This window comes from Rhea pennata, chromosome 5 (assembly GCF_028389875.1).
Source record: "Rhea pennata isolate bPtePen1 chromosome 5, bPtePen1.pri, whole genome shotgun sequence".
NCBI lineage: Eukaryota > Metazoa > Chordata > Aves > Rheiformes > Rheidae > Rhea > Rhea pennata.
In genome coordinates, this window is record NC_084667.1 from 44,302,104 (window position 1) to 44,441,974 (window position 139,871).

At 44.7% G+C, this 139,871-nt stretch overlaps 5 protein-coding genes and 1 long non-coding RNA gene across 6 annotated transcripts; all 6 read left to right on the forward strand.

Moving 5' to 3' along the window:
• The first annotated feature begins 13,167 nt into the window (after positions 1-13,167).
• Positions 13,168-30,385, forward strand: DISP2 (dispatched RND transporter family member 2). Its single transcript, XM_062577668.1, has 8 exons — positions 13,168-13,235; positions 13,377-13,829; positions 16,346-16,375; positions 19,408-19,531; positions 24,279-24,394; positions 24,872-24,990; positions 25,624-25,721; positions 26,969-30,385. The coding sequence occupies exons 1-8, from the start codon at positions 13,168-13,170 to the stop codon at positions 30,383-30,385; spliced, it is 4,425 nt and encodes a 1,474-aa protein (XP_062433652.1).
• A 1,644-nt stretch (positions 30,386-32,029) lies between these two features.
• KNSTRN (kinetochore localized astrin (SPAG5) binding protein) lies at positions 32,030-38,008 on the forward strand. Its single transcript, XM_062577441.1, has 8 exons — positions 32,030-32,130; positions 33,509-33,641; positions 33,794-33,850; positions 34,099-34,198; positions 35,720-35,834; positions 36,246-36,307; positions 36,461-36,535; positions 37,533-38,008. The coding sequence occupies exons 1-8, from the start codon at positions 32,070-32,072 to the stop codon at positions 37,662-37,664; spliced, it is 735 nt and encodes a 244-aa protein (XP_062433425.1). The 5' UTR covers positions 32,030-32,069; the 3' UTR covers positions 37,665-38,008.
• Positions 38,009-38,154: 146 nt separating this feature from the next.
• IVD (isovaleryl-CoA dehydrogenase) lies at positions 38,155-55,950 on the forward strand. The gene is made up of 12 exons (XM_062576417.1): positions 38,155-38,308; positions 40,340-40,429; positions 42,362-42,413; positions 45,328-45,497; positions 47,155-47,248; positions 47,757-47,893; positions 48,953-49,049; positions 51,647-51,740; positions 52,985-53,066; positions 53,544-53,648; positions 54,306-54,378; positions 54,528-55,950. Exons 1-12 carry the CDS (start codon positions 38,162-38,164, stop codon positions 54,659-54,661), a joined length of 1,275 nt encoding a protein of 424 aa, XP_062432401.1. The 5' UTR covers positions 38,155-38,161; the 3' UTR covers positions 54,662-55,950.
• Positions 55,951-61,625: 5,675 nt separating this feature from the next.
• LOC134140824 (uncharacterized) lies at positions 61,626-75,639 on the forward strand. Its single transcript, XR_009958500.1, has 4 exons — positions 61,626-62,056; positions 68,762-68,817; positions 69,463-69,613; positions 74,299-75,639. It is a non-coding gene; the product is annotated as an uncharacterized LOC134140824 (long non-coding RNA).
• A 771-nt stretch (positions 75,640-76,410) lies between these two features.
• Positions 76,411-114,177, forward strand: BAHD1 (bromo adjacent homology domain containing 1). The gene is made up of 7 exons (XM_062577888.1): positions 76,411-76,483; positions 97,514-99,163; positions 101,987-102,348; positions 104,091-104,250; positions 105,096-105,172; positions 107,607-107,698; positions 110,776-114,177. Exons 2-7 carry the CDS (start codon positions 97,531-97,533, stop codon positions 110,963-110,965), a joined length of 2,514 nt encoding a protein of 837 aa, XP_062433872.1. The 5' UTR covers positions 76,411-76,483; positions 97,514-97,530; the 3' UTR covers positions 110,966-114,177.
• A 13,066-nt stretch (positions 114,178-127,243) lies between these two features.
• Positions 127,244-129,617, forward strand: CHST14 (carbohydrate sulfotransferase 14). Its single transcript, XM_062576729.1, has one exon. It carries the CDS (start codon positions 127,265-127,267, stop codon positions 128,387-128,389), a length of 1,125 nt encoding a protein of 374 aa, XP_062432713.1. The 5' UTR covers positions 127,244-127,264; the 3' UTR covers positions 128,390-129,617.
• The last annotated feature ends 10,254 nt before the right edge of the window (positions 129,618-139,871 follow it).

Genomic DNA, 139,871 nt, shown 5'->3' on the forward strand with positions numbered 1-139,871 from the left:
TGGATTGCCATGCTCCAGCATGCTGGCGTGCCTGGGTGCTGCATGTGCCTTGCTGAGCCAGCCACAACTGGTGTGTGAAGTGCTGAACTCTGCTGATGGGAGGCAGGACATCGTGAACCAAGCTAATTTCTGCTTGGGGAAATGTTGATTTACCATGAAATAAAACAAATTGTGCTGAAAGTAACTGTGCTAGGATAGGGTGTTGTAGAATGATCCACACTGAATGGTGACTGTAAGGAGACAAAGTAAACCAAATATATTGGGAAATACTGAGAGGTGCTTTCAGTCACATTTACCAACCTGTCAAAGCAAAGCCTGATTCTGCCTTCTTAGACTTCTCTAAGAAAATGCTGATCTAAGGCTCAGCAAGCATTTGAAGCATGGCTTGTGCACATGAAGTAAAAAGGAGCCTTGTTACTGACTTTGGGAGAGTGAGGAATCTCCAAACTTTCATGAATTTGCACACCTAGCAAGTGAAAAATAGTGCAAACTTCTATCTTGGACTTTTTTTTGAGACAGGAGAGTAGGAAGGACAATGCTTTGCTTTTTATTTGTGAAAACAATGAGAACAGATGGTGAGCAAGGGGGTTGCAAGGAACAATAAGATACGCAAAACAAAGCAGAGATATGCTTCAAACAAAAAACATATGAAAAGCTCAAATGAAAAATGATTTCTTTCATCTCTTTTGCAGGTCCATCAGCAGAGGTAAGTCTAATGATTGTCGGTCTTCAGTTGCTACAAACACAAACCAGTGTCAAAAGTACTCACCTCTCCTCCCTGGGTTCTGTTATGCAGTCTCATGGGCAGCCTTCCCACCCAGCCCTGCTGCCCATGGAGGCAACAAGTAGAAAGGAGAGAGGAGATTACTGTCTCCCTGCCTCTCCTGAGGGCTGCACTTTCTGACTTTTGTCCATTTGTGAATACCCGAGCATTTTCCTAGCAGAGATGTGGAGCCCTACCTAGTGGGTTCAAGACTAGACACCACAGGCTTGCCATTCTTGACTGCTTTACATGAAATGAGGAGTAGTTGCTGGGTCTCCTGTGTTTCTCAGAGACACCAGCAGAAAACTGCTGTCTTGGATGATAAAAGCTTTCTTTTTTTTTTTTTTTTTTTTTTTTTCTCCCAGCATACCAGCTTCACAAACCTGCCTCACCCCTCAGCCATCTCTTTCAGCACCCCTTGTACATTTTTATCCCATTCACCTCTTTCCTATCCTGTGTTTTCTGCTTGCTGGCTTTTTTCTCATTTGCACACATGTCCATTACTGTCTCTGCTTTGTTTTGAATTCCTTAACTTATACTTCTCTTGTAGGCTGTCTTTCTCTTTGCTTCTAGTCTTTCTTGTCACCTCTCTCTCCATATGTCTCCCTCACCCTCCTCCACCTTCTTTCATGCTGGAGGGACAACGGAAACCAGCTGGATCCCATTGGTCTGATGCGCTGGCAGGCCTCGGATGTGGGTTCAGCTGGGTTGCTATGGCAAAGAACCAGCTCTTGCACTGCCAAAGAGCAAAAGAAAGCCAACATGCAACTTAATAATCAACCACTCCAACCCTAGCCATGTAAAAACTGCTCCAAGCAGGACACTGCAGACCCACTGATGGCTTCATGCTCCCATTATCAGCAGCTATGAGTTGTGCAGCGGGCTCTGTATAAGGGCTGTTTAAAAAAGAAAAAAAAAAGTGTAAAATGCCTCACAGGTCACACAGAAAAACTGTGAAACTGTGAGAATGAGGAAGTGTTATCACCCCCACTTTACAAACAAGGAGTTCACACACCAGGCTGAGCCAAACCAAAAATTGTAAGATGTGCCTGTCTATCAGAAGCCATGGGGTGTTTGCAATTCAGTCTATTCTCATCATCCCTTCAGTTCCCATAACTTTATCATTATCATTACTGTTATAAGCATTATTATTTAGCATCAGAAATAAAGGAAATTGCACCCACCTTGTTGTCATCACTTTAATCCTAACAGGTCTTTTCAGCAGATACACCATTTTCAGTCTTTCCTGCTGGGTCACATAATATAAGCTGCTTTGTAGCTGCTACTTGGAGTGTATCTGACCCTACCAGGTAAGTGACATTTCGGTGGCTAACACTTAGCAAAGCAGGCTGGTGCCCTAGACATGGGCAGCACCTAACAGGCCAGCCCGTTGGAGATCATTGCAAGTAATGTCACAGCCATTGGCAGGGGAGAGGCTGTATAAAGAGCAGCTGCCATGCATTATCTGTGAGCTCCCTGTGACCAAAGGGACATGCACGGCTACCTTGCAACCCAGTGCAATTTTGCAGCTTCAGTGAACAATGTTAGCAGGGTCCTGTAGGGAAGGGAAAATGCCTGACCTTCGTGTGTTCTCCATGACACGCTGCTCATGTGACTTCAACTCAGTTATTTCAAAATTACCATCTGTTTCCAACAATTCTTTTACTTATTTAATGCTGACAAAATCACAAGGGTGAACACGGACACTTCAAAACGCTGCCCAGTGCCTACTACCCAGGAGCAATCTTGGAGGGCTCCCTTCAGCCGTCCCGTTGGGGCCAGAGCAGAGCTGCAGCTCTAGGGGAGCAGGGAGCCTCTGCCTGGGTGTCTGATCCCTCCCTGGCCCTCCAAAACTTCTCTTGCTGGGGGTAGGGCATTTGGGGCCAGGGGAGGGAGTGGGAGACAGTGGGAGGTTCTTTGTGCTGCCGTATGGCACGGAGGCCCCTGGCTTCCACACGCTGTCACGCAGGGCCAGGGGCTGGGCTAGCCCAGACGGCAGGAGAGCCAGAGTGCCCAGACGTGGCCTCCTACAGGCGGCCCAGAGCGGGCCCCGCCTCCGCGGCCGCGCAAGCGCCGCGCTGGGCGCCGGCGCCGCTGCCAGGCCGGGAGCGTTCAGCACCGCGGGCCGCGGACAGCGCCCCGCCGCCGCCATGGAGGCCGCGGCGGGCGCGGCGCGGCGGGAGCAGCGGCCCGAGGGGACGCGCCGCGGCGGGGGCCCCGGCTCGCCCAGGTAGGAGAAGTGGCGCCGCGGGGAGCGCCGTGGCGCGCAGCGGGGACAGCGGCAGCCCAAGCAGCGGTTGTGCCCCGTAGGTCTGGGCTAGCGGGGGCTCTGCGGGCGGCAGGGGCCGCTACCAGCGGATAGTCCCCGGGTGGGGGGTGCGGGGATGGGCACGGTCCTGCAGGTCCGGTGAGGTGTGTCCTGCCTGCCGTTCCCGTTCCTGGAGAGAGTGGAGCAGGCAAAGCCCCTCGCGCCCCTGCATGCAGCTCCTGGTGCTCCTGCATGCAGCCACAGAGACCCCTGTGTGGACCCTGGCACTGGTGGGTCACAGCCGAGCTTGGCCTCTCTGGCAGGTTTCTGTCGTGCAACCTGGTGAGCTCTCCCTTCCACAGCAGTGGGTGAGCTATCTGCCGGCAGCACACTTGGCAGGTTTTCAGTAGAGCCCTCATTACCCTGGTTGATGGACAAGCATGGTTTTAGCTCAAAAGATTTTTTCTATAAAATACTGCAGCTTTACTCTTCTCCCCCTTCCTGAGCCATATGCTCTCACATGGTGTACTAAACCAGGCAGGTAGCCACAATCATTGTAATATTCTGGAAACCTCAAAAAAAAAAAATGTTCACAAGCTAGGAGCCACTTCCAGTGACTGAAGAGTATTGCTATTTGTTAGACTGGAGGCAACAGATCTTCCAAGTTCTTCAGATTTTCATTTTGATCAATGCACAGTCTGAGGTCAACAATGCACAAATCTATTCTGAAAGCTGAAGCATTTCTCTTCTGTCTAATCGAGTATATTTATACCGAGATGTCCCCACCTGCCGGGGGAACCAACTGGACAGTCACATCTCTTTAGGTAGCTTTAAAGATCTCAGCCAGAGGATGTTATGCTTTCAGGTTTCAGAGCTTGCTGAGTAACTATTACACAACCACTGTCAATGTTTTAAATCTTGGGCATTCAATGGGTATGAGCTATCAATGAAGCCCCATTAGCTTGCCTGGGTAATCCTTGCTCGCTTGAACAGGTTAATTAAAATGAATGCTGCAGTCTGTAAGAGGAAGTTGCACAAAGGAGTTAAACTGTCTTAAACAGGTGTATTTTGAATTTCACTCACGTGGCTCATGCAAGAACTAAAATTTATAGCAATAAAGTACACAAAAATAATTTTCTCACTCTTGACCATGCATATGTGTAAATTATTTATTTATCCATATTTATCTTCATATATCCACTGAATGGTTAGCTCTATAGTCCCCATCTTCTGGTCCTAGTGAATGTTCTACTGAATTTATCATCAGAAAGCTATTGGTGTTTGAAAACACTAACTTCCTTCTGGCCTTTTAAAGATTAGGATAGAAATGTGTTGTTCTATTTGTTTTTCTTCAAAATGGAGTTAGCAAACAGGATTTAACTGGCACATTTTACACCACCAGTGTACATATGGCAAACTACATCCAAACATATGTTAGCAGTGAAGACTGGGTGGGGATGCTTAAGCTATTTGTGCCCATCCCATCAAACATACCTAAACCCGTAGCAGCAGTAGCTGTCTCGAGTAAAGAAAAGATTCTCTTCAGACGAGTCAATGGATAGAATTGTAAAGCTAAACTTTTCTCGCTAGAGTACGTGGGAAGTGAAGTTTTGCAGTCTCATTAATTTTTCATGATGATTTAACAAACTCAAGAATCTTGCTAAAAAGATTGTAGGTTTTCTCAAGGATACATGCTACACTATCCTGCTGCTACACAGAAAAAAGCAAAACAACTAGCAACTGCACAGAAATTTTCAGTGCACAAGGACTGACCCCTACAAAAGGAGAAAATGAATTGCCTTTAGAGGTGCCCATCTCCTCCTGTCAGCTAGACAGCAGATCTAGATAACTAGGTGAGAGTGAAATGCAGTGAACCTTACCCTCATCGCTGAAAGAGGGCACTTTTCTTAAAAAGTGCAATCAAAGAAGCACTTTTTTTCTCTTAGAGCCCCACTGCGGTTCTACTGGTGCTGTGTTCAAAATACCTTGAGAAAGTTATTTTTTATAACTTCAGTTCTAAACCTTTATCTAAATTCTTCTGCAAAGCCCATTCTTAAAAAGTCATTTGTAACTGCCAAAGAAAAAGCTATCAAGCTAGATGTAAGCTGACAGGGTTTTAGTTCAGAAAGATTCTTCCTTTTCATTTGGGAAAAATTGTACAGCTGATATGCACGGAAAGCCTTGCTAGAGTAAGAAAAAAGGGGGAAAAGAAAAAAAAATTCTACCTTCTTTTTTTGTGAATGAAATTTTGCAGTGCTTAATTTCCAATTGAGCAAAGGTCCCTTGGGAAAAAGGGCTCTTGTAATCAAGATACAGAATCTATCCCTTTTGCTCTCTTGTTTTTATTCCCCTTTGAGATTCTTCTATCAGTGGGAGAAGTTGTATTTTGAGTCAGGCATCATACATCTCCATTCATTTGGTAGGAGTTGCCCATTTTTCGTATGCAAAGTGCTGCTTCTCTGATCCTCTCCTTAGCATGCAAAGGGTGAAATAACTTTTCTATTCAAAAAGGTAGTGGTGGGGAATGCTTGGAAATGCTTATAGATTTGGTTTTCGGAGTGAGGATGGAATTAGGCATACAGATGAAGAAGTCATTCCTTCAAAATGCTGGATGTCTTTTGCCCATTTCTCCTCTCCTGGAGATACACACGGTCTCCTGCTGCATGGCTTAGAGGAAGCAAGATTAGAGATGTGCCAAAGAAATGGAGTGACCCAGAAAAGGCAAGGTGGCCATGTGCTGTCATTTCCCTGCTGTGCAAAGCTTCCTCTGCCTGAGCTCAGCTCTGTGTGACAGTAGCATTCGGCCCTTGGCTCCTGCCACAAACTCTGCAATGCCTGTATCACTGCTCCGCATCCCAGCAGGAGTGAAATAGGAGAAAGCTGTCTCTTTCGAAGTCTTGATAGTATCTTGCCTCTTCTTATGGGAAGAAGTTTCAGTCTTTTTGCTGGTTCCATTACATCAGGTGGGCTGCCTATGCCGTGATATTTGTTTTAGAAAAGCACTGCTGCACTCACTGCTACTCAGGCAGTTTCATAAATTAGTTTATTATACTGTCTAAACATCTCAGGGAAGAGATGGGGAAGCAGGTAGTATGAGGAACACAGCTCACTGGAGTGGATAACAGGAGCAGTTAACTCCAGTCCATCGATTGCCCTATGTCTCCCTTTTCTCTCTCTTCTCCACTTCTCTTTCATTGCATCTAGCTGAGTTTGAAGGGAAAAAAAAAATCTGTCAGATTGCTCCTGTATGCTTGTCTGTGTCTAAGAGGCCATTTCTGCCCATACAGCTCCATCCAAAGATGTCAAATATTTGACTCTGCTGGGACTGGGAATAAGCAAAAAAAAGTTTCCCTGATGTTAGTTTTTGTTAGTGTCAGCATGGCAAGCAGATTTGTAAGCCCAGGGCTCTGCTCACCTCTTCTCCAGCTTGACAAGAAATAGGTAGCAGAAGTTCCCACACAACCATTCTTCAAATATAGCTCAGGGTCTTGGAGGCCTCAAAAAGTAATAGCTATGTGTTTTTAGGCAGACAAACCAGGACCAGCCTACATCTCTGGCACTGACCTGACCATATAAAATGTTAAGCCTGCCAGCTCTATGGCAAATTGAGATTGTAGCAACTGAAGGCTTGAAATCTGCAGAACTGACACCAGTGATTATCCAAACCTATCATTATTCCGGAGTTCCACATTTCCCTGGAGATGTCAGATAACCAAGGTCACATCATCATGGAGTTAGAGAGAGCAGAGCATAAGGCAATTTATATCTGGAGTGTGATTGACAGAACTGAAATTGTTTAACATGAGAAAAGATAATGAAGAAGAGTCATCAGTGAGTGATCTGAACTAGCTAAAGTTGTTCTAAAATATGACATTACTGAGCAGCCAGGGGACTGAGTTAAGAGGCAACATATGGAGGAAGATTGGAACTTGACACTATTTGACAGCAAATATGGTAAACAATTTCATGTGAACTATTAGCATCAAATAAATTAACATATGTGCACAAAAATTGGGAGCAGTCTGCTATATCCAAGAGTTTGTTGGTTGTTTTCCCTGTCAGGAGGTTTTGTAGCTGAGGGCTTTCTGTAGGAGGAATTTTTCACTGCCTGTTTCCTATATATCCCTCACCACCTTCAAAGTGTGTTTTGGTGCTTGGAAGTATTCCAAGTCCCACTCAGAAGTGGAACCATTCTTTTTCTGTCCAGCATTACATATTCACCATTAGATGAGGCAAATAGACACAGCAGCATAGTTACTAGACAAAGTCAGGTATGAAAAGCCAAGGAACAGCCTTTGCTGTTCTCCCATGCAATCTCCCATGCAAATCCAACAATTTAAGAGAAAAAGAATTATGTTTTTTTCTTTTACTTTGAACTATCCCCCCCAAATACTTCACAGGTGTGGGACTACCAGAAGTGCAGCAGTGTCTCTGTGAATTATTGTGTTGAAGGAAACCATCATGTGTTTATAGTGCACCTAAATTAGGGAAAATGACAGGATCATGGTTCAGGGAACAGAGTACCTTAGAAACTTCAAAAAGGGGGTAAGAAAATATCTAGAGCTAGCCAAAGTATAACACAACCACATTTCTGGCTCTCTGGTGAAAGTTCGCTGATCCAGCATTCTGTTACTACAAAGCTACAAACCCTGAAAAGAAAATCCACCTAAATTTCAGTCACTGGAAATCTGGCAGGATATTAATGAGATGAAATAAACTTTAAATCCAAGAAAGTGGTACTGTCCAGGTGGGCTTTCCCAACTGAACTCTGCCACTGCAACTCACCAGAGCCATGGGCAATTTGGGGGTTAATATGTCTCAGTCAGCTTGGATCTGTATTTAGTATAGATGAGCCAATTAATACTTAAATATGCCATTTTATATGTAGACTCCCATAGAACACAATCTTCCCTGCATCTGTCTGTCCTGCATCTGCCCTCTGTAGTGCTAGAAACCTGAATCTTCCTGTGTATGGATGACTTTAACGAGGCTCTAACAAGGCCTGGCAAGACATTAAATTACATTTCATAAACAATTTTGCTGGTATTTGATTTATAGCCTCAGGTATTGCATTCATATGTACCAATAGTAAATTTGTACTCTTCTGTTTGTAAGCTACTCTAATATAGAGCAATATATCATAAATCACTCACTTGAACATCTGGGCAATCCTGCCATTAATCCCTCTGTGACAGGACAGTAAGGAGGTCATGTTATGTGTTTTATATTCTTTCTTTCGATAAATTCTGCAGGTGAATGGCATATCGTTGCCGCAATCTGTTCAAGAGCTCCTTCCTTGGAAAACGGCACTTCCTCTCACTGCACTGAATTAATTGAAGTTTATATTAGTAATTCATATTTTGGAGCAGCAGCAGCTGAACACTGGAACCAAAGGGAGCAACGTGCCAAGCGCATTTCAATAAGATGTACACACATCTTTTGACTGGCTTTCTGGTGCCAGCATCAGTGCAAGCTTAAACTTCTTTCCAGCCACTTTATACTTCTATTGTCATAGGAAACATATGCCCTATAACCAGTTTCATAGATTCTGTCTTTGCTCCCTTTAGTTATCTGTCCGCTCCCACGGACACAAAGATGCTCACTTAAACAGATGCTGATATTTTCTGACTATTTTGATATCATTTTGCTATTTCTTCTCTCCTTTCTTCGCCACTACTGAAAAATATCCAGACAAGGACTTTCACATCTCCATACAAAATCCTCCATGTAGTTCCCAACTCCTGCACTGCCTGACTGTTGGAAAAATTTGCATTTGAATATTGGTTACTACTTCTGAAGATAGTGTTATAATGAGCACCCATGAACATGGCTCATGTCTGTAACAGTCCCGCAGTTGTGTTCTAGTTTGAAAATTAAAATTAGAATTGGATGATATCTAAACTATGTTTCAGTAGAGATATTGGTGAACATTTTTAATATCCAAGGCTAAAACGAAATTTTTATTATCTGTCTGGACAATGTTACGGTCTCTTGAAGAGGTTTTAACACAGTGGTCCTCTGGGGAGGATCTCCATCATGTATGAAATTGCTGTTCTTGTTTGACAGGCAAAGTCATGGCCAGATTCCTGGCCAAAAGTCATTTACAGGATCATGGATTAGATTCTGTCAGAGGTTGTAAATCCTCCTATTAGAAAAAGTGTCTGTGCTTTCTAGGGACAACTGTCATTTCTGGCTTGTCTGCATTACCTCCCCCATGCTGGAGGGTAGAAGTTGCCATGCAGAGCAAAAGCTGGGGTCTGATCACTCCAGAGCCACAACACAGGCCTACGTGCCTTCTAGGTAACTTCAGCTTTGTCTTGTGATTCATAACCTGTAATTGTTAAAATTGTAATTGCTAAAATTCTGCCTTTTTTCCACTAGCTGTCTGAGAAAGATATGAGATGAATTCTACAAAGTTCAGAAAACATTCCCTTTTCAAATAATTTTTTTGCCTTCTTTTTTCACATTCCATCAATTACCTCAGGCTAAAATTCATCTCATTTTTGTCTCGCTCCAGCACTCATAATTCGCTGAAGACTTCAGACATTTTGTGATTCTGGACGACCTGAATCATTCATCATACTTAATTCTAGATGCCAGACCACAGAGCAGTTAAAGATACCATGGCATGTGCTCTGAACAACAAACAGTCTTTCAGGGTTTCCATATTGTGCTCTAACTCTGAGCATAAGACAACACAATGCTGCTGAAATTCTCTGACACCCTGACCAGCTGCATCCCTTTAGACAACAATTTATAAGGCATTTTGGGGGTCAGTGCAGCCTTAGTCAGTTCGGTGTGGAGGGTTTTTTTGATAGCACACAGATTAACCAGTCATAGAATCATAGACTCAGTAAGGTTGGAAGGGACCTCTGGAGATCATCTAGTCCAATCCCCCTGCTCAAGCAGGGTCACCTACAGCATGTTAGACAGGGTTGCATCCAGGTGGGCTTTGAGTATCTCCAGAGAAGGAGACTCCACAACCTCTCTGGGCAATCTGTTCCAGTGCTCCGTCACTCTCACAGTGAAGAAATTCCCCCTCATGTTCAGGCTGAACTTCCTGTGGTTCAGTTTCTGCCCATTGCCTCTAGTCCTGTCACATGAGACAACTGAAAAGAGTTTGTCCCCGTCCCCTTGACACCCTCCCTTCTGGTACTTATACACGTTGATAAGATCCCCCCCTCAGTCTTCTCTTCCCCGGGCTAAACAGGCCCAGCTCTCGTAGCCCGTTCCTCAGAGGGCAGATGCTCCAGCCCTCTGATTAACCTCGTAGCCCTCCACTGGACTCTCTCCAGTAGCTCCATGTCTCTCTTGTACTGGGGAGCCCAGAACTGGACACAGGACTCGAGATGAGGCCTCACCAGGGCTGAGTAGAGGGGCAGGATCACCTCCCTCGACCTGCTGGCAACGCTCTTCCTAATGCACCCCAGGATACCATTGGCTTTCCTGGCCACAAGGGCACCTTGCTGGCTCACGGTGAACTTGTCATCCACCAGTACTCCCAGGTCCTTCTCTGCAGAGATACTTTCCAGCAGCTCAGCCCCCCAGCTTGTACTGGGGCCTAGGGTTATTTTTCCCTAGGTGCAGGACCCTGCACTTGCCCTTGTTGAACCTCAGGAGGTTCCTCTCTGCCCAGCTCTCCAGCCTGTCCAGGTCTCTCTGAATGGCAACGCAGCCCTCGGGTGTGTCAGCCACTCCTCCCAGCTTGGTATCATCAGCATACTTGCTGAGGAGGCACTCTGTCCCTTCATCCAGGTCATTGATGAAGAAGTTGAACAGGATGGGACCCAGTACTGAGCCCTGGGGGAACACCACTAGCCACAAGCCTCCAACTAGAGTCCATGCCACTGATGACAACCCTCTGAGCTCTGCCTTTCAGGCAGGTCTCAATCCACCTCACTGTCCACTCGTCTAACCCACACTTCCTGAGCTCATCTAGGAGGATGTTATGGGAGACAGTGTCCAAAGCCTTGCTGAAGTCAAGGTACACAACGTCTACTGCTCTCCCCTCATCTACCCAGACAGTCATGCCATCATAGAAGGCTATCAATCAGATTTGTTAAGCAGCATTTCCCCTTGGTGAAGCCATGCTGGCTACTCCTGATCACCTTCTTCTCCTCCATATGCTTGGAGAGGACATCCAGAATGAGCTGTTCCATCATCTTTCCAGGCATGGAGGTGAGGCTGACCAGCCTACAGTTACCTGGGTCCTCCCTCTTGCCCTTTTTGAAGACTGGAGTGACACTGGCTTTCTTCCAGTCCTCAGGCACCTCTCCAGTTCTCCGGGACTTCTCAAAGATGATGCAGAGCGGCTTGGCAACAACATCCACCAGCTCCCTCAGTACCCGTGGCTGCATCCCATCTGGGCCCATGGATTTGTGAACGTCAAGCTTGCCCAGAAGGTCTCTAATCCTATCCTCCTCAACCAAAGGAAAGTTTGGTTCTTCAGACCAAACCTTCTCCAGACTTTCTCCCTTACATCCAGACTACAGGATTCATGAGGGCTGCCCTTAGCAGTGAAGACTGAAGCAAAGAAGGCATTCAGTAATTCTGCCTTCTCTGTATCCCTTGTCACCAGGGCCCCTGCCTCACTCAGTAGTGGGCCACATTCTCCCCAGTCCTCCTCTTGCTGCTGATGTATTTGAAGGAGCCTTTCCTGTTGTCCTAAACATCCCTTGCCAGACTTAATTCCAACTGGACCTTAGCCTTCCTCACTGCATCTCTACATACTCTGACTGCATTCCTATAATTCTCCCAAACAGCCTGTCCCCTCTTCCACATTCTGTGTATTTTCTTCTTCTGTCTGAGTTCTGCCAAGAACTCCTTGCTCACCCCTGCAGGTCTACCGCCCCTCTTGCTGCACTTCTTTCTCCTTGGGATGCACTGCTCTTGAGCTTGGAGGAAGTGATGTTTGAATACTAGCCAGCTCTCCTGCACCCCCCTTCCTTCTACGGCATTAACTCATGAGATTCCTCCAAGTAGGTCTCTGAAGAGCCCAAAATCTGCTCTCCTGAAGTCCAGGGTTGCAATCCTGCTTATTGCCTTACTTCTTTCCTGCAGGATCCCAAACTCCACCATCTCATGGTCACTGCAGCCAAGGCTGCCCCCAACCTTCCCATCTCTAACCAGTCCTTCTTTGTTGGTTAGGACAAGGTCCAGCCAGACACCCTTCCTCATAGGCTCCTCCACCATTTGTGTCAAGAAGTTATCATCAATGCATTGCAGGAGCCTCCAGGACTTCCAGCAGATTTCAGTCCTTCAATGCATTTTTCAGGCTTTCACCGAACTAGCAAAATCTCTCGGATTCCAGAATTCAAAAATTCCATTAACTGAATCATTTTTAAAACTCCGTTGAGAGAAGACACTGTATTCTGCAGAGATCTCTCTATCTGGGAAGGGAGGGATATATTAAAAGTCTGTCATCTCTGCAACTGTTTTGTCTCAGTAAATTGAGCAGAGTCAGAGGAAAGTCAACCTTCAACAGAACTTGAGAGGTCCTCCTCCATCCCCTTGCTGCATACCAAGACCAGTAATATCTGTTGCCTTTATTCCTGAGAGATGCTTGTCTAATCTGTTCCTAAAGAGTTCATCTGAGAGTCCACAGGACATAGGAGCCAACACAGCCTGTGCCAGGTGGGAGGCTGGAGCCCCTTTGATACTATCTGCAGCCATCAGGTTCACTGTACAGTTTTACTGCAAAGGATGATTCACTATCTTAGTGTCCTAATGTGGAGGCATGAGTCCTTCTGCTGAGCAATCAGACAAATTTGTCTTCCTGAGAAGTCCAGATATCTTAATATCTTCTTCACATGCAGACACCTTGGTTTCTGTTTCACTAGATCTCTGCAGTCCCTCTTTGCTCCTAGATTAAGATCCAGTCTTTATCACCAGAATGCATCCTGCCCCTTCCACAGTGAAATACCAGGGAGAAAGAATGGACAATGAGGCCCATCTAATTAAAACATTATAGACAAAATCTAATTCTGCCTACACATTTTAACCACACCCAGCTTTTAAAAACAGGGAATATAGTCACAGCCATTACAGGAGTTGAAATCTGTTCAAGGGGATATGTTACCCTGTTTATCACAATTTTTGGAGCAACATGCGCAAAGATCTGAAAGATTCTCCATCACTTGTAGTTGCTGACTGAGCCATGGATGTCTTGGTAAAAGCATTGTCCAGCTCAGACCTGAGACCGGCTGATGATACAGGAAATGCTGGGTGAAGTTTCAAGGATTGTGTTACATTGGATGTCTGTCAGAGAGTCCAGTTTGCAAGGTGCAATCCCATTGTGCATCTTTTCTACTGCTCCAGTATTTTAACAGAGAAGGATTTTAACATACCCTTTATTTTCTCTCACAGAGAAAAACGAAATGCAGGACCTTGCCAGACCTGTCTTGCCATGCCAGAAATTGGGAACACCGAGCTCAGCTACAGTGGAAGTTCCTGGGAAAGAATCTGCCCAGTCCATCACTGCCCTGTTCCTGCCTCCCCCAGGCTAGGGGGAGACCACTTGCCCTCCTCCAGCCACACGCTTGGACCAATTTCCACTCAGTCCAATGGGCAGGTGCCATCCAGCTCCCAAGACTTGCAGCAGCCTCAAGTGTATTACCCCTGCAACCAGCAGGAGGCAGGAGGCAGCTATGGCCTGCCCCCACTCCCGGGGCATGGTGAGAGGCCCATGCTGTGTTCCCACCATTCCAGTGGTGATCCTATGCCAGCTTCCCACCACGATGTCTCGGAAACCCCCTGGAAACAGTGGTCCCCTGGCCAGCGACCCACACAGCCAGTGCAGCATCACATTGTAACAGTCAGGTAAGAGGCATCTGGAGAGCATCTCAGAAGCTTGCAAAGAGCCTCTCCTGGGCTTTGTCATGAGCAATGGAATGAGAAGAGTCTGATCTGGGATGCATGAAACATGGTTTTGTTTCCTCAGTTTTGAGGAGGAGCCAACCCAAAGTACACGGAGGGATCCAGGTTGCTCTCCCCACCTCAGTGGAGGATGTGCAGAAAGCTGCTAGCACCTTCTGTTCCCATACCAGGAAGAGGCAGGATTTGCTTGTTTGGGTGACTCATTGGGTAAAGCCCGGGTCACTGAGCTGCACTTAGATCATCCAGCTGCGACAGTGCCCATCTTCTTTGACTCTAGTATTTTCTTCTTTTGTACTGTAAGATACCTAGATGACTAACCCTTTAGCTTAGTAAATTGCTGAGTGATAAGTGCATACTTAATTTCTTTGCCTACCCCCACCAAAGCCACTGCCTGTGCTGGAGTATAGAGGCAGCAGGGGATTAAGCGCTGGCTATAGCATAGCAGTGAGAAGTACAAAGGTGGGGGAAGACCACTTGGTTTTCCAGTTTGGGCAGTCGTGAAGCTGTAAATTCTATATTGCCCATGACAGAATTGGACAAACTCCATTTATGTGTGGAGCACCCAGTGACGTGGTTGGATTGTAGACATTTCTCAAGTAGCACTGTAACGTTGCATTCAGCACTGCATCCTTAACAGGCTGAAACACCTCCTCTGCCCCTTCCAGCCAGTCTTATCCATCCTTGCTTCCTGTGCCTTCTGTTGGCACTAAAGACCACGATCCCTTTGCTACCACAGCAGAAGGCACCAAAAAAAGTCCAATACGGGGCAGCATTGAATTCCTTGCCTTTGCACAGCAGTGCAGGGTTTGACAAAAAAAAGCCCTTTATGGTCTCATTTTTATAATCATTAACAGCAGATTTAATTTGCTTCTGTTTGCAATGTAGAGCAATTGCAGCAGAAGAGTGGAGCCTGGATGCTTTTAGCTCATTCACTATAAACAAAATTGTCAACTACATTCTCTGTAGCGGGTTATTTAGGCAGCAAATATAGCTGGATTGCAAATCCCTGGCAGAATGTGCAGCACTGGCAGACAGAAGAGCAATATCATAATAATGACAGAATGTGGTTTTTAATCTGAGCAAATTTACTTCAGAAGCTATCATGAAAGAATTAGCACAGAGGTGGGTAGTGCGCTACCAGAATGAAACCTCCCTTTAATAATCCAGTGAGGATTTTTCTTTGCTCTCTTTTCCAAATCTAGAGGGCATTAGTATGACGAGGAAAATGCAATATGATTTAATACATGATAACATGTGCGACCAAGAGAGTCTCTTCCAGAAGGATGTTTTCTTTGTTGTTTTTCCATCCTTCCATTTGCGACAATGTGCAAGGAGGGATGAGCTGCCCCAGGGTCACTGGTTTCCTGGAGGACAGCACCTGGCTACCCAGGGCGAAGCAGGGAGCCTGGGCAATGCACCCCATGTGGCTGTCTGAATGGGGCAGACTCTCTCCAAGACTGAGCAAAGAGCATAGGAGGAGGCACTTGCTGAGTTGAGCATGGCATAGCTCTCACAGGAGGAGGAGGCAGTGGCTGGGAGCAATTTGCTGGAGGCTGCCTTGCCTTGGTGGCTCTGAAGCAAGCTGTCACTGTGCTGCCTGCTGCCATACAGTCACAAGTCTGCTGGTAATGCAACAGCATGTTGAGCAACCTGGGGCCGTGCCTGGCTGGGTTGTATTTCAAAAAATTGTTTCAGGGTAAATGCAGAACAGAAGGAAAAAGCCCTTCAGATATGGTGACCAATTGAGCTTTTCTGTTATTATGCCAGTGTCAGCTTGGCCCCAAGGATTCAATAACAAAGGTAACCTTGGATCCCCTGGATAAAGCTTCTTCAGTTGATTCCTCAGGGCTCTACAGATTAGAATTACAAATGTTCTTCTGTAAAGAAAGCCCATTGTAAAATGTTCCAAACAGCTCCATTGCCCTTCTGTTCCTCCAGACTGTATGAATGTTGCCCCTGGAAAAGTCGAGGAAACAAATGAGATTCACCACTTTGGAAATCTCCTGTTGAGCTTAGGAAATAAAAATTATCTATAGGCATTGTTAATTCAACTTGAGAAATTTAATAAGAATTATGCTCTTGTCATGAAACAATTACAATTATGTAATTGGAAAGTGCTTAAAACTGATAGGTTTTATGAGTAAGAGTTACAGTGTGGTTGCTATGGGATTATATTATGTCCAATACATTCCACAGAGTTTTCTAGAGGGCCAAAAGTCAGGAATAACTATGTCTTCCCACCATATTCAGTTAAAATGTCAATGGGAGAGGAAGAGACTGTATTATTCATTAGATCATCTGATTCAAGCAGTGCCAGACTCCGCTGCTGCAACTACACTTGCAACAGTTGCTCAGTTTGGTGCTTTACAGGTCCTGAAAGGGTTAACTTGCTCATTAACAACACGGCATTTTGCTTCATAGAAAACTAATATGATCGCATCTTTTTTTTCTGTCTGCAGACATGACAAAGCTTTCAGGATGCCAAAAAGGTATGTTTAATATCAAAAGCTTCCTGTCCTTCTAGCCTATTACCATTGCTCTCCTACCCTGCTATTAGGAAATGTGGTGTGCTATTGCTGGTAACATCCCAGGCAGGCATAGTATCAGAGGCAAGGTCAGATCCTCCCACTTACAGCTTCCCATTTGCTTGGAAAAATCTTTATTTGCTTGCAAGATCAACTTAAGCTGCATTAAAGAATAAAAATATTGTCTTCATAGCCGATCTCAGAGCAAGTGTCTGGCCCTAGTCCATACAATAGATTTTTTTTTTTTTTTTTTTTTTTTTTTTTTCAATGGACTTACCCTACTTGGCCCACCAGATTGGGAATAAGGATGTCTGGAAGGTATTTCAAGGGCTACTGCTAACTCTGTATGTTACCTTAGTCAAGTTACTTCACTGTTCTGTGCCTAAGTTCTTCTTCCTTTGGAAAAAAAACTAGTGGTCTTTATTCAACATTTTTAAGCATTTGGGGATAGAAAGCAAAGAAATAAAAACATAATACATGGACTGCTGCTTTAATATTACTGTTTACTAAATTCAGTTGGAGGCTGCTTCTGTGAGAGTAGCAATGGCAGTGGAGCCCTGCATTTCCTCACAGGACACAGTGGAAGAGATCTTTGTTTGAAGATGATGTGCAATGTTTCCTAGTTTTTCATAGATTTACATACCAGAAAAGCTGCAATTAAGAGATGTAAAATATTCAGGGGAGGTTAGGTTGAAGAAATGCAATTCCAGCTTTCTGCAAGAGGCAATCCCTGAGCAAAAAAATACGATGCTGCCTCATACTGAAGATGATTATGGCTAGTCTAGCCATGCTTGAGAAAATAACATTTATAATAGAAAAAAAAAACAATAATTATTTGTTTCTTTTTTCTCCAGTCTTGTTTTTAAATTTCAACTGAGAAGGTGAACATATAAAGATATACTACCAGCTTGAAGATCACATTTAATATCCCCCAAAATTGTATAAACACAGTAAATTAGATTATTAAAATATAAAGATTGCCTGGTTTTCAGAAATAAATGTGGATGTAACAAATTGAGTGTAGTGCTTTATAGCAATTTTTATCTTCATTGAGTTTCTTTTCAATGTTTAGAAAACTCCTAGGGAACAGAAACAATTAACAGGGAAACTGCTTCTTCCTAAAGAACACGATTTTGCATTTAGGTGTGTAGTAGAGTGTAAAGCTTCTAAACAATGACTTCATTTGAAATGCCTATAAGGAAAAATCATGAAAACATCCCTGTTAAGTGTTTTACCCCCTTTAAAATGTAATAATAATAATTTAAAAAAATGCCTTTTCAAAAGATCACTTTTAATACATTTCTCAAGATTAAAATACATTGATTGCTTTCAACTTTTATTTAAAAACTTATTTTTATAAACTGTTTTTTCTAGGTTTGGCTAAGATTCTTTCACCACTAGATATTGTAGTATGCTCTTTTTTTTTCTTGTTTGATAAATTAGACATAGAATTACCAGAAACAGTCTCCAGAAATTAAGTAGTCTAATACATAAAGGGTAATTTTTGTACAGTTTCATAGCGAGAATTTGATCTAGGAAAACAAATTTGATAAAGTCCTAAACTGAAAAAAAGGCCTGATCTAAGCTCATGTAGAAAGCCAATTGAAGGGCTTATAATTATTTCTAATCATGAGAAAGAGCTGTATTGTTTGACTCAGTGAAGCCTGAAGTAAGAGAAGCAACAGACTAAGCAAGCAGGAACATTACATCTCAAGACTGATAAGTACTGGCACAGCTGCTGTACCTAAGGTTCATAAATATTACACTTCCCTCATTAAGCTCAAATATTTGTCAAATGGTTTTGTGTTCAAAAACCAGATTTTCTTATAGTTCAGAACATCAGAAATATTTAGAAACCCATCAAACCACAGCAGGAACCTAGTCCAGCATCTTATCTCTAACAGATCTTTCTGAAGAAGACAAAAATCTGAGGCACTAAAACCCATACTATACCTGTTCCATGTAGGGTAGTGACTTCAACAGGCCATCCTATAGGGAGACAGCGTATACCAGCAAAAAAATAGGCCTTCCAAGGAAAAATTTAGAAAAGTTCTACAAAAGTAACTGCACAGGCAGAAATGGTTCTGGCCTGAGCAAGCTGCTTGTCTAGAAGGGCTTTTCTTTGTACAGAAGTGTCATTTAAACTGCATATGCATATGCATATACAGTTTTACCACACTCATATGTATTCCAGGCATAGCACTGGCCTGCTAGGTTATTTGTGTTTTCAGGTCCATGAAGTGTAACAATGGTCTGCTATGTGAGACATTTGCAGATGTTCTTGTTGTACATTTGGCATTTGCTTTTGAGGTTGAGATCAGAGTGCGATTTAGTTGTCCAGCAGTTGCAGAAGCTACTTACCCACTCTGTGAATGCTGCTGACAATCAGTTACATGTTAAACTGATGGTTTCCATCCTTTTTTGCTTTGCCGAAGTCTATATATTTCCTAGCAGTAAGGCAGGTCCCTACATAATGAATGAATTTAGGTCAATGACAATAGACTTGATTTACTTAGTTATCTTTAGGGGACTCTTTGGAATAGCCCAGAGACTCCTCAGGACCCACAAGGTGAAAATCTGCTAGCCAAACTGTCAGACAGCTACTAGCTTTGATTGTACAGTGGGGTGGGGGGGGGGGAAAGGGGAAGCAGCTCTTTTTAAACAGAATCTTTTAAGTTAAATATTTAAAGCTTCTTTTTGCCTTTAGGATGCACCAGTCTGTTTTTTTATTATTTCTGACTGAAAAAGCAGGAAAATATAGGGAGGCAAAATGAAATTATGCAAGTTAATTAGAATTGCCTGCAAACACCCAGACATAGGTACAGTATGTTCATTAATAGCTGTTCTAGAGCCTCTAAGCTTTTCAATAAATAAATGCCCAAACCAGAACGCCCTAATTCTTTTACTTCCTTTTTCTAACACTCTGCTAGCAGGTTTCATGCTAATAGTATAAGTGCCTTAATAGCTGCACTTTTTTTTTCTCCTGTTGATCACAGTTATTCTCAAATGATCGCCGAGTGGCCTGTAGCTGTCCTGGTGCTGTGTTCAGTGACAGCTGTGGTTTGTACTTTAGCTGGCCTGCTTGTTGGAAATCTGCCAGATTTCTCAGAACCTTTAATGGTAAGTCCCTACAGACAATATGTCAAAATAAACATACTGAAAATCCATGGACCAACCACTGATACATTCTTTCTCCCATATAAAACTAGCATATGCTTCCTTACTTCTCTGCAGATAGAGGCAGCAAGGCAGGACAAGAAATCAAAGAGGACATAAAAGCCACTAGAAAAAATGGCAATGTTTATTAATATTGATCATTAAGACAGGGATCTGCTGTCTTTTCATCTTCACAATGTGCAACCAAAGCAAGATTCCTTCCAGACAGTCATAATGTTACAGAGTAGCGTACAGTACTTATTCTTTCTTTGATGCTACAGTCACCAAAAACAGAAACAGTGACTTCACACATTCTTTTCTCCAGATAGGATTGTTTCTAGTGCACATGTCACTACTTGGCCTGTCATATCTTTAAAGGACATTCACGAAAGGCTTTCACTTCTCTCTATTTTGCTATTTAACTGCTTAGTGGCTTCCACTATGGAATTACTTCGGTTGGTGTTCAGTATTAAATGTCCCTCACTGAGGTCCAGCATGCTCCTCTACTCGTATGTCCTCATCAGCTTCTAAACATTTCAACTCCCTCCTGAAAACTGGTTCCTGCAGCGTATCATAGAATCATAGAATCTTAGAATCAGTAAAGTTGGAAGGGACCTCTGGAGATCATCTAGTCCAATCCCTCTGCTCAAGGAGGGTCACCTAGAGCATGTTAGACAGATTGCATCCAGGCGGGCTTTGAATATCTCCACAGAAGGAGACTCCACAGAGCACTCTCACAGTGAAGAAATTCTTCCTTATATTCAGGCGGAATTTCCTGTTTTTCAATTTCTGCCCATTGCCTCTTGTCCTGTTGCATGGGACAACTGAAAAGAGTTTGTCCCTGTCCCCTTGACACCCTCCCTTCTGGTACTTATATACATTGATAAGATCCCCCCCTCAGTCTTCTCTTCCCCGGGCTAAACAGGCCCAGCTCTCGCAGCCGTTCCTCAGAGGGCAGATGCTCCAGCCCTCTGGTCATCTTTGTAGCCCTATGCTAGACTCTCTCCAGTAGCTCCATGTCTCTCTTGTACTGGGGAGCCCAGAACTGGACACAGGACTCGAGATGAGGCCTCACCAGGGCTGAGTAGAGGGGCAGGATCACCTCCCTCGACCTGCTGGCAACGCTCTTCCTAATGCACCCCAGGATACCATTGGCTTTCCTGGCCACAAGGGCACCTTGCTGGCTCACGGTGAACTTGTCATCCACCAGTACTCCCAGGTCCTTCTCTGCAGAGATACTTTCCAGCAGCTCAGCCCCCCAGCTTGTACTGGGGCCTAGGGTTGTTTTTCCCTGGGTGCAGGACTCTGCACTTGCCCTTGTTGAACCTCAGGAGGTTCCTCTCTGCCCAGCTCTCCAGCCTGTCCAGGTCTCTCTGAATGGCAACGCAGCCCTCGGGTGTGTCAGCCACTCCTCCCAGCTTGGTATCATCAGCATACTTGCTGAGGAGGCACTCTGTCCCTTCGTCCAGGTCATTGATGAAGAAGTTGAACAGGATGGGACCCAGTACTGAGCCCTGGGGGAACACCACTAGCCACAAGCCTCCAACTAGAGTCCATGCCACTGATGACAACCCTCTGAGCTCTGCCTTTCAGGCAGGTCTCAATCCACCTCACTGTCCACTCGTCTAACCCACACTTCCTGAGCTCATCTAGGAGGATGTTATGGGAGACAGTGTCCAAAGCCTTGCTGAAGTCAAGGTACACAACATCTACTGCTCTCCCCTCATCTACCCAGACAGTCATGCCATCATAGAAGGCTATCAATCAGATTTGTTAAGCAGCATTTCCCCTTGGTGAAGCCATGCTGGCTACTCCTGATCACCTTCTTCTCCTCCATATGCTTGGAGAGGACATCCAGAATGAGCTGTTCCATCATCTTTCCAGGCATGGAGGTGAGGCTGACCAGCCTACAGTTACCTGGGTCCTCCCTCTTGCCCTTTTTGAAGACTGGAGTGACACTGGCTTTCTTCCAGTCCTCAGGCACCTCTCCAGTTCTCCAGGACTTCTCAAAGATGATGCAGAGTGGCTTGGCAACAACATCCACCAGCTCCCTCAGTACCCGTGGCTGCATCCCATCTGGGCCCATGGATTTGTGAACGTCAAGCTTGCCCAGAAGGTCTCTAATCCTATCCTCCTCAACCAAAGGAAAGTCTTCCCTTCTCCAGACTTTCTCCCTTACATCCAGGCTACAGGATTCATGCCCTTAGCAGTGAAGACTGAAGCAAAGAAGGCATTCAGTAATTCTGCCTTCTCTGTATCCCTTGTCACCAGGGCCCCTGCCTCACTCAGTAGTGGGCCACATTCTCCCCAGTCCTCCTCTTGCTGCTGATGTATTTGAAGGAGCCTTTCCTGTTGTCCTAAACATCCCTTGCCAGACTTAATTCCAACTGGACCTTAGCCTTCCTCACTGCATCTCTACATACTCTGACTGCATTCCTATAATTCTCCCAAACAGCCTGTCCCCTCTTCCACATTCTGTGTATTTTCTTCTTCTGTCTGAGTTCTGCCAAGAACTCCTTGCTCACCCCTGCAGGTCTACCGCCCCTCTTGCTGCACTTCTTTCTCCTTGGGATGCACTGCTCTTGAGCTTGGAGGAAGTGATGTTTGAATACTAGCCAGCTCTCCTGCACCCCCCTTCCTTCTACGGCATTAACTCATAAGATTCCTCCAAGTAGGTCTCTGAAGAGCCCAAAATCTGCTCTCCTGAAGTCCAGGGTTGCAATCCTGCTTATTGCCTTACTTCTTTCCTGCAGGATCCCAAACTCCACCATCTCATGGTCACTGCAGCCAAGGCTGCCCCCAACCTTCCCATCTCTAACCAGTCCTTCTTTGTTGGTTAGGACAAGGTCCAGCCAGACACCCTTCCTCATAGGCTCCTCCACCATTTGTGTCAAGAAGTTATCATCAATGCATTGCAAGAGCCTCCAGGACTGCTTGTGCCTTGCTGTGTACTCCTTCCAGCAGATGTCAGGGTGGTTGAAATGCCCTATGAGAACCAGGGCCTGTGATCGTGAGGCTACTTCCAGCTGTCTATAGAAGGCCTCATCAACTTTCTCTTCCTGGTCAGGTGGCCTGTAGTAGACACCCACAACAGTATCCCCTATGTTAGCCTGCCCTTTGATCTTCACCCATAAGCTCTCAACTGCCTCCTCCTCCTCTACCTCTAGGCAGAGCTCAATGCATTCCAGTTGCTCTCTCACATCAGGAGCAACTCAACCACCTCGCCTCCCTGGCCTGTCTTTCCTAAAAGGCACATAGCCATCCATGACAGCATTCCAGTCATGAGAGCTATCCCACCCTGTCTCTGTAATTGCAATGAGATCATGGTCCTGCGACTGCACACAGACCTCTAGTTCCTCCTGTTTGTTCCCCATGCTGTGTGCATTGGTATACATGCATTTCAAAGAGGTAGTCATGCCTGCAGGTTTCCCAGGAAGGGTGTGCAGGGGTCTCCCATAGCCATGTCCCAAACACATATCCCCAGCTGTATGCGCCCTTTGGAGGCCCCCCCAGCCCAACTTGTGTTTTGTTGTCTACCTTTTCTCTATGACAACCCCCCCACCACCACCTTCCTACCTAGTTTAAAGCCCTCTTTACTAGGCTGGCCAACCTGTTTGCAAAGGCAAATGTGCCCTGCTTGGTGAGGTGAATCCCATCTCTCCCCACCAGTTGTTGATCTTCAAACCATGTTCCATGGTCATAAAACCCAAAACCCTGTTGCCAACACCAGCGGCGTAGCCAGTTGTTGATTTGGAAAATTTTCCTCCTCCTCCTCCTCCCATGCCTCCCCCTACCAGTACTCTCTCTTGAGAGAAAAATCATCTCTCAGCACTTATTGGCAGTAAGCATTTACCACCTGGGCATTGCAACCTTTAGGTTACAGGTGGCCCCTGGGGAAGGCAAGCTTCACTTCTGAGCTTTGTTTGGGTCAGGCCTGAGAGAGGGAGTGCAGCCTGTGCCAGCAGCAGCTGCCGGACATCACTCAGCAATGCTCTGGACTCACAGTCTTGCTGCAGGGTAAGAAAGTCCTCATCTCCTCAGCTGGGGAAGGGGATCTCTGTCCCACTGGGAGGCTACAGCCTACTGCTTATTCTGATATGCAGGCATCCAGAGTGCTGCTTTCTCCCCACTCAGACTGCTGTTCCCTTGTCAAGAGCTGGCTCACTCCCAGCACAAACTCTGATTACTCTTGTTGCTTCCCCTTCCAGTGCTGGAAGGCTGAAGTTGCCCAAAAGGACTAGCCAGGGGAGGTGGAGATTGGATGGAGCATCTGTCTTTGGCTCCTACAGCCTGTGTGCAAGACTCCTGAAGTGGGTGGCTGTCCAGTCTCGAGAACTGCTGCCAAGGTCCTGTTTTCCACATTGGATCTCACATTTTCTAAAGTCATCCCTGTCTTCCATTAGTGATAGAGTCCTGAGAAAATAAGAACAGACTAGAGTATGTCCAGGAAAGAGAAAATAACTCTCATTTCTGTGATTATTTCAAGACCGGAGAGAGAGAAATGAAGCCATCCTTGAACAAAAAGGAGAGGAGAAATATTCTTCTGTCAGCTCTGGGTTGCAGTACAACTCTTTGCAGGAGAAAGTCTATTTGTGCATCTCTCCAAGATGCAGTAATAATCCTACAGTTTCTGTGTCAAGGAGGAGGATTAAAGAAAGCTAAGCTAAACTAAAACACAAGCTGATGACAAAATCCTTCCTCTTGGCTGCAGGGTTTCGAGCCACGAGATACCGACATTGGCAGAAAGCTTATCGTGTGGAAGAATGTAGAGAGCCATACAGGCTACAAGAAGACCTTTTCCCTTTCTCCCTATACTGAGAAGAACAGGTATTTGGGTTTGTTTGGGTGTTTCAGGGAAAAAGTCAGCTGTGATAGATTCAATCATCAGAGATATCTATATGAATTAGAACATGCTCAAAAGTGACCAAGAGATTGGAGAGTTTAAAGTCTGTTCACTTGCAATGAGACTTGGATTCCCTACTCTGGAAAACAGGAATTAGGCTCTAAACTTTTCATGTTACCTTCAATGATTACCTTTTAGAGATTGCCAGGGGGGAGTCAACATATCTGCACGAGTGGATGCAGTTTTGCTTCTAGTCTCACTCAGTTTACTATAAAGCGTAACAGTCAAATCTGCTTTCTAAACCGTATTGAAATGATCTCTTCTGAGTAATGCTGTCTTTCAAGGCTATGTCCACTCTTTTTGCTGTAGCAAGGTTGTGTGTGGCCCTAGAGCCTGGTTAGTCACGTAATTCATAGCTAGATGATGTATCTAGTTATATAAATATTCTGATTTCTTGCTAGCTATGATGACATGGGCATTAGCAGAGGGCAGAAGGCTATTCCAGGTGAGCAGGAAGCAAGAACACGGAGAATGGTGGAACAAATCTATGGAGCAGATGGCTTCTTTTGCGGTCCCCCAGGTGAGTGAACTTTTCTTGGGTAATCAAATATTACACATCCAGAAGCCCAACAGCATACAGATTTGTCAAATTATTTTAAAACATAGGGAAATGTTCTGAAAGTGCTCCAAGAAAGTAATGCATATAATACCATTCTGTGAACACTAAACTACCTTTCATGTAGCCATTTCTCAGCCTTTCATAACTATATGTGAACTATTACCATATATCTTAACAATATTGATTTCTATGTTTTTAGGGTATTATTTTTCTCTGTACAGTTGCATTTAATTAAAAAAGAACTAGCGTAACCTTTATTAAATTAAGTTCCTCATTTTGTAACAGGGGGTACAGAACCAGATGCCAACATTGTCACTAAGAGGATGTTCACAGCAAGAAGAGCATATTTTGAACATGTCACATGCCTGCTCGCCCAGTGCTGACAGATTGATGAGGAGCAGGGGTCAGATCACACAAGGCACATGCTACCACTCACTATGAGCTACTGTCTTTGTGACCTGCTTCCCTTCAGGGAGTTCTTCCATAGCTGTCTTACAGACAGGAAGATATATATATGTATTTAACACACTCAGGGACTACTCCAAACAGCTTGGCTGATTCATCTTCATTACTTAATACATTTATTTTTTTCAGAAAAGAGCTATTCCCAGCTGGTATTTATGTCCACAACTGCTGGGAGCTTATGGAACTTGCAAGCTATTCAATCCATGTGTCAAATTGAACAAGACAAGGTTAGTAATGTCAGGAAGAACATATATACATGCTGTCTGTTTTCTGATTGTCGTTATCTTTAATCTCTAGCTGAAATGAAACAGGACAAGAATAATGTAAGCTACGGAATAGGTTTCAGCCTAGACTCATAAGCATTCACACATACTTAGCAATACAAGAATGACTTCACACTAAAATCCAACTGCAAAGTAGTAGCTGTTGTTGCACAAGAATAAACTGACACTGAACAAAAGCATGGTCCAGAAGGCAAAGATGCCCTTCAGAAGCTGCTGAGGATTTTCAGCAGAATGTAATTATTGAAATGGAGCTATTATCTCAGAAACTGTCAAAGGAAGTCTTGCAAGTAAAAGTTTAATTGGATTAGCTATGTTTGCCATAAGAACTTTAATACTATTAGTGATCAGACTCCTTGGAAAGTTGTGCTGCAAGAATGAGAGTCTGACATCCCATTGAGGGGAGGTGGTATGTTTACAATGCACCAAGTACTGGCAAGACTGATAATAACATCTCTGCAATCCTGGCAAGCATCCTTGCTAGAACAGTACCAGGTAGAGCAGGGGCATGGGGCTGGGAAAAGGCAAAGGGGGAAGACCAAGGATGATGAGAGGCCATGGGCAGTGTGTTTGAAGAATGGAAATTGTAGCCACTGGAAAGCCCTCCAAAGCCACAAGGTTTGACTGTATCTTTGGTCTCACAAATGCCCAACAAAACAGTTTCTGCAACAGGAAGCAAATATCACAGCTGCCCTATGCAGTTACTGGAGAAGCGGTGTTAAGGATTAAATATTTGGCAGTGGGAAGGTGATCACATCAGAGCACGTAGAGCTGATGTCCTCCAAGAACATCTCTGGAGTGGGGAAAAAGCAGTTAAGGCAGAAAGGATAAAGGAGGTCAGGAGGGAGAGAAAAGGAACAAAAAGCATCTCTGCTCTCTGTTCTCACTCTGAGAACAACTGTGAAATGAAGGGCACTGCCATTACTAAGAAGAGAGCAACAGAGTGGAGAAGGATCCAAATTTTCAAATCAGAGATTATAAAATATAAATGGAGAGGATTTAATTTTTGCAAAAGGCTAGTTTGATTCCACAGCTGTAGTATTTGCAGCCTGTCATTGGGAGGATGGCGAACCATGGCTTGTAAATCTGGATGGGAGGAGAACATCACTGTAAAAAGTAGGAAACAGTAAAGAGGCTGCAAGATGAAGTGTGCAGAGAGGATCTAACATGATACTCCTTTGACTATTTTTCAGATACGCTCACATGTTCATTTTAGAGACCTCTGTCAACGTACTGAGGCCAATGAATGTTGCCCAAGCTGGTCTCTGGGGAACTATATTGCTGTCCTGTACAACAGATCTTCTTGTTTGGAGATAACCCAAGGAGACATTTCCCATACCTTGGCCCTCCTTCGTTCCTGTGCTCCAGACTACCACAAAGGTATCCTTACTCCGTCTTGCATAGGTCCTGAGAATGTGAGACAAAAACACTCTCAGTGTGCTAAAGTCCCAGAAAAATGTACCCAGTTTAATGCTATTTACCAGCTTCTTCACTTCTTGGTTGACAGAGACTTTCTTAGTCCCCAAACAATGGAGTACCAAGTGCCATCTCTCAAATACAGCCTGCTGTTTTTGCCTACAAGGAAGGGTGCATCTATGATGGGGATCTATCTAGACAATCTTGAATCCTGGGATCTGTTTGATAATTATACATCCATCACTGGAATGGACCTGGGCCTTAAACAGAAACTCTTCCAGCACTATCTTTTACTGGATACTAAGTATCCAGTCTTGGCAATATTAGCCATTTTTCTAAGCATTTCTTTTTACTTGCATTCAGTCTTTATTACATTTATGGTCCTGCTTGCTGTTGTCAGTTCTTTGATGATCTCCTATTTCTTGTACAAGGTGGCCTTCAGATTCACCTACTTCCCTTTTGTAAACCTGACAGCAATTGTAATCCTCAGCAGCATCTGTGCCAATCATACCTTTGTCTTTTTTGACCTCTGGAACCTCAGCAAGAGCCAGAACCCTTCTGCTGGGCTTCCTCAGTGGACAAGTCAAACCATGCACCATTTCGCATATCTAATGCTGGCATCTTGCTTTACAACAGGTGCTGCTTTCTATGCCAGCTACATTAGCAATATAATAGCCATCCGCTGCTTTGCTATCTACATGGGCACCTCTGTACTGGTGAACCTGGTATTCATGATGACTTGGCTTCCTTCTTCTGCTGTCCTGTATGAGCGCTACATAGCAACAAACTGCACTTACAAGCCAGAAGACTACTGGAACAACACTGGCCATAAGAGAGCTATTCTCTCCCTTCATTACATTCTCAGGGGTCTCCAGAACACGTTGTGTGAAACCTCCAAGCTGTTATTTGAGAAGCTTCTGCCTTGTGGGGTCATAAAGTTTCGGTACATCTGGATCTGCTGGTTTGCAGCCTTAGCAATAGGAGGTGCCTACATTTCCTGTTCCAACCCTAAACTCAAACTCCCTACTCTTGAGACATCATCTGTTCAGGTGTTCAGACTGAGCCATCCTTTTGAGAGGTACGATTCTGAGTACTGTCACCAATTCATGTTTGAGAGGCTGGAGCATGGAGAAGGACAGCGTATGCCTGTCACAATAGTGTGGGGCATTCTGCCTGTGGATAACGGGGATCATTTCAATCCAAAAAGTAATGGCACCCTCGTGACAGATATCACCTTTACAATCCAAAATCCTGATGCCCAGAAGTGGCTCCTTGAATTTTGCCAGAAAGTGAAGAACAAAACTTTCTATTACTCCGATGCAGAGCAGAAGTCTACTGTATGCTTCATGGAGGAGTTTCTCAGGTGGATGGACAGTCGCCAATGCTCCCAACGAGACCACAACTTCAACCTTTGTTGTAACCAGTTCTCTTTCCCTTACGGAAGTGAAGTCTTCCTACACTGCATCAAAATGATGCTCCTGGAACAAGGCAGGGAAGGGGCTGAAACATATGATCTAGGTCTCAGGTTTGACGGAGAGGGAAATCTTGCTGCCTTAGTGCTACAGTTTCAAACTGTTTATCACTATACCTTCAATTACAGCAAAGCCAAACACTTCTATGAGGAAATCAACCTCTGGGTAACAGAGGAAATGAAAACTGCCCCTGTGGGCCTTCAGAATGGATGGTTTACCAGTAAGCTAGAGCTATACAATCTTCAGCACAGTCTTAGCACAGAAACAATGGTGGTCATGGGGCTCTCCATAGCCATTTCCTTTGTAGTGCTGCTGCTCACCACTTGGAATGTTCTCCTTAGTGTTTTCTCCGTTACTGCTATTGCAGGCACTGTCCTGGTAACTGTTGGCCTTTTAGTCCTCTTAGAATGGCAGCTCAATGCAGTGGAATCTCTCTTCATTTCAGCTGCAGTAGGTCTCTCTGTTGACTTTACTGTGAACTACTGCATCTCCTACCATTTGTGCCCTCATTCCGATCGACTAAGCCGAGTAGCCTTTTCTCTGAAGCAGATGAGCTGTGCCACAGCCATGGCAGCTTTTGCTCTCTTCTCTGCAGGGGTCATCATGTTGCCAGCTACTGTCCTGGCATACAGGAAGCTGGGAATATTCATAATGATGATCAAGTGTATCAGCTGTGGGTTTGCCAGCTTCTTCTTCCAGTCACTGTGCTGCTTCTTTGGCCCAGAGAAGAACTGCGGGCAGATCCTTTGGCCTTGTGCCCACACCATGAAAGACTATTCTGATGACTCTGGGCTGAATGGAAGCTTTGCCTGTGGGGGAAGTGAAAAGCAAAACAGATTGCGTAAGGTCCAGGAGTCCAACACTGCAAATGAGCAATATGAGCTCCAGCCTTTGTCCAGAAAACTCAGTGACAGTTTTGACAACAGCACTTCCACAAGCAAGTTGTCCAACCGGCCATCAGTACAGTCTGAAGACACACAACTTGAAGACAACAGATGCCCCAGAATAGGAATGCACCCTTCTCTAGAAAGAGAAAGACAGAATCTGCAGGGAACTCTTAGAGACCAGCAGGTTGGCCTGTGTCAGTGTCCTGCCTTGCAAACATCTTCTCCATACAAGCACAGCAGCTCAGGAGCAGAACTTCATAGGGAGAGGCTCTGCAGAGATTGCCAGTGTCGAAGATATGGTCCAAAATGTTGGGATGGGTCTGTGCTGGACCATATCCAACCAGCTGGTGTGAAAGATGATGGGCAACTCAATAAATCACAATGCTCTAGTGACACTGCCCAGCAGCAGTCAGATTATACCTCAAACAGTCATCTTCCCGCTGCTGACATCTACAGAATTCACAGATGCCTTTGTTCTCTTGGCAGCTCTTTTGACATGCTCAACATCTCCAGTGAGACATCAATTAGTGATTTTGAGCAAGGCCTAAAACTTGCTGAATCAGCTAGTTCTTGTCCAGATGCCTTAGAGCTGTCAGATTCATACAGTCAAACAGAAAGAGGTTACTTGAACGGGAAGAGAGATACTCTGCGGCTGGAGCTGAGGGAGACTGTGTTCGATATATCTCCAGTAGCGTCACAGCAAAACAGCTCTTCATGGAAAAATCGATTTGGATTAGGAAGTGAAGATCCAGTTGTGTTACCAAACAGCCAACCAGACATGCCTGATGTTTGGATCAAACGATCTAGTGTACAAAATTCTGGTCACAGCAGTTGAAATTTTGCAGAAACAAACTGCACTGTTAGGGAAAGGAGAAAGTCAAAAAAATCTCCTCTAACTGTAAATATCAAATCTGTCCTCCCATCTCTCCTAGAGCTGAGACTTTCTTAGTATTCCAGCTGTGCAAATACCTGTGTTTTCACAAAACCAGCAAATCTAGTACTAGTGAGGAGAGAATGTGAGATCAATCTTAACACAGTACAAGGTCTTTGACCTTCCAGTGTCCTGTTCCGTATACTCAGCTGTACTGCAGAGCTTATGAAGTATACATTCTTCGCCATCTCCTATGAGGCGATTAGATTTTGTTTTCTTGTCAAACCCACATAGGAGAGAAATATTGAGAGAGAAATCTCTCTAGATATTTAAACACAGAGAGGTCATGTTTAAAAATGAAACAAACCCATGAATGTTAAAAATCTAGATATTAAGCGAAGAGAGGTGTTAACAAAAAGAAAGGCTTTCATTTTTTTCTACTGAATCAGAAACTGTTTTACATGAAGTCTGGGTTCACAGATCTCTACAAAACACTTCAGGTATTTAAAATAACCTCATCAAGACTTTTCAGTTGATGACCATGGTGGCTGATCATTGCACCTACAGATGCCAGCCCAAATGTATTTTCAGTAACAATTTCAGTTTGTTTTACCAGAATAAATTCTTTCGGGTACAACCAAAGGTTTTCAACATGAGATTTTTCCTTTGAGAAACCAGTGTCCTTGTCTCCTCAGTGAATTGAACACTTTGTTTTGTCTTGGTAGCTTGTTTCCAGTCAAGGTACAAACATGTAACTTTTTAAAATTTGCATATCTGATGACTCTTGAATTTTACATTTTCTCTACCAGAAACAATCAGAAAAACAAACACTTCCTTGCCTTTATCTGTTGAAATAAGAAAAAAACATTCTCTCTACAAGTTAACTTAAAATAAATGGGTATGACAAACTTTCCTAAATCTGCGTGATGTTTCACTTTCACCAATACTGCAGTTCATTTGCTTCATCTGTGTCTAATGTCTTTTGCAATATAATCAGCAAAAGCAAGATACACATCTGAAGAGATCCATTCTTCCGAAAGCCTCAAGTAATTTTGCCTGCTTGGTGGGAAAGAGACCATGGCTGCCTCAGGTAAATTAGGGACCTGTCCTTCTAAAGCTACAGGGAGCTTTACAGCGAGACCTCCCTTTCCCTGTAGACCAAGGGAAGGGCAATTTCAATAGCCCAAAAGGCCAGGGGCAGCCCCAGTTCCCCCAGCGCGCGGCCAGCAGACCTACGAGGTGCACGGAGCCGCAGGGCGAGGCCCTTCCCCGTCGGCGACCCGCTAGTCGGAAACCCACCGCCGGACAAGCGCCCACCGCGACTCGCCCGCACTGCGCCTGCGCGTGCCGCCGGTATGGGCGGAGCGGGCGCGCAGATAGGGACTGCGCATGTGCGGCGCCAGCGAGCCGTTTGGCCGTTGAATTCAAACGGCGGCGCGAGGGCGGTAGGTGCTTCGTGTCCTTCCCCTCCACACCCCTTCCGCGGTGGTGGGAGGAGGGCTTCGGTAGGCTGTGGGAGCGGACCTTAGCACTCGAGGGGGGGGGGGGGGTGTGCGACGCCTCTGAGTGAGGGCGTCTGTGCCGCGGCTTGCAGGCGAGCAGCCGTTGGAGCGGCGTTGCTGGGCCGGAGGCCGCGGCGCGGCGCAGGATGGAGAGCGAGCCCTCCCGCATCCCCGTGTACGGCGCGCTCCACCGTGGCGGCCCCGCAGGTGCGTCTCAGCCAGGCTTCGCGAGGCAGGTAGGGCCTGGCTCGCCTTGCCTTGTCCCGAGGTTCTGGCCCCTCAGTGCTCGGGGCCTGCATCAGGCCAGCGCAGAGGGCAGCGGGAACGGAGGGCAAGCGGGCCACTTTCAGGAAGCTCCGATACCGGTTTAGTCTGTAGTGGCTGTTACGAAATCTCATTTTAAAAGTTGGTGGGTTTTTGTGTTTTTCCCCCAACCTTAAATTCTTGCTATAACACTACCATGCTAAGACACCCTTAAAGCTGAATACATAGTCATAATGCCCTGAAGCTTATATGCAGATGCTACACTGACAATGCTTTTGTCAGTGAAAATGGCTGAGATAGTAACTATGGGAAACAGGTATGGGTCCACTAACAAAAATGTTTCTTTTAGGGCAGCCATGAGTGCTGTGCCTGCTAACAAGCTAGACTACCTTCTGATAGAATTGATATTATACACCTGCTTTGTATCCACTTAAGATCTTGTGGTTAGAACTCTTTTGCTAAACCTATGTTTTTGAGCAAGGTGGGAGGACTGTAATTATCTGAATCATGACTGAGCCTTTTAAGATGACTGCTGGTCTAGCAGTGATGTTAGGGGCCTGCTGAGGGTGTATCTTGCTTATCTGAATGCAGTGGTCATCAGAAGAGGCCCTTAATTCTATAGGGCTTCAGGTACTATTTGCAGCATTTTATCTCCTATACATATGAGGCACCTAGACTTAACATTTGAAATGTGACAGCTGGTGCGTAGGAATAGAACACCCCACCCCACCCCGCTTTATGAATTGGATAGAGATATGTCATTTGAGAAAGTCTTAGCTCCCCCCCCCCCAAAAAAAAAATAGCTCCCCCAAACTACTACATAAACAAAGCTTTATATACTCACATAGCTATGCTTCATGGCTGAATAAACTTTATGTAGAAAGCTAGTTCTCTCTAGAGTTATTTTAGATGTATATCTATTTATAGTAAATCAAAACACAAAGCATTCTTACACTGAGAATTTCACGTGGACTGTAAATATTTAGCTTTTGGTGCTTGACAACTTTACTTGGAATAGTGTGGCTTGCTATCTGCCTGATGTTGAGACTTTCTTTACTATCATGCCTATATTATTGTTTTCAAAATCTCTCCTATTGGTGTTGGTCTGGTAACTATGTTTTAACATTGTCTACCACAAGCTACCTATGGCTTAGTTTGAACCATGGATAGAATATGAAGACTGCCTTTAGTTGTTGCTTTCTCAGTTCTAACTGAATAAGATGAATTCTGTAAATCAATAGCTTAGTAGATGAAGCACTTTTGCATATTAAAGTGATCTATTGCAGGCAGTAGTGTTTTCATTGTTGTCTTTCTGTTGCAGAAATGCAAATGGTGTTTCCTTCAAAGAAACAATGTGTCAGCAAAACAGCTGATCTGGAGTTCAGCAAGGATCCCAATTTTAACTTTAGCTCAAATATTCCAGGAGATGGTGTCTTCAAAGCTACAAACCAAGGGTAAGTGAAAGTAAAGTAGTGATGGGTTTATTACTTGATAAATGTTCTAAAGGTGGCTTAGCATTTTGTAGTTTTTGTCAAACCAACAAACGTGATAATCTGTAAATATACAGTATTTTTCTGTGGTAATTGTATTCTACTTGTCTTTTAAGGTTTCCTAAATCTGCCAAGAAAACGGAACAACTTTCAAAAAAGACAGCTGCAAGAGGGTATGTTTCCTCAAATAAATATTAGTTGCTTTGATGCAAGAATAATCTATCTCAAAGAGTTATGATGAGCTCTCACCCACATACAGCTGCTTCTGCCAAGTATGCTGATGAAAACTCTCTTGGTCATGAACAAGAGCAAATAATTCAAAGAACACTTGGTGAAAGTAAAAAAGGGTGTGTAACACCGATCTTTTTTTGCACGTAAGTCTTTGGTATTTGACATAAGTCTTTGATATTTGACTCTGCAGACCTCTAAGCAGATACAAATTAGAGGCAGAGCTGAAGACCAAGAATCAGCTGTTAGAAACAGCCAAACAACAACTGCACTCCCGACTAGCAGGAGCACAGGTAAGGAGAAGAACGTAAATTGAGCAATTCTTATTATTTTCCACTTTCTGTAGGGTCAGATCAAAGGATTATCTTGTTCATTATCCTGTCTCCATCAGAAGCCAGTGAAGTGTAAGAGCAGGTTGGGTTTTTTTCTTCTTTTACAGGTTCTAGCATGGTATCATTGGTCCATCAGCAGAAATGCAGATGTATTTAGCTGGATAATGCATCCATATCACTGTTAAATAGTCACAAGTGCTTCAATTTCATCTAAAACTCATTGCCAGAGATATATGCAAGTGTGTAATTGTGAACTTGAAACAATCAGCCGCATTGTTGACAGGTACTCCCTTGTTAGATTGTGAGAAACTATAAATCTCATAATTGCCACTCAAGACTTGAGGTCTAACTCTTTTTTCATCCTTACCTCTTAATATACTTCATCCCTCCTCATACAGAAGATAAGCTCTTGAATTTCTTAAATCAGACTTGTTCCCTTTGCCAAATCTCTCCTAGTTCTGTTACCCATCACAAAGTGTGTGGTATGGAACTACATACACTATTGAAAATAAGTGTTCTTCAGGTGTGTATGTACCTGAATTTTACTAATTAAGATCTTGAGTTTTGGTCACTGCTGTTCACTAAGAATTTGAGGGATGCTGACATCATTCTTGTTTTGAGTATTACTAGCTCAATTAGTTTGGAAGAAGCATAAGCTTACATCTGCTATTATGCCATGTTGTTGCCTAGTCTTTTAGAATAATGCTAGTCTTTGGCAAGCGTTATTGAACTAAGATTCTATCATCCTAAATGGTATTTAATTATTTACCACCTTTTACAGGTCACTTTAGGACACACTTAATAGCACAAACTCTACTGTGTGTGCAAGAGGTCCTGCTGGTAACCTTCAATTATAAAAGCTCATTTTATTTCCTAGTTCTCAACTAGTTACTAATCTATGAGATGATCTTTCCTTTTGTCTTGTAGCTTAATTTCTTTAAGAGCCTTTGAGACCTTGTATGGAATTCTCAAAGAGCTTCTGATACTAATCAGTTGAATCACTCTAATCCACATGCTTGTTGATTCTCCTAGAGAATTGCAGTAGACTTATGAGGTTGATCAGCCTATCAGATTGTCTGGTAATATCTGAACTGTGTAGGGAATAATGATGTGGTTCAAAGACTCCAAGATGTCCCTTTTTTTTTCCCCTATGTTCATTGGTCTTTGCATAAAACTCAGATGAGTATGGCACAAGAATAGATGTGCTAGACTTGTCTAAACAAAAATTATCTTCAGGATCAATTTTTTTAACAACTGCTGTGACCTCTGCATGTGATTAAATGTATTAATCCAGTCAAGGAGCAGGAGTAAGCATCTGAAACAGATTAACCTGCAGTAGTGGTAAAGTTAGAAGGGCAAGATCTGATTCTTGATGCTTGGAGAGCACCTGCTAAACCATTAGCATCACAGTCAGTATTATTGGCTACCAGGAAGAAACTCTGCTTAGAAACTTGATTTACTTACAACCCGTGTTAATTGCAGGGCACTATAAAAGAGCTAAGGGATGAGAATGAAAGCCTCTTACAAGAAGTTGAAAAGCTCAAGAAATTTCAGGAGACCTGCATGGTGATTTTAGAAAGCAGAAACATTGATCCTGGTAAGGACTGTGCATTTCAATACCGACAATAACAAAACTGGTACCATATACCACAGTGGTACTTACTCTGGAGAACATCCTTTTATTTCCAATTTCAACTGTATTCATAAGGCATAAAGTCTCTGGTTCCTTGTTCAGGAAATACTGATGTAACATCAGTTGTGTGTGTGTGTGTCTGGGGTTTTTTGTGTGTGTGTGTGTGTTCCCCTTTTCCCCCTCTCTTAAGCTGAAAAACCCTGTTATACCTCTGCTTTCTACAGTAGACTCTGCTCTGGATAAATTTTCAAAATAGTTAGTCTACTTCTTTTGCTGGAAAAAATATTTCTAACAGCTAAGCTGTTAACAGCTGTAAGCTGTTCTTACAGCAAAGTCATCTATATATTAGAGATTCATTAATATATCCCAAATCAGTTACAGGCAGCAACATCTTGGAGGAGGAAGAAAAGACAAAGGAATGTCAGAAGCAGACAACGGTAAGAAAATATTGAAATGGTAATATTAGTTAAACAGGCTTTCTTAGCAAGAAGTCTGTGTGCTACTGCTCCTTACTACCACTGTTGTGGGAAAACTTGCTGCAATTTGTGTTTATCTGCATCACACTAAACTATCTTCTTTTGGCTTTTCAGCTATTAACTGAGAAGCTCATAGCAGAATTGCAGCTATTTAATCAGACAGCTGCAAAAGAAAAGGAAGTGCTTCAGGTAAGACAATAACTTTGTTTCACAGTCAACTGCATAAGGAATGTCTGGTGCTGAGTGAAATTTTGAAGCTTATTTTCCACCTCCCCATGCTGGCCCATTCCTCAAAAAAAAAAAAAACTTGGCAATGAATGCCTGTGGCATTCACATTTTATTATAACTAAATGCATAATATGGAAACTGTAGATGTTACTCCCCTTCTAAATGAAGGAATTATAGCAAGGCTTGTGGTGGGGCAGTGGTAACTTTCATCTAAGTCATTTTAAGTTGAGTTGTATGTAATTCAAGTTTAAACAAGACGGAAAATAAACTGCTGTAGGAAGAGACAGTACTGACTGATAATTTTCAAGTAAGATTGCATCACTTACAGGATTGAAATATATATAATGGGGAAAATTTATATATATGTATATTTTTAAAAGGGGGGTTGGAAATGGAGCTATCTCTGTTCAGACTAGCTCTTCTCCAGGAAGGTTTTACAAGCCTGTATTGCAGATGGTTGTAAACACCACTAGAAGAACACAGATCCAGTAATATTATACTGGAACTCGGAAGACTTGATCTAATTTGGAGTCAGTGGCAGACCAGTGATCTCATGTAGTCTATCTAGGAACTAGGAAATATGCAAGCACAAGTAGGTTCAGTAAGTATTATGCTGTAATCATTTTATGTATATACTGACCCAAATCATTTAAATTCCAGCTCTGGAATTCTTGGTGAGAAATTTAAGAGGTAACCTAATGAAATTGCAAATACTTAAGATTTCCTAATCTTTAGTCTTGGATAAACTGCTATTTTCCTGAAAGAAGCAAGGGAAAAGATATCCCACTCAAGCTAGACTAATCTTAGTTTAGCAAGTAAGACTGTGCTGAAGAGCTCAAATGAACTATCTTGCTGTCTCAAGCCTTTTCCCATTTTTAACTGGAGTTATTTTTGAGCTTAGCTTTGCTATTCAGTATGCTTGTTAGATAATTTCATGTATGCTGGCTTTTCTGTACAGGCAGCAATGGCTAAGTGGAAAGCGGCAGAAGAAGAGAGACACCAGTCCTTAGAGAAGCATTCCTCCTTTCAAGCAGAAGTGGAGCAATGTTCAGCAATGCTTGATCAGATAGAACTGCTTCTGGCTATGTGAAGCTCAAGAACTGACTGTACTACATTTTTGTGCATGTATTTCACTCCTAGTTCAATGATCTCTTCACACTGTAACATAGTTCTTATGTCTGGCAGCCTGAAACAATGAGATGGGTATTGTGGCATCTGGGTGGATGTTACTGAGCTATCTCTGGTGGAGTAGCAACTGCTGGGGCTGAGATGGGACAGGTGGTTGAAGACAGCAGTAATGACCTGCTAGGCAGGGTTAAGTGCTTGCAGCTCTTGTTGCTCTCTCAGAAGGAGTTGGAATGTAAGCTGGACAATGTTTCTTAGCGCATGCCTTTCTCGTGAGCGGCTTACCTGTTTTAATTTAATAGAACTAATAAATGTAGTACTTTGTTACTGTCGGTTTAATGCATTGGAAATACAGAGAGGACAGCTGTGACGGCTGCAACGACCAGAGCCAGGACGGGGCGAGGGCGGGGTGCGGCCCTGGGGCCGGCCTGCGCCTGCGCGCCACGACGGCCCGGGCTGAGCATGGCGGCGGCGTTGGTCGGCAGGGCAGCGGTCGGCGTGGCGCTGCGCGGAGTGCGCCGGCGGCAAGGGCTGGGGCTGCCGCGGCGAGGCAGCGCAGGGCTCGCGGTGGACGACACGGTCAACGGGCTGAGCGATGAGCAGCGGCAGGTAGCGGCAGACAGCTGAGCGGGCCGGGGAAGGAGTGGGGGGCGGCGCGCTCCTTCGCGAGGGGGGGGTGTGGCGCGGGGGCGGGCGCTGATAGGCCGGCCGCCGCAGCCAATCCCGTGGCGGGGGCCGGGCCCGAGGGCGCCGGGGAGCGGGCGGCCGCGGCGCCGGGGCGTTCCGCGCTTCCCTCGGCCGCAAGGCAGCGCCGGCCGCGAGGCCGCCTTGCTGGGCTCCTCGACCCTTCCGCCTTCTTCGGAACAAGCACTGCGAAACGGAGCGCTGCCCGAGCAGGTTCCCCGCATTCGCATTAAGACAGCCTGATGCGAGATGCAGTTACTTACAAAATCGAAACGAACTGGGTCCAGTCAAATCCTCTCAGAAGTGCTGCAGCTTCCCCAGCTTGTTCTCCTGTCTGTTTTATACTGGGGACCTGCAGCTTTGGGATATTAATTCCTGGCTTTACGAGTTTCACTTGTGTTCAGTGCCAACCTAGTGCTCACCATCATGGCGTTTATTCCCTGCTGCCCCGGGGTGTGGAATGAAAGCATTTTGCCAATTAGACTAAATACTTACGTAGCACTGCTCAGAGCTGGATGTATAGCCCTTCTAGATACTTTTGACAATGCAAGTGTGCAAATGCGTGAAATAATGTGTTCATTCTTATTTCTTCCTTAATACTGTATTATTCTTTAGCTGTCTTCTGTTCATAGTGTAGGTGACATAGCCCTATCAATCCTGAAGCACAATATTTCTCTGTGCTTCTATATTTAGTAGCTGTAAAAGGAGAAAATATTTCCATAGTTTCTATCCCCTTAATGAAAAAGCTTTGAGGGGGGAAAAATTTGGTAACTCACAGTTTGTTTAATGTTAAGAGCAGTCTAAGTGTCACAAGCCTGCTTGGAGTGTTTGGGTGCCTCCTTTGAGTCCACCCCCAATCTGTAATGATTATAAGCTTTTTTATGATGATCATGATGATAAAGTGTATTTACGTAGCTTTATGCTCAACAACTTTGCTGACGTCAACTTTGTCTTAATGGAAGCGACAAACATGAAAAATAAAAAAGTATCTGTCTTGGAAGAGAAACTTGCTTGGCAGTACTGGGATCCAAGATCTATGTGGCCATGGAAACTAAAATATATTCTTACTTTTAAAGAAGCTCTTTCTGTTGTAGATTGAGAGAGAGAGGCAGAGCATCCTGGTTATGGTTTGGTTTACTGCTGCTGCCCTTCTACGGGTTTTGGTTAAACAGCAGAGGACTTCAGTCTCTTGACTGTCAGTTTAGTCTCTTTACTAGCCCCAATGCATGCTGATGAAGAACCAAAAGGAAAGAATAGAATTTTAAAGCCGTACCATAGTACTTAGACAAAATTTTTAAATCTCCCTTTTTAAGATATTGTATGCATTTAAGATATTGTACTCATTTTTCCTACTTTTATGAAATGCATATAGACCTCTGGAAAATACATGCGAGTATTAAAATTTTAGAATTTAGAAAAGGATTTAGAAATGTTAGCACTCAAACAACCAGCATACCTGATTCTATCAGGTTTTCTATTTTTTAGAAAATACTAGGATAGCTAATGTAGTTCTAATTTGCTATACTGACACATTTTAATTGATGTATATGCTTATTACATTTAATAATATGCAGATACCTGTGTACAGCAACAACTACTGGGTTGGTATAATACCTCATAATCTGTTTATCAGCTTTCAAAATTTCCTGACCAAAAACATTCCACCAAAACCTCGTATTTGGAAGTAGTTCAGTAGCATTCTTTCATTTTGGGGTAAGATGTTTAACATTAGATTCTGAGTGAAATTTAGTTCCATTAACACCCTATCTTAAGAGCCTAAAGGGCCTTTTGTATCGTCTTTCAACCTATGACCTAAAACTTTGATTTCCTTATCCTCTTGTGCTTCTGGGTTTGAGATCCTGTCTGGCAAGGGAATATTGGAAGTATCCCAGGGAGGAGAATGACAATATATTGATGGGGTTTAATGTGCATGTTTCTCTCTCCCTCTTTTCCTAGCTTAGACAGACCATGACAAAGTTCTGTCAAGAGCATTTGGCTCCAAAGGCCCAACAGATTGACCAGGAAAATGAATTCAAAGACATGCGGGTAAGCGCTTCCTGTGTGCATTTGGAATAGATTTTGGTAGTCAAAGCCAGTCTGTGCTTTGAGCTGTACCTTAGTGCAGAGAAGGAATCCCAGCCCACACCATGGGAACATACTCATCAACTTTTCAAACCTGAAAGTCAAAAAGAAAATGTTAATGGACAGCATCCAGCAAAAAAAAAAAAAAAATGGAGGTAGAGTGATAATGGTCGGGCCTCTGACTTGCTTTTTTGGATTTCTGTTGTAGTGTTTCTCCCTGGCTCTGTTCAAAACTCCTTCCCTAACGTGTACCTTGCATTCTCCTAGCTACTGCACAGAGTATGGGGATTCTTTTGTGCACCATCCTTTCTCAGACGTCTGAGAGTTTCCTGTCAAATTTATTGTGAAAATACTGCATGCAAATGTTGAAAGGTAGAGTTGTTTCATTGTGAGGCTGAAACTTACCTTCGTAACAAAAAATGTCAAGCTCTGTTGAGCAGGACAGTTTCATGTCCTCACCACTGATTTTCATAAGCTCCGCAAAACTTAAAGCTCAGGTAACTGCTAGAATTGCCCAGAGCTCTGATGCTGTCATTTTCAGGGATACACACACAGCTTTGAAGTTAAGCATGTAAATTTAGTCCGTTGCACCAGATGTCATCCAGTGCTACTGAATAATACTTTTTGAAGTCTATGAAGACTATCTACAGATAACTTTCTTATTGCTGGACCATGAGACCATGTGACAAGCATTCACTTACTTGTCCATTGTGTAGCAGAGAGGCTGCTGTCTGAGGCAGCACCAAGGAAATGTCCCCTGTAGCAGATGCACCCCTAAATGATGGCATCCTTTGCTGCTGTGTTGTGCTGTGGCTTCCCTTGTGCTCTATGACACTATGTGCCAGATACAGCTGATATGTACGTCGCAGATCAGCCTGTAGTTCTGTGGCTTGTGCTTGTGGCTCCAGTGCATCAGTCACTGGGTGGTGGTGTTGCAGGAGTGGGAGTGATAAATTTGGTAATAGGCAAGTCGGCAGTCAGCAGCAAAGAAGGACAGCATGTCCTCTAGCAGAGGAGCTTTGTAGGATGTGTGACCAACTATGCAATACTAAGCAAAGTTGTGAAGTCCCCATGTGATTCTTGTCCTGGCAGTCTCAGGAGCCTAGAGGTTATGTACATGAGTAGTCATCATGTGTTTCACTCCTTTAGTTTGGTAAGTCCAAAGTGTCTGCAAGTTCTTTGTTGCATTCTCCTTCTGTAGTTTTTCCAGCACTGCATGATGCAGGCAGTAGCACTGCTTGCCTCAGCAATGGATTTTCCTGCCACGACTGTAACATTCCTTCCTTTATCTCTCCAATGATGCTACCTCAGCTTTAGTTACCTGCTTTTGTTTTACTGGAAGAGTCATAAATCACTCAGTTATAGCAACTCTCCTCAGTATTTCCCAGGGTTCAGTCATGGATTACTTACGCTAACTGCTATTCATGGGAAATACTGGCTAACAGGTCTACACAGTGCCAAAGCTTTAGGTGCAGGCCCTGTGACAAGCATATGGGAGGCAAAGGCCAGCATAAGTGACTTAAGTCACAAGATCCTAGTTGCTCTTTAGCAAGATGTACTATATGAAAGTGTAGTGTTTGAAGTTAATGGGAGGCTTTAATTCATCAAAATTCTCCTTAAACTGGCCAATGATTTAAACCTTTAGGACTTACCCCTGCAGAATGAAATTTATCACTGTGTATTATCTCACTGAAGTCAGCAGACTACTTATATGCAGTGTAACTAGTGTCCTTAAGTCTTGTGAGATGCAAGTCCCAAGAATGGAGTTGCTGCTATGGGAGGAATCTGTGTGTTTATCTCAGGTCTCATATGGATAAGGCCAATAGCTGTGTCCCGTGAGCTCATCCTACTTCCCTGACTGTGGCTCTGGACTGATTGCTTGTTCTGTGTTTGTAGGAATTTTGGAAGAAACTTGGGGAACTGGGAGTTTTGGGGATCACAGCTCCTGGTAAGTCTGTTTCCACCTTTTACCATCTGTTGGGTGATTATTCAAACAAAATGGAGAATGCTTAAGCTTACCCCTTCTGGTTTATAATAAACTTGTACGTGATGTAACATTCTTTCTATCCTGAAGCTCCTATTTCCCCATTTTTTAAAACATTCTTTGGACATTTGTGTTATTCTATCCTGAATCAGAATCCTTTTTCTCTTGTTGGACTTTTGGACAATTACAAAATGAATTTTAAAGTTTAAAAGTACTGTTCAGAAATGGTTTCTCCAACCTTAGTGCACCTAACTCAAATGTGCGTGTGTTTCCCCAATATGAAGCATTTACTGTAAATTTTAAAGAAAGAGCTGTAGATTAAAGTATCCTAGAACAAACATCTGTCTCTAATAGGAGGAGTTACAGGGTGTAGAACAGTGCTATGGAAAGCTGTGATAGCTATAGGAGGGCTGGCTGCATCCAACCAGTCAGGAAAAAATCAGGGTAAATTTTGTTCAGCCTTGTCCAGATCAGCTGAAGTGTTTGATTAACGTTGTATATTACAGAGACTGCTCTGGTCATGCTGAATGCAGTAATAGAGCATAATGAAGGGAAATGCTTAATGGAGAAAAGTAGCCACTAAGGCCTTTATTTCCCCATCGTAAAGTCTGTGTTTCTAGATGTGTGTGCGCAAAGGCTTCTGCAGAAGCAAGCTGAACAGCAGTATGTTGAAATAATGCCTCTGCATTTCTTTCAGCAGAGCTGAGTGTGCTTGGAAGAGTCCATAATTCTGCTTTCTTTCTCTTTACTCTTCCCAATTTACTGCTGCTCCTGTTCTTTCTCTATTGCTTGCCTTTTTTTTTTCTTTGATGTTGTGCCTGGGGCTTACAGCAATTTCCGTGATAAATAAGCAATCTCCTTATGAGTCCTGTCTACTTTGATTTCCTCGAAGATTTACTGATAAAACCTTTCTATATCCAAACTTTTATGTCTTATGATTTTTCATTGTATAATTACATGCAGTTTCCTTGTTAGCATCGGATTTGTTGTATGCAGTGAAGACTGGAATTGACAAGGATGTGAAGAAAACATAAAACTTTATGGGTGTACATGATTGATTGGATGGACACCAGTGCATCAACTCTATTAGGGAGCATTTGAAATGACGGTGCTTTTTGTTTCATTTTTAAAACTAAGCACACTGTGTTGCTTTTATGTAGTTTTACATTTATTTTATAAAGAGCTAAGTTAGGAAGTGCAAATATGTAGCTGCTATGGAACGATAATACAGGCAGGTCATGTATAAAGAGTCATTTTGAAAGTACTCTGTCCCTAGATCACACTGTGGTTTGTATTACATAAGTTGTCTGGCAGGATTATTTTATTGTAGCATTTGTGGTGCAGAGCATTTGTAGGCCTATACTGCTTAAAGGAGGGAGTTAACTTTTTGTTTTTGAGGCAACAGCATCCAACCCAGTCAGTAGTGTAGGAGCAAAAAGTTCTCTTGTTTTGATGTATATGAGATGTATATGTATATTAAACACCATAGTGCCCAAACTAGAAATGAGAAACTCCATTTATCTGCATTCACCTACCTTAACCTTGCATCCAGCGTTCCTGTTTGCTTCCAGGATTCCCTTCTTCCAGTATATTGATAGTAAAATCAAAAAGCGTGGTTTGGAGTAGAGAGAGGAGATTTCAGATAAAGTGCCTTGCTGATAGAGATGGGAGTCAAAATGAGTCCTGAAAGGCTTTACCCAATGCTGGTGGCTGGTGTGTTAATTTGTTGAATTAGAGGCAGTAGCTGTCTTTCAGCTCGGGTTATGTACTCAGCTCTTGAGTGCTCCGCTGAGCATATAGACATATTTGCTCTTACTCTTGTTGCTGCTTCCTCAAAGCATTCAGGTTAATGACCATTAAGTGCTCCTAGATGACCTCTCTGACTAGTTTGCAGTGTCTGCATCCTTCTGCTTTAATTCATTTCTTACCAATACAATCACTTGCTTCTTGCCTGTAAAACCAAGCTTTTACTTCTCGATGTGATTCTGTGTGTACGGTGTGTATATACATACATACATATATGGTATGTATCTATTTATAAGGGATTCTCAGCCTGTTCCAGCCCATTATGTATTTCTCAGCCTTCCCTTTTCCTACCTTCTCTCTTTCTATTCTACCCTGTCTTTAATTTATCAATCACCAGTTTTAGACTTAGCTCAGTGTGTCTCACTAGATTCCCAGTTATGAAGGTCGTGCTGCTCTGACTCGCTTCATCCTATGTTGAATTCCAAATTCTGGCCACTGTTGGATTATAGCAGTTTAATTTCAGGATCTTACCCATTCCAAACTGGTTGTCACTCAAAACGCTGGTCTCCTCCACACTTGTGGACATAGAGAAATCCCTAATGTCCCACATTTTGAGCAGCTTGAGGGTTCCTCATTTATTTTGGGATGCTTATGTGCTGCTTATGACAAACATTTGGACTTCACAAATCTTGCCACTACTCCTTTGTCCCTTCACCTAATATAAGTTGCCACTAGTCTATTTGACTAGTATAAAAGCAGTCTCTCCTGAAGCTCCTGCTGTTGGAAGTAGCTTGATGTTTCCCTCTGCCAGCTTCTTTCCCACAGGTTGTCTTATATTGACTCTTCTCTGAAACAGGTTTTGTCCTTTCTATTTGTTCTTTCTACATATTTGGAGTTTAATTTTCATGATAGCATTATGTTACACTTGGGCATAGTTAACATGAAATCTGCACTACTGGGCAAGTATTGGCAGCTTAAGGATAGTGTCAGTTAGAAACAGAAGCCCTTGTTTGTCTGAGATGTCATTCAAGGCAACTCAGCCTGGGGGTCTTGTGCATGTGTGATTTACTCCATGATGATTAATGTGAGTATTTCTTTCCTTTTTTTTTTTTTTTTTTTTTTTTTTTGATAGCAAAATATGGTGGATCTGCTATGGGGTATCTGGACCATGTACTGGTGATGGAGGAAGTTTCTCGCGCATCAGCTGCTGTTGGACTCAGTTACGGTGCCCACTCAAACCTTTGTATTAACCAGCTAGTACGGAATGGCAATGAAGCACAAAAAGAGCAGTACTTGCCTAAGGTATATGATTGGCAGAGAAGGTGAAATTAGAAAGATCTATTTTCTTGGAACTGTGTGAGGAAACATGAGGCATGTGAGGAAAATATAATGTATTTTGGAGCACTGTAGGATTTAGGACACTAGAAGTATGAGAAAGTTCACTGGACTTCACTTTGCCATTGCTGATCTGGTCTGGCACTACCTCTTTTGTCTCAGAGCAGGTTTGCATGTCTATCAGCAGTATATGCTAAACTGGGCTGGGTTGAAGCTTCTGCTGCTGTCATTTCCTTACAGTGCCAGCCTCTTCCTCTTAATGTTAGTAGGAAAGATCTTGTGGAGATGAGCTTTTATGTGCAGTTCAGGTGAGAAGAGTCAGTGTTATCACTCTCTCTCTCACATGTTTCTCCTGTAGCGTGAATTCTTTTATGAAACGATTCTCAGAAAAAGAGAAAAGAGAACTTGTTTCAAGTAGGTAGCAACAGAACAAAACCATGGAAAAGTTTTCTAGCATGCAGCAAGCCAGCAGATTTGTATCTCTTGTACAGCCATGTGCAAGGATGAATTTGTCTTTTATGGTGTGTAGCATCTTAAGGATGTCTGAATGCTTGGTTCTCCTATGGTTAAGAGCATCTTCATCATTCAGGGGGCATTCATGTTTGTAACCTAAGAGTCTGTTAAAGAGATTTCAGTATTTAAACTTATAGAGAAACAAAGCCAGTAGAGAAACAAACTGCATACAAAGTGCTCTATTGCTTCCTCAAAGCCTTCTCGTGCAGGCTGGCAGTATGTAACCCCAGATGTGATAGTTGTTTCTCAGGTGTATTTTAATACCCTCATTCACTGGCTTTCAATATAAGATAGGCAACCATTTTGGTTTTTACTCATCCTGGCTCTTAAGAGAGTACTTAATGGTAAGCCAGAGACAAGTCTTGTTCTGTACGGTGCACTAGATAGTTTTCAGCATGACACTAAGGCTTCTGTTAAAATCCACTGATGGATTGAGTTGGTTGAACATCGATCTTAATCACTGAAACTGTTTTTTAAAAATGAGAGATCAAAAGGAGGAGAAGATAGAAGAAGGTACACAGGAGAAAAAAAAAAAGAAAGAAAAGGCAAGGAGAAAAGGGCAAGATGAAAGGAACGGAGAAGAGGAAGCAACCGCTATGCCAGAGCCTGGCATGAGCAGGCACAGAAGGAGGGTGTCCATCTGCTATCCTAGCACGAGTGTGGGGGGACTGGGCAATAAGCACATTGCTAAGCAGTTTGCAATCTCTTTTCATCCTCCTCACTGGCCTTTTGTTTTTAACCACTTCAGTTTATTTAAAAGGGCAGTCATAAAGCACAGAACAAGGAGTCTGGGAGAGGCATATGGCTGTCTGCATGGTTCTTTTGGCACCTTCCTGGAGATAGATGAGTACAGCTCTGCTTTTAAAATGCTAACTCAGACATGAGCTGAGTCATCCAACTCATCCTACTGTGATTCTCTGTTCCCTCAGCACAGCAGCACAAGGGAGCTTGCTGCAAGGACTGTACTGGGAACAAGGGTAGAATCCTCACCTGCAGGTTAAGTAGAACAACTACTATTGAGATTCAGTGCAGAAAAAGACAGGCTGAAGAGGGAATGGAAATGCAACAGTACTATTTTCCCTCCTTTTCTTATGTTTGTCTTTCTTTCCAGCTAATCAGTGGGGAGCACATTGGAGCATTAGCAATGAGTGAACCTAATTCTGGATCTGATGTTGTCTCCATGAAGCTGAAGGCAGATAGAAAAGGTAAACAGTGTCATATACTACCTGGATAGGTCATGCCAGTTTTCCCCCTAGCCAGCATAAATAATGGCTCTTGTAAATTTATGTTAGCCTCCCCAAAACTCTGAACATTCAATCTCAGGTATATCCCAGCCGTGTTCCCGGGCTTATGCTGCCTCCCAGGAAAGTCACAGTGTATAATAAAGTAAAATAGTGAAGACATAGGATGGGTGGTTGAATGTTCAGAAGTGGACACATTTTTGGTCTCTCACTTCTGGTTATGGAGGTGGAAGGTAGTGGTATGGTGGAACCGGTGCCACATGCCTTAGTTTGACAAGTGTTCATTAAACTCGATCTTTGGACTGCAGAAACAAAGGAAAAACATTTTCTTGAATTTGGAAGGGACTTAGTGCATGCTCTTTGTGAAGTCTTAAAGAGCATCCTTGGAAGCCCGCTCTGAAATAATGTGGATGAAGGGGTAGGTGGTATTCTGTTGTGAGCTAATGAATTGCATGCATCTCTGTGCTTCTAGGGGACTATTTTGTTTTGAATGGGAGTAAATTTTGGATCACCAATGGGCCAGATGCAGATGTTCTCATTGTTTATGCTAAAACTGACCTTAATGCTGTTCCAGCCTCCCGAGGTATAACTGCATTCATTGTGGAGAAGGTAGGTTTAAGTTACTCTATAATAAGCCTCTCAATTTTTATTTTTGTCTGTTTTGGAGCTACCATCCTTCACCCTAACTGACTTTTTCAGAAATTGGCTAGTTTTCTCTTGATAAGCTGCCAGCCCCTTCTTCAAAGGCAAACTACCTCCTGCCTAAACTTTACAAACCCATGTGATTAGTCTCCTGCCCCAGTGATATACCATATTGCTCTATAAGCTGGGAGTTTTAGGATTTTGGCATCTACACATGTAACTCACCCTTTGGTCTAGAACTGTAGAGATAATGGAGAAAAGCCTAATATGAAAGGGCTTGCATGTTTCCAAAAGTTGTCAGGGGTATTGGAGGCCCTGTAGATCTGCCATATTATCCAGTTATCTATTCTTGCATTTTTAATATTGAGACATTAAAATAACTCTATGAATTTTCTTGCACTGTCCCTTCAGAAGCATGGACACAAAGTAAAGCGTGCCAAAGGGAGCAGAGTCAGGTCTCCACACAGGGAGCCCTTGGGAAAAAAGATCGTTTTTCTTTTTTTTTTCTTTTCCTTATCTCCTCTAGTTAATTGGAGATATACTATACACAGCTCTCTTACCACCAGGAAGAAAGGATAAGGCATTTCATGAAGGCAGGAAGCTATGACAAAAGAAATGATACTGGAAATGTAAAAATTTGAGTTCAGTGAAAACACTGTGATGGACTTACCCAGCTTAGCAGCTAGAATAGTTCAGTCACTGGCCAAAGCTTATAATGCTTACTCTAGAGCAGTGCCAGTGTTGGCAGCTGGCCGGGTCGCAATTTATTCACTGTTTAGAAAATGGACTCACTTGTCTAGTTAGCATGGTGCCCCCAGGGGTACATGTTTCCCTGCTTATTTGCTTTCTTCACACTTCCACTTACACCTGTGCTTGTTCCAGGAGCAGATAGTTCACTCTGACTCCCTTTCTGGTACACTGCGCATATTCATGTGGTCAGGGAAACTCTAGAAGTCTGTAATGATTTCAAACCTCTCAGTTCTGAAAGGCTAAATAAAATCTGATTTTCCTGTTATGACTTTGCAGGGAATGCCAGGTTTCAGCACAGCCCAGAAGCTTGATAAGCTGGGAATGAGAGGGTCTAATACCTGTGAATTGATCTTTGAAGACTGCAAGATCCCAGGTGAGTTAAGTTCAAGTCATGGCCACATGCATGTGGTGAGTCCCTCTCTTCTTGGTCAGGCAAACTGGATCAGCAATTACATGCATGTTCAGACTGACCTAGAGGGCTTTCTAGATAGCTGTCTGCTCTTTGGCAGCCGCACAGGAGAGCTGGGGAAACAAGAAAAATGCTGTGCTCTCTGGTGGATTCTACTGAATGAGCACATCACTTGTTAGATCACTCCTGTTTCGCCCTCAGGGACACTGCTCTTAATCACTGCTTTTGCAAAGCCTGCATGAGGTTTCTAAAGAAACTGCTGATTATTTTGTTGCCTTTAGAGCTCCCCATCTGGTGTACGGAAGAGCATATTAGCCCTGAAGTTTCTTTTCTCCAAAATCACTGGAAACTGCCTGACAGACTTGGTTTGCCTATAACATTCCTGAATTCTGAGATTAGGGCCTGAAAAAGGACATCACCTCCCCTTTAGTTAGAACAGCAAGATGGTGGCTGTGCCTTATGAGGAGCAATGCTAATGGCTATTTTTGTTACTACAATGGCTGTTTTTGTTGATAGAAAAAAAAAAAAAAATCAAAGCCACTGTATAGCAAGTGGAGTGATCCTTTATCTGAATTCCTGAAAATCATAAGTATGAATCTGCAGAACAAGTAACTCTTCTGCTTCCCATATACTATCAAAAGCTGCTTTGTAGTACTCAGTGTCAGCTGAAATCTGATACTTTTAACTTTACTGGATCCCTCCACCCTAAAAGCAGAAAGACTAGTGCCTGTGCATTCAGATCATCTTCTGGATAATCATCCATACAGAACAGCATGTTTTTGTGGTTACAGGATTTCCATTTTGTGATAACTCAGAGAAGTGCATCACTGCAGTGTTAATAGTTAGCACGCTTCACACTCTAGTGATTAGTACAGCTTTTGATCTTTTACTTTGGAAGCTGAACCAGTCTGATGCCTTTTCATATGTCTGCAGGATGTTTCTCTTATTGATCAAAATATCCTCTTCTAGCACTACAGTTCTATCCGCTTTAAAATATCTGGGTTTCACTGTGTTCCACTGAATATCTAGTATTTCTCTCATAGTAAGTGTTTTCTGTGGATTCACTCAGTCATATTGCTTTGGTAAAAGCAAGTTCAGAGCCCTGATAGTTTTATGCTGTGAGACTGCCCCTCCTTGTGCAGTCAGAAGACACATCCTTCAGCCCACTGCATGCTTATCCATCCCTTTTCCCTGGGTGTACAGGAAAATGTTCAGGCTAGTCAGTCCTCTTTTCATCTCTGAGATGTCATCACTCATGAGCAGCTTCATCATTTTATTATTACTGATTATGGTGTTTCTGTTCTGTTCTTTAAAGTAGCATTTGCTATTAATACTTTTCTTTCTCATCTGTAGAGGTCCTAAGCTTTTTCTCAGAGAGCTGAGTTTCATTCTCCTTCCTCTTTCTAGCTCCCATAACATGCTGCAGAGGCTGCACTTCTCCATGAAACCCATCAACATACTCATCAGTAAGCAGGAGATATTGCAGTCCTTAAGCTTCTGTCACTGAAAAACAGACTGTTTGCTTCAAGAGAATATCTGCACGTGTCCACAAGTCCTGTCTTACTTTAAGTTTACATATCACATTTCTCAGATCTCTTGTGATCAAAGCCTGAAGTATTTGTCGGCTCTTTTATATGGCACGATTATGGATAATCTCTGTCCATCTACCAAGCACAGTTGTTAGGCTTGAAGTTCCCCTCTAACTGTAAGGGGACAGCCTTGCTGTGAGGAGATGAGTCTTTTTATTCCTCCCTCTCCTTCTATGCTTGTGAACATCAGCACACGCTTTAGATTGTCCCTAAGTAACATGGGTTTCCAAGTTTTTTCTTCTCAACCATTATCTAATGTGAATATTTTTCTGTTCCATTTTCACAGGAATAGTACTTGTCTTTTAAAACATGTATTTGTAACAAATGCAATGTTCTGCTCAGCCTCCTTCACAGAAAGGGGGATGATGTCTGTTTGTATTTCTCAATCTCAGAAGGCCAATGTTTATTGCCCCAACATGTGGTAAGTGGTGAGTTTTGGCTTGTTGACTGTGCAACTTCTGGTTTCTGTATTAGGAATGCCCCGAAAGATGACCTGAGTACATCAGACTGGGATTCATTTGTTTCAAATACATGATTAGTAGGCATCTTATGGTAACAGTATTTGGTCACTGTCAGTTTGAGTTAGACGGAAACTAATGGGTTGGAGAAGAGGACTCTTACTTTGTGCTCCCAGGCTACTAAGTTTCTTGTACTTGTTGATACAAATGTTAAACCTAGAGGATCTCTGGAAAGCAGGCAGTAGAATAGCAGTGACTGTGAATGCACATTTTAACCTTTTACTGCCATTTTCTTTTTGACTTTGGCTGGATTGGAAAGATATTTCAGTAGTAGGAGGAATATGTATCAAAACTCAGAGCCTGTCTAGTTCATCCTGAGTGCTTGTGCCTCAAGCCAGAAAGGAAGGCAAAAGTGTCTGACTGAATCCTCTCCCCAGAGAATATAAACCCTTGGACAACCACTTATCTTCTCAGTTTTGCATGTAGATAAGTCACTTTCCTTTGCTGATTGCAGCCAAAAATATCTTGGGGCAGCTGAGTAAAGGAGTCTACGTTCTGATGAGCGGCTTGGACCTGGAGAGACTTGTGCTGTCTGGTGGGCCACTGGGGTAAGGATTCTTTCATCTTTCACAGATTTTTAAGGCCAGAAGAGTCTTTCATGGTCACCTAATGTGGTGGGTCTCAGACTGGAGTTGCACCTCTCAGAAAATTGTCTTAGATGAAGAACTGAGTTGCTAGGCAGGCCTGGAGAGCGAAGTATAGCTGAGAAGAGGTGGTTGGGTCAGAGTTTTGCAAAGGATGCAAGAAGTAGAGGATGCAGGAACAGGGAGATCCCATGGCCACTGAGAATTATTCAGCTGTGCCATAGTTGCTCACAGCTGTAATCATCTTCGGTCTGAGGGCCTTCCGGAGAGGCAGTCACACAGTTGGTACTCCATGGCAACCACGGCTCACTCTGCTTCTGCTCTGCATGTGTTTTTCTTTAGCTCCCCTCATGTCCTCATTGCTCACGCTGTTTTTCTCAGCTTGAGAACATATATATGTTCTCGTATTCTGAGTAACAAGGAGTGGAGGACACAATGCCACAGGGAAAATTTTCAAATTCCTGCCCTCCAGTATAGCACAGGCTATGCTCTTCCCTGGAACAGCCCTCCGGAACATGCTTTTGAAAAAAAAATAGTTTTGATTTAAATGTTTCCAGGGATGGCTTTACCTTGCTTGGAATAACCAACTCCTTGTTTATGGCTCAATTTCTTTAAAGTCTAAAACATTATCTAGGCTCTCACATAGAAGGACCACTGAATAAAAGGTTTGTACTTCATTTACTCAGTCCTTAGGCTCCCTAGTAATTCTTTTTACCGTACAGCACTTTTGTCCCCCTAATTTCCCTCTCTGTTCTAACCCTCATATGGAAAGATTTATCTTCCATAAAGCAGGAGGAGGATTTTTCACTATTCTCATTCTTGTCTGCACTTTTTTTATAGTATTAGCTAGTACTCCTTGAGTTGGTCTTCTTTGGAGATGCAAGGCAGCAAAAACTGTCCTAGCTACAGTTGTAAGAGAGCTCTTCAATCCTCCATCTCAGTCCCCTGAATTAAGAAGGTAAGACCTTACCACAAGATGTGTCCCAAATGAGCAGTGTGTAGAGCATAAGGCAGAAAACTGGGATCTTTGGATTTTATTTTTAGCATTGTTTTAGTGTAGCTATAGGAAGGCAGTAGCATCCTTCTCTAGGTGCCTGAGAACCTTTTTCTCTTAGATTGAGCTTCCAAGAATGAATTATTGCTTGTCTGTTAATTACTCTGTTTTCTTCCTCTTCCTTTTCCCTTCTCACTATCTATGTCTTTCCTAGGCTCATGCAAGCTGTTCTTGATCATGCATTTCCATACCTACATGTAAGAGAAGCATTTGGACAGAAAATTGGCCACTTCCAGGTGAGACAGGAAAGTGATTACAAATAATGTTTGTTTTCTCTTTTAAAAAAGAAAAAGAAAAACACCCTGGGAAGACAATTCTCTCTGTCATGGGAGAACTAGGGCTTTGCGTGGAGAAAGATATTTGAAGTTTTTGCTGGGGCTGCATGATGTAATGATGTGATTAAAAAGGTGAACGCATTCCTGTGACCCTGTTTATCTGAGGCCACTCACTGTCAGTGGGTGAAGGACTGAGAATGGCATGTTTCCACTAACCTTGATGTCTGGGAGTTCATGATTCAACAGATCCTTAAGCTTCCTCACCACATCCACCTGGTTTCAGTTGTCTGGTTTCTACTCGATAGCACAGGGAATGCCCTATGAGAACAACTCTGATCCTCAGTGCTCATGCAGAAAATAATCATCCTCTTGCTATCTGTGATCTCACATTGTTTTAATACCCATAAAATATCTCTTGTCTTCTGCTGTGACATGTAGCTCATGCAGGGCAAGATGGCTGATATGTACACGCGGCTGATGGCATGTCGGCAGTACGTCTACAATGTAGCAAAGGCCTGCGACCAAGGCCATTTCAATGCAAAGGTGAGCTTGCTTCCACATGGACTCTGTATGCCAGGGGAGTTCCTTTCAGTTTGGTCCCAAACTGTGAGTGTGGTGGAGATTCTGTACTATGAGTTTCAGCTCACAGCTCTCCAAGTACTTTTTTCTCCCCTAAAGAAAAAGAAAGCCTAGTTCCAGAAGGCAGCAAAATTAGCAGTACTGTTAGGTGTTACTGGGAGCCCAAACACAATATCCTGGTTATTTTAAGGAGTTATAGCAGTCATTCCAAGGTGGTGTCATCTCCACAACTGACACTGTCACCACATGTGAATATGTCAGTCAGGAGGGGACCAAGTGTTTAACAGTTGGAGAACTAGTAGAGCCCTACATCCCATATCAAATCACTTTGGTATCCTTTAGGCATGATGTGCATGCATGGGAGAGATGCACTCCCCTCCTGCATTCTTTTGCTCTTTCTTCGTGTGTCCTTTATGGACCCGATACAAGTCTTCTGCAGTGACAGAAAGACTGCTGAGTTTTCTTCCATACTGGGGAATGAATCTATGCCTTTGTGGTAAAGTAGTTCAGAGTTATTAGCAAGTGTTTGCAGAGTAATGGAAAGGTCAGAGCAACAAGGAGATTGGAGAAGGTTAGGTGACACCTTTCCTGACTGTCAGTGATTTTTGTTCTCTCCATTAGGACTGTGCAGGAGTGATTCTCTATTCAGCAGAATGTGCTACCCAGGTGGCTCTGGATGGGATTCAGTGTCTCGGTAAGGCGCAGTCACTGGCAGTGTTTGCTTCTTTGAGGAAGAGACTGAGTGATTGCCACAGAGAGCCAAACATAGTGCAAGACATGTGCCTCTCCCACCAGTAGTTCCTAAAATCAGAGATGTGACTTGTGACTTCTTTTTGGTTGTAGGTGGGAACGGATACATCAATGACTATCCAATGGGGCGTTTCCTGCGTGATGCCAAGCTCTATGAGATTGGGGCAGGCACCAGTGAAGTGCGCAGACTTATCATTGGCCGGGCATTTAATGCTGCTTTTAAGTAATAACAACCAGCGGAGAGACAGCACCCTGACTACCAAGAGGCCTTTGACTGTAGGGCTGAGGCGCACAACTTTTTCTTCCTGTTTTGAGATTCTGGGATTGTTGCTTGTGGACTCTTTCCTGATTGCCCTATGAACAGATGCTGCTGGGCTAGGCTTTACTGAGAGAATGAATCAGACAGTAGGATAGAAGGAAAAATGTGTTTTTCTTCTCATGATCAACCTGATTCATCCTGTTCGTAAGCCATCCGGATTCTAAGTGCTACAGAGCTGAGGTTCGTCCAGGGGACATATCACCATCAGAGCAGGCTGCTGAACATTATTCCTGGAACAGGAGGCAGCCGTTGCTGAGTACGGAAAGTCAATCCAAAAATACGGACTAGGGAGTAATTTTCTTCCCTTTAAAAACTGAGTGCCATTAAATAGCTAGCATTTAGCATGCTCTTGCAGGACGGAGGAATTTCCCATTGCAATCCAATGGGATTAATTGCTTCCATTTTGGGAAACTCAGTGCCAGCGAATCATGGGGGGTAGCTATCATGAACATCAAAATATCATAGCCAAACAAGCACTGTTTTAGGCCTTGATTACTAAAACCTCATTAAAACACCACTTCTATTTATTTGCCTCCTTCCTTTCCTATTCCAGCTGCTTCTCAAGATATTTCAGTGCAGCTGAAGTCCTTACTCTTGACTGACTGCTTCCTGCTGTGTTATCTGTTCCGAAGTGTAACCATCCATTCTGGGAACAGAATTCTGGGAATGTCAGACCTATATTGTGATATCCATGAATGAGTCAGTCAGAAGGAGGCTGACCTTTGGTTTCGGTTTGTTTGTTTGTTTTTGGCAGGTTGTTCTTTGGTGAAAGCATGTACTTACACTCCACCTTTGCTTGGTTAGAGGGAGTCAGAGTGAGTGCAACAGTATTTGTGGTTGTTTTCAGGGAGTATTAAATACATCAAACTAAGGTGTACCTAATATTATTATGGAAAACTGCAGTACATGCTGCAGTGTCAAAGAGAATCATGAAGGAAAATGGGCTGTTGTAAACATGACAGAGGAATGAATTAAATGGTTACCATATAGGCAACCTCCCAATAGTTTTAACATAGAAAAACTTAAAGCTTTTTGTGTTGTTTTTGGTTGTAGTTAATGTCTGTCTGTCCTAGGTGACAGAAACTAATACTGAATTTTAAAATGCTACAGACTGAAGAAAAATTCACTTTCTTGTATTGCCAGCTAGGTCACCAAGTATTTATACAAAAGGCCAATAAAACTTCAGTTCCTCTAGAAGCAGAAGCAACTTCTAAAATCATGGTGCAGTACCTTCTCCCTTCATGTACATTCGGCTGCACTGGAGGACTGTCAGTCTGCGGTTGTCCCAGGGATTAATTGTCAGTGTTGAGTAAGTGTAAATCTCTGGGTAAAGCTAGTGGAGATGGGCATAAGCAGAGTGTGGACTTAAGTGGCTTTGCCTATCAAGTATGCTTCTTTGAACTGTACTTAGAAATATTTTGAAAATGGGCCTTGCAGCACAAGTAAGGTTTGTACAAAACTGCTGCTATTGCTGCACCCTATGCAAGCATCTAGTGTCCCACGGGAGTTTTCAGGCAGGAGGTTTTGGAGTTGCCCCAGTGATCTGGATCACACATGCCTGTGGTGATGAGTAATGCAGCCCTAAGCTGCTGAGCCCCGTCCTGTTGCCTCTACCTATGGAATGAGGAGGCTGTTGTTGACTCATCCTGCCATTGTGGCCCCTCCATCATCCAGGCACGAGGAGCACAGCCGAGTGCCCTCCCTTCCTTTCTTCCTTTGCACCCACGTTTCCTTCCGGATCTGTGGTTTGGCTTATTTTTTGTTCCCCCCCCCCCCCCCCCCCCCCAAAGCAAGCTGTGGCCAGGGCACGTAGATAGTGAGTGGTGCCGCAGGGTACGCAGCAGGGCTCATCCACCCCATGAAGCAGGTGCAGTTTTCATTTCTTATCCAAACGGCAGTTCTCCAGCAAGAGATGGTGAGAGCACTTGCAGAGGTGGCAAAGAGCAGGAGCACAGTGTCTCTAGCATGTATCGGAAACTCGTATTTTACCTGTGTGTTTTTAGCTCTTTGGCAGGCAAATGAATCACTGTAACTTTGCCTGAAGACGCCCAAGAGAGAATTGGCTCTGAATCATTGTGTTGTCATCTGTCTCTAGCCAGAGGAGCTTCCCTGAAATGAATGTTTGAACAACCTCAGGATCTTGCAAGAGACTCCAGTTGTTTTAAAAGATGTATTCTAAGTTGGAAAGGACTGCAGCTTTTTAAACCTGCCCTGTGAATGCTGGAGTGTTTTTAATACAAATAATAAATAATGCCTCACTTTCTAGGCTGATCAGCAGCTCCAAGTTAAAGGTAAAATGAATCCATGTCTAACACACTGTGGGACAGGGTGAAGGGAGAGGTTCATCAATCTTAATCAAACTTCAGGCACCTCAGAGCAGCACTGCAGAGATGTTGAATGGGCTGTCCTGGGGAGAAAGGGCTACCTTTGCTTGGGCCAAGCAGTTCTTGCTACAGTATTCAAAAAAAAGAAAAAAAAAAAAAAAAAAGCTCCTAGTGCAGTGGGGAAGTCTTGTGAGGGGAGCAGGAATTTAATCTCTGTGCAGTCCTAATAAACAAATATGCTTTTGCTGGGCCACCCATGTTCCTGTGGGGTGTTTCCCAAGAGAGGGCAAGGATGGACCTTGTCTGGTACCTGCTTCAGAGGGAAGAGGGCCAATATTGCCTTTCCTTGTTCTCCCTTCCTCTTTCCTACCAGCTGCAGCTTTTTTTTACCCTTGCTTTAATTGTTTTAAAAAATTGTTTTAGAAGAAAATATATAGTGGTATATCTGGCAGGTACCTTAGGCCTCCTCTGGAGAGCAGCAGAGCTAATAGGAAAAACATACAAGGACACTGGTACACACAATCTTAATGGTATCTGTTGCTCTCAATTTATAATGGAAATTGTCCTGACATGATAAGTATACTGCACTTCTCATAGTTTTGAAGATACTTGCCCAGTTTGCAGCTAGCTGGCCAATTGAATAACTGTGTCAGAGAGAGAAAGCAGCTTGGATAGTGGAGGAAATTAGTCACCAAACTAAACATAAAGTTCATTTTTGACATTGTACACTGAGAGCGCGGGGGGCTTAAATGGGGGTATTTCGTAAGCAAGTTCCTTATAGCTTTTTAGAAATCCATGCGTGCTTCCTGTGCTAGGAAAGATAGGATTGAGAACTTGTGATCAACAGTACCTGCAAGCTGAATGAGTTTTGAGGTACTGCCATAATTGTTTTGTGCGTATAAAGCATCCCTCCCATAGCAGCTGGGTAGGTTTTGCAGGTTAGCAGTTTATTGATTTCTTGAGGGAAGAAAAACCACATTCTAATGACTTGCTGCAGCTGCTTGCTCCTAGGGAACTCAACTCAGGTGATTTATTTCCTGCGGTGTGTGATCAGAGCTGCTCTGCACCTCCATTCCCAAAGGCCAAAAACCTGATGAAAGACCAGTCCAAGCATAATGTCCTCAAGGTAGCAAAGCTCTGGCTTGGTTTGATCTTTTACGGGTGAATTTTGCAGCTGAAGGCATTATGCTGAGAAAGCCACATTTGCCCTTGACTAATTTGGACCCAAGGCTGTGCTAATCTGAGGATCTCACTTGGCAGCAGTTCTAGCAGCAGGGCTAGAAGTGTGAGACCAAGGCTTTCAAAGCAAAGAGCAGGTTCTTGAACTGTTTAAGCATTATACACAGAGGAAGTCTGGGTTTTGCCCTCCTGCCTGTTTTTTCCTGACACAGCTCCACTCACTTCTAACTCTTCTGCTGTACAACTGAGTTATGGTGAATACTGACAGCATTCCCAAGAGGAAATTTCTGCTCTGTCTGTCCTTAATTGATGCTGCTTTGCTCTGGGAGTCCTTTCTGGAGCCATGTGCAGGAAGCACAAGCTAGTTCTGTAAAAACTGTGCTTGTGTCAAGCTAGGGATTGGTCAGAACCCCATGCAGATGTGCGTTTGATGCAGAAATTCTTGTTGAAAGACAAGTAGAAGAACATGAACAAATTCTTTTTGCTACCACTAGGGTGGGAGATGTGGCAGATAAGATAGGCTATTGCATCTCTAGCATCCTGCCTCTCTAGCATCCTGCCTCGTGCTTTTCAGGGCAGATGGGACCACAGCTCCTCCAAGCCATGTCCAAAACCAGAGTTTTAACCAGGAACCTACAGTGCAAGGTAATGCTTGTTTTACAAACATAACAGGGGCATTTGTTTTAAAGTATGTCTGCCGCTTTTGAGGGTCACGGTTACAATATGACCAGCCGTGATTTATATCTGAGGGTAACATTTGCAAATGGGGCTTCAGCTACCATGTAGGTTCAAACGGTGGTTAAAACAAATCCTGTATAGTTCAGGAAGGTCAAACCATACCAAGCAATTGCAGATGCAGGGGAGGGAGCTGTGTTTGTGCAGTGTCCCAGCGGTTGTCCCTGCTTCTCCTGGGATTTCTAGGCTGCTGCTTTGCTGCAGGACCACCTGCTGATTCTTAACAGCTTCCTGCAGAGCCTGGCTCCCTGGAGAGCCCCCTCTGCTTCCCACTGCATTCCTGGGAAAGGAAGGGAGATTCCCAGCCACTTTCATGGCAGCGGCAAGCTAGTGCACATGCACGCACACTCATGTTTTTGCATGTGGGTGCCAGAGGATGCGGTTATGAGGCTGGTCCGTGAGGGGAAGGGAGGCTTGTGGTAACGCTGGGGAGGAGGACAATGTTTCTCTCCTGCATCAAGCTTTGCAATTTCGGCCTAAAATGATGCATACCGAAAGTGGTGTTGATTCTCATTTTTGCTGTACAGAAGGCTCTCTTGGGCTAAATTCTGCACCGTTCCTGAGCATCGCCTTGATGAGTATGAATTGCTCCAGCTCTGCTCACTAACAGCTCTCCTCTGAGCAACTCCCTCATGCAGACTGGCACCAAGTGCCATTAAAAAAGCTGTGCTGGGCCTTGCACCCACTGACTACTCACAGCCACGGCGCCTGCTCTTCCTGAGCTGGCACTGGCTGGGAAAACGGGGGCAGAGACTGCTTTTCAATAGAGAAGAATTTGCAACTGCAGGCTGGGAGACAAAAACCTTCTTGAGTTGAGCGGACAATATTGTGGAAGCGGGGGGAGTAGGGATTACTGTAGCGCAGTCCAGGGTTGCACCGCTTGCACCTGCCGCTTGTTGAAAGGCTGATGCTGAGCAACAAGCAGCTGATGCTGAGGCCCAGTTGTCAGCCTGAATTGGGGGGGTGGGGGAGGAGAGGAAATGCTTCCGGTCGGTGCTCCAGCCAGAAGCAATGGCAAGCATCCCGGCCTCGCCAGCTGGAGGAGCGAGCGCCGGCAGGGTCCAGTGGCCAGCATGGCATTTCAAACACATCCAGGAGAAATGAGAGCGTCTCCCCTTTCAGTGCTCCACTCAAGCCCACCGTGGCGAGTAGCCCACGATGCTGTAAAGCCTCTTCTGCCCTGTGCTGTTATCACCTCCCGCATGGGAGGATCCTGCTGTTCCAGGTCACTCACAACAGCTGTCTGTTGGCCTGCTCCAGCCAGCATGATGAGGGTAAGATGCACCTTGCAGCATCAGGATCGGGACCGGAGCTCAGTGCTCATCTTGCTCAGACATCCCTGCCATGGTGGGGGGTCTCCACCAGGGCACTGCCTTCAGCCAAGGGACTCTGTTGTGGAGGGGGAGATACAGCAATTCCCCAGGATGTTTCAGCAGGCTCTGCACTTAGAGCAGCCACTGGCAGGATCTTGTCCAGCCCCAAGGCGAGCTGGCTGCAGCTGTCTCCCTTAGCGGGGCTGGGAGCCCGGCTGCCTTCCCCCAGCTGCTCTCCCTGCCAAGGTATGAAATAGCTTGTGTGCCCCAGGCACTGGCAGGGCACTCACCATGGTTTTGTGAAGGGTTTTGTGCTGGGTCCACACGCTCCCTATAGAGCAAATCACCTCTGGTAGTGGCCGCATTGGACCCTTAGGAAGATTTAACAGAAGGTTTAAAAGAAAACACATCCCACCTCTCCTCTGAGTGTCCTGCCACCATGACCAGCCCAGTGGAGACCAGCTGCCCAAAACTCACAGAATCCGACTTCTCCAGTCTAGTGAATAGCTCGAGGGACCTTGTAGCAGCAGCAAGGCTTTGCAAAATTGGAGGCAACCTCAAGGACATATAAGAAATACGACTGGCAGGGCCGGATCCTGCATTGCCTGACTGCGTATGGACAGGCTGAAAAGTTCAGGTTGAAGGAAGGGGGTAAGGGAAGGCCGGGCCCCAAGGTAGTTGCACAGGCCGGCTCTGCAAAAAAAAATGAGTGCATCTGCCTGGTTTAGGTTATTTATTAAGGCCAAGCAGAGCTAGAGCTAATCAAAAGGCCATCCAAGCCTGGCTTTTGGGAAATCCTGCTGCAAGCCCACAGAGAGATCACCTGCATTTTGGGAAGTCCCAGAGCCCATTAACGGCAGGAGCTTGTAAGTGTCTGAAGGGGCAGCACGGTGGACCTTTGCTCTGGCCTTGTGCAGTCACTCTTCTGCTCTTAAACTCTCCCACACCAGGACATTCGGGGATTTGGGGGGAGTGTGGTGGTGTGGGGGGTTTCTTTTTTTGGTTTGGTTTGGTTCGGTTTGTTTTTGTTTTTTGTTTGGGTCTTTTGTTTGTTTTTTGGGGGGCTTTTTTTTTTTTCTTTTTGACTTGTATAAAGAGAGAGGCCAACTCTGACCTCAGCGTGAAGCCAGAGCCTATTTTCCATAGGTAAAAAGGACATAACAGCATTTGGGAAAAGGCTCACAGGCCAAATGTCTATAGCAGCTTGCCTTCCACAGGGAGGGCTTTGTATCTTGCAAAGCCAGGGGGATTTCATCTCGGAAATTTCATTTTGGACCTGCTGCATGAACACACATAACAAAAACAGATGGAGAATGTCTTGCCTGCGGTTTTATGGGGACCATATCCGACAGCATGAAGTTGGCCAGGAGTCCAGGAAGGGGAGAAGGGAATGGGGCAGGAGCTCACTTCTCTGCCTGCGGCCGTTTGCTCCCGAGGAAGCGCCTGCCTCCAGAGCATACATATCCATGTAGCCTCCTTTACATTGATTCAGCACAATTTGGAAAACACTTGCTGCTGCTAGTGGAAAATTCTCCCCACAACTTTCTACCCAGCTGCTCTTATTATTAGAAAATTCCTTTCATCTCCATGCGACTATTTTCTTTATTGCAGTGTTACCCAGGAGGCAGGTTGTCCAGAGGGGTGCAGGGAGGCCTCACTGAATAACGTCTTCTTGGGAGCCAAAGGACTAACCATATCTGTCTGCTCACGACAGCTGAGATTCCCCCAAGCTAATATATTCAGCCTTGCCAGGTAAATGTGTTACCGACCCTATCAGAAGGGACCGTGCTGTGCTCAGTGTTCAACAACCCACCCTAGATCTTAGGGTTTCCAAGTCCTGGGGCACTGCATTGGTTTCCAGGCTTGGCTTTCTCTCTGGAGGACTGACTTACTCATCGCAGCAAGGGAAGGCTCAGCACTCACTGCCTAGAATCCCAGGCTGGTAACATACATGCTGAATGTTTCATCTTCCTCTCCCCCCCCCCAAAAGGTATCCAGCCTTGATCTGAGGACAGCGAAAGATGGAGAAATCTCTCCTTCCCAGGGGAGCAACCACACTCATGGTTTAAAAATGCACCTAAGTGAATCTATCTGGCTTTGGCATCCAGCCATTGATCCTTCTTATGCCTTTCTCTGTAAAAATCAAAGCTCTCTTTAACACCTAATATCTTCTTCTCTGAAGGTACTTATATGTTGCAATCAAATGCCATCTCAGTGCTCCCTTGCGATAACCCTCCAGGTTATCCTGCCACCCACAGCTTGTATCCTCAACATACTTTTGGGGCATCCTTGCAGCCTCTCTGAGCCATCAGTTCTTGTTTCTTCATATGGCACCTGGGAAGAGGGGTAGGAAACCACTTTCTCTTGGGGCTGGGCTCTCTTCTGAGACCAGAAAACAGCATCTGATGTCCAGAAGACATGAGAAATTCTCACCCGATGAATCGAGGTGTCAAACAGCAGACTGAGGTCTCCTGCTCTCAAAACAGCCGCTAGCAGGAAGGTAGGGGCACAGTTAGGAGTCAGATCTGTTTTTCTTCTCCTTCCCTGCCTGCTACTCAAGGTAGGATGGGGAGGAATAAGACCTATACAACTGCTCAAAAAAGGCAAAGTAGAAACTACCTGCACATAAGTCACAGTTGTCATTAGCGCAGCATCTTTCATTGCCACATCTCTCATGGTATGTCCAAAGAGCTAATCCTAGGTGATTACAATGGACAATGTCATTTAAATCAATTGCTGCAACATTCAAAAACATCTAGCCTCTCTTTCCTTCATTGCAACTTCCACACAGAACCCCATAATTTATTAATCCTAGGCTGTATTTAAACATCTGCTCTAGTGCCATTTGAGTTTGGCAGAGCATTAGCTTTAAAAATTTATGAAATGTAGTGCAGGTGGCAAAATCTGAAACTAAGGACTATAATCACAGCAAAGAAAGGCTAGTAAGCAGTCCTCAACGGGCCAAGCTCTTCTGAGGCTACATATAGCTAAAGCAGAGTGATGCAAGCAAAGCCTCTGGGAATCTAATGACTTTCAGGTGTGCAAATCGCCAATTTCCCCATATCTGAACAGAGCTGGGTTACAGGCTGGAGCGGTCTTCATGTCCTCTCTGTGCCTGGGAACACTGCTTTGGTGAGGGCTTAAATAAGTGGGGAAAGGCCCTTCTGCTTGCTTGTCCTCCCATATTTGTTGCTTTGTGATTGCTGCAGGAAATATCTTCTATCAAGGTGGGTTATTCAGGTGAACAATGTCCCTACCAACCCTGAGCCTGGGAAAAGCCTGTGAAGGAGGCTTTTAACTTTTTCTCTACCAAAATGGGACTCCTGGGATTTTTAATTAAATACTCCATCCCAGCTGCCCTATCTGCTTTAGTACCACGCCACCCTTTCTTTCCATGAGTGAGTCTACCCAGTAAAAAAATAAAAATTGAAGCCTACATAAGCGTTTTCTTATCTCATCCTCCTCAGCTTAATGGTATCTCCCCACTTGGTGTGGGTTTAGTTCAAGACAGCAAGCGAAACCCACTCCCCTTCATTTCTGATATGCTGTGACCACTTCAGAGGCACTATCAGTAGAGATGCCTGGCCCAGCTCAGCAAATTTCACTGAGTTTCCAGGAGGAAACAGTACTCTTCCTGCTGAGAAGAGCCTCAGCAGTGGGAAAAGTCCTGAGCTCTATCTCCCTTAGGGGAGCAGTAGGCAGAGATGTTTTCTTCCTCTTGCCTCCTACCTGCCCTATTGAAACAGAAAGTGAGGATGTAGTTGCTTGCCACCTCCTAGGGTACCGGAGCGCTGGAGATAACCTCGATGTGTCTTCTGCCCTGACCCTGGTCTTCCTTTCTGTAGCTTAGACAAGTCTAATTCCTCTTTCTTACTTAGTTTAAATTTCCAGCTCTCTAACCAATTTTGCTATCTATTAAAATACTAAATAAGCACCAAACCTATGTCCAGGCCTTACAGGACCTTTTTCATTTTGACAGCAAGTTATTGATAACCATTGTCCGACTATGCAATATTTTCACCTAGGCCATCCATCCCAACCCATCAGAGCAATAGGAATAAGTGATGGCACCAAGAAAATAACAGGGTGATTAAAAAAAAACACCCAACATGGTTTTGTCAAGACGAGATCACATTAGGCTTCTCAGATTGCCCTCTTTGACAAGGTAACTGGCCACATGGATGACGAAGAACTGGTGAATGTGATCTGCTCTGACTATAGAAAGACTCTATGCCTGCTCTCACATGATGTTTTCTGAAGCAAATAGGGCAATTTGGTCTCGATATGGTTCCCATAATGCAGTATGGCTCCTTGAAATTTTCTCCCGGACTACAGTTTCTGAGGAGCCACAATGGAAGGAGGTCTCACCAGGACATGTCCTGGACCCACTTCTCATCACCATTCTCTTTGTAATTTGTGGTATAAAATGGCAAATGCGTTTGTAAGGTCCATTGATGAAACCAAATGCTGGGAACAGTGAGAGCTCCAGCAGATGAGCCAAGAACCGAAAATAGTCTTCACTGCCTGGAGAGAAAGGCCAAGGCTGTTCTGCTGTAAAGTCTGCCAGGAGAAAGCCAGTTCTTTAGGGATTTGAACAAATTTGAACAAGGCAACAATAGACTTCATTGCAAAACAGCAACAGTCAGTCTGGGAGGCATTTAGCAGTGGTGTTAACATGCAATGCCATTACTCTACAGCTCCAGATTGTCTCATTAGGAGCCATGCATAATGCAGCCGTAGGAAGTGAAGTGCTGATTTGGGACAAGCTCTTCCTCCTCGTGTCATTAGCTCGGTTTGAACATGTGAAGAAGCAGCCTTGCTCCAGCAGGCTTCGTGCCAGATGTGATTTGACCTACCCTAATGTGGCCAGCGTATAGTCAGCATGAAACTTAAGCCAGAGGAAACGCTACATCGCACGCTCCACCCAGCTAATTCACTGGAAATGTGGCCATGCGCTTGGGTCTGACCCGGCTCAAACTCCTACTGTATGGCCATGTGGATGTGCATGAATCCTAGCTGGACAAACATGAAACAGAGCTCTCCTGTTTGATAATGTCCCATTTTGTCCCCTGTCCTTCAAGAGTATTTTTAACGTGGGAGAGCAAGGAAAGAACAGAAAGAGGTTTGGCAACATAACTTAAGAGAAGAGGTTAGCCTGTTGTCCCAAATCTGGATTCTGTTACCTGGTGTGCAAGTACTCAATAGACACACAGGGTCGAGATATTTATTTATTTCATTTCTGTGCAGAGATGCAACAAGCCCAGAGACAAAACAATGATGAAGTCATGGTAAGAACCTCCTAATGCGGAGGACGTTGTTTTAAAAAGAAGGATCCACTGGTTTCTCCGCCTGCTTGAGCGACAATGGTGAGAAACTTTGTCCCTGTGCCACAAAAAGGAATTGCAGGGGCACCAGCAAACTCATTGCTCCAGCGATGAGCAGATTATCCCAAGGACACACAGACTTTCTTCAGCTGGAGAACTGCAAGGACAGGTTAGATACAGAGATAATCTTGTATGTTCAGACCCAACGTGAGTGGGAGGGAGAGGACTAAATGTTTTCATGAGACTTTCCCGGTCTGTGCGTCCATGTGCTGGGGCTCTGCAGAAACAATCCAGCTGAGAAAGCAAAATCCTACCTCTGTATGCATTTGAGCACAGTTAACATTCAAAGCCATTATTGTAATGTTACCAGCATGCCAGCAAGGGAAGCTAACTTTGCTGCAGCCAGGCTGGCCAAAAATAAATAAATAAATAAATAAATAAATAAAAATCAGTGAATACTGGTGGGAAAAAAAAGAAAACTTGTCGTCCTTTTTTCTAGGTAGCAAGCACCAGTAGCTGGCTGGGGCCAAGGGCATTCTGCTGCTGCTTTGCAAAATCCTGGTGTTCCCAAGCATTTGGGGCCTCCGTTTCACTGCATTTCAGGGTATTCCTGCAGAGCTCTGCACCACACCACAAGCACAAGCAGAGATTTGCATTAAGTAGCTCATGATGAGCCACTACACTGCCTTCGCCCACTGCTGCTCCTGGTCTTTGCCAAAATCCTACTAGCACTGACTGTTCAGCATAAACAGGTATTTCTTTAAATAACTGCTTTGCAAGCCCGTTGCATGTCAGGCAGCCTTCATTAGTCTCCTCTGGAGAACAGTAATAAATCCATGGGATAGATGAGGCAGTGGGTTTCAAAGGGGGTTTTCCAGCCCACACTGTGAGCAGGCGTCCCCTGAACCACCCCAAGAGAACTTATAAATCACAGAATATTTTGGTACCTAGGTACCCCAATACAAAACCATGGGCGCTCCTGTGGCCATCAGGTACCTCCTGCTGAGGTCGGTTTGATGGAGTGACAGGAATCTTCCCTGGTTAATGGTCAAAGTGCCATGTTCAAATGAGGGCAAACTCACCTTTCAAAATCATCTTCCCCTACCTGCGCCTACAGTAAAACTGTATTGCTGAATCTGTGGTATTGCAAGCATTCCCATAGCAACGGCCAGCAAGGTTGCAAAAGGAGAATTATGACTTTGTTCCCCAGTCTGGCACAAGAAGAAGCCCAAGCTTTATGGGATTAGGCAGATCCCAGCTCAAACATCCAGGGTAACCCTGAAGAGAATAATGAATAGTAATAGCAGAATAAATGGCTTTTGATATAAGACATTGTCCAAACAGTGCTAACAACCTACCTTGTTTAAACACAGTAGATCCTGACATGGTTTCTATGATAAGTTTGGATGCATTTTATTTTTTCAAGCTCACAGTTGGTCAAATGGCATGTCCATCTAAAACAGTATTTGGCACAATTTTCCTCAAAACAATTCCTGACCATACTCGAGAAGATTGCCCTAATACCTGCATTTAGGTAATCTCAGCCAAAATGTTTTATTCATCCTGTGTGCTCCGACATAAGGACAATTTTAGCCAAAACAAGTGGGCAACAAGTTGAACATGAGCCAGCAATGTGTCCTTGTGGCCAAGAAGGCTGACAGTATCCTGGGCTGCATTAAGCAGAGTATTGCCAGAAGGTCAAGGGCAGTGATCCTGCCCCTCTGCTCAGCCCTGGTGAGGCCTTATCTTGAGTGCTGTGTGCAGTGCTGGGCTCACCAGTGCCATAGAGACATGGAGCTACTGGAGGGAGTCCAGTGTAGGGCTACAAAGACGATTAGGGGACTGGAGCATCTCTCATATGAGGAAAGGCTGTGAGAGCTGGGACTCTTCAACCTGGAGAAGAGAAAACTGAGAGGGGATCTTATCAGTGTGTATAAGTATCTGAAGGGAGGTGTAAAGAGGATGGAGCCTCTTGTCAGTGATGCCCAGTGACAGGACAAGAGGCAATGGGTACAAACTGAAACACAGGAAGGCCACTCTGAACATAAGGAAAAACTTCTTGTTACAGAGCGCTGGACCAGCTTGCCTGAAGAGGCTATGGAGCTATTCAAACACCATCTGGACATGGTCCTGGGTGACCCTGCTTGAGCAGAGGGGTTTGACCAGATGATCTCCAGAGGTCCCTTCCCAGCTCCACCCAACTGAAACTGCAGGAGTGCTCTGAGTATCTAACGAGGATCCTGTGGTTAACAGCTACTTCTGCAGCAAGAACAGCAGCCAGGACACTGCCTGCCATCTGCATCTGGAAAGCAGGTTTTGGCCAAGATCGATGTCCATAATGGCACTGCCATTTCCCTGGCTGTTTGAGAAAGACACACTTTCACCATATGAAGATTTCTCAGCCTACTGCCAGCCCATGAGTTGCAGCGTGGACCAACCCTTTTCCCCTGGAACTTTACACAGCTTAACACAAATCCATCAGCCCCACAGAAAAGTCCTTTCAGCACAGCTGCACCATGCTAGTATTCCGCAAACTCCTCCTGATGGTTCCTCCAGAATTTATTTAAGCCACTGTTAAATTTCCTCGGGTTGTTTTCCATGCACTGAGTGTGGGCTTCTTCAAAACTCAGCCTATCTCCTGATGAAGAGGAGGCCTGGGAGCAAGCAGGCTGCCAGGTTCTGCTGCTTACAACTTGCCACCCTTGCCAAGGTGCTCGGTGATGTTCACTGCTCAGCGCTGTCATAGGGGACAGATTCAGGCCAGGAAAAAATGGAAAAAGTAGGGACCAGAGAGCACAGGGCAAGCAGAGCCCTGATTTTAGGTCAGGATGGTAGGGACAGATGCTGGAAAGAAAGTTAAAGGGATCTATGTCCCACCTGTGAAATGCTGGACATGGTATCCCTGCAGCACAAGATTTGGGGCCCCGTGCTGAAAACTGCTGTCTTCCAGTGAACCCACCAGGAAGACTGAGAACAGGAACTGAACTGGAAATCCAGGCTGCTGGGCTACCACCTCCCTCCTGTGTCTGCCTAAAGTCCCCAGCTCTGCCCAGTGCATCCAAAAGCAGCATGGCAAGTATTGCATGTCTGAGCTTTTTAGTGATGTTTGCATTTTCCTCTTCCCTTTCTGCAGACATCCACATGTGTGTTGAAGACCACACGTGAACCTGACTGGCAAGACACCAAAACGTATGTGTGAGCTACCAGAAATTTGGGGTTCCCTAGCCAGATCTGCCCATCTGTTCTGTCCCAGCAGGATCTGAACATACTTGTAACTTCCTCCTGCTTTAGGGGCTACAGGACAGACCTCCTGCGCTGCAGCTCCTAGCTCATATTCTTCCTTTTCTCTTGCTGCTTTTCTCACTAGCCGCTCTGATAACAGCTCCTTCCCATCAGTTTTAGCTTTTTTTCCCACTCCTGCTCGACTTGTACTGTTTCAGACTCTGCTCTTCCCTTTGCCTCCCTTCTCTGTTGCCATTGCCATTCTCAGCACCTGCCCCTGGAGGTTTTTCTCCTGTGTCAAGCACCCATGGAAACAGCACTTTAGGCCACAGCGTTCCTTTGTGCAGACCCAAGTCTCTCAGCAGTGACCGATTTACTTCCCATGGGAAGCATATATCATCCTCAGACAAAAATCTCACGTGCACTCTGCAATATCCATCTTGCCTCTCTTAGCATTTGTTGATTTAAGCCAGACCTGTAGGGATTTGATTTCTGTGCAAAATGTATGGATTTAGCCACACGGCTGATGTTAATGCTAATAGGATTTGTACAGCTAAACTCCAAGGCCCACAGTAAAATTAAAGCCCTATTGTTGTCTTAACTCTTTTGCAGCTCTCCAGGTATCTGACATGTAGCCATCAAAGCAGCTCATAGGATGGTCGTTCAGCCACTTCACAGCATTCCTATCCTCTTCAAAATGCAGGATGATGAAGCAGAATCCATCCATGTGGCCCAAGGAATTAAACAGAGGTTAATGCATTAGGTATGTACAGATATTTGCCTTCTGCCATTCAAAAGCTCTCATTGCAATGAGGCTTTCTGAGCTTTTTCCTGTCCCTTCATCAAAAGCCCTGGTAGATGTTGCTTCTTTTGCTACTCTGCTCAAGTTATAGCCTACCCTTAAGCTACTGAAGACAAAGTAAAAACCATCTCTGAGTAGAACCTATCAGTGATCTGTGGAACCCCAAAGCTGCAATAGCAAATGCAAAACTTTCTCTGGAAGGAAAGTGCTGCCCTATTCCCAATGCCTCGTTGTAAAACAGCAGCCATCAATGCATGTTTGCTCCCATGCTCCTTCAGCGTGTGATGGAAAGCATGGATGCCGCAACGCTGGTTATTTATGTGCTTTGGAGAAGGTGTCTGGGAGGCTTGCTCTGATGCAGCAGGGGTGAGTGGGAAAACCGTCAGGAGCCTTTGACTGGCCTTGTGCCCCCCAGGATCCCCACCCCATGCCCCCTAGGATCCCAGCTCCGTGCCCCCTGTGTTCGCAGCCTTACACACCCTGGAATCCTGGCCCCATGCTCCTGAGATCCCCACCCTTGCCTCCTGGGATCCCAGCCTCACATCCCCCAGAATCCCCACCCTCTGTCCCTGGGATCCCAGCCCTGTACCCCCCAGGATCCTGGCCCCATAACCCTGGAATCCCTGCCTCACATCCCCTGGGATCCCAGCTCAGTGCCCCCAGCATCCTCACCCCACCTCCCTGGGATCCCTGCCCTGTACCTCCCAAGATTCTCTACCCCCAGGATCTCATCCCCCTGCCCCTCAGGTTCCTCAGCCTGTGCCCCCCCGGATCCCAGCCACCTGCAATGGACCAAGGGGCTGGGGAGCCCCTTCCCAGGAAGCGGGACTGGAAGGAGTAGCAAGGGTGGCCACCCTTTGTAAAGCTCTTTTTTTTTCAATTACTAGGTCAGAAATTATTTTATTTAGAGTTTATATATATATATATATATATATATACACACATATATATAAAATACATATTATATATTATACATGTACATACAAGATTAACATACTTAAAACATATATATAGCTTGCCAGCTCAGCTCAGAGAGCTCAGATCTTCTTCCAGTGAAGCTGGACACATCCATATACAAAAACCTATCTTCTGCAATTAAGATTTAATTCAAGGAATTCAGCAGGTGATACACAAGGCTAGGCTCCAGCTCAGTCCAGGCGTTGTGCTGGTTTCATGATGCTAGCAGCAGGGAAAAAGAAAAAAAATCAGTAATACAGTGAATACAGTGTATCCATAAAATCAGCATACGTGCCTGAATATGTAGAGTGAATGTATCACATTTTCGAAGTCAAAGAGCACTTCAGAGTTACTCCCCCAGTATTTAGACTGCACATGCTTCATTTACATTGTATTTTCATTCTGTGGTGCATTATTTAAGAAAAAAAAAAAAAAAAAAAAACAATAGACATGTCCTGCAAAAGGAAGGACCTGTTTGTCATGCTCCTTCTTTTTTACACATAAAAATATTTCAAAATTTACTTTTAACTCTTTGTTCTGTGATTTCTATTTGTTTAAAAGAAATGTGAGGAAAGCAAGTTTTTCTAGCTCTTCCTGGACTTTTCTAAGGACATCTTGTGAATGGATTTGTCTTAGATGAGCTGTGAGAAAGACTTCTCTTTGCAGAACTGTGCAAAGAAGTAAGTTCTGTATATGTTAATTTAAACACTTGAAGGAGTTTTAAAATAAAGAAATAGCTTGTGCTTCCCATTTCAAGGCACTCTGGCAGCAAACCCCCTTTTCCAATAGAAAAAAATCTCAGATATTCTTTATAGACTACATAGATACAAATCAGGAGCACGTAGCTCATTTTGCCTTGATTTGCCATTTTTTGCCTGTGTCAGTGCCACAGGCATCGGAGCGCTCACTTCTGGATTTGTCCGTCTGGCCTGTCCCCAATGGAGCATTTATCTCGGGAGTGCCATGCAGCTGCCCAAATTAAACCAGTATGTTCCAGCCTCAACACGATGGGAGGTTTGGGTAGCTCTTTTTTTTTAACATCTTCTCTGCACATGCCTAAAGCATGCTGCGGAGCGAGGAACCAAAAGCCTGAAGAGTTAATCTGTGAGATAAATGGATTTTGTGCGTGCACAGCAGCTGAAAATACAGCAAAAGGTGTCCGCTGCGAAAATAAACCGGGCTTAAGTGAACACGCCACTATTCCTCATGCGAACATCACAGCTTCAAACCCCATCGAATCTGCTTTTTTTTTCAAGCTTGAACAAACACGCCCAGTTTTAGTTTTTTAATGCCGCTGCTTTTTTATTCTCTGCATATACTCTGAAAAAGCTGTACCAGATAAGCTCAGACTTTGGAGAAAAACTTACTTTGGGGCTGGCACCAGCCAAGAAATACTCATCTCTGGCGAATTTTGTGTTCAGTTATGGGCAAACAACTAACCCCAGGGGACACAGAGCAGGATGGAAATGAGGACCCACTTCGAACTCCCAGAGGAGCTCCTAATTCCATCTGCAGTTGAATCACGTGCTTCCTCCGCCTCTGCAAAAATTGGCCACCTCTCCCCACCTTTCTGCAAAGCTTTAACAGTGCATGACCCCACAAACAAGATTTCATTAGTTTCCCTGTAGTCACTGCAGACACCACTGTGAAGCATCATCATAAATAATTTGTGGCAACCAAGAAAATAAATGAACAAAGTCCATTTTGAGAAGCGCTGTCTCCTTCGGGGGCGCAGTTGTGAACACAGTGACAGGTTCGTTCCCACTGGCTCATCCAAGCAGACCATAGCCTCTGAGCTACTACCTCAAGCCCGGCAACACACCGGGGGGGCAATGAAGCCCACAAAAGGCCCCTCCTTCAGCACCGCCATTTGCACATGATTGCGCAACTACTGTTGGCTTTCCCATCGTGTCTTTCCTGGGACATGTGTTTTGCGTTCCTCCTTCTGCAGCCCTCACTGCTTTCGTGCATCACACTTCATAAAACAGCGGCTACCTAGGGAACGCAAAGCAGAGCCTGTTATTTGTCCTGTGCACACAGATTTTTCACTAGCGTTCCTGTGACTCAGCTCAGAAGGCAGAGTCCTCAGCTTTAATCCTTATTTTGCAATACACCTAAGCACGCACCTGCATTTGCTTCATTCCCCAATAGCCCATAGGTGCGTTTTAAACTTTTGCTCTAGCCATCTTCTGCTTTCATTCAATCCGGGGTTCATCTGCTGGCTGTGCTGGTCACCAGCCAGCTCGTCTCCAGCAAGTCCCTTCAGTTCACAGTTCCTTTCTTTTTTCTTCCATCAATAAATTTTGCTATCAGTGCTTATATATGCCCCACTAAAGTGCCTTGTGGTAATCGGCACAGTCAGCAATATCTCCTAACAACACCTTTTCTTTTGCAGCACATGGACATGAGCTGGGCTGAGTAGCTCTGCTACTGCTGCCTGCTACAGGTTAGCATCTGATATCAGCTATAGCAGGTTTTTTTAAGCTAAAAAACGAAAAAAATAAGCTCTTGTAACAGTGAAGATGCTAGAAACCTGCAGATGACAACCAAAGACCCCAATGTAGTGCTTTTTATTGGTATTTTTGTGGATAGGCAATGAGATATTGCATACGGCACCTCTGTGCTGGCTGTCAGCTCCCTCTCATGCAGCCTGGATCCCTACCAACTTCTTCCATTGGGAACAGGAAAATATTTCACTCCAACAAGAAGGAGGAAACGTTTAAATAGAAATAGACATTTAAATAGATGTTTAAATAGAAATCTTGGTGAGAACTGCCTATGAAACCACAGTTGGTATTCTGCATACCTAAATACTGATAACCAGTTTACTTTTTGGGGGTAACACAATTCCAAGTCAGTTAATAGAGCTCCACCAGGGATTAATCTGGCATTTAATACTTACTGGGTTATCCTCAGATAGGGATGGGGTGGGGGAGGAGCATTGAAAACCAGCACTGGTACAGGTTGCCCAGAGAGGCTGTGGAGTCTCCTTCCCTGGAGATATTCAAAGTCTGCCTGGATGCAACCCTGTCTAACATGCTCTAGGTGACCCTGCTTGAGTAGGGCGGTTGGACTAGATGATCTCCAGAGGTCCCTTCCAACCTATTCTGTGATTCTGTGAAAAAGTGAAAAAGCCATTGAGAAGCCAGCAGTCAGCACAGTGCCAGGATCTTTTATGCTCAGGTGTGAAGCAGGTGAGAGAGAGCCCAGATCATTTGGATTTGGGGATGTTTCCTAGCTTAGTGTGGGCTCGGTTGAAGAGATGCCCAGAAAAGGTGGAACAGGCATGGAGAGGGAGATGGCTGAAGGAAACTGGTTAGTGCAAAAAAACAACCTGAGCAGCTTGCTCTCATTTTGGAGGTAAAGAAGATGGATAACAAGAGAAAATAAAGGGCAGCTGTAATGCACGTAAACCTGCACCATTTCTTTGGAGGGAGGCTGTATGTGGTGAAGCGAGTACCTTAGGCTGGAAAAGCTGTGCTTCACATCGTCATTTGCCAAAGGAGAAGAGGTTGATTATTCATAGTAAATGAAACTGAAACTTTTTCACAGGTTGGTCCGGAATATAGTGTTTTTAAGCTCTTAGCGTGAGGCTGCCTTTCTAGAGACCGTGAACAGCTTAAGGCATGAACAGCGTGGCCCTGTATCATACTGGAAGCTGAAGAACATGCTGCTTGGTCTTTTTCTAGGTTTAAAGAGAAGACCTTGGGAAGAAATGATCTCCAAGTGGTGTCCAGTTGGGTCCGATGCTTGCCCAGGGGGCGAGAGGCTGCGAGGTGCTGCCCCTTGCCTTCACATTTAAGCTTCACCACTCAACTTAAGCACTAACGCTGTCAAAGCACTGGCCTTCTAAACGCTGAAAAGCTGAAGGCGTATTGCTGATTTGATAGTGCCTGGATTTCCAAAGTTGTTCGAACACATCTGATGACTGCACTTTGTGTAACACCAAAATTGAAGTAGCTCTGGTGCTCAGCAGGACTGGAGTCACCCTCCTGTTGGTTGGTGCTCACAGCTGAGGGAAGGACCACATTAAAATGGACCATTTGGCAGCAGCAGAGCCAGAGCTGCCTTTGCTTTTCAGGCAGGGAACTGCAGCTCTCATCCATCAAAGAAAGACTACCCTCCACTGCCCTGCAGCCGCTCTTCTTGACTGATGCTCAGTGTAGTTGAATGGAGCCTTTGAAAAGTCATTTCCCATCCAGGGGAGATATTTCTGCATTGCGGCTCCCAGGGCACGTGGTGAAGCAAGACAGCAGCTGACCACCTTGTTGGTGCTTCCTATCTCCCTCCTTGAATGTAAGAACGGTGAGGTGATTGTTGAGCCCTATGGCAGAGCGGCTGTGAGCCAAAGTGGCCTCGTGTTGCTGCCAGAGACCTGCTTATGTACAGTCCTGCATGGGGCTGCATTTTTTTACCCTACTGAGTGCTAGGATGCATCCCTGTCTTTACACATCCTATGTTCTGCTGGCTGTGTAACACATTGGCTGCCTTCTCATTAGATAAGGATCTGATGGTGCTTTCCTACCCTTGTGCGAATGGTTTCTCACCCAAATGCTGCCTGTACAGCTAGGAAAGCCTGCTGCTCAGTCCTGTCTCAGTGTCTCCATGTGTCTGGATTCTCCCTTTCGCCCCATCAACCAAGCACAGCGCTTGGGTATTGCAATGACCGGGGCAGTGGCTGGTCTTGGTCTTGTCTGCAAGGTCTCCTGGAAGAAGACAGAGGAAGTGTTTCAGCCTCCCAGCTTTCCTGGAGCTTTGCTGCATTTCAAGTCCCTAGTGTTGTAACTCTTTGTGTTTATTAAACCACGTTCTTGAGGAGAACATTGACAACTACAGCCACTCTCCCACTTGGGAAGCAGAAGGAATCCCTGCAGCATCCCAGGCCTGTTGGCACATCCCTTGCTGTGCCATATCCCAGGCCTACTGCCACACTGCTCGCTGCGCCACACCTGCACTCTCTTGCCTGGCACTCGCACATCACCTGTGTGTACCCTTTTTTTCCGCTCGCAACTTGAAACTTTTCCAGAGTTTGGATGCAGCCAAAAAGATGCAGCTCTGCTCTTTTTACATAAATAAATAAATAAATAAAACTGGCAATGAACCGGGGCGTTCGCGGGGCCACAGACGCGTTCGCCGTCGGGCTGCCCGCGGTTGTGGATGGTGGCGGGGAGGAGAATACCGGGGGCGGGGGGGGCGTGCACAGCGACGCTCCACGGGGGGGGGGGGGGGGGGGGGGCCGGCCCGGGCCCGGGCCCGCCCCCTCCCCGGGCCCGAGGGGAGCCGGACCGGGCTCCGGCACCGGGACAGGGGCGGGGCGGGGGGGCAGAGAGGCTCCAGGATTGGCTGGCGGCGGCGGGCAGGGGCGTCCGCTATTGGCTGCGCCGCGGAGCGAGCGCCGGAGCGGCGGGCGGCGATTGGCTGCGGACGAGGAAGCAGGAAGGAGGACGGAGGGGCTTGCTGCTTTCGGGGAGTTCGCGGCGAACAGCGGTGGTTGCGGTGCTTGCCCCGCTCCCGGCTCCGGCCCCGCTCCCGGCCCCCGCCCCTGCCCCCGGCCCCTGCCCCCAGCCCCGCCCGCGCCGGCCTGTGCGCGCCGCCCGCCGCCCAGGCCGCGCCCCACCGCGTCGCTCCGCACCGTATCGTACCGCGCCGCACCGCATCGCGGCGCCCTGCGGCGAGGGCGGGCGGCGGCGCCTCGCCCCCATCCCGCAGCCGGGAGGCTCCGGGGGAGGTGGCGGCGGCGCTGACGCAGCAGCGTGGAGCCGGCGGCTCAGGCGCCCCGCGGCGGGGGGCTCCTGCTGCGCGATCCCGCCCCGGTCGGGGCCTGCGGCCGTCGCGGGCCGCGGCGCGCAGGGAGCGGCGCGGGAGCGCGCCCCGGTGAGTCCCTACGCGGCGTGGCCGGCTTCGCTGTCTGCCCCGCTGCCTTGCCCCGCGGCCGGGCCGGGAACAGGTGTCGCCGCGGCGGCGGCGGTGCGGGGGGGCGACGAGAACTTTCCGCGACGGCGGCGAGCGGCGGCCGGGGCGCGGCGACGGCGGCCCTGGCGGGGGGGGGGGCGGCGGCCTGTACGACGGGTGGGCCGCGCCGGACAGGTGTGGGCGGCGGCTGCGGGACCGGGCTGCCGATCGGTGGTCGCCGCTCCGCCGGGGGCAGCGGGCCGGGCCGCAGCTGACCGGACTCGACGGCGCAGCAGGACAAAGGCGGCGGCAGCAGCGGCCTGACAGCGGCCTCCCGGCCGGGCCCCAGCAGCCGGCACCAGGGTGCTAAGAGGAAATCCAGCATGGGAAGGGGAGGGAAGAGAAGAACGGGCTCTTGGCCTCCTCCCGGCGCCGAGCGGGGAGGGAGGAATAAGGTGTCATTCCCTCCCTTCTGCTCCCGGGGGGAAGCGGTTATGGCAATCTCGAGGCGATTCCAGATTTTTTTTTTTTTTTTAATTGTGCTCCAGTGAAGCGCAGCTTCAGGGAGCGTGCGTGCCATGCCCCCCACAAGCTCTCGCCCTGTGACGGGGCTTGCGTGCTGCACCCCACCGCCAGACCAGCCCCGGGGCCCAGGCAGGGGTTTGCTCAGGGCTATGCGCAGTGGGGGTTTCATCTGGAGCAAAGCCTGGCAGGAGCGAAGAAATAAAATTGTGGCCTGAGTCAGTGGTGCGCATTCCCTGGGCAAGTTTCTCATAATTTGTGACAAGGCATTGGCGCCTGTACTGAAATTTCAGGCAGTTTAGCTGCGTAAGTAGGGGTGGTGTGGAGCCTGTTTAGGGGCCAATGGGGGAGTTTTACACCAGCTTTGTGGCTCCTCTCTCTTTCTCTCCCTCCCCCCCCCCTCTTTTTGCATCCTCTTTCCTCCAGCCTGCTCTGCTTGTGCCCTTCCTCCCTCTTTCCCTGGCTCTGGACATCTCGTTTTCCTGACGATAGATGTGGTAGTGGGCGAGCTCGTTTCCTCTTTTCCTTTTGTGTAGCTGTAGCTCCTAATGGAGGCAGCTTCGCCGGCTCGCTCTTTTCCAGCTGCTTCAACAAGATGCAGGAGTCAGCGCATGTGACCGGGCAGAGCGCGGTGGCTGCCAGCCTTTGCCCGTGTTCTCCCGAAGGCCACCGCAGCTTTGGGGATGCCCACATCGCAGGGGCCTCGCCTGCCGCTGACAGAGCGGCCGCAAAAACATGGAAAATATTAACAGTTTGGGAAATTACTCTCTTTGTTCCCCCCAGCACCACCACCATGAGTGCTTATCTGAAGAGAGGTGCTGGTTTGGTTTTGTTTTAAAGTGTACAGCTGCCCCTCGTGCTGGTGCCTCAGCTGAAGGCATGATTGTCACGGCAGATGAACCTCGGAGCCAAGGGATTTTCTGGGCTTTTGGCAGCCTGGTTAATTGATCTGTCCATCAGTTTGCCACAATTAGGAACCGCTTACGCCAGGCTGTTACTTCTGGCTGGGGCTCTATGTGCTCTTTGATACCACGGTCGCAGAGCTGCTGTCCGGGGTCTAAGCTTTTATTTTAAGGCTTGCAGTTTGCCTTGTTGCACCTTTCACAAGCGTGTGAAACATATGATGGACAGAGGTTTTTGAAATCTTAATGTAATTTAAACACCAGCATGCTACTGGTCACTTTAAGGGGAATAGCCTGATAATGTGTTCACCCTGAGCCATCCTTCATGTTTGTCATACGCTGGCTACCTGAATTATCCTCAAGCTTCACATGGCGCTGTCTGGGTATTTGCTTGTGGGAGAAAATTATTTGGTGATATGAAGAGGACATTTTTGATTTAAATGCAAAGAACATGACATATGTTTGTTTTTATTCCTAGTGGGTTCAGTGCAGCGTTTTAAACCATGCAGCAATGTAGTTTCTCAAAGTGCTGTTCTTGAGTGGAGCATAATTGCTCTCCCTGTGAAGCATAGCATTTTTTTTTACAGGTGTAAAATCAGCTTGAAAACACAGCTCTCTGGTGAAAATAATTCTCTTAACTTTATGGGAGGCAGATCCTTTCTGAGTGCTCTGCTTGCTGTCCTTTGGCAATTACACTGAGCAATGTAACGTCCCTGAGAAATAGAGTATTTGGAGGGGAAAAATGGTCACAGTTGTTCTTCAGTGTTGAGCTGCGAATGCCATCTGAGTCTAGTCTGGTGTGTCTCCTCCAAATCCAGAATTGCCACCTTAGAAACATTAGATGTGCAAGAGTTTAATGGCAACACGTGTGCTTTATCTGAGAGTGTGGTGGGATCTGTGGCTGATACGTTGCAGGTTCAAAAGCTGCTGAGGTTTTCCCATCAAACTAAATAGAGCAGTTTAAGGTTAGGCACTCTGTCCTTGCTTAAAAAGCTGTGATACGCATCACTTTTTTGTCTTTGTTCTGACAGCCTTATTATTTCTTTGAGGTGTTTTTTCCCTTTTTGTTGGGCAGAATTTTGTTAACTATGATGATGTGGTCTGGTGCATGTAGGGATCCTGTGGTGGGCAGAGTGGGAGTATTTTCTTAGCTGGTGCTGGGTGATTATTTGGGAGAAATGTGCTCTTCAGCAAATGCCGGTGTGGTATCCCTCCAGCATTAAGACTGAGCTCTCAACAGTGAACCTGTCCCAAGTAAATGATTGGAGAACAGTTTGTGATCTTAGGCAAAGGCAACCTTGCAGTTGCACTCTGTCATTAAGTTCAGATCCTGAGCAAATGAAGGTTTCTCTGTAATTGTATCTGGTGCTGCAAGAACTTGAAGATGTGCTCAGATGTGCAAATACTGTGTCCAAAAGCAGCTGCACACAGATTTTTCTTCCCATCTTTCCCCCCCATCTAACCCCCAAAGTGTAATACTCTGTTAACCATGGCGATATACCTCATAGGAGTAACTACAGCAAAAAAACCACCCACTTTGTTCCCAATCAGCTGAACTAATATAGTCACAACTATCGTATTGTTAATAATATACGGAACAGCCTGGATAATTGGGAAGTAGAAAAATCAACACTCCAAAGAAGAAGTAGAATTAAAAAGAGCTTAGAGTACAAGCTGTGCATTTTTATGCTGTAGGCTATTGCGGGACAGCATATTTCTGTATATGACTATTAGGGAATTTTGATAGTCTCCAGGGGCTTTACCTGCAGATCCAGAGGATTTCTCCTAATCTGTTTTAGTCTTATGTTTCACCTTCTATTACATTGACACATCACTTTGAAGACAAGTAAGCAGCAAGTATACTGTTTGTTTGTTACTGCAAAATATTCAGATTTTTTTCCCCTTAACTGGAAAGTCTAGGGAACATTCCTAATGCCTAGATATAATCTACATTAAAAAAAAAAAAGGTATTTTAGACATACTCACAAAGAATTGTGCCACTTGCTTCACATTTAAACTACAAGCCTTTGGTGCGGAGGATGTTTCTTTGGAAATGTTCATAGCTGTCCAGCATAGCAATTTCTGTTCATGTTTGGACCAAAGGCATGTTTTTTGATGGAATGAATTATCTGTAACTATAACAAGACCATTTTGATTTAGCCCTGTAAGTCTTTGTGCTGGCTTCAGGATTGGCATACTGGTAACCAGCACATTTTAAAATGGGGAAAATGTATTTAAATATAATACTACTGTTTTTATCTCTGAACATTGAAATAAATATGACTGTCTGGGACAATGAAATAGGCCTTTATCCAGTTAATTTCCAAATTTGATGTTCTAGCATGAAGTGATAATGCTTGGATTATAGGAAGGTCAAATAAAACAAAGTTGAAGCAATATTTCATGCAAGAGATTTTGGGTATTTTTAAGATGAATGTTTCCACTGTCCTGTTATTCCAATGGAAGATTAATGTAAAACCAGATGAGACTGATGTTACCATAAAACGTTAAACTTTAGTCTAACAACTTTACAACTTTAGGATGTAATTAAGAAGAATTAATTTAAGTGTGGTTTGAGAATGGATTTGTTTTCCACCTGTTGTCTGTCGCCTGTTATTATTTATTGTATTAGAATTTAATTAGCCTGGTCTTGAATGTTATCCCTTCTCGTGCAGTTTAGGTGAAAACCCATTAAAAAGTAGGAGAGAATGTAAGAGCGTGTGGAGAAAGTGGCTAGACATACAAAGTGCAGTCAGTGACTAAATTAAGCAAACAATTCTTTAAAATGTCTTTGTTTTAATCATTTAAATTGCAAAGAATATTTCAAGTTCAGTTCTAGCAGCCATCCCCCAGCTAGGCGTAACTGTTCTGCTCGATATGGATATGGCTAGGCAGGAATAGTTGACGCGAGGATAACTTGGCTGGAAAAACAGTTATTGCTCACATATCTAGCTAATCATTACACACTTTGAGTTGCATGAAAGCCTCACATGGAGGATATAGGTAGTTAACTTGATAGAAGTTAAAATAAGATGTGGGACAACTTGGGATTTTTTGTCTGGGTTTTCTGAATCGGTGAGCAGGGTTTCTACCTAGGTAGCTGTTAAATGGCTTCTCTGGCTATGGCAGGCTACATGCATCTTTTTGCTGGCTAGTTAAGGAACGTGGGAATGTGCAGTGCGATGTCCCAGATGTCCAGTGGCATCCTTAATACCTGTAACTGTCATTAGCAGCAAAGTATAGCAAATAAACATCTATTCAGGTGGAAGAGGAATGCGTGTCATGATGCAAACTCACCAAGACCACAACCTAGTCAAGGCCGTGCTTCAAAGTTTTTCCATGATTAGCATGGCTAGGAATGCTGCTTTTATGGCTTTTTTTTTTTTTTTTTTTTAAAAAAATCCTTTCATTTAGAGATGCACTTTTAATAAAGACATTCAGTTTAATTATGCTTTGGAATGCAAATATTGTAACGGATGCCTTTCCCTGTTGAAGGGAGCATAATGCGGTTGGGACAGGCTTTTTTTTACGGTGTTACATGCTGGTAATTTGGGTCTGGTTCTGCGTACAGTTGGGTGTGAGCAACTGGAGAAATTGCGCTGTAGGCAGGTGGATTCCTGTGTGGCTGAACTGCAATGATTTTTAGTGTGGAAGAGCCTGACATTTGCTTTCAATGTGTCACATCAGGAAATGAGATGTTTTAGTCTATGCCTGGCAGTTGCTGTATTCCTCATGGCCTATTTTTTGTGAGCAAAGGTGTGACTAAACAAGAAAACTATGACTTTTCTTTTTTTCTTTCTCCCTTTGTAAGCATGGAATAAGCAACCAAGGAAAGGTATTCACAGTAATACTTTTTGGCACTCGTTGTTCTTAAAGCAGGTTTTTGAAGGGCTTTCTCGCGCTCTGATTTGAAAGTGTGCAGCTTGCCGAGCTCAGCAGGTTGGATTTGTTTAAAAAGTTTTGAGTTTCAGAGGCTGCAGGTGTATCAATATTTAAAATTATTTATGATGTGGTTTTTTTATTTTTTATTTGTGAGAAGGGGAATAAAAAACAGGTATTCTCCTTCAGTTCCATCAAAGTAAAACTGCTTGGCTGGTGGTTTCTTTTTAGCATCTGTAGTATTGTGGTTTACATAAAATCACAGCATCAAGATCCCTGGGCAGTGCTGAGATGCTGAAAAGGGTGGCATAAGGTGCTCTGTCTGGAAGGGTTACAGCCACTGCAAGACCGACCAGATTCCAGCTGGTTTGAGTTTGGAAACGGTATGAAGATCCAGAGTGACAGAGAATCCTTGGTGCCTCTCTGGGATAAATTACCAGCTTTTTTGCAGTCGCAGCCCTGTGGCCTCTAGGGCTGCACAGGTGTGATATAAACTTGTGCTTCTTGGTGTTGAGCAGGAAAGTGAGGGTGTAACGTGGCTTGGGGATGTCAGCATTTGTTTCACTGTAGTTACTAGGAACATCTTCAGTCCCTAGCACTGAAGTTCTTGGTAGTTGTAGTATTAATGTAATACTGGTAGTGCATTGCTACCCATGAAAGGCTCTCGTCTATGCGTGGCTTGCGTGTAACTTGCAGTGAAACCACTAATGAGCTTTAACACTTCTGTTTTCTCCATGCTTAACAAAAATTAAATCCTTCCCCACAAAAAAAGTGTTGTTGAGTACTTAGGCCTGATGCCTTTATGCAAGTGTAATGAGTAATCTCCAACCTTGTATGAGATGCTGTCTCAAAGCCTGTTATGGAATTAGGCAATTTATACCTTTCTGCAACTTCTTTTTTTTTTGGGGGGGGGGGGGAGGGGAGGGGACGGGGGGCGGTACTGATAACATAACTTATTCCAAGTTTCTGCCTTGAATTTCTGACATTGGGCTGTTGAAAACTCCATCTGTCCACTAAGTGGATGTCAATCCAATTTAAGCTTGCATGTGTTTCCAGGGAAACTATCAGAGGCAATTGCAAGAAATGGACCACAGAGTGGAGGGAAAGGCAACAAAACAGCAACATTCTTTTTGATCCTTAAGCATTATTAAAACCCAATTAGCTGTGATAACCCTATATAGAGCGGTATTTAGAGTACTTAAGTTAGATGGTCTATCTTTGAGGATCGTGTGTTGTCTGTAGATGTATCATAGTGAAAAAAAAATGGGAAAGTGGCTACAGGTGCTGGCCCAGAGGTGTCTCTTCTGCTCTTAGGGCTTTATGTTTTTCCCATATGTATTATGGTTTTACATAGTGTACTCTCTTTCCTTCCTAGCACTCTGGCAAACTCATGCAACTGTATAAAAATCTGCCTGGCCTCTTGCATGAGCAAAGCAAGCTGCAGAATGCTTTCTCCCAGTTCTGCCCAGAGGAGCCTTTCCACGTACATTTAGAAATAATTAAAGGCAAAATTAAAAAAAAAAAAAAAAAAAAAAAGTATAGGTCCGTTTAGATGAAGCATAGCTCTACCTAGGTTCTCTGTGTTTTGCCACGCCCTGTCAGTATGCTCTGTTGACCACAAAGGCAGAGAACTGATAAGATTCTCAATGCATCCTGCGTCATCGGGATGTCATAGCATCACTTGGCTTTGCTAGCACTACTGTGAAGCTGCTAGCAGAGTGGGAGCAGGAAGCAGCAGAGCAGTCTGCAGGCTCAGAGACCGCAATTGCACTTATCTTCTGTTTAGAAACAAAGTTCTTTGCCTGTTGGGAAGGAATTCTGTTTTAATTGAGAGTTTAAATTGTATAGAGGCTGAAATTGTTAGTCTGCCTTGTGTTTTTTGCCTGTTAAGGCAGCTATTAAATGTTTATGTTGATTATTAAGATGAGTAGCAAAAAGATTCTTGTGTTAGAACTCTAATGCAGGATATTGTCTGTCACTTTAGTTTCCAAAATACTGCTAGCATGCTTGGGTTTAAAATGTTTTACTGTGGCAAATAGCTGAAGCAGAAGCTGAAATCCTGGTATCTGGGGATATCCTGCATGTGTATGTGCCCTGGTGTGTTGTAACTGCAGTACAAGGCAGAAGTGTATCAGCTCCAAGCTCCCTGCCTCTGTTGTCCAGCATTACATCCTCTTTGACCCAAACCTCCAGTGTTTTGCCCATGGGAAGGAAGGTATTTGAGTATGGGTGCTCAGGAACCATCTTTGGGGCCGAGCATCTTGATTGCTGAGCATCTCAGTGTATTTTTGTTCTTGGAGCTCTGTCAGCATTCCAAAATCCTGTAGCTGATGATCAAGGGATAATATTGATGATTTTTGACTTCTTGGCTTTAGTAGTGCTTCGAGCTCCTTAAAAGGTCTGTTATTCTTTCCCCCTTCCTATGTTTTGCTTGAAGCTTGATTTGGAGGAAGCACAGGGTGTCTTTGAAGTATCAGAACTGTCATTTGCAAAAAAACAAAACAAAACAAAAACCCAGCACGTGTAGGATTTTTGTCCCCAGTACTTGATATGCTCTGATGTTTCAAAGCCACAATCTGGCTACAGGAGATCTTCCTGAAGATCCAGCTGGAGGCACCCAAGGCATTTCCATAAATCTAGATCGAACTGCTTTGTGGCTCCAAAGAGGAAGCCTTAATTACACTCCTTTGCCAGAGATCTGATGCTGGTTTGTAGTCTAGAGTTCAAAACTGCTCCAGGGTGACCTGCACTGATGTGAAAAACTAAGTCTTCAAAGACTTGATGTAACCAGGCTGCCCTTGAGATGAGACAGTGTCTCTGCTTAAGGGGCCAAAGTCTAAATGAGCCATAGCTGCAAGTTTGCATGTAAGCTTTCAGGTCTGAAGAAAGTCAGAGTAGCTGTAGGCACAGTTGCATTGAAGGTGGAAGTCCTGTAATGAAACTCTTCCAGTCTCAAAGCAAATTGTGGCTGTTAATGCTCAGAAGTTTGTCTGCACCCAAAATTGCCTGTGATGTATGTAAGCTGAACAGCTTCTGGCAATGGGGCAGGGGATGAAGTGTACTTAAACATTCTTGAGCGATATTTTTCTAACTTTTTTTTTTTTTTTTTTTTTTTTTTTTAGAAAAAAGAACCAGCAACTTCTCCAGGTGATCTGGAGAAGACATCTAAATCTCCTTCAATCCTCAACTGTCTCTCCCCCATCGTGCATTTGTGCACAATGATGCGTTTGTGCTGATGATTCCTGCCTGTACAGTGCCTATATCTTGTATACGTCCCTGTCAATTGACATGTGCTTTATCTTTTAAATGCTTCATGGGTTGATCGAGAGCCTGTTTGAACCCTTAGCCTGCCTGACATGCTCGCACGCTCTCCTAGTATTACATACGGGTGAGTCCATTATACGACTTGCTCATAAAATATTGAGCAGTCTCCAGCCTGCTGCTGGGGAGCCTGGTTAGTATATTCTATTTTGCTGCTGAATCAGTAGGTTTGGAAAAAGGCTGTGTTTCAAATTCACCTTACAATGGTTTTCTTTGAGCCGTATATCCCCAACTGGCTGCTGAGACTCAGAAGTGAGGAGCAAAACCCAGCATCTTGCTCCTTCCGCAGAGCAGTAGGCAGCAATGAGACAGACTGGATAGGTGATTCCCAAATATTTCTCTTTGTAGACAATTGCTTTTAGCTCACTGCCGTTTAAGGTTGTGGAGCTGTGCTGCAACCAGGGAGCAAAACCTTGCTGGGCTGCCATTGCGCCTTCATCAACTCAAACCCCAAATAATTCAGTCTAGAGTGCTCTAACTGAGCATGTGATCTGTTTGTTGTTCTTAAGTGCGCCGGTGTGGTCTTTTTTATTAGTTCCCCTTCCTTCCAGCTATGCAAGAACCAATGCAGCTTGAAAGGTACTTTCGTCTCAGGTAGTCTAAATGGCTAAGCTTACTGAAAATGTCTTATCATGCCTATTGCTTTGAAAGCTAAATACACTTAATCACTCTGTTTTTAAATAGCCCGGTAGTGTTATGCATGTGTAGGTAGATAAATTTAAGTTAATGAGTGGATTTAAAACAAATCACTCCCCGCACAGGTCTGCAAATGCTGTCCAGACTATTTAAAGGTGATATTTGTTGCCATGACTGATCAAACCTGGGATGCAAGCAAATGTGTGTGTATAAATCTCTCTCAAATGTTGTGGGTAAAGGCTGAAAGAGCTGGGCTGGGTTCTGCCAGAAGTTAAACTGGCTTGTACGGAAGCTGTATTCCAGCAATCGAGTGTCTAGCTGGTGAGAACAGCTGATGTCCAAGTTACCAAGGCTGGCATTTTAGTATCTCTTAACGGTTCTTGTGCGGAGACACATTACATCCAACTGTCTTCCATGGGTGTTTTGTCTCTGATGCTGATATTGTGCCAGCTGCTGGCTGCTCCAGGTGATAGAAATGTTCTAGCTCCACTCTGTCACTTGGGACCATTGGCAATGTGGGTTTGGAGCCCCTCTTATGTTATCAGAAGTGGGGAAGGGGGTTGTGCAGGTGGCAATGATTGCTTTCCCTTGGCCAGGAGCAGCTGGGCAGCTGTGATGTTTGCTGTAGCAAGTAGTCCACACATGGCTCTACTCTTGCACCCATAATAATTTTTCAAAACAACAAAGGCTCATCACTTAAAACCCGCGAAGTGCTAATTACTTAGCAGTGAAAAATGTAATCACCAAGCAATTAACTTCAAGCACTTAGTGACTGGTGGGGCTTTGGTCTAGTTTGATGAAGACATTAATAACCTCAGTTTCAAAACTGAAATCTCATTCACTTCCTGTGGAAATGCAACTATACCTTAGGCACATGCACCCTGTTTGCGTGTTGAGGCACAGGGGCTATAAACATCTTCCATCTTTCTGCCCACTGGCTCATTGGAGCACACGTTTCCATGTGCTGGTTCCCTTAATGGAGTTTCCCTTTGTAATCTGCTCGCTCACGTGCTCTGTGTGTCTGTCTTATGTATTAAAACAGCTGAATTGTGAAATATTTTAAGATAAGCTTTCTTGCCTTCCCTAAAAAAGGGAAGAAAGATGTTAGAATAAGTTTTCATAGAATTGGCAATACCATTTTACTTTAGTTGCAACTGTGTCATGATAATATGCATGAAAATATTTAAATTTATACAAATACTTTGTAGCGTTGTTTTTAGGTAGGCTAGCGTCCTCAAGAGTTATGTGGATAACTAATAGTTTTGGGTACTGGGATGATGATGAGTAGCCTAGAGGTTTGTGTCCTGGGTTTTACTGTTTTTTACTGTTGGATCTTCTGGATCCAAGTTTCTAGACCTGCAGAAGTCCTGTCCAATCTGAGGAGCCTTAGGGCAAGAATAACAGAAGCTGCAACTTTTCTTTCCTATGAATAAGTTCAAATGCAGCATATCCACTTCAGATTTAAGGTCCATTTAGCTTTCAGCACAACTGTGCAGTTTATGAAATAGTAAGAAGGTGAATGCTTGGTTGTGTGGATTCAATTGAATGCTTAGTTGTGTGGATTCAATGGGGAATGAAAAAGTTCTGTCAAAGTCTTTCTTTAACTTAAATTCTGGGCCAGAATTGAAGTTCTCTAAATGCAAACCTGCTCAGCACGAATCTTCGTATGTCATCTGTATGCTTAGGGTGGGGTGTGCAGAGAGTGGTGATATTTCAAGCGATGGCAGGAAAGCGAGAATAAAGACATAAACTCGACTTTCTCTTGAAATGTCTGTTATACCTTGTGTATAGAGGGATACTCTAAAATTTATATATAATTTTAACAGTTTTTTTTCCTGATTGGGTTTAAAATGTCTATAAACTTAAGCCAATGCTATAAGCATGCCAGTCTGTTAAATTTTAAAACCCAGTTTCTCTTCTGCCCTTTTCTCTCAGGGATTTAACTGCTGGTGTCAGTTCTTGGAGCTGTAACACAAACGATTAAGGCACTGAGTTGGGGCTCTTCCTTGTCAGGCAGCTTTGAAGGATGCTCTGAACTTCTGCGAATGAGCTGTGATTAATTAGAGGGGGTGGTAAAAAATTGCTTCTGAGAAGCCGCCTTTCGGATCAGATTTTTCGATGGTTAATTAAATGGTATTAAAGGAATGCCTTGCTCTCCTGGGAGTTTTCTATGTTGCTTTTATTCCTTCCCTTAAAGCAACGTTTGACTTTGTAGTAATGTATAGTCCTGGCATCTCGAGGGTGCCATACTGAGTTCTCGTGCTAGAAAGTGTTAAGAGACCAACAGAGACCTTTGCGGAGGCTGAGTTGCCAGAGAGAAGAGACAGAAAGAGAAAGGCTGCGTCCAGATGTAGGATGGCAATGGTAGCTTCGCATAATGGAGAAGAGCTGGCAAGGATGCACCTGCCTTTGGATTCCTAGTGGCAGGTAGGCTTTGCCCGTGCACATGTGCTGCATGAAATCGTGGTGCGTCTGAAATTCTTTAAGCTGTGCTGCTTGGAGTGCCATTATGAACTGGTTGTAGAGGGGGACAATTGTAACGTACAGGAGAGCTGTAATATTTACTCTAGGAAAGATTTTTGCACTATATTCTTCAAAATCAGGGTGGAATAATTTGTTATTCTATTTTGTCCCCATAACCAGGAATTGTGCCAGTGTTTTCTGAGCAAATTGACTTATGACTGATATTTTACCAGACTCAGCCTTCTGTTGTGAAGGAATTTAGTTTGCATTTGAATATATGGAAAATCAGATGAGCAGGGCTCAAGGTGAGAGTGTTTTTTTTTTGGTTTTTTTGTTTTTTTTTTTAAACCTTGATTAACTTCATTAGCAAAGCTTGTATTTCTTTGAAAAACATGACTGTCAAAGCTGTGCTGAAATATCTTTTTTTTGACTTGATTTTTCAAATTGCTCATAGTCATCTTACTGGGGGTTGTTAGCGTAGCTGTTGCACAGGCAGCTTCATACTGAGCCTATTTCAAGTTCTGATGGGCAATTCCTGGGAATCCTCTGATACTGAGTTTATCTGTGATATGTAGTGGTGCTTGCTGCTGACAGTCTTTGGGAATTTTTCGTTTTTCCTTTTAAGAATTGCAAAATGAATATAAGGCTGCTGGTATAAACACTTTGGAGAGGCACGGGAAGAGTATCTGATAGATACTTACATAGTTAGAAATCAGCGGTATATATAGAGAGGTCAAACTAAGCTTTGTCAAATCTGAATATGACCCTCAGAAAAGGGATTTGCTATTGATAACTTCACTTTAAAAATCTGTCAACTTCCTCCTTTCTGGATTTTGGGTGGTCTAGTGGGTCCCGCTCCTGCCTGTTACAGTGCTCGCCTCGTCTAACATCATTCTGTAGTCTACCTATCTTCACTAAATGGAAGCCATAATGACTGGTTTTCTGAGGAATGATATAGCTAAGGCCTATTGTGAAAGTGTCTCTTAAGCTAGAACGTTTTGGTTCAAAAGGATCTATCTGGAGACAGGTCAGGCCTGCTTTCCACCCCACCTTCGTGTACTCACCTGTACCTGCAAAGGCCAGAGATCTCTGGCTTTTAAATGTTTGTTACCTTTGCTTTAATTCCAGCAGGATGACTGTCTCAGGCTGGTTCCAGTTCCTGCTTGCTTTTTGTTGTGTTGACTTTAAGAGGTGTTTGCGTTGCCAAAGAGCTGGCTTCCCCTTGGGAAAGTGGATGGTCTTCTGCATGTATGCTTGCTTGTGTGATCATCTTTAATGACATGGCCGCATACTGGCTTTTCCTGGGGCCTCTGAATTGCTCGGGGTGCAAATGACTGGCATTTAGTGTGGACATCAGAATTGGGCACGATATTGACTGTTGCTCTGCCTCGCTGTGCACAGGATGGAAATGCCAAAGCGTGAAAAAAGCAGGAGACTGCTGGAGAAGGAACCATCTTAGGTTTAGTGATACTGGCCACTGCAGGGAGTCTTGCTTTTGCTGCTGAGGGCATCCAAAGCTGGTGTCTACTGGCCCCGAGGTACAGGGTGGCTGTGGAGAGGCCATCTAGTAAGTGCCTAAGCAATGAGGGCAGAACGGGAATGTTGCTGGGAATTGCTGTACGCTGTATTGCCCTAAAAGCATCTGTTAGCTCAAATCTTCATTCTCCTCCCGATGCACCCTTTCTAACCTGTTGAAAGGCAAGAGAAACGTCTCCTCTGAGTGAGGGCAGCCAGTTGCTTTGTCCATCTTGGAGCAAATGGAGGGGATAGAGCAAAAGCCCAAGCTCTGATTACTTGCAGTTTTCATGCGTTTGACTTATTTGAGGGAGCAAGGGTGGCTTTTCTCTCGGATCATCGCACTTTTTGCATTGCTTCTCAAGAGAGAGAGTATGAAAGTGTGGCTATGCTGTTGCCCCTAGGGCTCTGCACTTGCTGGGACCAACTTCACTCTGCTGCTCTGCTAAGGTTGTGGGCAGCAGCAGAGGCAGCAAAACCTTCTGCAGAGACAGGGAAAAAATTAGTGAACATTCACGTTGCAATCAAAAGTCTTGTGGCTACTATTTGGGCTAAAAAATCTTTAGTTCTTACAGGCTGTGGGTCATGGTCATGCTTGTAGAAAGAGGTTCTCAGTAAAGGCTTAGCGTTCAGAAGCAATCAGTCTAATTCTAGTGGAAGTACATGAACAGGCTGGGGCTACAAGGCTTGAGCTGATTTTGGTGACCATTTCATATTTGTACTTCCCACCTTTATTCCTTACTACAGTGTTTACTGAATATTGTTCAGCCTAAGTGGTAGTCTTTCTCTGACAACAAAATACAGTAATGCAACTTTACACAATCTGTAATGAGAAAAGATAATGCATTTCTGAAAAGGACTTTTTCCCCCCTCATGCAAATATTACAATAGTTGCTCAAAGAGAGAAGCTTGTCTTGGATTTCTAGATGCTACAATTCAGTTTAGTCATTTTCAAGTTGGAATATTGTTATATTTCATCTTCCAGATCTTCCCCAAACTTGTGATGTTATTGCTGCAGGATTTAATTCTTTGCTACTGATATTTGGAACTTCCCAACTACCTAGGAGCAAGCTATTTAATTTGGTTTGCGTGCTGAAAAGCTTATTCTGCAACTCAAGCTGATCGAATAGCTCTTATTTTTTTTTAAGAAGAGGAAAAAAAAAGAAAAAAGATACCCCACCTCTCAGACAGCATGCACCTTTCTTTTGGCAGAAGCGGAGGTGTAGAGGTCCAAATCTAGACCTCCCTATACTGTGGGCATATCTATGCAACAAAATGCAGCTGTTGTAGCCTGGGGTTGCATGTTGCTAGCTAGCACTGGGATTTCAATATCAGAGGAGATTCAGCTGATGCAAAATCTTCCCTGCTAGTACAAACTCTGTTCGGACTCCCCAAATTGCTTTGGCCAGGGAATTAGAATTCCAGCATTAGAGAATGTGAAAGGGCAATATGCCTTCCTTCCCTCGTGTTCACCATTTTAGCTCATGTTTGTGCAAGTGGTCAGCCATGTAAGTATGGGCTGCAAACCAGCATGTTTCATTCAGAGTCTGTCATTGCTTTCAGACAGGTTGGACAGTCTTTTCCAAGCAGCAGATTATAATTGCAGCACTTTGAATACTGCAATTTGTCATGGGCCACGTATGTTTTACGACACTCCTAGCCATCTGGCTGGAGCACAGCCTTGCACAGCTGAGTTATAATTACTGGTACAGGACCAGGGAGTGGAGTGAGCAGTACTCAGCCCCATGCAATTTACAGATATCCTTTCTTGACTGTGTTAGAGCTGGAATAACCCAAATCCTTTTTTTCCCCACATCTTTCTGAAGCTAAGGAGGCATGGACTGGATACTGTAGGACAATATCTGAATGGTTTTGAAAAGGCACTGGCAAAAGGTTAGGGCCATGTTGATGACACAGGAAAAACAAGTCTTTTCAGCAGTATAACGAGCTCTGTATAAACAATTTTCTCTAGAGGATGTGGATGATTGAGCTTTTGATGGGACTTTGGAGAAAAACTGAGGCTGGACCATGGGAAGCTGAATTGCAGCCCACAACAATTGTAATTTTTCCAAAGTGTTTGAGATTGAAATGACAGTCCTGCTCATGGGACTTTTCTGGTGTTTAGGTCATTCAGCTGGGAAAGACCTGATGCTCCTGTGTTTTATTGTGCTTCTCAAGAGCGCCTAGGAGATTTTCTTCATGTAATATGGTCATTATAGCACCCAGAATCATTCCACTCTAAAAGCAGTCGGAGGGGAGGGGGGGAGAAGAGGCCAATCCTCAAGATGTTTGCAGCTATAAAGCTCTTGTTATAGCATAAGCCACACAGGTTTAAGTGGATATTATTTCTTCAAGCAAACAAAGGCTGAAAGTGGACCAAACAACGCTGTGCACAGAAACAAGAGAGTTGTGTTGTTGTAACTCTTTGTGCATTACTGCAGTGCCAAATGGCTGAACAGCTTTAAAAGCTTTAAAACTCCTTGCTTTGGCATCATCTCCTTGGAGTAAATGCATCTCTGTAGTAAAGCTTTGGAAAAGAAATGGAGCTCAGATTGGTAGTCCCAGACTAGTTTCTTCTAATTTCACTTGCAATCAAGGGCAAGAGAGAGAGGGAGACAGATGCTGCAGCTGCATGATTACAGAAGATGCAGCTGTTAAAACACTTGCTTATTCTCCTGCTAATGAGGCATCAGTGCTCTCCTGATTTTACTGTTTGTGTAGTAATTTTATTTTAGCAGGAAGTTGGACCTGTGCTTTGTCTATTTTTTTTTCCCTCTCCTGCACCACGTTCTGGTCTGGGTTGGACAGATGTCCAGATAATTCTTTAAAATTGGGCCAATCTGAGGAAGAAGTCAGTGGTTTTAACAGGCTTTGAAATGCTGGATGGGGCTCTGGATGCAGCCAAGTAGACCAAGCCATGGAACTTGTCTCACTCCTAACTGAGCTATATTAAAATCTTTCCTCACCATTAATCCAGCTCCTCAGCTACAAGTGGTTAAATGGATTGGTCCTGCCAAGGAGTCTTAACTTGCAGTTCTTCAGATTATATTGAAGTTTCTTTGAGACCTCAAAACCCTACTGTGCCCAGAAGTTTGGTCTTTGCTTTCTGGAGCTTAGCAATATGTAAGCAGAAGGAGGTCAAACAGCCTTGAGGTTCTCCCTTCCCAACTGAAAGGAGACTGTAAATAGCTCGCCTTGGTAAACTTTGCATGACTGATTTAAAATCATAATATGCTTGATAGGCAGATGTTTGGTTTTGAGTATCATTTGGAAGTTCTGCCTGTGTAGTATACTGGGGGAAGAGAAGGGAAAAATAGTTTACAGATAAGCCAGTTCAACTATTTTATCCTTGGTGAAAAGAGAATGAGAAAGAAAATCCATAGTGTGATGCAACCTGTATAATACAAGCGACTTTGGTGGCATGAAATAATTTCTTGGTACTGCAGTGTGCTACAGCTAACTGAGGTTTGGTAGGGTGAGCTTGTAAGAAAGTATCTAAGATGTTGCAGTTGGCTTTTGTGGGATATGGAGCCACCTGCAAATTTTTCTCCTCCTGCCCCAAGTCACAAAGGCTTATAATAAATTAACACTTCACATGGCCCTGGAGCTGCCTTGGAATAACAAGATTCATTACTGAATGATAAACCTCATTATTCCCACTTCCATCAGAATATTATGTCAGGGGAAAGAAAATAAGATAGAGACTTGGAAGAAAAAATAAAGCTCCGGCTTCTGCAAATTAGTCTGTAGGTTGCGGCAGTTCTTTTGCCATGATGGTAAAATGAGGACGTTCCATATGTAGAAGCTGAACCTTCCTAACCACATGTTGTAGTGTAACTAATCCACTTACAGGCTTCAGAATCAGTTTATTTCTACTGATATTCTCACACTGGTGTGGAGCACTTGAGACGCAGTTGTGCTTTGAAGGTGAACAGAATTCACCTGACTTCTGGTTTCAATTTTTTAGGGGAGTAGGCTCTAGAAAGATGATCTTATTGTGGTTTCCAAACCAAGTGCTTGAGTGGCTTGGAGAAAAACGTGGCTGAGATGTTGTTTAGTGGAAGAACTTGTCATGGAAACTTTTGAGAGCACAAATATAGAAATTGATATTATTTGAGCTACTTCAGTTGTATTTCTGTGTGTTGTCCTGTGTTCCTGCTATGAAGCCAGACTTCAGAGGGTTTAAGATACTGCAAAATTGTTGCTGGATGAAGCTGCTGATGTTTCTTTGCTTTCACTTAAAGGATTACTTGCCTCTAATGCTAAAGTGTATGTGGTTTCTTTTGCCTTTTTACAAATTCATGAATATTTAGTTCTTCATCTATAGGTAAGGGCTTTGTTTCAGCAAAGCTAACCTCTGAGTGTGGGGGAGACAACTTCAAGAGACCAGATGACAGGATGAGGGAGATACATGCAGACATAACTTGCTTTTATTAAAAACAATAAAAATAAAGCAGCTGCCCATGCTTGCTCAACTACTGTTGTGCCTAAGATTCGTCATATCAAAGAGCTTACATGACTGAAACTCTCCAAATGGGGGTGGCACTGAGTCTCGGTGCTGTTCCTTTTTAATGCATTTTTGTCTGGAGATCTCTATTGTCGTCTTTGCGTGTTAAACTTGAGGGTTTCTCTTGATACTCTGGGTTGCAGTCTGTCAGTGATGAAAGCTGTTTTCGAGTGTCAGCTGTAAATACAGCAAGGTGAGATGCCGCTACCTGTTCTGTGTTAGAAGAACACAGCTCTCATATCGAGGGCTTGGAGTGGGAGGCTTTTTTTTTCCCCCTCCTCTTTTGCGGTTCTAAGAAATGCTCATCAAAAGATATTGATTGTCATCTGGAGTGTTGTGACTTAAAGCATTCCTATATTTAGGATCCCTTGTTTGTCTGGGCATTCCCTGTAGGGTCAAACAGGGAAAACACTTGCTGTGCTGGTAATTATTCTCTATTTCACTGGGAGAAATCTCTTTCCTTCAATCTGTACCAAACTTTTCCTTCCAACTTGGGAGCAATTCTGGAATGACTGATCACTCAGGTGGGCACAGAGGGGTGTCTAAAGTATCGAGTTAATTTTTTAATAGCTGTTCTAATTCATGCAAATCCTGAATAAATGGAGGCTGTGTAGCAAGTGGCCAGAAGATCAGTTTCTTGCATAAGCATGGTGAGAGCTAGAGGAGAAAGGCATACCTGAGACCAGAAGTGATCTCTGGGCAACCAGGGTGGTTGGGTGTTCAATTCCTCCCCCTCCCCACCAACACCACTGTGTTTCTGCTTCTTGATGGGGCTGACAAAGAACAGCATCAGAGAGTTGCCCAAAAGCCAATGGTCCACATAGCCTGGTAGAAGTGATTCTCCTCAGGCAGTGTATATAGAGTGCCTGGCCTACCATTGGCCATGCCCCAAACCACCTTTGCTTCATACTTTTTTAAATAGAAGTCCTCTTGCGTAAACTCAGGTTGTATGCACAGTTAATTTGGCTGCTGCCTTTGGAGAGTGCTAATTTTTTTGGCTGGAGTGGGCAGGGGGAGGCAGGGAGACTTGCCTATCTGAGTTGAAAACAGTCCTAATTTCTAGAAGCTACATTGCTCCTCAGAACAACACGGATATATGTGAAGGTTTGCGCCCCATGGAGCACTCCTGTTTGGGCACTAGCCCTGGCAGTTATTCTGGGTGTAATGGGGTGTAATAGGATCTGTTACCCCGAGATGTCTCTGGAATAGACATCTGGAAAAGCACTGTGCAAGCCCACTGTGCCTTTCAACTTCTAATTTTTTTTATAGTTAATGTATATCTAAGCAAGTCAGTTAAAATGTGCTGGACTTATTTCAAACAGATGATCTAATTATCAGCTTGATTAAGCCATATCAAATGAACTATTCGTGTAATTTCATAGTTTTAGTCTAATCACTGCAAAAGCAGTAGCTTTGTGAGCATCAAAAGTCACAAAGCAGTGTCAGTTGTGGGGTGTTCCCATTCAAATTCCTGACACAGGAAAGAATGACTTGCTCTTGGATTGATTTTAATACGAAGATTGATGCGTTGATGCTCATTTAAAAAAAAGGGGGGGGGGAACCTGACTATTCTATAAATGCCATTAAATGCAGGCAGTCTGCCTTTCTTGTGCTCAAATATGGGCTTAATTGAAACTGTTTTGGTGTAACTTTTGTAGTGTTTGTAGGTTTGTCACCTACGTGTGTCCTTTCTCAGCGTTAAGTACACACCTCCTCCTGTGAATGTGTGTTCATGCAGCCTGCAAAATTGTTTTTAATTTCTCAAATATTTGATCCAAACCCTTCTACAGGTCAGTTGCTGAATTTGAAATACAAGGCTGTAAAAGCACAGTCACCCTTCTGCTAAAAATGGATCAGGGAAAAATAAAGAAAAGGCAGGCTTAGAGTTGTGGATAACTGAAGTCAGCACGTGGTTGAAGGAGCTGTTCAGATGGTGCCATTCCTCCAGCAGTGCTTACCTAGAGGCCCCTTAGTAGTTAGTTCATACTCTTGAAGTGGCCAGAAGGCCTCTTCACATGACCATAGGTAGGCAGCTGACCTCTGCTACTGATGTTTTAGGTGCAGGCAATCAGCAGTTTTCTCTGCTTTCAGGTTTGATGCTTCCTTAGCTCACCCTCCCCACCTTTGCATGGAGACAGCTCCCGATGAGCTCCTTGGAGCGAGCTGTTCTCCCCAGGTCAGCACACGTTGTCTGCTTGCAAAAGAAAAGTCTCTTCATATATAAAATATATGTGTGTGTGTGTGTGTGTGTGTGTGTATATATATATATATACACATATATATATATATATAATAAATATCAGAGCCAGTCCATTTCTGTAATTTTGGCTTGGGAAATCTGTGCCAAAGTAGTGCAGCTTGCTGGCAGTTTCATTTGGGTGCTCGGCACTGGACAGCCCAGATGTGCCTTGAGCAGTTCTTGTTCCTGGTGTAGCTCCTTTCCTCTTCCTTCTTACACCTTAGACTTTTGGGTCAGTTTGGAACAGTGGTTTGACATACCATCTAGATGAAAACTCAGAAATGACATATGGCTGAGGAATTGTTTTTCTCCTGTTAAATGCATTTGGAAGGCCTGGGGTGTCTCTTCAAGCCTACCAGCCTAATAGCTTGATAACTTGGTTGTTTAATGTCCATGGCTTTCATAGACACAATGGTAGGGAATGACGACAGGAACATGTAGCCAGGTTCTAACCTGTATAATGACTTGCATGTATTTAATTTATTAATGTTGGCAGATCTCCATTGAATAGAGAAAGCTTATCTTTTGCATGAATAGGTGGACTTCTGTTTTTTATTTTGTTTAAATGTTTCAGAAAATGGCAATGAAACAGCCTGCCTGTAACAACCTGCAAGTAGTCAAATACCTTGCATTTATTTCCACCATGTGCCATGGCCCAGCATTCGGGTCAGCTTTAGTAGGCTGGAGGAGAATTGTCAACATATTAGAAGCTGGATTGGTGGAACAGGGAATGTACTTGGACTCATAACTGGGCGTAATAGCTCTCTGGCCATACCCTGGTTTTCCTAGCTCCTTGGCATTTCATCACTGCCTTGTTGTTAATTATTATCGTGTTCTATGGCTTAATGTTAAACCACATCTCATAGCATCCTGTCTCTTAATTAGCTTAACTACTTGTCACCCAAAAAAGGTCTACTGTGTATAGAGAAAAGCTTTCCCAAATATTTCCTAATTGACAGCTTGTGCACTGTGAGGAAATGGGTCCCTTTCAGTGATATTAATAGATTATTTTCTCTGTTTGCTCTCAGGATTGGTCATTGATCCTATGACGCATGCCCGGAAGAAACAACTTTTCATTCTGAAGCATCCAGCTAGGTCTGCTGGCCGAGCCTTGTCACCAACGGGCCGCAGAAGGATGGATAGAACTGAAGCGGAGTGTGGTGAGCAAAGAGACAGAGAAACCGCTGAGGCTCCAAACTGTCCAAGTGGGTTTGTGGGGACAAGCAAAGGCAAGAATTTCCAGGAAGTTCGAAAGACGTACCCACTGAGGAGACGGCTGCTCCCTTCGGTGAATAAAAAAACTTGCAAAGTGCTCCTCACCAGGCTAGAGGATGTTGCTGGATCTCTGTCAAAGGAGAGTCAGAATTCTAGAAAAAAGGACCTTCCCATTTGGATGGAGAGTTTTGGACCTGCCTTTTTCTCTGAACAGGTTCAATCTGTGGGAGCAGGGAAGAGTGATTCCTCTGGGGAAAAGTGCACAATAACTTATCCAGGGGCTGAGCAAGAACTTGATGCTACTCCTTCAGAGCCCAGGAAGCGAAGACTAGCCTCACTGAATGCGGAGGCAGTGAACAACGTGCTTTTTGAACGGGATGATGGTTTACTATCTGGCAGGCGTTTTCGGAGAGACTCTGTAAAAGCCAATGGAGACTGTACCATTAAGAGCTTGCATTGTAAAGCTGGTGACAATTGGCCTGCACTGGAAAGAAGCACTGTGCAAACAGGTAAAGGAAAGAACCGGAATGAGCCCCATCAGAAATGCAATAGCTGTGATCATGCACTGGATGAGGTCTTCGATGGGACAAAGAAGGAGGATGGTGCTATCTCTTATCATCCCACCCCAAAGAGACTGGCCAGTCTGAACGCTGTGGCATTTCTGAAGCTGACACATGAGAAAGACCAACCCCTGAAGCAGAGGAATAAATCGGATGGTGAGGGCAAATCTGAGAACTGCTGTTCAAAATCTACACTCAAATGGGCCAAAGCCAATAGGAAGAATTGTGTCAAACCCAAAAAGGAAATGTCTAGCTTAAAAATAGAAGGCCAGCATGGCTGGCGAGGACTTGCTCTAGGTGCTTTTGGGAAAGCAGACCAACAGGACTCCTCTAGGCTCTACAGGACAACAAAACCCGTCCCGTGCAAATCGCTGTCCAACTCCTATGCTAGCACGGACAGTTTCTACCACAGACTGCCTTTGCTTATGGGTGGACAAGCTTCCATGAAGCCAGAGTATGGAAGACCTGGAGAGAAATCCCCAACTCCCAAACAGGAATTTCATCAACCTTCCTTTCCAGTACAGCAGTTCCCTCCCTTGCCTGTGCCGGGAAATCACACGGATTGTGGATGTCTCTATGAGTCCTCTGATCTGACTCCATTGAACGGGTTTTACGTTTATTATGGCCAAAGTGGATACAGTGGCTACTCTCATTGCTCAGTTTACCCCAAGGACGAGCTTTCACAATCTGCTACCTGTGAGGGGCTCTTGGTATCTCCTAGTTCCTTGCCATCAGGTGCTCATTTCCAGCCACTTCACTGGTGTAGCTCTCCATACTGTTGTGGAGAAGGAACAGCTATTAACAGTTACAGTGTCTGTGGAGTCATGCATGTGCCAGAGGGCAGGATTAGCAGTGTGCACACAGGACGAAATGGCTACCCCTACAAAATGCCTTTTGCAGCAGGTAAGGTACAAAGTACCAGCAAATCTTGTTTGATCCAGGTGAAGAGGATTAGGTTAGGACAGTTGTAATGAAGGCATCTCATTGCCAGGAAGCAAACTCCCTCTGTACATGGTTCATCTGAGCTTAGGATCTGAACTGTGCCTTGGAAAGAATCCATGTTTCTCCTCCCCTACCTTCCCCCTGTTTTTAGCCCTGAGGGTTTTTCCCACTGCAAGGTCTGATTGTTGGGGAAAACCTAGAACTCTCCACTTCTAGGCCAAAGGATTTAGTCAACGGAAAGGTGACTTGTGACCTGTCGCACTAAAGCTAACGATTTCGGTTGATCTGCATAAAAGGGGTGTGGTTTAGTTCAGAGATGTTCTGCAAAGCACTTTCGCTATCCTACCATCCTACTGCAGAGCAGAGGGTCTAAAACATAGTGGGCTGTGTGATCCCACTGTTGCTCAAAACTTGCTCTCGGAGCTGGAGCATCCTCTTCGAACAGTGTGATGAAGCTGCTGTTGCCTTGGCTGTTAGACTCTTGCCAACGTAAGTTGTACAGGCAGTGTGGTCTTTGAAGTTTTTATGGATCTAATCTGTTGGAGTTGTCTGTTTTGACTTGTGAGGTTACCATTTGGGCACATTCTTGAACTTTGTGGTGATACAGGTGCTAGGTACATTGCTAACTTGGCTCTTAGGCAATGTCTAAAAACAAGACCTTGAAATGAAGGCAGGTAGCTGTGTGGTGCAACTATTTGCCTGGCTCTCTGTCCCCTACCCTTTTATTTATTTATTTATTTATTTATTTTAGACTTTCTCCTGCAATGTGATTTACCTTAAAGGTTTGCCTTTGCTTTTGAAAAGTATCTTTTGAAATATTAAAAACTAGGTTATTGGGCTGGGGTTATTAGATACCAGGACTTTGTACAAAAGCCTTCAGGCTAGACAGCGCTGCCTTTTGCAAGCAGGGCAGCCTATAGACAGGGCTGCTGCTTCAGCTGTTGAAATGTGATTGTAAACATCAGTGTTTGAGTTAACCATGTACATGTGAATGAGTCAAAAAGAGGCATTACTTACCATTTAAAATGTACTTGCAGGTAGGTTGGCAAAGCTTTGGTTAAGTGCTCAGTTTGGGCAAAGCTTTGTCATCTTTTGCTCAAGGAAGCCACTGAAACTTGGGAGCATTTGGTTGAAATATAATTTCAGTTTTCCCTGTCTATCTCCCTGTTACAATTCTGCTTCCTGCAGTAGGGGCTAGACAATGTTTCCTAGTGGCTTAAGCGCTCTTCAGTTTTAAAGAGCATTAGCGAGACAACTAATTCAGCAATGTGTTTTTGTCTGGCAGTTTTCTATATGGGGCCTGGAGATCACATCGGTCTGCTCTGTTCTCAGAATTTCGCACACTAACGCTTCTGACTTCACGCAGCCAGAAGGATTCTGGTGGTGCAGGCAGAGAATTTGTCAGAGTTCAATCCTGCCAGCAAACGGGTAGCTTTCTCAAGGTGCTAGCAGTGGCAGTAGTAGTCCTGCGGGTAAACATAGCAGCTGCGTGCCACCTCACTGCTCAAATCTTTCTTGGTGTACGCTTGTATGTGGCAAGAAAATTTTGTTTTCTAGCACATTTTTTGGATGTGGTACATTCCAGGTGGAAGTTGGCTGAAGGTATAAATGCTTTATTTTGGGTCTCACTTCCTTCCCCTGAGCAGCTCTCATTCAGAAGTCTGCAACATCAGAATAGTTTAGATTTTTTACTTTGCAGAGGGCCGTGTATGCAGAGGTCTTCTAGAATATTAACTGGGATTTATGGTCAGGAGTTGTTTTTTTATGTGTATATGCCTGATCCTTCCCAAAGGCAGGTTGGTTCAGCAAAGGAAAAGGATTACTTTAGTTGGAAGCAACTGTCTTCCCTCTGGATAGGGGAGACCGTCAAGGCAAGGGGTTCCTGCTTGACATTTCAAATACTTTGCGTTGTATCTGTCTTATTTGGTATGTTTGAGGTGTTCGTATGCAAATGTTGGCATCTACTTGGTACAAATGAAAGGTTAATATGACACTGCTGTCTGCAGGCATCTCTCTGAAAGCTGCCCTATGGACTGTTCCAGAAGGCATGTGTTCAGAGTTAGGAGAAAGGGGTGTGCAACATTGGTCTGTTCCTTAATCTGGAAACATGCTTCCCACTGATACAAGGTTATTCAAATCTGACTCACTCTTTTTTCAGATGTGTTGTCTAGGCTTGAGTGCTTGCTCTGTGACTGGTGGGTGGGTATGAGGTCTTCTGGAGTGCCTGGGAAGGCAGATGACTTACTAACTTGTTGTGGCTAATTGGTCTGTTTTGGAGACAGAGTTTTGCTGAAAGCAGCAGCACGTAACACTTACAAACTTTGTCGTATGTTGTTTCACATCTCCGGAGTTATTCAGAGAGTCTTTGCAGTTTTCTCCGATTACTAGATGTTGGCTTTCTAAAAGAAGCTGGCTGCTTCCACTAGTGCAGTTTGATCCTTCCCATCATTTTCATATGCTTTTCCTTGCTTTTACACATACTGACAGGCTGGAACCACTTTGGACAGTGGCCAGCCTTATGTGTATTACTGGCTGGCATTACTTTGGGGGGTTTCAGATGGGTTTGTTGTAGTGCAGTGTCATCAGGAGCATCATGGACTTAAAAATATCTTTCCTTTTAGAATCCAATGACAGTGCAAAATCAGCATCAAATGCTGATGTGAAGGTTGTTTACTGCTGTAATACAATAAAGAGAATTCCAGGGAAAAGCAGAGGATGGTCTTGATCCCTTTGTCTTTTTGTATTTAAAGTGAGATACATGCTTCTTTTCTTTCCTTATGCTAGAAGGCTGCAAATCTCTGGACCAGCTGAACCTCACAATCCCTGTGGCAGGGCACCCCGCATCACCTGCCCACCCGCTCTCAGGATGTCCTGTACCCAGCGTGCCACCAGCTGCAGAACCAGTTCCTCATCTGCAGACCCCCAACTCTGACCCCCAGACCATGGCCCGAGAATGTCCACAGAGCTCAAAGCCACCCAGCGGTTCCAAATCTGGCCTCCGAAATACTACAGGCTGTCTTCATGCCTCTGACAGTAAAGTGGCAGGAGGCCATTCCCATCCAAAGCAGCAACGCATTAGCAGGCGAAGAGCTACCAATGGCTGGATACCTGTCGGCACAGCCTGTGAGAAAGCTGTCTACGTTGTGGTAGGTGGTGGTGAAATACTGTTTTTCTGCCTATGGCCTTGCCCATGTGAGCATCCTCAGGGGACTAAAATTGTGGAGGTTTGGGAGAGTTTCAGGTTAGGAAGACTTCCTTGTGCTGAATAGTAGTAAAACCTGCATCATTTAATCTCTCTTCAAAGTAGAAATCACTAAGTGCCATCTAGAACCTCCTGGATAAATTGCTAATCGAAACAGTAAATAGTGCCTTTTGACTGGTCTTGGAGACTGAGCTGCTAGCCTTGTTTGTTCTCTTATGCACAGTATGAGAGCAGCTTTAAAGGAAGGAAAACCTGCTACTCCTGTCCTAAGATCAGGTGAAATGCCCCAATGATGAATGCTTCTGGCTTTGGCATTTATAAGGGTGGCACCTATTGCTGCATGTATGAGTCGTCCTAGGGAGAGTTCATCCTCTGACTGCTTCCCCCTGAGTAAGGGCAAGCCTATTTGAGAAAATGAATGAAGCTTTAGCCTTGCTTGAAGAGCAGTTTTCTAAAGGTAGCTTTTGAAAGCTTGTTCTTCTCACTGATAGTGTCTGTAGCCCAGCAGTGATCTCTCAAAGAGAGCACAAATGACTGAGACAGTATAGTGGCTCCCAACTGGATGTCCTTTAGCACCCATCTCTGCTGTCTAGAAAGGTGGGAGAGAACCAAGTATTGAGACTTGTTCAATAAATGTCAATAGCAAGGGGAGCTGTGCCCTGAAGCGGCTTACCTGTGCTGCCCACAGCTTGGCAGAGAGCACCAGCACTGAGCCCACGGCTGCTTGGCTCACTGGTGTAACCTTGAGCTGCAGAGATCGTCACACAGGAAAGGGTCTGGAGCCTCTGCTCTTAGAGCTGCATGTAAGAAACAATCTGGCAGGAGGCTAAGGCCATCCTGCTCAGGTGCTCTGAAATCAATTTTCAGACCAAAAATCAAGAAAATCCTCAAAACCTGCAGTACAAAAAGTGATTGCTTTGTAATGTTAGTGGGTGCAAAGGAAATGTTAGTGGCGTTGTTACAGAAGGCTTTGCTCCACAGCCCCACTGGCACTGCCTGCCCTGTCCATGTGAATATTTCATGCTTTTTTTGTTTTCTTATCGAAGCAGCCTGCAACTTCAAAATGTGCATAGTTTTCAGTGCTTTTGAGTGTGGAAGAGATGCACACCTACAAGTATGCTGAAAATATCGTGTGTTTTTCTTTTTTTCTCCTAAAGGCAGGCCTTCTGCCTGCAAAATGGAGGGAATGATTGCTTTTGGTTTAAGTTAAAGCAAAGGTATTAATTTCAGAAGTACATGCTTTTGAGAGACCTGCTTTCCAGCTGATGAGCTGACCCTTCCTGCTAGCACTACATGGATAAAACAGTTTTCTCTTGCTTTTTTTTTTGAAAATGATGGCTCTGTGTGACCTGCAGGCATTTGGCTGTAGGGTGAACTTTTTTTTTTTCCCTCACCCTTATAGGTAGGTCATTCGTAGGTAAGCAGTTTGGACTGACCCTTGTTTTTACAAACTGACCTGCTGGGAACAGAGTTGCTGTGAGTTGTCTTAGGCTGTATGACTTCTCTCAGAGATCTCTTGGGGTGGAGGCACTTAGTTATGGTAGCTTGGTCAGGCTTTTAATTCACAGCAGGAGAAAAGGAGTCTTGGTTTGGGATAGCAAACAATAAACTAATTTTTAGCCTGTTCGCTTGTGGTGTCTTTTCTTTTTTATTTTATTTTTTTATTTTATTGTGCCAATGCTATAGAATGAACCCGAGCCAGCTGTTCGGAAGAGCTATCAGGCTGTGGAGAGAGATGGGGAAATTATTCGGGTACGAGACACAGTCCTCTTGAAATCAGGACCCCGGAAGAAATCTATGCCATATGTTGCAAAGATATCAGCATTGTGGGAAGACCCCAAAACAGGTACTGTGCCAAAAGAGTATGTTTTGCCTCCATGCTTGACACATGAGGGCAAACAAAGAAAATAAGGCAAGTAATGGATCTCAGCAGATCTGCAGGCTTGTTGACTGATGAAGGGGAAGAGATTAGTTCCATGGCTTTATATTTAGGTTATTCCAAGGACTGAAATGCTCTTTAATCACTGGTCTGGAACTGGTAATCAAAATCTTCCTGGTCATGAAAACACATAGTGTCTGCCAACTGCGTGTCTTAGAAGTGATCTCTATTATTTCACTGCAGAAGCTATCTCAGGAGTCACTGTTTAGTCAAGTGCTCTACGTCTGGACTGGGAGGTGGTGTGGCACACTGGCTTTTCTGCAGAAGTTCTTGATTGGACTTAATTAGAGCTGGTGGCTGGAGTAGTGTGGTTTGGTATTAATGTCCCACGTCTGACTAGCATCTTGCACCCAAACCTAGTGACTGTTGTGTGGTGAGGCCAACTTTGGTCACGTTACCCAGTGGCAGCGACTCTGGTGTTGGTCTGCAAGTTAATGCTGCAAGTACTAATCTTTGGATGAGCATCTTTTCCAACTGTGAGATGGAATGGATACTTTTCCATATGGCAATGTCTGATTTTGTTCAGAACTGACCTCTTTCGGAGGACATAGCATATGTAGTGGGGGTGAAGGTATAATGGAATAATAACGTGACAAAACCTAGTTCAGCATCAAATATTACCATGGCACAGCTGCCTTTGTGTGTGAGCTATGGAAATTAAAAGGCTGAAGCAGAAGGAGAAAGCTGAATGCTAGCAGGAAAACACTAAGGGGAAACCAAACTCTTGACATACTTCAACTATCTTCTTGCAGGGGAGCTGATGATGAGCCTCCTGTGGTATTACAGACCAGAGCACACTCAGGGAGGCCGCAATCCAAGTATGCACCAGGTGAGCAATCCAAATGCTAAACTTGAAGTGAGGGAGCTCTTGGCCTGATTCCTGATGTGTGTGTTTTCTTGTGAGAAGAAAGGCTTAGTATGCCTGTCTCCCTACTTTCCTGTGTGGCCTCTCAAGCTCAGGAGGCCTGAAGATCTGGTTGGAGTAAAGTGGAGCTGTCTCTTGGCTACTGTGCAGCTGTTGCTAGATGTGTCACAGTGGTGTCCTATATATCGGCTTTCCCCAAATCTGTTGTCTTGTGCGAAAACTCTGAGCTATGTCAGAATTTACTTCATCTTTCCTATCGCCACCTTTGTGTTAACTCTTAATGTTTCACTTTTTACTCTCTGAGAAAATCCTGAGCATCAAGTGAAAAGCTGTTTTGATTTCTGCCTTAGAAGCAAGGCAGAATGAGTTTATATTAAAGCCAGATCAGACACCTTTCCAAAAAGAGGTATCCCAGTTCATCCAGAAATGTTGAGCTCAATGCAAAAACTCCTGGCTGAAGTTGTGCAATCCATATTATATAGGATGTTGGAGCAGATATGTTTGGTACTTCCCTTTTTGTCATAAAGATCCTTAAGTCTGCTACTTAAAGTGCAGAAATGTGTGTGTTTGGTACAAAAATGTGGGTGCATCCTTCTCCCTACATACATATTTGTGATGAGAATTAAAAGCTGACTGAGCACATTGTGTCGGTATAGTAGAGTTCGCTTTCCAAAAGGGGAAAAAATTTATAAATCATTATGCCTTCACACCTTGTTCTGCTCTGCTTTGCTTGGGCTTGTGTTGGTTGACAGAATAAGCGGATTTTAAACAAGAACTAGAGAATTTACTGCTGTTTTCAATCCACCAAAAGCCCTTGATGCCTTTTGTTACTTAAAAAAAAAAAAAAAAAAAAAAAAAAAAAAAAAAAGTGGGCGCATTTGGGGGAAGAGAAAGATCTTGAGTTGTACCTGGCTGACTTACAGAGCACAGATTACTTTCTAAAACAAAATGGTACCTTACATAGTTTTCTGGGTCCATAAATGATGCATGACTGTATCAAGTTACATTTTAGTGTAGAGGGAGACAGAGGTCTGGCTAGGAGAGTTAAGCCAAGTTTTTGCACACCTGCTTAATTACACAAGCTGTCAAATGAAAGACTGAGTAGCTGGGATAGGCTTGCCAAAGATGATTCAGATAATCTTGATTTAAGCAGTAGACCAAAACCTCTAACACATAGAATCAAGGCGTGGTGCTTTCAGTTTCTGTGATTAAGCCTGTCCCCAAATTGTGACCCTGCTTTCTGAGTCTTTTCACCTGCTGTAAGTAGGAGCAAAAACTGTAGGTAATGATTTCAGACTTGTGCAGAATTTCTTTATATGCAGAGATCTTCCTTGCCTCTGTAGTCAGGCCTGAATTTCTTTAAATTGGCTCCATCTGGGTTGCTCCGTATCTAACCATCCCTGCTTGCAGCAGAGCCAAGTTGCCTAAATTACCCTGGGAGAAAAGGCTATTGCCACTCTCATTGCTAAAATGACCTCTTTTAATTGAAAGAGGATGAGAAAAGGTTTGGAAGAGAAGGGGTTCTTGTATCTTTGAGACAAAAATGGGTTAGGAAGACTCTGATAGTGTTTCAGAGGCAAGTAGTTAAGATCCCAAAGTGCTTTTCAAACTCAATTTCTATCGCTTAACTGTACAAATGAATTGGAAAAGTTAGCAGGACAGAGAAGGGAAAATGAATGAAGAATGTCCCTAGAAGCTTGGAGGAATGTGGGTGGAGAGAGCTCCTGCCTGCAGGAGTATTGCTCACTGGATTTTCTGGGTTCAGTCTGAAGGCTCATTGTGCATGGAGTCTGTCTATTTACAAAGTCAGATTTTAGGATATGCTAAAGCAAAAGCACCTCTTGTTGGTTTTCTCTTGCTTGGTTTCCTGGGCCTCTGCAGACCTGTCCTGATGAACTTGGCCTTCCCCTCTCGTCTGTCCCATTGTTATTCCCATGTATTGGAATACTGTTTTCAGAATGCTGCTTTTATTTTTTTTCAGCACAGCATTCAAAAAAGTCATCTCAGGTGCTTCTCAGTGGTGGCTACAAGCTGTCTGTTCCCCCAGAAGGAAAGAGGAGGCAGAGTGGAGTAGCTGGTGGTGGCCTTGCTGTTGAAGTGCTTTTGAAATGCTAACACTGCTCATGACACCTGGCCTTGCAGGGGGTGTTAAATGATGGGAGAGCTCCTAATGCTTTGCCTCTCTGTTGCCAGGCAAAATCATGCTGCATGTTCTCAAAAAGTCTTGAGCCCTACTTGGAAGCTGTTTAGGTTATGTGAAACTGGCTTTAAAGAGCATCTGCCATGAGCATGCTTTGATAGCCTCCCCTCTGAAATGATGGGAGAAGGGGCAGAGCTGGCCCTGTCTGCTGAGAGACTCCTGGGCATCTGGGTGACCCCTCTCTGCCATCTCTTGCAGAATGAAATCTTTGCGTCCCGGCATCAGGATGAAAACAGTGTTGCCTGCATAGAGGAGAAGTGCTACGTGCTGACCTTTGCAGAGTACTGCAGGTAGGTGGTGCTCTTAACTTGCTGCTGTTCCCCAGACCTGTCTGCAGCTTTTGTCACTCCTTCCATTACCAGCCATCATCTAGCAGTACTCTATGTAACCTTCAGGCTTTAAGTCTACTTGGAGTTGGTTGGATTACGCTGACTGAGTTTGGTCTCTTTATCCAGGAGTGCTTTTTGCATTCAAGTTCTATCTAATATCTCCTTGTTCTGTGTTTTATAGGTGCTTTAACAAACTTATAAATGTTTGTATGTGCATGCCGTTGGTACCACAGCATGTGGATACCACTGGAGAACCTGTAATGCTAGAGCTAACTCAATAACAACATAAAAATTGAGTAAGGATGGAAGTCATCCTATCCATCCAACCCTTATGGAATGTGCATGCTGTAGCTAACTAAAATGCCTGCTAATGTGCTGCTGTCAGTGTTGCCACTAGATGTTTTTATGTGTGTGTGCAAATTTGGATGTTTTGACAGCAGTATTACTCAGAGTAGTAGTTAAAGCATCTACAGTTAAACTCTTGTGACTGAATTAAATCTTGGCAAGGAAAAATGTCAGGCCATCCATATTCACAACAGCCATCCTTAGATGGATAGATGTCTGTGGCAGAATGAAAATTGGGGCTGAATGGACATTTGTTAAAATGCAAATTGACTCCTTAAATATCTTCAGCTTTACCGGATGCTTGTTGTTGACTTTGTAGTCTTATTTCAAGAGGATTTATTGATTCCCACTCCTCTTTCCTTTGTCCTCCTGCTCCTAGCCCAGGACTTGACTGTTTTAAGATTTCTGAAAACAAACCATTTTCTAAACTATTTCTAAATGTAAGTTTGTTCTCTTTTTGAAAACTCTTAAAAACAACTTAAGTTTTAGATTCACACAACTCATTTCCTTTCCAACAACCTAGTCCTCTGGGAGAGCTGTTGGCAGGCTCTTGTGGATAAGGTCTCCCTTGAGGTAGATGTTCCCTGAAGGCAGCCTGAACTCTTTGCACTGAAGTCTGAATGGTTCAGGAGTTGTGGGCCAGTCAGACTAGCTCTACTGATTACTTTCAAGGACAGCTTTAGTCCTTCGTGAGCTTTTCAAAAAGAATTACCAATATAGGCTGCAAAATTAGATGGCCACAAAACCTCAGCTGTGCCCACAGATGCCTGCAAAAGGGCTGTTAACATAGCTTATTGACATGCCTAGCTGGAAGCAGCTAGCCAGCTAGAACAGGGATTTTTTTTTTAACTTGCTCTATTAATCCTGTAAGGGCTAATGCAGTTGACAGCATGAAGCTGTTGATGTCCTGTTACTGCTCTTACCTGGTGCATGGGAAAGGCTCAGTAGCTAAGCACCCAACAGGTATACCTCTGACAAAGGGCCAAGCTACTTGACTTGCCATAGTGTGACCAGCTCTTCTAGCCTCGGTGCTGACAAGACAGTTGGTGGTGGAAAGATGCATCTGTAAGGGATCTGCACGTATCTGTTGTTTGGTGGGGAGCTGGACTGATCTGAGTGGTCACAAAAATGACGGCAGCTTTTAGGTGTTTCAGGAGCTTGTCTGAAAGCTAACCTTGGCCCAAATTCTTCCAGGATCACCCTTGTAGACCTGCTGCCTGCAGACCTGAAGCTAGGATGAGCTATAAAGTCTCATTCAAACAGCCTGCTTAATCTGTTATATGTTAGAATAGGAAGACTGGCTGTTGGATTGGCAAGCACACCCTACATACTGTAGCGTATTTGGATTTTGCTTCCTCTTAATGCTTGCCCAGTTGATGTAGGTAAGTGATTTTGAACTTGCACTGGATGGAGGGTATTGCCTTACTCAGTGAGAGCCTTGCATCTTCGGTGATGGTGTTGACTGGCATGCATTTAGGTGAGGGTGGAAAGAGACTCCTGAAGAAGGTTGTGTTTGTTAATGAGTAACACAGAAATCGTGTGCACAAAAGATAGACTTTAACTCTGAAAATATTCTACACTGAGCAGCCCATATCCTGATGCTGTCTTAGTGGGTAAATTCTTGGGTTTGATTTTGACCCTTCTGCTCTATTGCTTTAATTGAGGTTGAGGAGAAGATTGAGGTTTTGGATTTGGTTTGCTGAAAGAACACAGCTGCTGTCAAAACAAGGCTGCCATAGGAGCCTTTTTGCTGCAAGTGTAATGACTGCACACCCCAAGTTGCAGTGGCTACCTGGTGAACAGGTACCTGAATAGCAGTTGTTGCTGCTCTCTAGCCAGAGTTGTAGAAAATACAAAAGGCAGAAACGTCTCTGGAGGCTTTAGCAGACTATTCTTGCTGTCACTCCAGTGTACCTACCAGCTCGAAGCTCAGAGCACCTTAGTTTCTCCCCTCTTTGGGTGGTCTGTCTTGTTCTGCACCTGACCTTGGTTTTGTGCTCTTCTGGCTGTTTTTGAAATGTTTGGGATATCTGCCATCAGGCATGCACACAAGGCAAAAAGCTGGAATGCAACTTGGCTGAACGGATGCTTTCTCTCAGAATAAATGACTTTATCAGTCACTCAGGGAAGTGTGGATTGCTCTGAAATGTCATCGAAGGTTGTGCATATTCTCCTGTAACAGCTACTTGACTCAAACGGAAAATGTCAGCACAGAGAAACTCACTCTTGCAAGCATTTATCTAACAGCTGTGATACTGTTGACTAGAAATGGAGTGTGTGACCCTGCCATACCCAGTCACTGGCATGTCCATCTAAACAATGGCCTGATGTGTAAGCCTTTGTTGGGGCTAATTAACTAAAACAAGACCAAGGTATTAAAGGCAAGATGGATTAATTGCAGTGATCTTTCATACTGTACAGCATATGGTATGTACCAGCACAGAAATATAAACATTTGTGCTACTGCCTATAGGTCAGAGTGAGTTAAGAGGCAATAGCTACTTCACATTTTTCTCTTGAGCAAAGGTTAATTCTCTTCCATGCTCTTCCCCTTTTCCCTCCCCCTACCCTTCGTATCTTTGGGTAGCCATTATGATAGCTTCCAGCGAGTTGTACAGATGTGAATAGTGGAAGTTGTATGGTAAGAGATTAAATGAGTCAATACAGAGTTTTCTCATGTAATTGCATTGCAGATTTTGTGCCTTGGCAAAGCGTCGAGTCGAAGGAATCCCAGGCAGGAAAACCATTATGGTTCCTCCTTCAGAGGAGTACTCCACACCTCTGCACCGCAAGGTGCCTGAGGACACTGACCCTGAGCTGGTTTTCCTCTGTCGTCACGTCTACGATTTCAGACACGGGCGCATCTTGAAGAACCCACAGTAGCACAACTCTTCAGTTGCACCACAGTAAGGATGAGCGGCACCAGAGAGCCGATGGCAGGGTGATGGTCTGGGACATCTGTGTACTCTCAACAACTTGCACCGCTTGCTGGTGGGTGGGCCAAGCACTCTTTCCTCGGACTGAGAAGCGTGTGCAGGAGCAGATCCCTGTGGAGGAAGGCAGCAGTTCAAAGCACAGCACTTCATTAAAAGCATAAATGAAAATATATACATATAAAATAAATATATGTATATAGATATAGGTATTTGCATATGTAAATCTATATCTATATATGTATTTAGAGATGCATATATTGGGAGGGGTTTGTACAGGATAAAAGCCAGTAACCTGAATCCAGAGCATTCATTGGTGCAAAAGGTCAAAAGGTGCAGGAGGGATGCTTTGGTGCATGGAATGAGTCAAACTGTGACAGTTCTGTGGTTTTTGTGTCCTGATGTGAAGTGTGAGGACTGAGATCAATTCCTTGGTGCAAAGCACAGGATAGTCATCTTTGCCCAGCAGAAGAGACAGAGGATTCTTGGTGAGTGAGAGCTCCTTCAAAATACACCAGTTCCCTTTGAAGCTGCCTGGATGTGTAGTGGCCTTCTGTCATGTTTAAATAGGTTCTGCTCCATGGGGAGAGGAAGGGGTGGCCCCTTTTTCTCCTTGTGTTTCTCTTCCCCTCACTTTCTTAAAAACTATTCTGTGATTTACTGCCCTGGATTGGGGACTGTGCAGCCAGCCCTGGAAATCTCCTCCATCTCAAAGGCAGGCAGAGAGTCAACACGGTCATAGGCTTTACCTCCCAGTACAGCATTACGGAGAGCTGTGCGGCTGCTGCAGATGTCCTAACCTTTCCCCAGAGGATCTCTTGCTCCAGCAGGCATGCCTTGTTGTAAAACTGGGAGCACCCAAAGTGGGCTCCCTCTGGGAAAACCATGCTTTCTTTCCTACCAAGTGTTGCTCTTCCTCCAGCAGCTGATAGAGGGCATAGGGATGAAAGTGGGTTTTATTCTCTCCTCCCAGTTCACTTTTTGTTTACAGATCCTGTTGACCCCAAGTGTCTTCAGTGTTTGAGGAAGTTAGAAGTAGAAAGGATAAATGGCAAACACTGTTCCTTTGGAGACTTTTTTTTAGTTTTAAACAGCCCCGAGGTGACTGTCCTGGCCCTGGGTATACTGCTGAAGCTGTCAGCATTGCTGTCTCTGTGCTGTCTTGCAGCCTGCTCCCCAAACTCATCCTGGTATCTGAGCAAGCTCACCAAAGTGGCTTTGTGGCTTCTGAAAGGAACTGACCAGGGAGAGGTTTGCATTGACAAATGCTACCTGATACCTAAAGATTTGTGCCTCTTGCCTTATGTCTATAGATCCTAAATAGACTGTAGTTTATCTTACTACAAACTGTTCAAATTTAATCCTAAAGCAAACCAAAGGACAGCCTAGCAGAGTCCACTGGATCAGTCACACAAAGCTGGGGATCCTGTTGTAGATTGCACTAATTCAAAGAATGCAAAATCAGCACTGTATCGGTCCTCATATCTGATGACTGCTGGCTGGAGTCTCTCATTTAAACTAGGGGTCTGCATTTTCAGGTTTTTTTTGGGGGGGTGCTTCTGAACTAGTGTTAAATGATAGAAGTGTTCATAGTGCTTTAATGTTGTCCTGTCAGTGGAAGTGGCACTACCCATACTCACCACAGAGACTGGCACGGTGGGAACAGAGGGCTTGTTGGCTTCCTCTGATGCCTGCCTGACCTGGAGAAAACCCCACAACATCGAACTCGTGAAGTGGAACTTGTATAGCCTGTGTTGGTTAACACAGGAGCTCTCCAGTGTTTTGCTCTACATACCAAAGAGGGGAATGCCTCTAGAAGAAGAAAACTCTAGAGGAGATTAAAAGATCTGATACCCACCACAGCAGGACAGCAGGGCATGTCTCCCCCTGCTCTGGTGGACAGTTCCTGCTCACTGTTGCAAAAGATGATGAAAAAGCCTCTTATTCTTGCCTGTGTGGTTCAGGGGAAAAAACTCAGCTGTAGGAGGTGTGATCCTAGGTACATGAGCAAGAATCCATGGTTGAAGCATCTAATCTCATTTATACCTCAAGATACTGTTAGCGTCAAAGTAATTGTTCAGATCTCTCCATAACAATTAGCTTGGACACTGGTGGTCTCTTGGAGCAATGTGGTCAGGCTGCAGCTATATTACAGCATGGTATCAGGACAGAGCCAGGAGTGCTTTTAGGACTCTCAGCCAGACCAACAGAAGTGCTGGAGGGTGGGACAAGGAGGTGCTGGAGAAAGCAGTCACTGATGCTGATGGGCAAGGGTATCTTCAATGGCTCTTCCCCTTAGCAGTGAAAAAGCTGGCAAAGCGGAGCCACTCCTGCCCTTGCAGCCCATTGTGAGGGGTGCTTGTGGCCCAGCTCAGCCAGGGGGATGTGATTCACCGTGATGGTGTAAAAGGTCAGGGGAACTCCTCAGTGCACATGCTGGACTTGTTAGGGCCTCCTTTGGCATCTGGCCTGAAGCAGTGAGCTGCCTGCAGCTACCTTCCTTTATCAGAGGTGCCACCAAACACACTGCATTTCAAGACCACCTGCCAGTCCAACCCTGGCAATATTTAGCTATTGAGCATAGCTAACTAGTCAGGGGAGAGTTTGAAACCCAGCCTTGGAAACCATAGTAGCTTGCTGAAATTCTTTCCCTTGACCTCTCTCCCTGCCAACTTCCAACTTGGTCCTGACTCCTCTCCAGATAGAAGAGAAACTGTACTTACTCCAGGTCTGTAATGGGCTTTGGCCCATGTCTGGAAAGGCCAAATTCAGACTTCTCTGGCATGAGAATCTGCTTCAGGCCACAAACATTGTTCAAGATTCACATGGTTGCTTATGCTGTTGGGCAACCAGCATGTAAATGAATCGAAATGTCTTATCCATAATGAAAATACTTCATGCTTTTTTAATCTATTAGATATGGAAATATTTTTTGAAACTGAAAATGCAGTCAGTAGAATTTAAATTGAAACGTAATACATGTAAAATATATTTTAGTTGATAATTTTGTAAAATGCACTTTTTTTGTGTCTCTTCCCTGGTTTCCCAGATCTGTATTTCAGTGTTTACAGATGGAATGAGAACATTCCCTATACTCCCCTTCCCTTCTGTGAGAAAGATATATTAGAAGTAATTCTTAAAAAAATAAATAAATAAATTTGAAAAACTGTATTGATTTAGAAAATGGGTCAGCATTGCACTATTTTTCCTCTTCTTTTCCTGAAACTGGCATGAAGTCCTAACCCAGGCCTGCTTGGGGACAGACAGCTGGTAGGACCAAAGTGGGATGGTGTTGGTAGAATCATAGAATCAATAAGGTTGGAAGGGACCTCCAGAGATCATCTAGTCCAACCTCCCTGATGAAGCAGGGTCACTTAGAGCACGTTAGACAGGGTTGCATCCAGGCATGCCTTGAATATCTCCAGAGAAGGAGACTCCACAACCTCTCTGGACAACCTGTTTCAGGGCTCTGTCACTCTCACAGTGAAGAAATTCCCACTCACATTCAGGCTGAACGTCCTGTGGTTCAGTTTGTGCCCATTGCTTCTTGTCCTGTCACACGGGACAACTGAAAAGAGTTTGTCCCCATCCCCTTGACTCCCTCCCTTCAGGCATTTATAGACATTGATAAGATCCCCCCTCAGTCTTCTCTTCCCCAGGCTGAAGAGGCCCAGCTCTCACAGTTGTTCCTCATAGGGCAGATGCTCCAGCCCTCTGATCATCTTCGTAGCCCTACACTGTACTCTCTCCAGTAGCTCTGTTTCTCTCTTGCACTGGGGAGCCCAGAACTGGATGCAGTACTTGAGATGAGGCCTCCCCAGGGCTGAGTAGAGGAGCAGGATCACCTCCCTCGACCTGCTGGTAACAGTCTTCCTGATGTGCCCCCCAGGGTACCATTGGCCTTCTTGGCCACAAGGGCACATTGCTGGCTCATGGTGAACTTTTCATCCACCAGCACTCCCAGGTCCTCCTCTGCAGATGTGCTCTCCAGTAGGTCTGCCCTCAGCTTGTACTGGTGCCTAGGGTTATTTCTCCCTAGGTGCAGGACTCTGCACTTGCCCTTGTTGAACCTCAGGAGGTTCCTCTCTGCCCAGCTCTCCAGCCTGCACAGGTCTCTCTGAATGGCAGAACAGCCCTCAGGTGTATCAGCCACTCCTCCCAGCTTGGTATCATTAGCAAACTTGCTGAGGAGGCACTCTGTCCCCTCATCCAGGTCATTGATGAAAATGTTGAATAGGGTGAGACCTAGTACTGAGCCCTGGGAGACACCACTAGCCATAGGCCTCCAATGGACTCCACGCCAGCACAGGAACCAGCAGCAGTCCAGTATGGGAGTGCAGACAACAGGGTTTGGAGCTTGAGATAAAGAAGGATTTATCCTAGGAGGAAAGTAACACTGCTGTTGAGTTATCCATGGCAGGTGGAGCTATGGAAGGTGTATCAATTGGGAATGCGGGGGGCTTTCTTCTTGGTTTTTTCGCATGGAGATTTCCCCCCTGCCCCTGCAGTCTGCTCTCTACAGCTGCTGTCATAGGAATATTTAAAAGCATTTAAGATGGAGAAGGTGTTTGTGGCAGTGCCACAAAGGTCAGTGTGTTGCCCTGTGCTTCAGAAATGCCAGAAGAGACTGCTGAATTGCCGCGTTTTGCAGGGTGATGAAGTGCGGTCACTGGACCACTGAAGTGGTCCTGGGTAGCTACATGGCCTGTCTCCGTGTAGTCCCTGGTAGCTACTCAGCTAGAGCTGTTAACTGAATGCTTAATGAGGTCTCACTGCCTTCCAAGTTTCCAGGAAAGTCTTCCTTGTTACTTCTTGGGGCTGTCACTGGGCCTGGTGCTTGTGCCTGCCAACACCCTCTTGCCTCAGCAGGCATCCAAAGCAACTTGGAGTTGTCCTCAGGTGAGGGAAAAAAAAATCTGCTGTTAACCCCTGCCCTGGGTTGCCTTGTTGCACTCCTCTTGCCCTGAAGGCCTGCAATCTCTGTGCAAATGACAGTAGCTTTAGGGAAAAATTCCCGCATGAGGGAAGAAGAGTCAAGAAGCTGCTCATCCCCAGAAGTGCAAAGGGATTCGGTGCCCTTCCTGCCAAGGCTAGACTAAGCATCTGCATTGTGGTCAGAAGCATAGTGGTGGGGAAGAGATGTGATTTAGTTTCTTGGCTGCTTGACTGGTCCTTGGAATTGGCTGTTTCAATAAATAACACCATGTGTTAGTTAGAGATGGACTCTTGCACGCCTGGGGAAGGAGAGAACAAGGTCTGGAAACAGAAATAAGCAGGAAGAAAAAGTACTGTCTGCTATCGATGCTAAATTACTTTCTAATTATAGAGCAGGGAGTGAGTGGTAAGTGCAGCTTGTACAATGACTGCAGATGGGCTGGGCATGGTAACCGCAGCCTTAAAACCGTGCCTAACACCCCTGCCAATCGCCTTGTCAACCTGGGGAGTGGTACACCAGCAGAATTGAGAGGAGAGAGGGAGTTTGCAGCAGCAGCATTGCTGCCTTTGCTCCCAGGTGCCCTCGATCGGGAAGCTGCTTGATTCCCCCCTGCATGTGCCACCAGCAGATCTGAAGGCAGTCTGGTGCATGGAGCTACGGCTGTAGCTCCCAAGCTGCTCAAATCACCATCCTCTTCCTGCCCTGTCATAAAAGCTCCTGGATGAGCTTCACGGGATCAGGTCTCTTTTGCCAGCAGATACCTGCCCTTACTTTTCTGCACCTACTGCATTTTATGAGGCTCCTTGTTACCATGCTGCTCCTTTATCTGCAAGCAGGTTAAGCACAAACCTGGAGAAGTGGCTCAAAATTAGAGGATATGAGCTGAAAAAGGAAACCTTCTCAATAACAAAATGCATTAGGCTGTGAATATATTCCCAAAGGGAGTAAGGAACTTTTTCAGTGACATTTAAATTGACAAGCTCATATGAGGTCAGTGGGCATGATATTCCTGACCGTGCTTTTTGCTAAAAAACCCCAAATCTGCTTCCTTTTTATTATAGTTATCATTATTACAGCTCCTTCCCTGCCATGTGTGTACCCTTTTCATTGCAAAGTAAACCTACCTGAGTGCTTCAGGTTTAGAAAGCACTTGCCTTGATGGCTTGGGGAGAAATGTTTATTTGTATTTAATGGGAACAGGAGGCCGGTGTGAAGACGCAGGGATAGCAGCATGGGCTTTTATAACTCAGAGGCTGAAAGTTTCACCCAAAGCTGCCCTCTGCATGTATCCCACACTTCTGGGCAGCTCCTGCGCTTTGCCAGGTGGTGCTGATCTCTCTTAAGACTTAATAAAAAGGACAAACCCAGAAAAAGCTTCTCTGTCTCAGCTCTTTCTGCAGAATGAGCCATTGTCAATGAGCTAATCTATGGTTGACTACAAAGTTGGAATTAATGTCAAAGAAAATTTGATTTACTTTTGAAATCAGCTACCTGAGGGAAGCTGCCCTGAGCCTCCAGTTCTTCCAGATCAGGCATTAAACAAACTTTCCTGCTCTTGCAACACACTTGTGCTGAGATCCTCTTTGTATGGGACAACTTGGTGAACACATCAGCCTGGGACATGCAGACATACAGTGCAACAGGCAGGGCCTGAATCCTGCATTGCTTTATGGCAAGCTGAGGATATCACTGTGGTGCCATTTAAATGAAGGAATTCCCTGCTATTTTTGATGAACCAATTATAACAATAATTAATGCAAACATTTGGATTGCATCTGGAGATGTCAGTGCACAAGAGCCTTGTGGAAGTTGCTGAGGGAAGGTGGCATTTGGGGTGCTGGGAAGGAGTTAGGGCTATAGGCACCTGCAGAGGCTTTGGATGAGGTCTGGGTGCTGAGACAAGCACCCAAGTAACTTGCTGGGGCAAGTTACTGCTACAGCTTGCTGCAGCCTCAGAGAAGCTGGTGCATCTGCTTGTTTCATGGCTTGAAGCTTTTCTTCACTTTGGACCAGGTCCTTTTTCCTAGGAATACATCAGTGGGGCTCCTAGCATACAGCTCTGTAGTAGCTTCCTCATGGAGCTCAGTGCTGCATTTCTTTCTCCTTGCAACTCACAGCCAAGTGACCCCCAAAGCAGCGCTCAGGGCCTGTTCTAGTTACCATAGTGTCTTCTCATCAGAGCAAGAGCTAGGAGCTCCTGGTTACATTTAACTGCCACTTCAGTGCCACTAATTGGAACTGACTGTAATTGTGCCAAAATTCATCCTGGCCAAGAGACAGGAACAATTCTGACTGTCATATTAACATGACAGAGCACTCTGTCCCTCTCCCAGCTTGGTCCCTTTAAAGCAGCTGCTGATAAATGAGCTGCGACAGAGTAGCAGCACATGTATCTGCATGAGGTTTGCCATACTGGAGGTAGCAGGATCAGGCTCCAGCACCACTGGTGTCCCATGTGGGGAAAAAAAAAAAAAAAAAAAAAAGAGTGCCTGCTCATCCCCAGAGTGAGCAGCCAGGGCCCCCTGGTGCTTAAACATGCTCTGCCTTGGCCCTCGTGCAGCATCTTCACACAGGGCTCAAACCTTGAAAACTGATCCTACAAAGAACGAATGATGAACGAGGCTTCTCCGTCCCGTGCCTTTTCAACTCTGTAAGGGGAGAAAAGTGACTTGGAAATGTTTCTTCTTTGGTTTGAGAGAGCGTCTTTTCCCTTTGGTGTCTCAGCAGCTGCTGGGCTTTTTAGGAGGACTCTGCAAGTATTGGTCAGCAGGTATGGAGTTGACTCCTATCTCTGTCTGACCCAGGACGGTCAGATTCCAAAGTGTCCTGTATGGGGTTGAAATACAGGAACCTTTCCTTTTTTCTGTGCCCTTCTTACCCTCTTGATATAGGAGGATTTGGGCTACCAGAAAAGTGTTCTCAGCTGCCCGAAACAGGCTTTCATAGCACCACCACACTGGCTGCCCGCTTGAAACCTAATAAAAACTATATTCAGCTTTTAAGATGGAATCGGAGCTTTTCCTTTTACCTGGGGAATCCATCTATCTGTGCCACTGGAAGTAAAGACTGGACCTGTGCATCCGGCTCCTTCAACAGTGGGGACAGCTTGCACAGACTGGGGAAGGCTGCTCTGCCGGGACGTTGTGCAATGGAGACCAGGTGGGACCATGCAGCTCCCTGCCAGCCAGGGTTCACCAGCTGCTCTGATCTCTTGGGAAACCTTAGACTTTCCCCTAAGTCAGCTTAAAATTACTTAGTTTTATCTGTGATGTTAAAATGGGGCAAGGTAATGGGAAGCATTAAGCTGAGGAATTCCTAGGGAAGTGAGTGTTGCATCTGTGTAACTTGTTGCTATAGAGATGAGGAGGTTTTTCTGTCAGAGCCCCTAGTGAGAGCAGTTCATCCATTTTTAAGAGGAAACAGTATTTAATAAAGAAATAATTTAAGCCAGCTTCACAAGACAGGCTGAATGGAAGCACTGTTTTTTCTGTGGCTTCATAATTTTAATATCTCTATAAACCTTTTTATAGCACTCTGCAAAAACAAGCCAGAATTTGAGCATGTTTGACTACCCAGTAATTTCTGAAAGCAAATCAATACAACAATACTGAAAGCAGATAGCATCTCCATGACTATTCCCTGCTTACTGCTGTAAGAGAGCTGCAGTATTTGCATTAGAAAACGGACAAACCAACTGCTCTCACTAGAAGGTGTTTTCAATAGGCTAGCTAGCAAAACTGCAGTGACGAGCTGGGGGCTAGCACGGCAGAATTTGGGAAGAGAATGTCCGGCAATAGCTACTGCTGGCCAAATAAGAGGATTGCAGATGGCAGGCATCCACAGGATTGCCCCACAGGGAAGACATTCGACAGACAGCTGCTTGGGGCTTCCTACTTAATTTCGGACTCAAAGCTCAAATGGCAGATGATAGCTCTGTGCCATTTTAATAAGCTCCCCACACACACAGTGGGGCCAGCCTATATGCAGTGTCAGCCACAGCTTTCCAAATATGCTGCTTATATGCAAAGTCATAAGGCTTGCTGTACATTTTTTGTTGACTTAGAAAGCTTTGCTTACAGCTTCTCACTTTGGGATCTCAATTAGTCCTCTAGCTCTTTTCAGGGAAGCTGTTGCATTTGAACCTCTGAGAGAGTAATGTGCATCCTCCTAGCATACCCAGCATGTAACAGTGCTGCTGCAGCCCCTTAACAACCCAGATTTTGGGTAAAGGACAACTTTTTTTGGCCTTCACCCCAGAAAATTAGGAGTGCTGAATGAGCCTGTGCTGAAGTCCAAACCCAACCATTTTTTCCTGATGTCTGAAGCCTGGGGCAGGAGGAGAAAAAAATGCCTTTGAGAGGAAAGCACACGCTGTTTGTCACCACTGGTGCAGCCTGTGGTCCTGCCCTGCTGCAGGCACTGCGGATCTCTGATGCACTGAAAAGGAGAGCTGGCAGCCTCCTCTCCTTATTTCTTGGCTGACTCTGCAGCAGAATAGCACTACTAGTAATTGGCGCCTTCCCCCTGGCTGCATTTCTTTTGCTGGATGAGGGGATTTCTTTGCATCCTCTGCCAAGCACTCTAAGCAATGAGCTCCAGTGCTCGCCTGTCCTCTTGGGGTAAAGCTCCTCCTTATTTCTAGCCTGAACCTTTCTTGTTTCATCTTATGCCCATCTTCCCTCGAGTTCCAGCATCCATTTCGTGCCAATCTACAATCATCTCCTCTCCAACAAATTTCACAGGGCAACACAGCCAGCCTGCAAGCTGTTTATGGCTACTGAATGAATGAAAGAATATTGTCAATCAAAACAGAGCTGAGGTCAAATGGGTAATGATCAGTCCCTTTCTGCACACCATTTTTCTTGCCTTGTGATGATAACATCTGGTGTCAGAGAAGAGATGCTTTGGGATTTAAAGGCACTGAAGTAAACCAAATTTTGCTCGACTGCCTCTGAAATTAAATGGGTCACAGAAATATTAGTCAGACAGATTCAAGCAGCAAGTACCAAAACGCTTGTTGATGCCATCAAGAGATGATGCTGGCCAGCCACCCAGAGAACAGTAAAGAGACCCGAGCTTGGGCTATATCTGCTTTGCTGTTTCATCCAGGAAGGACATTGCTGTTCCTTATCATCCTGATGTTTGGATTTGCTTTTGTTTTATTAAGGAACGTAAGTTCACCTCAGAGGTGTCAGACCCAGAAAAGCATCATTAGCTGCAGTGTACTCCTGCATCTCCTTAAAAAGATGTCTCTGCTTCTCAGGCAAGGCTTGCAAGGAATACATGTAATGAAAAAGAAGCATTGCTAACCAGCCACTAAACTTGCATCAGCAAGAACAAGGCATTTTCAGGAGATAGTCAACCCTTCTGAAATTATTTTTTCCTGGACATACTGCCTTATCTAGCACATTTATATGGGATCTGTAATCCAGTTAAGTCAACTATTTAAAAGGTAACAAAGCATAAACCCTGCAACAATTTCCATGTATTCGGATTGGTTCTTGCACTGCCTCATCCCTGCCTTTGCCCTTTAAGCCACATTAAACCATACGATTCCTCTCAGCAGGGAAACACTAAATAACAGCAATAAACTAGCTTGCCATGCACAAGAAGTCAGTTACAGCTATCATTCGCATACATCACTGTGACTACTCTGAACTCTCCCTGTGTTATTTGAGCATGGGAGGCTGGATGGAGAAGGAGTAACGATCCTATTGGTGATCATCAGAAATGATCCTGCAGGACTGGGAGCTTCATTATACCCCACCAGAGCCATTTGTGAGCTACAGGCAATTGCCTATCATAAATAGCACTAGATGTACCATGAATGAGTTGAGACACTTGTAGACTCTCTTGCACCATGGGCTTGTTGGATTCAATGTAGGTGTATATTGAAAATTGATGCTAAAATGCCTGCTTCGCCTGCCCAGCTCAACCACTGAGCACCAGGAACAGTCTAAATACCCAGGAATTGAGGAGGAAGTATGCTAAAGGGAAATTTTATCTGAATATTGTTTTCCTGTAGAAATGCAAAGCTTCAGCTGGTGTCTGTACTGGCATTACTGGCTTCAAGCAAGGCTGGCAGCAGCTGGCCATAGCCATGCTCCTCAGCACCAAGTGCCAGGCAGTCAGTGCCAGCAAAGCTCTGACTCACAGAGACACAATTACCAAATTGCTGGCTTCACTGTGCTGGCCCAGGTGGTATTTATGAGCTTTTTCCACCTTCCTATCCAGCTGGAGGAGGTGCGAGTGTGGCACATGGGAACCCTCATGGCTCATGCCACCCTCAGGGATAACACAGAGCCTCTATGTTCCCCACAGATGCCTTGCAGCCTTCACAGCCTGACCCTCAAGCTTTCCTGGAGCTGCCTTCCCAAGCCAGTCTCCCTTGGGGCTGCCCCAACCTGGAAATGCCTGGAGGAATCCCATTCTTGCCCATTCAGGGATAGCCTCCTGCCACGCTGCAACCCCTCCCTCCCATTATCTGTGTGATGCCCAGGGATCTGAATGCACACCCTTTCTCCCTCCTCCTTCCCTGCATCCATAACCCACCCCTGCACTGGGAAGCAGGGCAAAGCTAAGATGGGAGGAACCATTAGAGCTTCTGATAAGGTAGCCAGGTGGCCAAGAATGGTAGGACTACTTGCCCAGAGGCATGGAGACATGCCCTCCATCTCCCCTTTTATATTTTACTCCTAACTTCTCCAGAATAAGACCTAAAACTCTGAAATTGCTTAGTTCAAAAGAAATTGCATAGTTGCGCACACCTAAGTAGCAAAATAGCATTAAGCTTGGTGTAAGGTCTTTGCAAATTCAGCCAGCTCTGCATTAGTTAATCTGCAGCTGGAAGATAAGCACATCTTCAGCACTACTTTTTCATTGAAAATACTGGGTTTTGTTATGAAGAAGATAGACCTAGCCTATCATAACAATCTCCTCTGAATTATTTAGCATATTCATCCAGCACGTTTGAGTTGTTTAAAAAGACTTTTTGTCTAGAGATAAGAAACTGCTTTATATAGAAGCCGTTTCACGATCCGCTCACCATGCTTATCCACACAGTTAAGAGGCTTTTATTATATTAAATTACTGGATAATCTCTGGACACACAGCCACAACATCTCATCTCTTCTTCCTAAAACTTCACATTTTACTTTGTGATCTGAAACTGCTTAGATCAGTTGAAGAAGTCTCACTTGCCTATGTCCTCACAGCTTCTCTGAGCCTCTTGCACTGCACAGCTCTGCTTGTTTGGGAAGCTGGCATCAGCTCAAGCCATTGTACTTTGAAGAACCCATCTTTCTCTTGCTGAGCTTTTGAGGGCCTCATGCATTATTCCAATTTCTCAGATTGAAATAAACATTTGCCCTTACCCAGATGACCACCAGAGCCTTGGTAAAGCATGTGGCCAAGTTTGGGGTGACAATCAGTATCTAACCTGTCTCTGAGCTGGAAGGACAGGAGCACCTCTCAGTCTTTCTCTCTACCCCTCCTAAGAAGTACTACTTTCCTTATTAGACCATGATTTCTGGTAGCCAGGGCTCAATTGCATGGGCAGCTTTTAAATCTGAGTTTGCCCTGCATAAATGATACAGGCAGACCAGTTTAATGCATTAAGGTTTTCTGTCCCTGCTGCCAGGAAACGTCTTCACTGAGCTGGCAATAGCTGTCTTGTCAAGTATTGCAATGAGAAGCTTGGTTGTGCTTGGCTATGGGACATCCAGGTTTGCCAGGACTGCACACTTAAGGCAAAGGCAGTTGTGGCAAAGAGGCTGCAGCTACACCCCCAGGAGTGGATGAGGATTGCAGTGAAATATAGCAAACTATCTCCTTGGGCATGGCTGCATTGCTCTTTCTTGTCCCAAGGTGCTGCGTATGGCTGTGGGATGCAAACAAGTTATCCTGACTTGGGAATGCTCTCTTTCACGTCATCTACACAGACTTCTGGGTTCCTACAGATGAAATACACAGTTTAAGTGCAGGCTGTGGTTCATCCATACACAGCAATGTCAGCTGGGTTTGGTTAATCTATTGGGCATGCTGCAAAGCCTGCCTGTTTTCCCAGGCACTCATAGTTGGAGTGGATCAAGAAGGTTGTTCTGTGTATCGCTCTTAAGTGCTGCTGGTATAGGGAACAAACAGCAATGTGTAATGTAAACACTGTCCAAGTTACAGGAGGATGCAGGTTTCTATGGTTCCATGGATGTCTTTTTAAACATGAAAAAGCAAAGGAAGAGACACTTCTAAATTTTACATTTCAGTAGATAGGTACATTTATTTCAGATGATGCAGAAGACAATTTCTTAACACAATGCTCTACATACTCCAGCAATTTTCAGCAATAACATCAGTTTACTCTGGGTAACCATTATCCTCTAGTCTGAACTAGGCAGCTGGATGATGAATATGGCAGAAATACCTTGCTGTATTACAGAAACGAGCATCAAAGCCAGCCCATCATGCATGAGTATCATGAAGATAGCAAATCAGTTAGAGGAAATAGCACATCTGCAAGTTGCTTCATTACCAAGCTCACAGTTTCTAAGTGAGGCACTGACAGATGCTGTCATCACCAGACCTTCAGTTTCGATGCACCTCTTCTGCCCGAGCCCTGTAATTCTGGCAGAGCCAGAATGCCTATTTAATAAGCCAAAGTAAGGAGGGGAGGGTGGCTTTTAGATATTTGAAATAAAATAACAGAGATAAATGGTAGGGCTTGAAAGCATCTTGGGAAGTGCTGTGAATTACAAAAATCCTCTGTATCTATCTGTTAGAAAGAACTAAACAGCTCCATCACTTGTGCTTTGTACTGTAAGTTTATAGGCAAACCACAGTAGCCTAAAGCTGCGTTCTCTCAGCTTTTTATGTTCTGAATACATCTATTTTTGAAAAAATAGAAATCACTTTAAAGTATATTCCAAGATACTTTTGCACATTATTACAGACTTACCTGTTTGGAAGATCAAATGTATTAATATCCAGAGTGAGCACTAGGCAGGCTTAGTATCACCACTTTTTTTTCCTCCAGTTAACGTGGGAATTAGCCTTGCAAACAAACAAAACAGTCCCCCTTCCCCAACCTTGTCTTTACTTGGCTATGTTGTTCTATAGAGACCTTGCATCCTAACAGACTCCTATGCTATTAAGACCATTCCTTAAATCAAAGTTTCTTTGCATAACTAGGAGAAAAATGTGCTCACAGACATCTTGGGCTGCCTTCTACTTTTAGCAGTCTTGAGTTCAGAACCCTCAGTTAGAATATATAACTACTCTAGACCCATATATATAGGACTGACAGAAACAAAGGAGGACAAGTGGTGCCAGACTAATATGCCTTCTAAGAAATAAGAATTTTGCTTGGCTGCTTTGAGAATACTACTAGTGTGTGTGCAGGAGTTTATTACAATCAGTCTTTCCCTCTAAGATGCAGGCCTGAGTCTCATCTCAGAGCCATAGATTATATACACTGCCATAACTTCAATTTACTCTAGTGTGGAGATCAAGATCAGACCCTAGGATCTGCCCTCCGAAGATAGAACACAAATCTAGTAATACTACAGATCCTGCAGATTTACAGCTGTGCTGCTGCTGGCATAGCAGAATCTTCCTAAAGCTTACATTTACATCAAAATAAAACTGTAAAATATAAAATAATCTATCTTCAGACTCTCACACTTCATTGCAAATGCTTTGTCTGTGTTGGCTGACAAAATGCTCTTGGCTTTTGATCAAAGAAAACTAAATGGAAGCTGTTTTCTCTTAAAGAAAGCTTTTGACAGTGATAGTCCAAGAAACACAAGCCCTGCGATATGTGCTGGAAGTGCATCAAAGGAAAACATGCACAGCGACATGACTACAAAATGATTTGTGCTCCAGCACAAAAAAGAAAAGGTAGAAATTTCATCATTGCTGATGATACCAAGCTGGGAGGAGTGGCTGACACACCTGAGGGCTGTTCTGCCATTCAGAGAGACCTGTGCAGGCTGGAGAGTTGGGTGAAGAGGAAACTCATGAGATTCAAAAAGGGCAAGTGCAGGGTCCTGCACCTAAGGAGGAATAACTCCATGCATCAGTACAGCCTGGGGGCTGAGCTGCTGGAGAGCATGTCTGCAGAGGAGGACCTGGGAGTGCTGGTGGATGGCAAGTTCACCATGAGCCAGCAAGGTGCCCTTGTGGCCAGGAAGGCCAATGGTACCCTGGGGTGCATACGGAAGAGTGTTGCCAGCAGGTCGAGGGAGGTGATCCTGCCCCTCTACTCAGCCCTGGGGAGGCCTCATCTCGAGTACTGTGTCCAGTTCTGGGCTCCCCAGTACATGGAGCTATGGAGAGAGACATGGAGCTACTGGAGAGAGTCCAGCATAGGACTACAAACACGATCAGAAGACTGGAGCACCTGTCCTGTGAGGAAAGGTTGCGAGAGCTGGGCCTCTTCAGCCTGGGGAAGAGAAGACTGAGGGGGGATCTTATCAATGTCTATAAATGCCTGAAGGGAGGGAGTCAAGGGGATGGGGACAAACTCTTTTCAGTTGTCCCGTGTGACAGGACAAGAAGCAATGGGCACAAACTGAACCACAGGACGTTCAGCCTGAATGTGAGTGGGAATTTCTTCACTGTGAGAGTGACAGAGCCCTGAAACAGGTTGTCCAGAGAGGTTGTGGAGTCTCCTTCTCTGGAGATATTCAAGGCATGCCTGGATGCAACCCTGTCTAACGTGCTCTAGGTGACCCTGCTTGATCAGGGAGGTTGGACTAGATGATCTCCAGAGATCCTCACAGGCTGCTGTGTGAGCAATATGCACATAAGGCACCTCACCAGCATGCATGGAGCCCAGCCAGCGTGCTGGCAGCTTTTGCTCGGTGAGAAGGCCCGCCACGGTCAGGGGCCAGCTCTCCCTAATTCAGCGTATACCCCTCCTCCCCCCGAGAGTCTTTTTTTCCCCTTAAATTAAAAAGACGGCCTCAGGCAGGATTGTCGCTGAAGAGAGAGCGCTACACATCCCTGCAAACACCTGCCGCGCGTTGCGACAGCCGTAGACCAGCCGAAAGGCAACGAAGCCACCGCCACGCCCTCTGGAGCCGGAGGCGGGGAAGACAGACCCGACCGGCGCGCCGCCCCCGCGGGAGCCGCGGCCCCCCGCACGGCGTGGCTGCGGGGCGGAGCCGCCGAGAAATGGCCGCCCCCGCCGGGCCGCGGCCCCGCCTGCTGCCGCCACCGCCGTCACTGCCGGCCCCGCCCCGGCCCCGGCCCCGCCCCGGCCCGGCCGCCTCCAGCTGCCCGCTGAGCCGGGCAGCCGCGACGCGGGCGGCGGCGACCATGCTGCCGCGCCCGCTGTGCCCCGCGGCGGGCCGCGGCGGCGGCGATACCGGGACGGCGGGGAGGCGGGCTGCTGTGTGCACCCGGCCGCGGCGGCGGGGCGGCGGCGGCGGCGGCGGCGCGGTGCTGCTGCCCTCCATGCTAATGTTCGCTGTGATCCTGGCCTCCAGCGGGCTGCTGCTCATGATCGAGAGGGGCATCTTGGCCGAGGTGAGGCCGCCGCCGCTGCACCCGGCGGCAGGCGGTGAGCCCGCGCGGCAGCGGTCGGCAGCAAGCAGCAGTGGTGGGGGCGACCTGGAGTACCAGGTGCTGCAGGACACCCGCAACCGCACCATCAACGCCGTGTGTGGACAGCGAGCCATGCCCCGCAGCGTCTGGGACCTGACTCCCAGCCAGCGCAGGACTGTCCTCAAGCACCTCCTGGTCAGCGACAAGTACCGCTTCCTCTACTGCTATGTCCCCAAGGTGGCCTGCTCCAACTGGAAGCGCATCCTCAAGGTCCTGGATGGGGCCCTGGAGAGTGTTGATGTCAAGCTTAAGATGGACCACAAGAACGACCTGGTCTTCCTCAGCGATATGAAGCCCGACGAGATCAGCTACCGGCTGAAGAACTACTACAAGTTCATCTTTGTGCGAAACCCGATGGAGAGGCTCCTGTCCGCCTATCGGAATAAATTTGGAGAAATCAAGGAGTACCAGCTCAAGTATGGTGTGGAGATAGTGAGACGGTACCGGAAGAGCAGGGGACAGTCCACAGGCAATGACGTAACTTTCTCCGAGTTTCTGCAGTACCTGCTGGATGAAGAGGCCGAGCGCATGAACGAGCACTGGATGCCCATCTACAACCTGTGCCAGCCTTGTGCCGTGCGATACGATTTCATTGGCTCGTATGAAAGGCTCAATGTGGATGCCAACTATGTGCTCGAGCAAGTGCAGTCACCCTCTTTCATCCGCTTCCCAGAAAGACAGTCGTGGTACAAGCCCGTGACAGCAGAGACACTACATTACTATCTATGCAATACTCAGCGCAGGCTTATAAAAGAACTGCTGCCAAAATACATCCTGGATTTCTCCTTGTTTGCCTATCCTCTTCCAAATGTAACCAGCGAATTTTGCAGGCAATGAACTTTTTCCTACTGTGGAGGCTCCCCAAACACATTTTTTCTGGTACAAGGAGGCATGCTGCAAAGTGGATTTTTTTTTGGTTGCCTTTGTGGTTTTGATACTAGCAAAAATAGACCAACAGAAAGGGCTTTTTGTCAGCTTTGTTTCAGAACCTGGTGTAAACTCGAGCTACACTGCAGGCCTTTGCTAATATAACCATTTCTATGAATAATATGTTGCTTCAGGGTCAGTGAAACACTCTGTTCTATGCATTAGTTCCTTATTTTATACTTTTGAAACACTTTTAATATGTTATATGTTGCCTTTTCTACTAGAATACCTTTTTAATCTTTATATTGCTCCAGTTTTAATATGTACATATGCCGCTGAATTAAGCACAATAGCTTTTGTATGTCTATTTTTTTAATTCTTTTTATGGCATGACACCGAAAATATCCATAGGAAAATCAAGAAATAGCTATATTTTAAATGCAATGCATTTTTTCTTCCATTTCTGTGTTTCATACTACTGGCTGAATCACAGACAGAACCTAATATAGTACGTGATGCCCTAAAAGGTACTCCATGTCAAGTAAAACTGTTCCTGGATAAGACTGGAGGTAGGTTTAGGGGAGGGAATAGGAAAAAAGGCTTTTGTAAACTAGGCCCTACTATCCTTTATTTTCTCATCTGTAAATGGTGGTTAAATGAGTCTGGTTTTGTTCTGTGTCAGTAGTAATACTTCCTGGGTTTTTCTTTTATTTATCATTTTTTTTAAATAGTGATAAGACAAAAAGACCCTTAATCTTTTTTTCTGTGATTTAAGATTTGAAAGTACTGATTATTTACCTAGCAAAGCATATTTCATGCAACCTTGTGTCCTAACAATTTGTTCTTCTGTTTCTCTTGCACTTAAAGTAATACAGATTTCTGATAAGATAAAAAATATCCTAGCTCATAAGACAGAAAACAACAACCAAAACAATTTTTATGTGCCTGCTTGCAGACTCTGGGAATGTTTGTGTGCCCACATTCAAACAAACCACCATGGAAAAGTTCCTTCTCCAGGCACATTTGAAACAACTGAAATTGGATGATTAGTTCTCCTTCTTTAATAGATGTGGATACAATTTCCGTAGCTACTTGTATTTAATCATGACTGTCACATTGTACAGTATCTTCCAAGCTTTTACAATGTTGTTCCTGGGAAGCTGTGTCCTTATTTTTATTAAAATGTTTATATAAATTAGTCTGTTCCTTAGTGCTTTTCCTTCAGTGTTAGCATTTATTTGAATTCTGGTGGCTGTGAGAGACCTTTTACACACTGCTCTAAGTCACTGCATACACCACTGTCACTACATATAGGCAGTTCCTGTCTTGAATAATTTTTAAATTGTCAGACCAGAAGTAACAAGTGGAAAAAAAAAAAAGTGAGCAGAACAGCAATTATATGATGCAGGTAATTTGATGAAAAATAGCTGCCTAATTGCTGTGGTGTTAACACAAAGCAGTACAGATGGTTAATAGACATGGCGGAGCGCTGGTGGGCTTCCTGGGATCTCTTTACGGGCCAAGGAAACTTAATTTTCTTCAGAATCACTGAATTTTTGCTGTCTCCAGGTGCTCATTGCAGCATTAGTTCTCTGTATATGTGGCGGCGCCTGTCATCACAGTCGGGCTTCTGAAACAATCCGAAGGAAGGGCGTGGGACCACGTCCTGGCAAACTCAAAGCAGCAGGATGAAAAGTCCTGCCTGCGGCATGCCTCAAATAACTTGATAGATATACTATATCTGTAAATTCCCCCAGTGAAATCATAATCTTTGCATGACTGAGCTGTGACCTGCACGGTTCCTGCCTCATCCCGCTGATTTCCATGCCAGCATCGGAACGTCTGGGTCTCGCTGTTGGGATCACTGAATTCAGATATCTAACTTGTTCTCCAGCCAAATACACCCAATATTAGTTGGGAATTTGATTTGATTCTACAAAACAGATGCCAACCATGGGATAAGCTGAGTTTTAATTAAATTTGACCTTCAGGTCTTCCTAACTCGGAATAAACTAGTTAGGATCTACTATCAGTGTCTGTATCTGGGAGGCTGAGGGAACATTTCCTACTTGTTTGTCTATTGGGTTTTAATTAAATGTTTATTTTTCAATAGTCTTAAAGGTTTATGGTGCTTACTTGTTTGATCTGCTACAGTTTATGTTCTCTGGATTAGCTTTTTCTTCTCTGGTGCCCTCAATCTAATTTCTGCGTACGGAAGGATTTTGCTTTCCTTTGACTCTCTCCTCTTACTGGCTGTCATTGATTGCCTGTTTCTTCTCAAATAAGGAAAAATAGCCGCTTCTCACCTTCTTGTAGCTCCCATAAGCAACATTTTAATGCAGGCAAAAGCTGTGTGCACCGTGTCCTTACAGCTCAAGCAGAAATTTGACACATACATAGAAAAAATATACGATGTGTGGAAGAGTCTCCAATAAGTAGAAGGAGAGGAAAAATATTTCTGCAATGTGTATCCAAACCCAATTTCTCTTAATTGATCAGTCATGGGCTCCCTTGACTTCTCATATCTATATGTCACGAGTCAGCCAGTTGTGATCCGCCGAATGCAAATATGAAAAATCACTTAGGCTTCAGCTGGTGGTTATCCCTGTTCATTTTACCCATGGGCAAAAAATACAATTTCCTGATAAACTTTTTGGTCAAGTAGGAAAAAAAATCTCCTTTAGCAGCTATATTGTTTCTTTCTTTTGTGAAGCTTTTCCCTGATATAGAATAAACCAGGAGCAAATTCTGTAGCTAACAGCAATTTCTCAAGGTAAGAAACATGGAGTAGGATCCAACCATCCTCTTCAGGGACTTAGAGAGGGGAGCAATGGGAAATGTATGCAAAAGCAGACAAGCAGCGGGATTTTATATCAGCTTCAGTTCAAACTGGGAGGAGGTAGCCAAAAAGCTATTAACTCTTTCAGTTTGATCACACTGTGTTTAACATTGCTTCTTTCTGGGCCTGGTCCAGGTTGGCAGCTCTCCTTGCCAGTTACTCTATGGTACCATCAAAAGCATTTCTTCTTCTGCCTTTCCACCTCTGGACTGGCAGCCCCAGAGCTGCATCTGTTCTGCCCTGGCCCACACCCTGCCCCAGGCTGGCAACAGCCAGCCATGAACCTGGGAAGCCAGCCACGAATTTCTCCCTGTGCCCACGGATAGAGCTGCACCACTTATTCAAGGAGCCATAAAACCAGAGAAACCAGCAGCATGTGCCAGCTGGGCTTTGGTGCCCAGCCCCTAGCATTACTGCCACAGGGAACCGGCAGCAAAGGCACATTTCTGACACATCATCTGAAGACTTCCACTGAGCCCAGGGAAATCAATCCCTTTCCCAACTTGTTAGTGATGCTCATATGGGGAAAGAAGTGAGAATCCCCTGGAAGTTGCTTCCTCATTGACTTGGTTGTGCTTGAAAAGCCAGAAGGCTGTGCCCTGAAGCGCTATTTTTTTCCCTATAGAAGCATGCAAAGATACATGGAGCCATCCAATAGTTCCTCAGTATCAGGAGAGCTTCTGAAAATGTCTTTCTAAATTATCAGAAGGATATTTTATTTAAATTTGCCATGAGTTCCTTTTGAACTTGCTTGCCTAAAGAAAAAAAAAAAGTATTTTATGTGCTCATCAGTTTTTATTCCTCCTCCTCTAGTTCCTCTTGTACCTGCTAATCAACTGCTACTAAAGCAGAGCAGAAGAATGTATTTTACTACATCGTTTTTTTGCTCCCAGCTCATTTGGCCATGAGGCAGCGCTGGAGAAGTGAATTAGGCATCTTGGCCAGCTGCATTACCCTGATGTTCTGGAAAAGCCTACTGAGACCATCTCAAAAGCATGCTCAAAAGCCTGTTCAAAAGAACCTGTTCCAAAATAGTTGATCTTATCCTAGTGCTTGCTGCTAGTTCGAGGGGAATGTCCAAGGTCTTACAGCTCACAGATTCACTCCCCCAAGAGACACGGAGGAACTGTATTCATCTGTGTCAGCTGAAGAGTTCAGCAGAGACAAACCTCTTCCGTCATGTCAAGCACTGGTTTCCCATGCTTCCATGTTTCTTATGCTGCCAAATACCTAGGTCATGATACGGTTCATCTGCAGGTAGGGTCATGCTTGGTGTGCATTCAGTCCTGTCATTATGATCTTTTTTTTTTTTTTGGGGGGGGGGGGAAGGAGGTTCTAGTTCACCCATTACGTTTTAGAGTGATTGACTTGCTTACACAGAAAAGCCTGACGTATGCAATCCCTCCTATGAAATGAAGGGGGGCTTGTACATCATACATTCAGTTGCTTAATGACAAATGGAAAAAGGTGTCTGAAATCATGGAAAAACTCACTCTGAGCATTTCCATAAAAAATGACCAGTGGCATGCAATAAGACCTCTGCACATGGGAATGGAGGTCTCTGTTTCCTCATGGTTAACCAACTTACAGCATTTTCTGAGCGGTGTGGGGAATAAATCTCTCTGCTGTGTGTCCTATTGTTTACATAATTAAAGCACATCATCAAGTCGGCATTTTTAATACCTTCAAGATTATATTTAAACCACAACTGTTGGGGAAAAGTGAGCTCTCTACTCTGATTTTCAGCATTTCAATCTGCTTATTTGGTATCCCATGGTATCTGGACAAGAGACTAGGACAGGTCAGGTACCCTTAATGGTCCAAAATCTTGTTTTACGGGTCTTCTTCTTGTTTATCTTTCCATTTTTATTATGTCTGCAAGCCTCATTTCACCACACCTAAGCTTTGAGGAGCTGGCTTTTTGCAACGCAATGCTGATTTTCTGGAGCACAGAGGAAATGATTTTGCCCTGGTTGGTTGAGAAGGGTGTGCTAGCTACTGGGAGTAGTGCCAGAGCTGGTGCCAAGAAGCACTGAGTGAGCCAGCCTTTGGTGTCTGCAGCCTGGCATCTCCAGATTTCAAAATCAGGCCATCACTAATTAAAAAACCCAGTCCTTTGTGCAGCAGCCTGTGGGTGAACAGTGTGCTTTTTCTTCTGCCATGGCAGAAAAGTTTGTTTCATTAATTGTGCAGAGTTTATTTGGAGATGAAGCCAAGCCAATGCCACCTAGCTTTGTGAAGATCTTTTTTGTTTAAAAAAAAGGGGGAGGGGGAGAAAAAAGAATGGAGCATTGGCACAAACCTCTCTGCTGTGATGCACTAACAGCACTAGAGCTCAGCAGCATGACGATGAGGACTCCTGGGCTGCACAGTGCAATGTCCAGATGTTGTCCCTGTGTCCAGTGGTTAGGTCCTTCCCATTGTACCTGCCAGTGGAGAGGCTGAAGCTGAGTAAAGGATGCGTAAATGCCCACAAATCCTTTCCAGTACAAGAGCAGCACTGAAAAATGTCAGGCACTGTAATGGGGAGATTTTCCTGCTCTGGGTGACAGGGCTCAGGGCAGCAGTGGAAACCCCTTCTCCTTTGCCACGTTTATTTTGCCCAAGGATTCCCACATAGAGCATGATGCTCTGCCTTGCCACCTTGCAATGAAAGACCAAAGGGAAATACAGTGGTCAAAGATAAAATTCACAAGTTGAAAAGGCATCGGCATGTGGAGGATAAACACATACTCTGACTCTGGGCTGCTGCTGTCCTGGATGTTGGATGTCTGTCTTGTTTGCCTCTGCCAAGATTGGGGTGCTCAGGATGAGACAAAAGCTGAAGGTGGGCTTGAACGCTCAGCTGGAGCCAACGTGATGGCAGCCTGTGAAAACTTTGTGCTTGGGCTGGAGCTGGGATTTCTTCTGGTCTAGGTATATCCACACATACAGCAGCAGCTGCATGAGTCAAGGAGGATTTAGTCACTAGAGAGCAAAAACACACTCAGCAAGTGAAAACATCAAACAGGCTTTTAGAGTCTTTTGTTGGTAATGATATCAGCCAAGATTTGCCAAGGCAATAGAATGCTGACATTGCCATCAGCTTGACAAAGCTCCCAAAAAAGGACAGCGCAGCCATTGTCAAAGCTATTATAGAAGGTTGTAGGGAAGGGTGGGATATTCAAAGCTCTCCTTTTGGAAGTCTGCTTTTCCTGGGTCTTTTTTCTTTGTGGGATTACAACTTAAAAGGTACTTCCTCTAATTGGCTAGGCAGGGAGTAACCCAGCTAGCACAGGCGAGGGACCACCATGCTGGAGACTGCCAATGCTGGGAGCTGGGGATGCTGCATGCTCCTTGGAACAAGGCCAGTTTTCATCATTGCCCTTCAATTTGCTCGCTGCCTTTCATGGAGGAGAATGATACTTGTAGATAGACACCTGATGGCGAGGGAGATGCCTTCCTTTCAGGAAGCCCCTGGAAAAGCTGCATTTTTAGCTGCCAGCCCCTCTTTCTCACTCCTTCTGCTGCATAGCTCATTACCACCAAGGCTGCCTCTGGTCCCAGCACTGCATGGCTTACACTGGGAAACAAGAGAGAAGTGGCCTCAATGAAATGAGCTAGTGCAAAGGTGGCCTAAGCTGCTTCTGACTATGGCAGAAGCAAGTAGCAACAAGAGAAAGCAAAGGCACAAGCACAAAATACTTCTTTAATGCACTGCTTCTAATGAACAACCAAATTATTTGGCAAGAGGTTGACTTTGATGAACTTAGTCTACTTCTGGGAGAAGACACACATATCTTACCCTAGAAAGCAGAGCAAAATTGGTTTTAGGGGGCACTTCTAGGGCAGAAATTAGAGATGAGGCAATAGGATCCTCTAGGTTAAGATTTGTCAGGGCTTATAGGACTCCCTTGGTTTCAAAAGAGTCAAGTATGGACTGGTGTCCACATACACTAGCAAAGAGCTAGGGAAAGCAGGACAGCAAAATTGCATGAATTATTTATCATTTATCAGTGGTAAGAGTCTGCCCTGATAGGTGGGCATAAGCAATGAGCCCCATCACCTTGGGCTGTGGTTGCACTGCACAATGTGCTCAGAAGTGATGCTGGTTGCGGGGACGCCTGCATTTGTTGCCCTGTGTGATATGCAGACCCTTTGTAGCCCATTTCAGAGCATACATCAAAATGAGCTGTCTCTGGGGCAAGGCTGAGGGGTGTTTGAAAACCCTTAGAAATGCTACATACTGCCCTATAGCAATAGCATAGAGAGGAGATTGTGTCACCTGTATTGAGCTCATTGTGCCCCTTCCAAGAGTTCCCAGGTTCTCTCCAAGGGTCTTTCAGTCCTGATTTGTATAGGAAAAATAGCTGGCAGCTCCTGTGCTCTAGTCAGCCCCACGGTCACAACTGGCTGGTGCCAGGGCAAATCAAGTTGCTCCAACAAGGCACTGAACAACAGAGGGCTCCAAGTTTTCAGCTGTGTTGTACCAGACAAGAAGCAACTCAGCTGGGAAAAATCTTCAGCTTTCACATCAGGAAATTCTGGAGAAAGAGACAGAGTACGAAATGTCCCTTTCTTTTCTTTTCTTTTCTTTTCTTTTCTTTTCTTTTCTTTTCTTTTCTTTTCTTTTCTTTTCTTTTCTTTTCTTTTTCTTTTTCTTTTTCTTTTTCTTTTTCTTTTTCTTTTTCTTTTTCTTTTTCTTTTTTCTTAATGGTAAACCAAACATTAATTTTAGGCCCATCAAGAATTGAGATGCAACTGAGAGGAAGATGAGCCTTCTTGCAAGAAGGGTATAGACAGCAGAGGACCTCTATCCCACAGGTTGCTGTCTTTCATCAGTACTGGCCTGGTGTAACCAATGTACCCAAGGATGGTGAGCTCAGAGCTTTGCCCTAGGAAGGGACTGGGGCTAGTAGGCCTCAAGCACATTCCCAAGAGACCCCAGGGTGATTTTGATAGAAACAGATCAAAGCTCACATTGAAGCAAGCTAATATCTTTTCAATAATGAGAGGAAATTTTCTTTCAGGACTGTGCCAGCTGGGCTGGGCATTGTCTGAGTGCCCCAAAGTGTGTAATAGCTTCCAGCATAAAAAGTGTCACTTGATGAGGTCCTTTCACACTGCATAAAACTCACAGGGGAGAAGGGTTGGATAAAAAGCAACACGCTGGGCTGGCCATCATCCTCCCTCTCCCCACACCACTTCAGCTATTATTGTAGCTATTTGCATTTGAACAAGAACTTTCTCCTTTTGTAGCCATTTCCTTCTGCGGCTTGAATTGGCAAATGAAGTTGAGACCAGCCTGAGGCCTCACAAAAGACGGTTGCTATGGAAATAATTGAAGTTGCATCATGAGCAAAATATCTTCAGGCCTGAAGTCAATTGGAAAAATGAGCATAGGAGGAGGAGACACCTTGGCTACTATGCAGCTTCCATGGGCGTTAGCCCACATGGCTCTATACAAATAGCAAGTGGCTTTAATAGGAACATTCATGGGCTCAAATACTTGTGAAAGGTTCCCTATTCCTGACATCTTTTCCTTGGGCTCTGAAGAGCCAAAACAAATGGAGAAATATGAAACTTCATAACTGCATGGAAAATGCTCATAGATACCAGATATGATATCTCTCCAGTGTTAACCTCACCAATTTCAGAAAAATTGCCCTGTGTGCAGATTTATTCTGCTGTATGAGATCAGAATCAGTTGATTCATTAAAAAGCAGCCTTCTTTAGGTTAATAAAAAATCCTTCAAACAACACTCTCATTTTTTTACAAAGCATATCAAGAAATTGGAAAATGAGGACATAACCAGCCTATGTCACAGCTGAAACTCTTGCTCAGTGTCAATCTGTTGCATTCAACAGCAGCGTAAGCCTTGAGGTGTTGCCCCCACTTGCTGAGTGAATTGGTGCAATGTTTAAAAACAGGCAAAGAGCTCCCAAGAGGAAAACAAGCAGATGCCTTATCTATGGGACTGACTATCCAAGGAAATTAGTGGAAGTGTCAGGCTTTTCTGGAGCAACTGCTGGATATTCAGAAAGCTTTGGATGACTGGTATTGGGAATCCAAGGATGAGAGACTTGGGCTTCTCATTCACAGCATCATTTATCTGAATATTTGTGAGGATCTGGGGTCAAAGTGCGAAAGGATGGTTCCCCTATAATACTATTGTGATGCACGGTGACTAGAGCAATTCAAGAAGTTGTATTTTGTGATGAAATAGTTCCTTTGGAGTCTGGCTATCTAATTCCAGGTGTGGACAAAAGCTTCCTTGTTTTCAAAAGATACTGCTGAGCCTCCCTTTAAAAGAGAGAGTTTCCAGATTTTTCGATTTAGGTGGTGTATCTTAGAAGGAACTTAGTCTTCCCCAGACTTCCCATTTCCATTTCTTTTTAAGAAATTATAATCCTTGTTTTGACTGAGGTATGAATTTGGAATCAGGTGTTGACATGTATCTTCCAGTGCAGAGCTCCAAGGAACTGTATTTTAATGTGAAGTCCTTCATCATTCAAAACAAGCACATATGCATCAAGGCTGGCATCAAGCTATGGTAATTTAGAAATGGATACTCTATTCAGGCCATGAAAGAGCCTCGATTCAGGCCTGGGAAGGTGCTGTGGCAGAGCAATCCAAGAAGGGGCTGGCAGCTCCAGTGTTAGTGCACTTGCAGGTCATTTTACCAGCTCAGCTCCCAAATGCATGACAGTGAAAAAAAGATCTCATCTGGTGCTCCTGATCCCTTGCAACCCACACACCAGGAATTACAGGGTTTGAGTTTGCCACTGGCAACTACAAGGCAGCACAGAACATATCTGGGCTGACCACAGTGGGCTTTAAGACATGTGATGTCTACTTAGGACATTTGGTTATAGGGGAGAGCTACATTTTTTAATGGTCTTGTGAGGATCAAGGATTAAAAATGGAGTTCAACATTGTTATCCTTAAATTCCCTGGGTCCAGTCTGACACACTGTGTGTGTAATTGTTTTGTCACTCCAAGGTGGCTGTATGAAGGAAGATCATGCTTTCTTTTTTTTTCTTTTTTCTTTCTTTCTTTCTCTTTTTTTTTTTTTTTTTTTTTTTTTTTTTTTTGGCCTTCTGCTGGTGGAGTAGCAAACTCTTGTCAAGAAAGGAAGAGTACTTTCATAAAACAAAAGAAAAAAGAAGAAAGAAAACTAGTTAAAATCATGCCTACCTGCTTTGATGGATTGCAAACAATCATTGATTAGCACTTGGGTATCAGTGGAAGCCATCAGAAAGGAGCAAGAGCGTAAAAGCTTTCACTTTTGCCTAGCTAAATGGCAAAAGTGAAGCTGGACCATTTAATTGGGGTGAGTGGCAAGACATGCACATGGGCTGCAGAGAGAGCCAACGACCTCATTCAATCAACTGCAAACAATTGCAACCGGTGAATAGGAAAGTGTCTTGCTTCCTAGTAAGCAGTGTCTGAAGATGCTGCTCTTAATTTTCTGGTGGCGTGCAGCAGGAAAGATCAATGTAGCCCCATGCGAGAAGCTTGTTTGTGAAGAATTGCCCTGACTAGTGAGAGTCCCTCAGTGAAAGGCTTTCAATCAACTCTGGAAAGGGACTTTGGAGAACTGGCATGAGGGAAGTCAGATCCATTGCATCCTAGGGGTCCAGATCTGAATTAGCTCTTCACATAACAGGGCAATTTTATTGTTTTTAAGCAACCAAGTTTCCACAAGTAACTTCTGCAAGGTGGGCTCTCTCTTCCTTGTTACCTTGGGGCTACTTCACAGGTCCTCATCTTTACTTGGTCATCGTGTGCATGCTGTCCTCATGGGCAATGCCTTCCCTAAGAAAGTACGACTTCTGGGCAGATTTTGGCTAACAGCTGCTGAATAAGTGAGAGAGGGATCCAGTTAGCTCACTCCTGGTCTGAGTGGCTGGTGAGATTCCCATATGAAAAAGACTGACTTTCTTGGCGGCTAACATCAGCAGATACGACTGCAGGTTGCACACGCCTAGAAGAGATCTGGGCAAAAAGAAGTTGTTGTTACGATCTTGCTTTCCTGAATGCAGTCCCAGTTCTGCAGAATGAAATGCTCCTCATTGCAGGGGCTCCGGTTGCTGCTCCAACAAAGAAGAAGCAGAGCTGCTAGTCAGCATGGTCTCTTCTCTCTGCATGGGAGTTATCGATTTGCTTCTATTTCCCAACAAAAGTCATTGTCAGTTATCACAAAGTAGAAGATGTTGATACAGTTTCCTCCCAAAGACAGACTTGCTGTCCAGCTGATAAAGCAGTTAAAGGAAGAAGGGGGGGGGGGGAAGAGAGAGAGAGAGAGAGAAACAGAAACAGGAACAGAAACAGAGAAACAGAGAGACAGAGAGACAGAGAGACAGAGAGACAGAGAGACAGAGAGGTATAACGGCATAATCATTAAAATCTGTGCTCAAGCAGCACCCTGTGGCCAGCTGGCTGGTCCTGGCACGTCTTGAGCTTTGTGTGGGGAGAAAATGGAGCACCTCCCTGGGGAACAGCTATGAAGGGCTTCCTGTTGGGATCCCCAGGCTGCTGACCAGCAGGTGTGAAGCACGGTGCTTGCTTCTGCCCCGCAGGCCTCCTAAACTCCTGGGGTGTTTTGTTTCCTTACAACATGTGAGAAATGC

Excerpts from the sequence above, each read along its gene's own strand:
- CHST14 (XM_062576729.1), top strand. The coding sequence starts at position 127,265 with ATGCTGCCGCGCCCGCTGTGCCCCGCGGCGGGCCGCGGCGGCGGCGAT.
- KNSTRN (XM_062577441.1), top strand. The coding sequence starts at position 32,070 with ATGGAGAGCGAGCCCTCCCGCATCCCCGTGTACGGCGCGCTCCACCGT. Across the intron at positions 33,851-34,098 it reads AAAAAGACAGCTGCAAGAGG|ACCTCTAAGCAGATACAAAT; the intron begins GTATGTTTCCTC and ends TTGACTCTGCAG. Across the intron at positions 34,199-35,719 it reads CCCGACTAGCAGGAGCACAG|GGCACTATAAAAGAGCTAAG; the intron begins GTAAGGAGAAGA and ends TGTTAATTGCAG.
- DISP2 (XM_062577668.1), top strand. The coding sequence starts at position 13,168 with ATGGATGTCTTGGTAAAAGCATTGTCCAGCTCAGACCTGAGACCGGCT. Across the intron at positions 13,236-13,376 it reads GATGATACAGGAAATGCTGG|AGAAAAACGAAATGCAGGAC; the intron begins GTGAAGTTTCAA and ends TTTCTCTCACAG. Across the intron at positions 16,376-19,407 it reads GCTTTCAGGATGCCAAAAAG|TTATTCTCAAATGATCGCCG; the intron begins GTATGTTTAATA and ends TGTTGATCACAG.
- IVD (XM_062576417.1), top strand. The coding sequence starts at position 38,162 with ATGGCGGCGGCGTTGGTCGGCAGGGCAGCGGTCGGCGTGGCGCTGCGC. Across the intron at positions 38,309-40,339 it reads TGAGCGATGAGCAGCGGCAG|CTTAGACAGACCATGACAAA; the intron begins GTAGCGGCAGAC and ends CTCTTTTCCTAG. Across the intron at positions 54,379-54,527 it reads GGATGGGATTCAGTGTCTCG|GTGGGAACGGATACATCAAT; the intron begins GTAAGGCGCAGT and ends TTTTGGTTGTAG.
- BAHD1 (XM_062577888.1), top strand. The coding sequence starts at position 97,531 with ATGACGCATGCCCGGAAGAAACAACTTTTCATTCTGAAGCATCCAGCT. Across the intron at positions 104,251-105,095 it reads GTGGGAAGACCCCAAAACAG|GGGAGCTGATGATGAGCCTC; the intron begins GTACTGTGCCAA and ends ATCTTCTTGCAG. Across the intron at positions 107,699-110,775 it reads ACCTTTGCAGAGTACTGCAG|ATTTTGTGCCTTGGCAAAGC; the intron begins GTAGGTGGTGCT and ends ATTGCATTGCAG.